This window comes from Pyrus communis, chromosome 11 (genome assembly GCF_041283825.1).
Source record: "Pyrus communis isolate YQ-2024b chromosome 11, ASM4128382v1, whole genome shotgun sequence".
Lineage (NCBI taxonomy): Eukaryota > Viridiplantae > Streptophyta > Magnoliopsida > Rosales > Rosaceae > Pyrus > Pyrus communis.
This window is the reverse complement of record NC_142575.1, coordinates 26,542,673-26,672,635: the sequence shown is the minus strand read 5'-3', so window position 1 is coordinate 26,672,635 and position 129,963 is coordinate 26,542,673. Positions and strand designations below refer to the sequence as shown.

The following is a 129,963-nucleotide window of genomic DNA, read 5'->3' as shown; positions in this document are numbered from 1 at the left end:
TTGTTTGACGTATTAGAGGATAATTATGCAATTGAAGATTATGCCATACCAAATTTGGATGATTAGATACTTGACCATGAAAATTTCCATACAAGGTTTGGTGTGGAAGAGACTCATTTTCAAGAATCATTACCGTTGCCTACCCAGTTCGCTAGTTATGCCAATGCCGACGACAACACAACGGATGATGACATGGAATAAATATATCAATTGTTTTATGTGCTTTAAGTATTAATTAGACTATATTTTTATTTTTTATTACGTATTTTATTTAAGTTCAATTTTATTTACTAAAATGTTATATGAGATTAAAAAAAAAAAAAAAAAAAAAAAAAAACTATTTATTTTTTTTTTGTATGGGTTCAACATTTTTTTTTTTCAAAACTTTTTCCTTTCGCTTTTAGGCGACGGCATTGGTAAGATAATTTGAAATGCACTAGACGGGAACTTTCGCGCTTGTTTTCAACGAGTCAATGTCAGTTTTAAACAACGCCAACTACATTTAATTCGACACGAGTTACATTAAATTCGATGTCTAGTATGTAATGTCGCTTGAAACCAACGCTAGTGTCTTTTAATTCGACGCCAGCTTCATTTATTTGACTGTGAAGTGACTAGTGTCGGTTAAAAGCGATGCATTTCAATGTCAGAAACTGGTGGTTTTATTTAATGTGATGTGTATATCAGTAAATATCAGAATATAGTGTCAGTTTAAACCGACACAAAGTGTAACTAAATTGACGCCACGTTAAGCTCAATAAATTTTGTCAGAAGTGGTTGGATTTAAGTCGACGTAATGTGTGTCAGATGCTAGTGTCGGTTTCAATCAACACTAAACCTAACTTATTTCGACGTCCATGGTTTCTAATTTGATGTCAGTGGATTAATGTCGGTTTTAACCAACGCTGACTTAGTATGCATATTTAAACCCCTTCCTTTCCCTTTTCATCCGTGCTCTTGTTTCTTCCCAAATTTCTGTCTGTCCTTCTCCTTCCCAATTTCGTCTGTACTTCCATTTCTTCTCCCTTTTCAATTTTTGTACTTCTCCTTCGAGAAACTGTAACTATGGATCATCATCTTGAAGATGAACATGCTGACGAGGAAGAAGGCGAAGGTGGTCTATTTTTAATTTATTATGGTTATTAATTTTCGTTTTTTTATTTGTATTCTAACTAGTATATTGCCTAGATTGAAAATATATTTTTGTACCTTGGTTTTTTATTGTTTTTTCTGTATTTATAAGGATCAACTCAATAAAGACGGGGACCCTCAATTCCCAATTGGAAGGAACAGCCTTGTTCTTTTGATGCTTCTGGAAAATGCATTAGTGAAAATTCAAGTGCACTTTCAAAACATGTAGCGGCAGAGGTTAGAGATTATAGAAATATTTCGTTGGTGAGAGATTGGCGTATGATCAAGAAAGATCGTAGAGAAGCTTTCTGGAATAGAATAAAGGTATTAATATTTTTTGTTACTTGAAGAGATTGGAATAAATCAATGTTTATAGTTATGATTATTTTGCTTCAGTTTTTTGATGAGTATAGGAAACTATTATTTTTTATGAAGAAGATATACCGAAAATGCCAATGATCCGTCACATGACACTTCATATTGCGGAGCATGCGCATAAGGAGTACCAAAATAAATTAAAAATAAAAAACATTATACTGATCAACCAGTCGAGGAGCGCCAGAAGACTCCTCCTAATGTGGATCCTCGACAGTGGGCTGATTTGGTGGCTCACTGGAATACGGAAAAAACAAAGGTAAACGGTTAATGTTTTGTTTTATTATAGCCTGAAATTTGTTTAATTAATTTTTTTTTTTCAGGAGATGGCTACAAATAATAAGCACAATTGGCGGTTGAAAATAATGAACCACACATCCGGTGCAAAATCTTTTGCAAGAGTTCGGGCAGAACTTGTAAGGGTTCTACATTTTGAAGAATCGTAAAAAGATTTAAATTTAATATATAATTAGTAGAAATTTGTTATTAATTTGATGGTTGCTGAAAACTGGTTTGGTTTTTTTATTGACTCATTATTATAGCGGAAAAAGAATGGGAAGGAGGCGGATCCTGTTTCGTTTTTTCGTTACTGTCAGACTCAGAAGGATAACACTTGGATTGATGAAACATCTGAGCATACTGCGGTAATTGATTTTTTTTTTTTTTGTGGTAGTATATTAAAGTTATTAATTTTTATTATCTGCAGATGAATTTTTTTTTTTTTTAAATTTTTATTGGAAGGCAACTATGGAGGGGCATATTCAAACTATGTTCAGTCTGGGCAAGAGGATAGTGATGACCTTAGGACCCGAGTTTATGTGGAGACAATGGATCCTAAGCATTATAATAGAGTACAAGGTTATGGACATGGTGTGACTCCGAATATGGTGTCGTATGCATCTTCTTCAACTTCTAGTTCTAATTCTTCCAAAAGATCATCTAAGAGTTCACTGGCAATGTTGATGACTGAGAACAATGAATTGAGAAGGAAGGAAAAAGCTAATGCTAAAGGGGTGGCAGACTTAGAGGTTAAGCTTGAAGAAACATGTAACCAGCAGCAGCTAAACAATCAGTTGTTGGCGGTGTTTCTACAAAAAATTCAGCCGCCCCCACCGTATAGCCCGGGAACCTAACAAACAGGCCAGAGTCGGCCTGTTCCTCCATATTCATGCCCACAAGGAACCCAACAGTCAGCCTCATACTGCACCTATATATCAGTATACAGGCTATAATCAGCAACCTCCTTCCCATCCGATGTATCCGACACAGCCCATGGCATACATGCAGCAGCCACACATGCCATACATGCAGCTGCTGCCATATCAAGTGCATGCATATCGACCCGAGATGCCTTCTTCTAATGATGTTCCAATTGGAGTGTTTTCTGGAATGCTCACAGGTGCTCCATTAGATGTTGACATGGCGAGGGTTTTTGGATCACAAGGAGGATCTGAAGAAGGATCCAGGCAAGGAATTGGGTCACATTCGGGCTCCGCTTCTGCCGAGTAGTGTATGTGGTACGGCAATGTATGACACTTGTGCCACCATTTATGGTCTCTATATCTTTTTTTGTGTGTTGAATTTGCAATGGCGGATTTAATGTTTGTTATGACGAATAAGTTTTGTATGTTATGTGAAATATAAAATGTTTGTTATAAGTTTTTGTTAATGGTTGCCTCAGCTAATATATGAATTATAGTTAAAATTATTTCCATATAATTTGCAGTAACTGTTATTAACCAGAAATTGTTATCACATTATTTTTAATATAACTGGTGTCGCTTTTTGGATGAGAGCAGTATAATTTTTTTAATATATCAGGTGTCGCTTTATGGACGACAGTAGCGAGATTATTTTATTTATTTAACTTATATGATGTCGGTTTGGACCGACAGGAAGTCTGATTTTTTTATTGTTTATTTGTTTCTTAATGTCGGTTTTGACCACCATAATGTCAGATGTCGATGTCGCTTATAAGCGACGAAATAGCCTATGTCGTTTTTAAGCGACGTTGTTGTTTATTTTTATTTTATATTACTTTACTTCTTGGTGGTGGATTAAAGGGCCTAAGCGACGTCATTACCCTTTTGGTGACGGTAGTATTAGTGTCGGTTACTATATGCGACATTGCACGAGTTAATGTCGGATTTTTACCAAATATGCGACAGTAACCGGTGTTTCTTGTCGGCTTTAAACCGCCAGTAATATCCCCTTTTGTAGTAGTGTCAATAAAGTATCAATTTATGAAAGTAAAGACAACACATAAAAAGAACATTAAAACTGGAAACCAAGTCGTGATACTTCACCATTTAACATAGAAATTTTATCTTGCCCACATACACTGAAATCATTTTTTGTATCTATACACTAATAATTTGACATTCAATACGGAAAAAATAATCATGACTATTCCTCTCTTTTTAAATTTTCAGGGAAAAATTGAACCACAAACAATCAAAAAACCCAAATAAAAAATAAATTTAACAGCAAAGAGCAAGCTCCAGAATAAAACCCTAAAAGACACCAAAATCTAAAAAAAAATTATATATATATATTCCCACATATTCGACTTTCACACAATAGAAAACACAACTTCACAATATTAAAAATAAAATAAAATAAAATTTGTTGTAGAAAATGCTAAAAGAAAAAAACTGAAATTATTTACCTTGAGCATAAATGGCTTCGAAGCTGCACACAGAAGCCCCAAAAAACGAAGAGTAAAGTGTCTTGAAACAAAAAAAAAAAAAAAAAAAAGCAAATCGTACAACCGAACGACAGTTCTAAAGATATAAACAAAACACCAAAAATTACAAAAACTAAATTAAACATAGAGCAATGTGTTTTGAAACGAAAAACACAAACAAATCATACACCCAGTGTGATAGCCCATTCCGAATTAATTTACCGATAGCGCGAGAATAACGTTTTTTTGCCTTTACTCGTTAGTGATTGTGTGTGTGTGTGTGAATGGGCTACGTTTTGGATTTGGTGATTAGTTTAAACACACACACACACGTCCACACGTGCACCTTTTTTCTTGTTATCGATGTACGCAGGAGGAATAAATCTTTTCTGGAACAACTCCTTAAATACCTCCCAATCTGCAGCTTTCTCTCAAGATAACTCATCGGCCTGCTGCTCTCACCATGACGCAGGTTCCTTACCCAGAAATCATGTGGTCGTCTCTACCCACCTGTCTGCAGATACACTCCCCTGACTCCGCATCAGTCTGAAGGTCTTCTCAAAGTGATTCAAGTGGGACAATAGTTGTGAGCAGAGCTTCCAACAATTGAAGTACTTTCTCACTCATGCACCGATGTTAGCACTTCCAGATGATAGTGGTAACTTTGAGATCTATAGTGATGCGTCGTTGAATGGTTTGGGCTGCGTACTAATGCAACACGGCAGGGTTATCGCATATGCTTCAAGACAATTGAAGCCTTATGAGATGAATTACCCTACTCATGATCTTGAGTTGGCGACAATCATGTTTGCACTGAAGACTTGGAGACATTATCTTTATGGTGAAAGATGTAGGATCTTCACGGATCACAAGAGTCTCCAGTACCTATTTACTCAGAGAAATTTGAACCTTCACCAACAGAGATGGATAGACTGCTAAGTGATTACGACTACACGATCGAGTATCACCTAGGACGTGCAAATGTGGTGGGTGATGCACTTAGTCGGAAATCTCATGGTAGAATTGATGTTTTACATGCAAGCCGTGTTCCTCTTCTTGCTGATTTTAGGTCAATCGGAGTAAAGTTAGAAGTGGAAGCTCGAGATGAAACCTTACTAGCTCATTTTTAGGTTAGGCCAATCTTGATTGGCCGTATACTCGAGGCACAGATCGATGATGATGAAACTTAGAAGTTGATTCGGCTAAGAAATAAGGGAAAAAAGAAATATCTTCGGATTCGAGAATCAGATGGCATGCTCATGCTAGAAGGTAGAATGCATGTACCGAACAACGTGAAGTTAAAGAGGGATGTTCTGAATGAGGCATACGTATCGACATATGATATGCATCTGGGAAGCACTAAAATGTATCATACCATACGACCATTTTACTATTGGCCGGGTATAAAAAGAGAGATTGTTGAGTATGTTAGCAGATGTGTTGTATGACAACAGGTTAAAGCTGAGAGAAAGAAGCAGTTTGGACGGATGCAGCCACTTCCCCGTTCCACAATGGAAATAGGAAAATATTACCATGGATTTCATGTATAAGCTTCCCTATACACGGAATGGTTATGATGGCGTTTGGGTAGTGGTTGATCGGCTCACCAAGTCCCTGCATTTTATTCCAATTCAAGAGAAGTTTTCCCTGAAACAATTAGCTGAGCTCTTTGTGTCGAAGCGCTAAATACCATGGTGTACCAGTCAACATCATCTCTAATCGAGATCTGAGATTTACTTCTAAATTCTGGATAGCATTTCAAGAAGCTCTTGGTTCGAGATTACTGTATAGTACGGCTTATCATCATCAAGCAGATGGGTAATCTGAGATGACCATTTAGACACTGGAGGATATGTTGAGATCCTCTATTTTTGCAATTTGGCGATGCATGGCATAAACGTCTAAATCTGATGGAGTTTACCTATAACAACAGCTACCATTTGAGCATTGGTATGTCACCTTTCGAGGCATTGTATGGTAAATCATGTCATACACCATTGTGTTGGTTAGAGGTAGGCGACAGAGTTTTGGAGGGCCCAGAGATAGTGGATGAGACTACCCAAAATATTCAAGTAATCAAGTCTAACCTGAAAGCGGCCCAGGATCGTCAGAAGAGTTTAGCAGACAGACATGCCACTAATTGGACCTATAAGGTAAATGATTAGGTATTCTTGAAGCTGTCGATGTGGAAAGGTGTTGTATGGTTCGGGAAAAAGGGGAAATTGAGTCCCAGGTATATCAGACCATACAAGATCATTAAGCAGATCAGCGAAGTATCTTATAGACTTGAGTTACCCTCGGAGTTGTCTAGAGTGCATGATGTATTTCACGTTTTGATGCTTTGTCATTATGTCTCAGATCCATCACATATGTTACCTCCGCAGCCATTGGAAATTAATCCTGATTTGACTTATGACGAGGAGCCGGTGACTATACTGGACTGGAAAGATAAGGTTCTGAGGAATAAGACAGTGCGTTTGGTGAAGGTTTTGTGGACGAATTACTCGGTGGAGGAAGCCACCTGGGAGACAGAAGAGCTGATGGAAGAAATGTATCCACGCTTGTTTTACGAGTATTAGTGAATTGTTTTTATTATATAATTGAGGACAAAATTTTTATAAGGGGGTAGGTTGTGATAGCCCGTTCCGAAATAATTTACCAATAGTGCGAGAATGGCGTTTTTTTGCCCTTACTCGTTAGTGATTGCGTGTGTGTGAATGGGCTACGTTTTGGATTTGGTGATTGGTTTAAACACACACACACACACGTCCACACAAACACACTTGCACCATTGGTTCTGTCTCTCTCATCCTTCTCGACACTTCTTCCATTTTCACCATGTTGTACGGACAGCTTCACACCTTACAATTGTGGCACGGATCGAGGTTCCAAATACCTTCTTTGTGTTCCTTGTGACCTAACCAACACACTCATACCCTTGATTTGGCTTGGAACCCTCGAAAACCCTTTGAATCCATGGACTCCGTCGATGGAACTGTTCACATGCTTGTGATCGTGGAGGTTTTATCGAGTTTTAAGATCACAAAGAGTCTTAAAAATTTCTCACGAAGCTCGGAGAGCAAGTTTGAAGGATTTTGGACGTTGGGATAGCAAGTTCTAAAGTTGGCCGAATTTTGTGAGATTTCTCCGGCGAGATTCCGGCATTTTTGGTGCTTCAAAGTGGTATAAAATTCTTTCCCTTGTCCTAAGCTTCATTTTGACATAAATTTTGTGAAGTTTGGTTGAGAAATGAGTGAGAAAAGTGAGTTTGAAGATTTTCCAGAATTTGGCGACGCAGCGGTGGCCAGCGCCGGATTCCGGTGACTTAAGGTAGGAGACGACGGAATATTCTGTCAAAGTTGACGGAATATTCCTAATGGAGTCTAGCGACGTTGGGTTAAAGTTAACGGAATATTCTGGTTTTTGACGGAATATTCCCTAAAGGCGTTAAGGATTCCGTTTGTGTGCCAAGCACGTGCCTGCGCGTGGGAGGCACGTGCCTGGGTGTGGAAGGTGCATGTGGCTGTGCCTTGGCTGGCGCGTGGGGGCGCGTGAGGCTTCAAAAAAAATTTCTAAAAATATGGAGGTGTTCGTGGATTGAGTAGAGCATGTTGGTATATTCAAACACCCTAATTGAGCAATGTATGAGAAGTTTTTACCTAAGGTTGGTTATGTGCGTTAAATTGACGGTTTTATAGTTGTTTCACATATAGGTGAGGACTATCCTGAGGACGAGCGCAGCCACATGAGGCTCGGGGCCTACGACCCTTCTACGTATCAGTGAGTGGGTTTTTGTTTTAAGTATATATTTATTATGACTGGTATTTTTCCAAAAATTACGTTTTAATGGTTTTATATTGAAATGGTTTATAATTGAAATGCCATGTCGAATATCGTTGATACTATTATTTTTGTGATTGCGTTGGTTATGCTTTGGTACCTCAGATGCTCAGGTAAGTCAGATGAATATGTTTGTTAGTGATAGTTGTGGTGACAACGAGATTAAGTTATAGCTTATATTCCTGCACCTCGGTGTTTGTGCTCCGCCAGAGTAGGGCCTAGCCTTTACGTGATTGTTCACCTCCCGCACTGTACGCTCACCTTGGATCCAAGGCAGGTGCCAGCCTGTCGTATAGACCATTATAAGTGGTTCCGACTCGTAGGTGACTTACGATACATAGCACAGCCTTCACATGATCGTAGCACTGAGCGTATTTATTTACAGCAGCCTGTCGTACAAACCACTATAAATTATTCCAACTCGTGTGTAGGATAATGGTTGAGGAGCTATAGATTCAGCCGTACAGGTCACTTTAGGCGACTCCGGCTGAAGTACTGATATTACTAGCATATTATGATTTGTTTTATCTCACCTGCTTGATGCTTATACTGTTTGATTGGATATTCTGACACGGCATTTTTTGGCATGACATATTTGAGCTTTATTGTTTGTCGCATGAATTATTATACGAGTACGTATTGTATTTCTAGGAAAGTATACGGGTTTTACAGAGAGGGGTTATTACTCGATATTGAAATGGTTTTGGAAAAACTTTATTTTTGCCCACTCACATTTTCTGTTTTGCGCCCCTCCAGGTTTTAGGTAGAGGTGACATTGGTGGCGAAAGAGGCATCGGGACAGTTCTGACAAAGCACCCTCCATGTAGGATTTTCTAGTTACCGCTTATGTAGTACTTGTTTATTTTTGGACTGCACCTAGGATATTTGAACTTCTATTTTGCGTTTTCCTTCCGTTTTCGTCACTACCACTCACTGATCTTTTATTGTAATTATCTTGTTCGGCTTTATTTTCCTCGTATTTCCACTCTAGTACTTCCACAATGCGCACTTGACTGCGTCATTCTCCCGTGACGGCCAGCACGCCCCGATATTTGGATCGGGGTGTGTCACCTAGACATCGGATCTAACGATATAAAGAAAACACCCATAATTAGAAGAAGAAAAATTCACACAAAAATCCCATTTGAACATGAAAAACTACAAAAAAAAATAAATTAAAACAAAACTATAAAGGTTAAAAAAACTCACCACCAAACAGAGGTGGACCTTGGAGGTAACCAATACACCCTAATAAAATCGAAAAACCAACATAATCAGTACTGACCCAGGGATTTTAAACGCAAGATGCAACAACTATTAATTTTTCCAAGGGTTTTAAACGCGAGAAATTTGCACAAATGATTTGGCTGAGAAAAATGAGAAAGATCAGAATCCACCTCCATATCACAGAAGGGCATATGGAAAGGCAGACAATTCACCTTCATTTTGGAGAGATGCAATTGAAGAGAGCTTATCCACGATGATCGACACGTGGCAAAACAGTGGAGAATGCATGAAAAGGTTATGCAAGGATGATGAGTATACACCACAATAAATTATGGTGAGCAAAAATGCATTCAAAGAGATAATAAGACAATCTCATTTTTATAATGAGCAAAAATGCACTTAAACAGATAATGGCTAATCTGCCTCTAAGAAGAAAAGCAACGGGCAAGCTCAAACAGGGGCAAACATGTGGGGTAGAAGAGCACTAAACCGGCTTCTCATAATTTTTAACTACTGTTTTTCCATACATTCAATTCGCTTTATAATTGTGTTATTGTTTGCTGCCACAAACCATGTGGCCTGCTTAATTCCCATTTTTCAAATATTTTTTTGGTCCTGGCACCCATGTATCCAATTTTTTTTTATAATTGTTTGTTTACTGTGCATGGCCTGGTTTAACTCCCATTTTAAATAAAAAATTTAGGAAACATTTTTATTCATTATCATTTAGTGTGGTGTATGTTTATTAACCTATTTATTATTATTATATAAGTTTGAATTTCGAGATTTATATAGTAAATAAGCATAAATCTCAAAATTCAAACGTATATAACGGTAATAAATAGGATGATAAACATTCATCACACATAAATGATAATGAGCAAAAATGCACTCAAAAACTTATGCTACCATCTGTTTTTTAATTATTGTTTTATATTTCTCTGTCTCCCAAATGATATACGTAGGTTTAAAAATAAAAATTAAAAATTAAAAAAAAAAAGAAAAAAAAAAGAAAAAAAAAAGAGCGAGAATAGACAAATGACGCGAGGCCAATAAGGACAAAACGGACATTTTACTGTAGCAAACGTAAACAGTACAGAACGTAAGAAGAAACCGAGGGCATTTGCGAGGAGCAATGTCCGGAAGAAAGGAAAGACGTGATGTACAGTTGCACAGTTGCGGGGAACTGTTCTAGATGTCATGAGGTTGTGTTTTTTAATTTTTTTTTTTCTGGTGATAGGCGTGCTATCTCACTCCGTCTCCATGCTCAGCGTTTCTGTGCATGTTCCAGATTTTTGTTTTTTTAATTATTTTTTAGTGGCAAGGCAATGCATGCATCATTGCTGCCAAGTCTGATGAGGTAAGGTTTTTTAATTATTTTTTGGTGGAAAAGCATTTACCATTGCTGCCCGTGAATTAGATAAGGATAAAATGCTGGAATCAAAGAGAGTCCGATGGCGATGCAAAAAATTAAAAAAAAAGGAATCCCGAAGAAAAGAAGGGTAATAATAAGGGTAAGGAGGTCATTTTCCTGCAGCAGAGAGGGAAAAAAGGTCCGGCAAGGAAGGAATGAGAGGGCAACTTGGAAAGTTCACTGCTGATGAACGGTCACCCCTCTCACATGATGAATATAAATATATGAGGCCAACTGAGGTTTAGTAGACATAAATATATGAGTTTTATATCATAGAGAGAAGGGAATCCACGGGACTGATGTGGCTGCGGCAGTAAGGATGCCAAAGTGGGGTCCGTAGGATCAGGTGTGGAAGGGCGCAAAGGCACAACAGATGAACCCACGGCATTGGACTGGGATAAGATGTCGGCACGGGACTTGGATTGTTTGAGCTCTCCGTTTCATATTTTTCTCATCCTCTCTTGTATTATGTGATCACGATTAAATTATATCAACATTTTATATTCCTATTACTTTTTATTTTATTATTTTTATAAAAAAATCAATATATATGATTATTATATAATCATGATATAATTATTATATATATAATTGTTATAAGGATATAAAATTATTAAATTAATATTTTGCCGATAGCGTATCAGGTTAACCACGTGTATACTTGAACTGATCCGTTATCTTAACGGATGTTGATCGGGTTATCCTATAACAATCTAATTTGTTATCAGTTTGACCGGATAACTTGTTAATTTCGTATCATTTTATATTGAATTAACGGATTGGGTTAGAAATTGATAGGCTTAATCGAAATAATGCCCTACAGTGAAAAAGGACAAACTCCTAAACGTCCCAGCAATTATGTGACCCCTGAATAAAAAGCTCCCACTCATAAAACATGGAAGGGAGCATTGCCGTTCGCTGACATTCAAATTATTGCATAATTTACAGATTTTTCACGTGATTTATGAATATCTGAGTGTTATCAAATTCTACATTTGAGGTCAGATTATCACATCTAAAGACCGAAGACCACATCTAAAGAAATCCAAAGAGGTCAGATTATCACCACACTTCCAAGCATCACTGCTTAAACTCAGGATGCAACAGCCACATGGTTTCAAATTTAAACAATTTGTTTGCCACCTTTAGTTACGGACCATTAGTTACCAACAAAAAAGGGATATGATCCGACCCAAAAATAGGGTAATTACGTAAGTTACAGTTACCATGCAATTGAAGCCAGTCCGAGTTAGCAACTATTCTATCAAGCCTTTCAAAAATTATGGTATCATCTGAGTGTTTATTTGTCTACGTAAAAAGGAACACTAGAAGCATCTAACAATATTAGTTTACCCGCATTTAAAAAGTTTATAAAGTTGTTAATATGCACATTGGTACTTTGGTTACCACCCCATTTTTCCTCTACATTAATGATGTTATTGAAATCACCTAAGATCGTCCAAGGCTTATCTTTAGGATCAAGGCGCAACAACTCATGCCACATGTTAATAACTTGAAGCGCTTTTTGTGGGGAAACATACACAAACATAGCAAAGTACTCAACGTTCATTTTAATATATTTAATTTCCATATGTATAAAACGAGAGCAAGCATCAATGACATTAATATACAAAGGCCCCCAGCCCTTCCATCGGGGTTATGTAAAAAAAAAAAATGATCAAAATACTTCCCAAAAATCCTAACAGGGGGTTTTAGCCATGGAGATCTTAGTTTCCACAACACAAAATAAATTTAGTTTTTCCAAACTACATAAATAACTGAAATTACACGTAAAGTACTCTGGTCTACCCATTCCCTTACATTCCAAACCATGCACTTCATTAATCCAGTTCGTTAAGGTAGGAACTCAATCCCACTTCTGCAGTATCCTCTTCACGAACACGTTTCCTTGGACTCAGCGTTCCTATAATTAGTCTAGCACTCACAGGGCACCCTCAATAGTACGACAAACCACAACCAGGCTCCCAAACTTGTCCCTATTATCACCCTCTTCACTTCTTATTCTTGACATCCCAACATCCTGACTATGAGTAAATTCATGCATAGCATCAAAGAAGTCAATATGCAATCTACCCTCGGAGTTAACACATATGTCATCACAAATCAAAGCAAAGTAAGTCTCATCCGCAAACATATCATCATACCTAGCAAATTCAACTAAAATAGCATCCACTAAATTCATGTTTGCATTCAAAAACACATAATTAAGAATAATAGGCAAATTAGAGCGTGAAGATCTTACCCCCTAATCCCGATCCACACCTTTCCCTGCCCTTCTCCAATCCTGAACCAAATTAGCCCTAGCCACCCACTTAGTCTTAGGGCAAGAAACCACCTCCCTAAAAGACTTATCATCTCTTAAACTCTCACTAACCAATCTTTTATCAGCCCTATTCTCCATTTTGGAGTAATAGCAGTCCAACCATCCTCATCAGAACCATCATCCTCTACACAGTGTCCCATCTGCTCAATCTCAATGGTCTCCTCTTCCACCATAGCAGCACAACATCACATACTTTTGCAGATTAGCTTTCATATCTACATCCACCACCGTATCTTCTGGGAACACCGAAGGTTCATCTTCATAGACCTTGTTGATCATGAAGTAGCCATCATCAGCCTACACCTCGGGGCAGACATAACCATCATACCTCATTCTATCGCAATAAAAACAGACCAAAAATAGTTTTTTGTAACTCACAAGAATGAGGCATTCCTTATCCTGGTTAATAATAAGCACCCGCTTCAGTGGAAACCTCGGATCCACCTCTAACAGAACCTTGACAAATAGGCCATTCAAACCCAAAGTCATTTCGTCCACCCTCAGCAAACTCCCTAATGGCTAAGTAATATCCTTGATTATATTATCCTCCTTATATTGGAAAAGAACCGTAGGTAGTCTGGCCCATGTAACAAGCTTGACAATCGCGTCCAAATCCTTAAAACCTGTGGTTTACCTTTCCAGATGAAGGATTTGACCCCTGACATACCAGGGTCAATTCCTCATGATAAACATTAGATCATCCACATCCGTAAACACCACTGTGAACTATCTTCTACCAAAAGGATCAAGGTAGAAGGTATTTTTTACTTCATTTCTCCATGATAAGCCAAGCTTCCACTTAATCAATCTTACTTCCAAGGGCTACCCAAACATCTTCCCTATCAGCATTCTAGATTGCATGTGCTCAACATTGATTGATGAGCACAAGTTAGTATTCACCCTAGTCACAGCTTTCTCTATGGTGAAAGTACTCCTAGCCTTTTCAACAACCACAGGTTCCTGCCCAGGTTGAGGAACCGGGAAGGGGTTGTCCCAACTAGGCATATAGGAATCAGAACAAATCCTAGGCCTAAGGGCCAAGCTTGAATTAGAGGCAGCCATGTGAGAGTTAGACATCTTAAAGACAGATGATGAGAAGAAATTAAAAGGCAGGGAAGCAGGTGAAGGCCAAAGGCACCACCAAAACCTGCATAAATAGCCCAACTTTTGGGGGAATCCAACCATCAAAACACACTAGCGGAATAAAAATCTCATTACCAAACTATTCAAACGAGGAAGCTCAAAGGTCATAATTGTAAAACTCACACAGTTAATGGCCCTAGATCTATCCCCCAAATTAAAAGCTAATAAAAAACTATCTTGTGTGCACAGAAACTGCTTAGATAAAATGACCAACACCAAATGAGAGCTTAATCGTCTCCAAACAGAGTAACAAAAACAATTACCACACTAGAACCAGATCATCAATGGCGTCATGTAATAATCAAAGAGGCACGTTGAAACCCTAACCGTCACAAACCCGAGCCTTAAACCTAGGGTAGCCAAATCGTCCCAGAAACAGAGAACCATACAAATACAAACACAATCACTCAAGTCTAAATTCGCCCAATCAGCAAACCACAAAAGCAAGATACTAGCCACGAAACAACTCCTCAGAAACCACAAAACGTGTGAAAAATACGAAACCATCTTACACAACCTACGTGAAGAGGATGCAGAAACTTTAAGAGCTTTCCCCAGAAGCACTAGCCACTCATACGAACTCCAATTAACATTGTTCCGTAAACGATTTAACACCTTAATTATCGCAGCCCTAGTTAACGAAACCCTAATTATCCTTTCAAGATTCAACCTAACCCTCTCAATAAGCAAACAAGCAATAACTCGAACTGAATCAACCCAAATCTTCTCACAAACCTTGCTTGAAACAGCAGATTTCGATTCTCACATGCGCCAACGATGCAGCGCACAGAGAAACCCTAGAGCCTTCCTCATTTATCTATTGTTACTTATCAGCTGGTGGATTTTTTGAATTATAGTAAAAAAGTAGGGGAGTAGGAAAGACTTCATTAAACTAATGGTAATTGGCATGTTTGAATCATTGTCATCCCGGCATATTTCGCGTTTTACTAACGCACAAGTTATGGAAAAGTAAATGGCTCCTACGTCGAAATTAGTTATGCCAGACCTAATTTCCCTTGCCAAGTAAACATCCTCGAGCAAACATTTGGAACAGAATTGTAGACTTTGGCCTTTGGGTTTCATTTGAATTCCTAGAGATTGCCAGCAAATTTAAGCCGATATGGCAGTTTGCTCTGACCTCTGAGTAAACATGATATGAAGCAACAAGGTTTTACTTTTCATTGGAAATGAAGCTTTCTAGAATGCTATCCGCAAGAAAGCTTGATGGTTTTTTTATTTATTTTTTTATTTTTTATTTTTTTGGTATTCGGGAGGTGCGTAATTACCTAAGATGAAAGCACAACAATTTTGCTTTTTGATTTTTTTGGGAAAACTTTTTAAGGGTGTACTTTCATGTCAATTTTTTGTTACAATTATTATAAATTTTTTTAAAATGACTATAATTCTATATGGTGTCTAAATTTTGTTTATTTTTCCAAATTTCCTGATTTATTCTTCAACAAATCGTCAAAAGCTCCATTAACTTTAACAATTTTATGTGTTTTGCAGCTTTATATTGGGGAAGCTCTCCCATTCACTCCTTAAAAAAAATATTAACAATAGATTAGAACAAATTCATAACATCTTGAAGACTCTTTTAAGTCTTAACATTTTTATGTTAATTTGGTGTATTGAATCTTGATCTTGAATTGTAATTGAACTTACCTCAGCCTTTGTCCCTATAATTGTTGCTTCTATATCCACCATTGTAGCCACCATTGTAGTTTTATGAACCATTATTATAGCTATTTTGATTTCCAGAGAAATAGCCTTGACTGTTTGAGTTGTTGGCTTGATTTGATCTACCCTCAAAAGATGAACCGCAGTTACTTGAATCGATAGAACTAGAATCAAGAACTAATGTTTTCCCTTTTGAAGCATGAGTGCATGTCATCATTGCAGTTCCAAAAGACATATTGGATTCCAGTGACTGATTAATAGTTGCTTCTTCAGGAAGCAACTAAGATTGAAAATCTTTGATGGAGATACCATTTTCCCTTCCTCTGATAACACATTTCAATGTGTTGTATTTTGCAGTAAGTCCCTTGAGAGCAAGAATGATGATATCATCATCTTCAAAGATAACTCTAGCTGCTGTAAGATGGTCTCTTGCATCTTTAATCTTCTGCAGATACTTAGAAATTGAGCCAGACCCTTTCTTGATGTTCTGAAACTTAATCTTTAACTTAAAGATACTTGTTTTAGTCATAGATGAAAACCTTTCCTTGAGATTCACCCACATTTCATTAGAACTTGTACTAGCAATGATACAAGATACTGATGTTCATGATAAAGTTGCAGTAATGAGTTGCATGATTGCACGATCGTGCATTTTCCAAACTTGGTAGGCATCTGTCTCCACGTCTTCGACAGTTAAATCATTGACAAATCTTGTTGGACATTTCTTGGTGCCATCCATGAATTCCAGAATTCCACAGCCTTCAAGAAGCAATTTAATCTGAAAGCTCCAAGTTAAGTAATTGGTGGCATCCAATTTCATTGTAAAGGATGTTAATATTGTTGGAATAAGGTTGGTGATTATTGACAGAACAATTTGTAGTTGCGCTACTGTAACCATCTATGCAGAAAGGGAGAAATTTCTTCATTGATGCTTTTAATCAAATAGTTGATCTTCGTGACAAAGAACTCCAATTTTCTTGTGAATTCGATATGGGATTTGCTCAATTTTATCTGAGAAGATGTACAAAATAGAGGATTGAGAAGATAAGATAATAGAGATTTCAAGGAGAATGCCGAAGCGCCGAATTGTTTCTTGGTGAGGATACCATGTGAGAACTGAGAAAAATGCAGAAGAAATGCAGAAGAAGTTTAGAGAGAGAGAAAGAGAGAGAGATGAGTGCTTTGTGAATTGATCTTTCTTGAATACCAAGTAACTGTTTTTACAAAGGGCTTATATACTAAACCATTACAAAGCTTGCTAGTTAAGCTAATACAATGTGTAACATCCTTACTTCAACAAACTACAATTCTAACAGGCTTGTTAGCCAAAATGGTCCCTGAGATTTGCATAACACATTATTTTGGTCCTTGAGATTCAAAATCAATAGAAATAGTCCTTGAGATTGTCCACCATCAATCATTTTGGTCATTCTGTGCAAAATTTCTGACAAATGTGCCCTCAATTTAATAAACAATTGGCCAAAATGATTTAATAAAAATTAATTCTATTCTTATTTAATGGAGATTTTTCAAGGAATGACCAAAATGATTGATGGTGGACAAACTCAAGGACAAATTCTATTGATTTCAAATCTCATGGACCAAAGTGAGGAGCTATGCAAATCACAGATACCATTTTGGCTAAAAAGTCATTCCAACAACCTACAATCCTAACAACTTTTATATAACAACCCTCTTTATCCATTGACATGTGTCACAATCTTAACCATTGTTTCCTCTTCACTTAGATCACTAGCTTTGATATTCTTACATGATCAAATGAGATCAGATCTAATGGGAAAAAAAGAAAAAAAAAAAAGACTTGACGGCCCAAAATTAAATCTAACGTCTAAATAATTTAAGAAAATAATTTAAACCAAATTTAACTTGAAACTTGAATACCATGATTTAAACTTGGTTTAGTATAAATCCTATAATTTTTATTTACTTATTGAAATTTGAATATTTTTAGATCAGAATATTCATAAAAATAAATACATAAATTTTATTTTCAAAAAAGTTACCGAAAAAAAAATTTGGTTAAACCATTATTTAATAATCACATACCAAAATTTTAAACCATAAGGTTCGGAGGAGAAAAACAGTTTCTGGGTTATGGCTTAAATTTTTAAGCTTTATTTCTAAGGATTGAAGCCATGTCCAACCATGGGATAAAGCTTAAAATATAAGCTTTACAACCCCCCAAACCATCTCCAACTATTAGGCTAAAATAAGTCATGGAAAGAAAATATATCTCAATGCTAAATTCCCCCTAAGATTTAAGCTTGTTTTAAATTATTCTGGACCCACCAAACTATCATATTTTTAACTTTTTTTTGTTTTTTTTTTTTACTTATCATCTAATAGTTGTAATCAAATGAGATCAAATCTAATGGTTAAAAAAAAAATTGATGGCCCAAATTAAATCTAATGTTTATGTATTTGTATGATTTTTAATTACTTATCAAAATTAAAATATTTTTATATTAAAATGCTCATAGAAATAGATTAGGATAATCTACATAAAATTTATTTTCAAAAAAGTTACCGAAAAAAAGTTAGGCTAAAATCATATAGCAGAAAAGCAATTTCTGAATTATGGCTTAAAAAAATTTTGCTTAAATTTTTTAAATTTAAATATTTTGAGATACCATTGTTTGCTAAAATTACTTTTCCTGGATCAAATTTGATTCCCACCAACAATGGTCAAATAGCTCGCCTTCTTTTTCACAGTACTAAACAACATACCGCATCCTGGACCTGCTGATTAATCTCAGCCGTCCAAAGATAAAACGACGTCGCTGAGGGGAGCTCTTAGCCGTGAAGGCTGAAACTGCAAACAGGCTATTCCTTGCAAAATAGCAAAACAGAAGCAAAAATGGAGGATGGTCATGGATGAAAGAAGAAGCCCATTCGCCTGAGGCTTTTGCAGGTTCTTTTCTGCGACGCAAAGAAGTTGAAGGAGACAAGAATATGGCTCTCAATAACAGCAACGATCACTGGGCATTTCTGGTATAAAATTCATCTTCTTGAACTTACTCTCTCTCTCTCTCCCTTCGAATTAAGGGTTTTTTTGGGTTGGGAACTTGGGGTTCTTTGCTTTGAAATCTTGGGTTTAGTTTGCTTCTTTTGCAATTTTGAGTTCTAATTGAAATTGGATTTATTGGGTGTAGGAATCTTGTTTGGTTGACAAGAGTATGGCAATTTTTCGTGTTTCGATGTTACAATCGTTATTCCTGTTCGTGTTTACCCTTGTATTTCTTTTTCTTAGCCTACATATTCTTGACAACCAAACATATCCTAATCAAATCTGAAGGTGCATCTTGTTCTTGTGATTAGGATTAACTTGCAATCTCTTTTATTTCATGCAACTTCTCTGGACCTTTAATTTACTTGTTTACATCTCTCTTTGCTGATTGATACAGGAAGAAATGGATGCGCCTCTGTGGGTGGATCTCACTCTAGAAGCCAACTCAACAAACCAACATATGTGGGTTCTAGTATACTCAGAGACAAATATTTTCCTTAATTTTCAGAAATGGTTTATAATTTAGAAAGTATCTGTGATGTCAATTTCTAATTCTTCTTTTTTGGATTGGATACATTGCAGTGATGATGACTGGTTTTACAGAAGCCATCTGTAAGTATCCTTTGGCCCTTTGATTATGCGGCATTTTCCATTTTGTCTTTGTAATTCATGCTGTCAAATAAGAATGCTGAGTTTTAGTAATGTACTGGAATTATTAGGTTCCACCAATGCTCTTCACGCCAGTTGAGGGCTGCATTTTTGAATTTGGGTGAGGATAGTATGGGCTTAAACTTTGACTTAGTAGGACCATCTTCGCCACAACTTCCGTCTTCTGTCTCTAAGTCAAGAGGCAAAGACTTTGTAAGCAAGAAATGGAGAGGGGAAAACCAAGATTTTACAGATAAGCGGGACCCAGACAAAGTGCTGAGTGGGACATCTTCCTGTGGGAACTCAGGGTCCAGTGATAAGATGAAACCCAAATTAAGCTTTATACAGTTGAAAGGAACATCCAGTTCCAAATCAAGTTCAGTTTGTAAAAGCAGTCTAACTGGAAATCACATACCCAATTGCTCTATGCCAACGTCCTCTGGTGGGGATCCAACATGTAGTTTTAGTTATGTGACAAACAAGGAAAATGAAAGCAGTGCAGCAAGCACCATTACATCTGAGAGTGGTCAGCAGCAACAACAGAAGTTTATGGAGAAATCAAATCCGGCATTGAGTCAAACAAATGGGATATTTTCCGTAATAAAGGCTGGTTTCAGGAAAAGCGGTATTACGAGGCCAGCAGCCAGAGTGGAGATTAATTGTGATAGAAGGGAATCAAGAGGCCGTAAATCTTCATTCAGCAAGTCTAGTGTGGGATCATCTTCAAATCCTGGTTCGAATGGCAGGACCTCAACATCTACATCAATACAGTACAAAGAAAGATCCCCAGATAGCAGGAATGTGGCAAGAATGAGTTATGCAACCAAGAACAGAATAAAACCTTCTAAAGTATCCAAGTTGTCTATGCATAAGAGTGAAAGAGGGACTGCAAAGTACATAATTGGACCTAATGTTTCAAAGTCAATCCACGTGGAAGCTACAAAACCAAAGGTGAGATGTCACAAATCCGAGACACAGATAATAAGAATTTTCTTGATTGTGATGTATGCATATCTGAAATAATCGCCTACTAGTAAGGGACTTGTCAGTTAGGACTGTACTCTATTTAATTGTGATGTATGCATATCTTATTCTCTCCCTCTTTTCGTAACACATCCCAAAAAGCATTTTGAGGGCCCCATATTTGTTCATGGTTTTCTTGCAATTTATTCCTACATTTTATTCCAACTGAGTTTGATCTCGATGGGCCACAAGATTGATATTAACATGAATCATACTGTTTGTGCAGGTTCAGTATCAGATTCTGAGAAGGAAACCTTTGGATTCTGTTCTAGTTAAAGAAACTAAACCGGTAACTACTGTGAAATCTAAGAAGAAACCAGTTGTTGGTGGATCTAACAGATTGGCGGCCCCAGGAAAAGAGAATTTGAAAGGGAGAATCGCTGGGAGTCAGAAATGCAATAACAAAGGCATTGCTCCTGTAACCATGGTTTGGAGTCCGAAGGGGACAAAACAGAGCATTTTGCAAAGGACTGACCGAATGGGACTGGCTGGAAAGGTACATAAGTTAATAGTCGATAATTAGTCCTTTGTAATCGTTTGTATTTGTCAAACAGGATTAGAAAAAAGTTCATCTTTCACTCCTCATGTACCATTTAGAGTAAAAACAACTGTTTTCCCTTTAAGTGTGGTTTGGGAGTGGAGGCTTTTTGGATATTTATCATTGTTTCCACAGCAGAACCATGGCTAACCTTGTCGTACTTAAAATTTTTAAGTGTTTGCTCCTTTAGGTGCTGACATTAGTCTGACGGATGATCTTGTAAAAGAGTAGAAATTTAGGGGAGGTTGAACCTCATTAGGCTTTTGTATGTGCTGCAATATAGACAGAAAGCATCATGTCTGGGGCAGTGATCTTAGTTGATATTGCTAGGGTACTTGTTATCTGAACATATGCAATCTCGAATTAAATTTTGTGTTAATCCCAATCCATATCCGATTTAGTATAGAGATTGGTGATGAATTGCAGACACTTTCACTTAATAATCTGATAATGTTGAGCTTCTTTTGAGCAGGGGAAAGTCGGCGGTCCAAGCCATTTGGTAAGCCTGAAGGATGTTCCAAAGAGACCCCATTTCAGATGAGAGACCAGTGCAGTCTAGCTGATTTGTATGTATAGGGTAAACCTAACATCACTTCTGACACTGGAGAAAAAGTAGAGTGAAACGGAGTTTGGCCCTCAAATGATCCGAGATTCTTGCTGGCCCGAGGGTCCTGTATTTCTATGGAAGTTTTTCTTCTGATTGCCATGAGTTGAGGTGATACCTTTCGAGTGGCGCTATTTTCACGCACCTCATGCTAGTTTCGAGTGGCGCTATTCTAATAGTCGTTTAGTATTATGTACATATCTACTGGAGAAAGCTCTTCTGGAATTCTTTTCATTTGACAAATTGAAAGAGAGAGGGAGTAGGATCTGTAATTCACATCATTTTTGAAAATATTAGAGGTTTCTGTAATGAAATGTTAGACGCGCAAATCGTTTACTTTGAAGGTGTAATACAAGTTGATGTTTTCTTGACTTACAAGCCATCTCAGACAACGGGGTTGTTTCCAAGCTGAAACAAATCAGATGGATGTTGCGACCACAAATTCCAGCCAACCTGCCTGTTGATACCAGTCTGGTGGCCGGAAACCATGTTCACAATCTCTCACATCATGTATCACTCACGACAGATATGTACGGTACCCAAAAAAGAACATTAACTCGATTTGGAACAAAATCAACTGAAGCGGGGATCCACTCTTGTAACGATCAAATTACATTTTGCGACCTTTCGGAAGGAACATTCAAACAGCTTGAATGTAGACTTCCGTCAGAAGCCTCTACGAATGGATTGTCTTTGTCACAGTTCTGAACTCTTTAGCTCCTACGTCCTTCTGCGCCGAAATGGAGGTACATAAGGTTGGAGCCGTGACATGAAGTTGGACTGCCTTGTCAAAGCATGGGAGAACTTTACTGATTGTTACCTTCTAAGAGCGCCGTAATTTCTCGTGACCTACAAAAAAGGAGAATAAAAGCTCAGTACTATTAGAAATCTCTCAAGACCAAAAGCAGGCAGTCCTATATATTTCCAGGCTGATTTTTAAAGAATACAGGTAAAATGAAATAGAAGAAAGAAGAACCACCCGAGGCAGAGGCTTATTTAATCTCTTTGTCACATCTTCATCATCGTCGTCATCATCTTTGTTCATAAACATTCGGTTAATTGCAGAGCTATCTGATTTCTTTCCACGCTTAGATGGTTGCGTAGAGCCTCTACCTCTCCCCCTTGGTGCAGCCCTTTTCCGTCCTCTACTTGGAACAATTTCATCATTTTCCTTCAATAATTGAAACCATATTATCTTATCAAATGAGTAGCATAAACAACATTGATTCGGTTTATGGAACGTGTAAACATGCAAAATTATTTTATGGTTGGCACAAGGCAAAAGGAGGTTGTGTGTTGGACTTAAAAAAAAAAAAAAAAAATCATATGAAAGAGCTTCGCCAGTTAATTGACAGTAACTTAAGAACAGCCCGGATTTTCATTAGCTATTACTGATTTAATGCCAAAACTCAGTTGAAAAAGAAGGTAATCCATACCGAACTATTATCAACCTCATCAATTCCGAGTTTCCCCGCCTCTTCTTCACTCGAAGGAGAATCCACATCATCCCCATCATCAGCAATACTTCGTACAGCGGCAGTTGCAGCAACTGATGCAGATCTGCAGTAATTATATTAGCTAAGATACAAAACTGGGAACATGAATGTCTCGACTTGTTAATGCAATATGAACCAAACGTGCAGCAGACTTCTAACTGCTTGCAATTAGCTACTTAGAATACATCCTAATAAGTCATGAATTTGCAATGTCAGAACTTGTTTTCTTGTCTAACCGTAGTTGGTTTCTTAGTAAGAAGGCTGCGTTAGTTGTGTTCTTGGGATTTTACATTAGTTCTTTGGCATCCTAATTGCTTCTTTAATTGTGTTTATTAGTTCACATCAGAGTCAACGACAATGACATATACAGAATGAAATTGAACTGTCACATAGAACAGCAATAAGGACAAACAAGGAAGGAATCCCCAGTTAGCAACGCTACCTGTAGGGCACAGAAAAAGGATACCATGTAGATATTTTTAACTGAAAACATTAGTAAATACAGAAAACAGAAAAACTAACTTGTAATGGAAAAGATAAAGTCCTATAAAGGTTAAGGGTACTATTTGCATTTTGTGGTAGACTTTAATGTTGAATACCAGAGAGAATCATGACAAATATCATGCAGTGGGAGGATAAAGTTTTGCAGCTATATTTGTTCCTACATATTTCTCTCTTACACCTCTAAAGCAACTAATTAAATTGCTGGTTATTAATTAAGTTTTAAAATGAAGTGGCCGCTTAATTGATTGAATATCTTCTCAAACTTAGGTCAAAGAAAAACCTCTGAGAAGACCGAAATCCAAGAGATGCATCGAGAGTCGTCTGCTTCAAGGTACTGGTACCCCTGCCCCTGCCTCTGCCCCTTCCTCTTGCAGTAGTTTTACCTTTACCAACTTCTGAGGTAGACGTTCTGCCCTTGCGGCCTCTGGCAGTGGATGTTGAGCCAGTCATCTGCGTTGCATCTTCATCGTCACTGAAGGAAACTGCACTTGCAGTTCCAGCAGCACTTGTACTTCTGAAATCCTACACGAAGAACAATAGCTTAAAAATGAAAATAGTAGGCACATGTATCAACCAAAAAATTCTGAAATGGATGCAACACAGAAAAGTGATGCAAATTCTCGAAAAAAGCAGATTAAAATCAAAATTACCTCCCAAGGAGGGGCAGTGGAAGAGAATGGAGAGTTACTCTTAGAGTTCGTAGGTCTTTCCTTGACACGTTCCTGCACTTATAACATAAATATTTGGTCAGTGTATGGAAGCAAGCCCTCATTAATTGCCATAGTAATGCTTAAGGCCACAACAGGGTGAGATGCATGAGGGAAAGTAGCTCCTTAAAACCTAAAAATCCCAAATTCAAGACTTCTATGTTTTTTCTTTTATGTCAAAACTGCCTACAATTATGATCAATGAATTGCAAACTTTGAATCACGTATATACGTTTTTCCCATATCTAAGAACTAAAACAAAACTCTATGAAATTAGTACAAGAGGTCTCAGTCGACTGCTATGCATTTTGGGCCTAAATGTCTCATTTCAAACCCCAACGACAGCCCTGAAGGCCCCATCAGGGCAAAATAATTGTCCATGAAACTGACTAGAATAGGGTAACACAATAACTGATGAAAGAAAAATATTTGAAATTTAATCATTCTTGCCTGCAAGCACTCCCCGACTTTAACGATTAAATCTTCCTCTTCAAATGTCACTGTATCTGGATCCTTAGCAATTTTCTTCTGTAGAAGTAGAAAAGAAAATTGTCAGTAACATACTTCAAAAGAAAATACAATAGCTAGTTGAAACTTTAATTTAAACAGAGCAAGTACTCACTCGAGTTTCTTCAAGATTGTACTTCACGCAAGAATAGAAAGCCATTTTGTCGTCCTTACTAACAAAATTGTGCAATGCAACGTCCAAATCATTGACAGGAAGGATCTCCATTTTCTGCATGATCAGATATCCCCATGAGGGTTTAACCTTAAAATAAAATTTACAAGCTGTAAACCTGTAAGTAATTGTAATGTCGTCTACAATATTTTCCACATGACTTCCATTTTAGCAATAATCCAAAAAATAAATCATATCCTGGAATCATAAACCCTTACTATGATGGCAAAGGACAAAAAGAACCAAGTTTCAATCACGTTAAGTTTTCCACTGATAATGTTTTCCATAAGTCAGTTGAGGTGTGTGTTTCTGAGCAAATTGTGGAACTGTTTATCCGCGAGAAACTAACAAAACTATATTCTGTATAAAACAAATCCAGAGTTCCACTGGATGAAAAGTACTATATGCATGATAATCTGAGTACAGGAAAGAAGGAATATGACAGCTGATACCAGATTATTTTCCGCAACCAAAGCCTCTATGTTTTGCTGATTTAGTTCTTCTGGGCGAAGCCGTTCAGAATCATCAATTTTAGCTACAATAAAAGATAAGAAATAATTAACTGAAAATCTGTGAATATATGAATTCTAACATTTAATGGACTTCAGAAATAGCTCTGACTGTAACGAAATCCCCGAGTAACAGAGTCTACTGTCGTAGTGATGTCAGAAGTGAACTTCCCCTACATGGTGAGAATTTATTTAAAGTCTCATCAAGTTTTATTATCATCACTTTTGTTTGAGATATAACACAACTGTAGCTAATGTATGTGAAAGTCTTTAGACTGATGCCAGCACTAAGATTTAACTTGTGGGCAATCTGTTAATCTAATGGACCTACAAGGTTAATATATTGGAAATCTCATAGGTGAGGTCATACTGCACCAAGCTTTTTGTTATTCAAAAATTAAGTGAAGTGTTGGAACTTATAAGATGGTATAAAAACAAACACTCAACCAATGCAAAATCCACTACTGTTGAAGCTTTTGAAAATTTGTGATAATAAGTACCTTCGCTCCTGCCCTTTGTTGAAGCTTTTGAAAATATAAGAATGTCTTGTGGGTTTGCAACCTTAAAGTCATTACAATAGCAATGATTTATTTCCAAAATGTGATACGAGAAAAATTAGCAGTAGAATACTGATCTAGGATTAGTGAATGTACCTTCCCCACATACTTCTGTCCAAATCTTTGAGGATTTATTGTCATAAATCCAGAATAGTCCACCTGCCAATTGTTCCATTGAAGTTATACGATCACATGGAAGGGGAGGTTAAGGTTACATTGGGTAAAAAAGAGAACATCCATATGTACACAAATACTTGTAGATCGGAAGCCAAGGCATGGGATAGGAAAAAGGCCTAGAGATGTGAGGATGCATATATGAGGATCACCATCATAATACCAACATCTTAAGTTAAATTGGAAATATTACCTTTATTCGAACTAGTGGAAGTTGGAGCTGTGATCCGCTAACATTTTTCCTAGATTTCTCTATCTGAGCGTTGACCTATGGAAATTCAAATCTATACTATTAATATACAGCACATGCATCAGAGGGCATAATGCAGGGAAAAAAGAAAGGCATGGGAAAGTACAACAGTCCGATATTACTTGCAATTACACTTACCACTTTGTCCAAGTGTTCAAGAATTGAATTAGGATCATTGGGATCAATTTCAGGTTCATCTTTTAATACAATCTGTAGCAGAAAAAATATATTATTAATCAAAAGTTTTAATGTAGAAGAAAAGGTAAACATTAAATCACCTCTGTGTACTCAAAAGGCCTCACTGACGTCAAAGGAATCTTGGTTGGACGGTATTGATTCCCCTGCATAAAAGTATAACAGCATCCAACTCAGTTTGGGAGGAGAAAGGATCAAAAGATGCTGCTTTCAGGAAAAAAAAATAGATCTAACATTGCAACCTTAATTTCTAAAAGGAGCACATGCTTTGGCTTTGATTCTCCGTCAATCAGTGATGTTGCAACAGAAGAACCAGGTTGTGTAATGTGAAATCCCATCCCCGGAACTTCCTGTCAGAAACAAAATCATGTAAAGTCGTGTAAGGCACCCTCCCAACAAGACCAAAACTACGCACCTAGAGACAGATGCACGTACACACTCAAGCTTGCATGCACAAGCATGCACATGTCCATGTTGCATATATTGATAAAGCAATATTCATTGGCACCTGAGGGTCCACGAGGCATTCGTGTTCATGCCCCCACACTACGAAGTCTAGGAAGCGTGGTAAAAAGTGCTCATTGATGGCATTTTTTGGGTTTGTCTTCACTCTGCACACAAAATTATATAACTTCGTAACTAGGAAGATTGACAACTTAAATCAAATGAAACCATGATATAAATCGGGATTCCTCCTTAATGATGATTAATCCAATCTCACCCACCGACCCACACACCAAACCTGTTCTGATGAAGCACTAGAATGTTGAACCAGTCTGACACTTCCAACCCTTCTTGAGATTCAGGTCTCATCCATTGTACAGCATGTGGTGTCTAACATATGAATAATATGCCCAACAAATATGTGTTTAGAAGCCTGCAAATAAACAGCATAAAGCAAATTCTCAACATCAAATACCTGAAACATTCTATTGAGCCGTTCATCTCTAATATTTCCGAGACCATAAAGAGCCACTGATGTTGCACCCTGCAATTCAGGAGGAGTTATGCGCCATGTAGCACAACGACAAAAACCCTCTATTCACCAAAAGAAGACATTAGATCCTCCCAATCCTACTATTAATTAAATCCATAAACTAACCTTCCTCATGAGAATAGGATACACAGTGATCTGACCAACCCCAGAACCCCCAAGACCCATTTTCCCAAAATAGTTTACAAGGTTGCACGCTGAGAGAATATCGACAGCAGAAAGATTATCCTGCCAATAACCACAATGTTAAGAAGTACAGATTCAAAATATCGATAAATACCATGCATGAGCGTACGAAAGAGGGGGTCCTTGCTCCTCTTTTTGGCAATAACATAATTGCTATTTAAAACATATCCCTTTTCTTCCCAGCGATAACCATTAGCCTATTGTACCCTCCCTCTCCATTTTTAAATACCCCCTCTCTCTTTTCCTCTCTTACAGTAATTGGATATAGAACAACAGAACTGGTAAGCTTATGGCCCATTTTTTGGGGATCATCTTTTCATGGGTTCAAGGACTGGTCACATTAGATGCAGCTTACTCCAAAAGATAAACATATTTTTCTTGATATTTTAACAAGACCATTCAAATGATCAAATCCTTTACTAACTGTAAATCTATATACTTAGAAAACACATAACTACAGCAAATGGTATGTCTGAATTTGCTGACAAGCCTAGTAAGTTATAAGTTTCTTTCTTGTAGGAATTGATAGAAAGCTGATGAGGATTGTAAGCTCAATCCCCTGGAAACTTGAACCCTTTAATTACAACCAACAAACTTGACCAGTGAGCTATATACGATAACGAATTTCTGTAAAAAAAATCTTAAAACATGGTGCTAAAAATGATTTCTGATGAGAAACATTGATAATGTTTTAAAAAGAAATGAAAGGGCAAATACGCAAACAACTTCACTGATAGAATCCATACCACTCCAGCAGGGTCGTCATGATTTCCATGGATACTAAACACTGGCAATCCAACATTGAAGTGAGGATCTTCATAATTTACATGACCAAATCTGTTAGAACAAGAATTTTGTTATTAACAGAAGGGTGCCTATCATCCTTATCATAATATATCTCTAATTTTTTACAGAAAGTCAAGGTTCCTGATACAAACTTGGATGCAAAAACACATCAGAGTGACATATCATTGCAGCAAAAATTCCGTATTTCTCCATTTGCTCAACTCATGGCATTTGAACCAAAGGTCAACTTAGACATATCATTGCAGCAAAAATTCCAAGCAAATAACAAACGTGCAGTTTATTAACTACATACGTATTTGGAAAATTCACAGTCTGGTCGCTAACAACTTGGAACTGCACTGGCTGATCATTGAGGCAATGACGGCGGAGAATCTCAATGGCCTTAACTAGTGTTGACCTTGAAGGCTTATTCTCATGGAACAGATCACCACCCAGAAGCAAAAAATCCACCTGATAGAGGATAAATGCCAAAATGTGTTGGTTCACAGACAGTGTAAGGAAACAGTTTCAATCGAAAAGAGCTTTGCAATACTGTATTTCTCCAAATGTGGACACAAAATTGAAAGGAATTAGAGAACGGGAATCAAACCACAATCGCTAAGTTGATTTGCATGGAGTGAGACTACAAATACAGCTAGAATGAAAAATTGGCTATTACATTCTTTTGTTGTGCTATTGAGCATATCTCATCAAATGCCTGGAACGAATCATGGCGCCGTACTTCATCCTTCTCCATATAACCCAGATGGCAATCCGTAGCAACAAGTATTCGAAGTGTATTACTAAAATCCTCCCTGAAAATTGTTTCATTGAAGGTAAAAATCGGAAAATACCATTTGCCCCGAAAATCTGAATACATATTGCAGAGAAATGTACCTTGACAAGTCACCCATACTGACAGTTGATACTTTTTAACCCTACAACTTGTCGAAACCACAGACTGTTATGATCATAAAATCCCCCGATTTCGATTAGAATTTGATTTTACTAACGCCGGCATTTCCACCAATAACAATTCAAAATCCAAACAATTGAAAGCGAAAAAAATATCAGAATTTACAGTTCAAGGAAAGCATTTGCTACAAAGGTTGAAGTAAATTAAACCTCCCAGCATGCAACTTTCGATATCGAAAAAATTCAAAAATCTCAAGTCGAATACTGAAAACCGAAATCCAAAACCCCTAAAACGCAGTGTTTTAGCAGCACAAGAACACAAAATCGAACAGAGTAAATACGGAAAAGAAAAAAAAAATCAGAGTGAAAGTTCCATTCCCTAGTTGCTGATGAATTTTGTGAGTACAAATTTCGAACCAAAAATTAAAGTACTATAGTAAGCGATTCAACGAATTCGGTAGTCAATTACCGAGTTCTTTTTTTTTTTTTTTCCTGTTTTTTTCTCGGGAAACAAACAGTCGATATAGCGAGAGGTGATTACCTGTCTTATGGTGTTGTCAATACGACTGCGAGTGCGAATGCAGAAGCGGATTCGGCGAAGCTTTGCGACCGGAAAAGGGAACGGTGGCGGGGAATTTTGAAAGAGCGAAGACAGTGGAAACAGAGAAGAAAGGTACGCTGACACTGTTTTTCAGCGATTTACGTACCAAAGTACCCTTGGTGTTTTTAGCTATTAACAATTGTGGCCTAATTTTGGTTTTGTATATTGGGCTGGATATCTGGTTTTGGATTGGGCCAAGTCTTTGGTGACATGAAGGGTGATCTGATGGGCCACCACCAATGACACCACCACCTTGTCATGACCATCGTCAAACGCCTTCCACCACCACCACCCCTGTTTCTGCCCAACCACCTTCACCGCCACTACCAACTCGTCACAACCATTATCACTCCAACCTCACCTAGCGATGAGTCAATGATCGCTAGTATCAGCAATCCCACCTCCTCTGCCATCACATTTCCATGAAAACTCCATCAAAATCCATATATTTATAACTTCATAGTATATAAAAGTTAATTAAATTCATACATTTATAAATTCATCAAGATCTTTTAAAATCTTTGTTCAATCCACCCCTTAGAAATAGATGACACATACGTAAGTGATAGACAAAATATATTAAGAGAAGTCTCTTTGTTAATCAAAGAAGAGAGACTTATATGTAATTAGTATACTGTCATTGAGATGTATTGGTATGAATTAATATTATGTATAATTTGACATCGAATTTAAAACCTGAGTAACTATGGGCTAAAGAGAAAATCCCTCACCACCATGAATTAATATTATGTAATTTGACATCGAATTTCCCTTTCATGTAGTTGAAAGTTCAAGAGACAACTTTAGTTGGCACGTACGTGGGTACTACACATAAATTTTACAGTTTTTTACGCATTTTTCCTCTCCCCCAACCAACCCTGGTTTGGTTCCCTCAATTAGTTAAAATATCATTGAGAAGCATCCGTACAATGATATAGAAATGTCAGATTAGATTATATTGACCAAACAACCAAGTCCTTGGAACAAGTGAGGAGAATCCCGGAAATCCTCTAATCATATATGTTCATCATACATCATGCGGTCAATTTTCGTCAGGTACTGTTTATATTTAATTTTAAATAAAACGATTTGTAATGATTTATGGCCACACAATGTACGATAAACAGATGTGATTGGAGGATCCCCGAGATTCTCACAAAGAAAATCCGAAGAGGATCATCATTCCTTGAAATATTATTCATTTCAGAAGTAGCAGTTCTTGTCCATCCTTATTGGGAGTTACAAGTCTTATACTGTGTCTTCGTAGCTAACCACTTGGTTTCTGGTTATGCATGGCTCTTATCGATCACAAGAAAGAAGATATATAAAACCAAGAGAGGGAGATTAACTTCAAGACAGAAGATATATAAGAGAGGGAAATTGAGGGCCACTTTGGAATTGCTACGATTTTTTTTTTAACTACTTCTAATTTGTTTTAAGAATAATCAGCTGTAAAATAAAGCATTTGAACGTTTGGTAATGTATAAAGCAATGTAAAAGCACTTGATAAATTTTAGTGTAAAAGTGTTATAATTGTATATGACAACAAAAATGGACATGGTAGTGGGGTTAGTGGAACTGGCGAGGACAATGGTAGTGGTGGCAGCGACAAAGGTAAGGGTATGGTGGCAGTGCTAATAGTGGTGTGTGGTGGTTTGGGTGTAGAGGTAACAATGGTGATAGGAAGAGCAGCGGCAGTAGTGGAAGTTCTGGTGGCAGTGGTGGCGGCTATGGTTATGGCAAGTATAGCGGCAGTGGCGACAACAATGGTGGATGTAGTGGTGGTGGTAACGATAATGATGGCAATGAAGGTGGTGCCGGTTGTGATGGAGGTGGTGGCGTTATGGTTGTGATGATGTTGGTAGCAACAATGGCGGTGGTAATGGGAGTGGTGGTGTAAAGTTAGTATTTGTAATGGTAGTTAGTGGCGATCACTTTGTTCTCCAATAGATAAAATGTTGGTAGAAGGTTAAACAATGTCATTTTTTAAAACTAATGAGGGTAATGCAGAAATTGAATATACTCATTAAAGGATCAGCTCCACTTTTTATTAAAACAACTTTTAAAGCAACCTATTGTTGCAAACTTTCCTAGTTTATATGTGATTGTGTAATTTCTAGATTAGGTTTGATTCTAGCTATCCTTTCCTCTTACAACTTGTATTCCTTGGGAATAAAGGAATTTCTTCTCTCCTTTACTACTATAAATAAAGGCACTATGTAAGAGGGATAACACACACATTCCCCTACAATTCTACAAACACATCTCTCTCAATCTCCCTTTTCCTTGCCACCAGCCCCCTAACCCTTGTCAGATAAAATAGGATACAACACGTTATAAGCACGCTCCTACCACTGCGCTTAGGAATTTGATGAGGAAATTTTCTGCATCAAACCAATTCATCCATATCATCACACAATCAAATTCTTTCAAAACAACGATTTTTATCTCGATATTTTTGCAACCTTAATAGCATGAACATTCACCATAATGCATGACCCAACTTTACGTTTTTCGAATTTTAGATTCTACATAAATTGTGTATGCATTATATTCCTAATTGTTGAATTATGTGAATTTGATATTTTCCATAAATTGCATCAAATATATATGTACATGCATTAAACTATTGAATTGAATATGCTTTGAATTGAATTGTATATGAATTGAATTGAAAAAAAAAACAAGAAAAATTGAAATTGAAAAAGGCAACCTGGATTCTTCGAACCCATGCCCTTGTGCCATTGAACCAAGCCTACAGCTTTGGAGACCGAGCCAAGCCGGAGCCATAGGCTCCTAGTTTAAAACCCAGAACAAACCCAACGCCATCCATGGTGTCTCCTTCCCTCATAAATGGGCCTACAGCCCAATCCTGACTTTGGGTCCTCGTCCGATGACCTACAGATCGTCTTCCCCCCTCCCAATGAGTTGTTTGGCCAAGATTCGTTTTGAATCTCATCGGTTTTTCTTCAAAATTCCAATTAATTTTCCTAGGGTTTTTAAAACGTTGAGAGTCGCCACTATCCGTTTACCTTTATGGGTCGCCATCGAAACCACGATCATTTACCGTGATTTTTGCACCAAGACACGACCACCTGAAGCTGTGTCGCCGATTATCCTCTTTGGCGAAACTCACCCAACACACACTGGGATGTTTGATCCAAAACCCAAGCCTTTGGGCTTGGCCCGTTCTCAGTGATAGCTCCAGCCCGTTGGGCTTTTGAGCTCCCCTCAACCTAATTGTTTTACCCTAGCCTGGAGGAACATATGAACCTGAAGTTCATAATTATTTTGAAACTTGAAGTTTCTATAAACATATCTTGTTTGAAAGGCTAAAGTTTTCATTAAACAAAACATCGCCCATGAAAACCCAAAGTTGTTTCATGCGAATCTTAACCAATACATGTCTATTAGAATATGAATGTTCTACTCCTATGTGAATGGATTGATTTTTTTCTCCATTACACTAACCACATCTTGTCTATTTATTTTGTGATAGGAACATGTCGAATTTGAACAAACTCGACTTCACAACTTTGGAAGGAACTACCTCAAGTGGGTCCAAGATGTGAAGTGATAGGAGCATATTCATGCGACTTAAATAGCTTGTTCTCGTACATTTACGTTATGTTTCTTTAGTTATTTTAGTACTTTAAGCTATTTTCGTGTGTTTGTAGGTCCAAAGGGCTAAATGAGCAAAAAGATGCATTTTGGAGACTTTTGGAGCACTTTTGGGCTAAGGACGGATAGCTTATGCTTGAAGCCAAAGTGTTGGACGAAATTGAAGACCTAATTGGAGCCAAAGTGTTGGAACCTTGTTCTCTTTAGTTTTAGGACATTTAAACCTTTCCTAATCCCAATCATGCCATGCATAACACACATCCATTCTAACACATTGTCATTGAACATGCATTTCCTTCATTAGTTAACCCACATGCACTTATCACTTATCATCACCACATATCATATCACTTAATCACTTATCACTTATCATCACCACTTAACCACTTATCATATCATAACCACATATCATATCACTTATCACTTATCACTTAACATAACATCCACCTACTTCACCTACAACATCCACCTACTTCACCTACAACATCCACCCACTTCACCTACAACATCCACCCACTTCACCTACAACATCCACCTACTTCACCTACAACATCCACTTCACCTACAACATCCACCTACTTCACCTACAACATCCACCTACTTCACCTACAAATGACATAGCCATATGTTCCCTCCACTACTCCTATAAATACCCTTGCATTCATTCATTCATGAACATCTCATTTCATACACAACACATTACAAACACATTCTCCCTTCCCTAGCCGTGAGCTTCCCATCTCTCCCCTTATAATCCAAACACCATTTTTCCATTCCCCTTCCACTTCTCCACCACTCCTCTTCCATTCCACACTTCCATCCCCCAAACCAATTATCCCTAGACCTTATGCTACAATAAAGAGGAAGAGAAGAGAGCCTAAACGTTCATACAATTCAAGTTTGAGTTGTTGGAATGTTTAGGCGTTTCTTTGATTTCAATGTTTAATTTTAATTCTCTTTGTTTTGTATGAGGAACTAAACCCCCCCTTAGCTAGGGGGTGATTCGAAATATATGTTTATGCTTGCATTTTGATTTGATTACTTCTAATTGCATTTCATAAGTTGTTGATTCAATTTGTTTAACCGTTTGATTGATAACTTATTTATGTATGTTTATTAAGAATGCGCGCTTAATTTTCATGCATGAATATGACGCTAGAATATAAGTGATTTTCACCTAATCGTTATGAACTTATATTCACAAGTAGTGGAGGTTGCTTATAAACAATCGCGTTAAATGAATTCTTGGCACGAGTTTCATGCTCATCATAGTAACGAATGCCTCGTCAACACTTATAGTTTTCATAATGCTTAATGATCTTTGATTGTATCTTTATTGTGCTGTTCACGTAAAGGACTTTTGGAGAATGTTGTGAATTGCGTTGCGCTAACCCATCCAATTCATTAACTTAAGGAAAACTTGACGGTTAATTTAAGCGGACCTAATTAACCCGGGGTGATGAGATTCATAATTTATTGAAATGTAATTGGAAATCTTTTTATTATGCAAGTGTAACATATGTGGAGATGACCCCCTTAGCTAGCATTCATCCATTCTATTTCATCAATTTCATATTTACATTCTGTTTTAATTTGTTCATTTAATTTAATTTCGTATAAACTTAAATCCCCCTTTACTTTAATGTTCATTTTAGTTAGAATTCAATTTAGTTTGTGTTTTTAAAGCATTTTGAGTTTTTGGTTTGTCTTAGTGTTTTAAACTTTAATTTTGTATTCTTTGAGTCTAGTTTAGTGTTTTAAACTGTGTTTTTAAGTTTTTGAGTCAGTTTCCAAGAGATTTGCAATCCCTCCTAATCCCCGGTCCAGAACGATCCCTACTTACACTTATACTACAAATTGACAAAAAGAGGGTTTAATTTGTGTGCGTATAATTCTCGCATCATGAAGCTTCACCTTACTACAAAGAACTTGTGTCCCGCTGTTAAAGAAGAGACGGACAATCCCGTTGGTGAAGCTGAGAAAGCCACTGCTATGATCTTCATCCGAAGACATATTCATGATACCTTACAAGCCAAGTACCTTGCTGAGGAAAATCCATGTGCACTATGGGTCGCTTTAACTGATCGTTTTGATCACCAAAAGGACATATTCTTGCCTGAAGCAAGACATGACTAGCAGCATTTACGCTTCCAAGACTGTAAGTGTGTGAATGAATATAATTATGAAGTTTATTGAATCTGATCACTTCTCAAGTTTTGTAACAAAACTTTGATTGAAGAGGATCTCCTAGAGAATACCTATTCAACTTTCTATGCTACTAATATTGTCATGCAGCAACAATATAGAGCTCAAAAGTTCACTAAGTTCTTGAATTTGATCTCTATTTTACTTCTCGCTGAAAAACAAAACCAGCTGTTGATGAAGAATCATAAGCTCGACGTACTGGGGCGACTAATGTGCCTAAAGCACATTATAGCACAAACCAACACCCAAAACACCAAAAAAGGCGTGGTAAAGGTGGCTAGAAGCCATCATGCGAAAGTCAACAAGGTTAAGGCCCATTTAAGGGGGAAACAAAGCCCAGAAGCGCTCAAACCTTGCTCCAAAGGCCCCGAACTTCAAGAATAAAGGCAAAGCACCTGAAACCATGCATGCAAATATGTGTTATCGTTGTGGTTCAAATGACCATTGGTCCCGTGAGCTCCCTGGAAGGTTATAGCTAAATATCATTCTTGTCGTAAGAAGTTCGAATCAAACTTCGTGCAAGTGGACGAACAGGAGACTATAAAGATGGAGGTTTCTGACTTTCAAGAGGATACCACCCCTATGGAAGATTAGAATCTTAGACATAAACTATTTTTTTAGTTAAAATTACACAATGGGGCCAAATTCCACCTAGTGGCCGAACCCTCCTTTGTTTTTTGGTTGAGTTTGGAACATTTTTCCTTTATGTTTAGATTATTTGTTGGTGATTTGTTTTGGATATTAAGTTTTAATTAATTACCATCCTTGAATAAATGAAATTATTTTGAATTGATATTTGTTTTTAGAATCTTTTATGCATGTGACCGGCTCAAATTAATTTTTCATTCTAGGTATGACTAGTAGGGAAGTTAGTTATCTAGCTGATAGTGCAACCACACACAACATTTTGAATGAACGCATCTATTTCACTAACTTCATACCTAAGAATGCACCTCTGACAACCTTCTTAGGCCCATCCAACTTGATAGAAGGATACGGTAAGGCACGTATAACGTTGTCCAATGGTACAATCTTAACCATTGCTGAGGCACTCTATTCTCCACATTCCGGAAGAACGTTATTGAGTTTCAAGGACATTAGAGATAACAATTACCACACTAAAACCCACGTAGAAAACGAAGTTGAAATTTTGTGCATAACCTCCTACGAATATGGCCAGAAACGTATTCTAGAAAAGATGGAGCGTATCCTGAGTGGTCTATATACTATGACCATACGCGCTATAAAATGCCACTATGTGGCCATCCCTAATACTGGGACTGTGCGCGAAATTACACTTTGGCATGATCATTTAGGACATCCTAGACAAACAGTGATGCACCGTATCCTCAAATCATCACACGGACATCCACTAACCCGAAGTTTAGGTTCGATCCAAGGAATTACATGTCAAACATGTTTTATGGGAAAGCTTATTACTAAGCCTTCTTATGACAAGATTCGTTTGAATCCTCCCATTTTTCTAAAACAGATTCAGGGGGAAATTTATGGATCGATTCACCCTCCATACGAACCATTTAGATACTTTATGGTTTTGGTTGACGCTTCCGCATGTTGGTCACACGTGTGATTGTTGCCCACAAAGAATGTTGCATTCTCCAAACCGTTGGCTCAGGTTATCAAGCTCAGGGCTCATCACCCTGATTATCCGATCAAATATATTCGATTGGATAATGCTGGAAAATTCACATCTAAAACTTTTGATGACTATTGCATGTCAATTGGGGTTGAAGTTGAATATCTCATACCTTATATTCACACCCAAAATAGGCTGGCTCATTAAGCACTTACAAATGATTGCTCGATCGTTGGTCACACGTATCAAGCTCTCGATCGCTGCTTGGGGCCATGCAATATTGCACGCAACAAAGTTGGTCCGCCTGAGGCCTATTGCAACATAACCATTTAGTGCCCTTCAGTTGGTTACCGAATACGAACCCGACATATCACATCTGCGTGTTTTGGTTGTGCTGTCTATGTTCCGATCTCACCGCTCTTACGTATAAAAATAAGGCTTCATCGAATGATGAGAATTTATGTCGAATATGATTCTTCTTCGATTATTCGTTACTTAGAACCTTTGACAGGCGATCTGTTTACCACTCATTTCGCGTATTGTCACTTCTATGAGACAATCTTCCTATCATTAGAGGGAGATAAGAACGTTAACGTTCCTGAAGAACGACGTGAATTATCATGGACGACCCTCACTTTGTCTCATTTAGATCCCCGCACCGCTCAGTCTGAAACTGAAGTGCAGCACATATTAGATCTCCAGAACATAGCTCAGAGCATGCTAGATGCTTTTACCGATCTAAGGTGAGTGTCAAGATCACATATTCCAGCTTTGAAAACGCCTGCAAAGATGGATGTACCAAATGTACAACAAACTTCCCTCATGGAGGCCCGGGATACCAATCTTGGTGATCCACGTACATTAGCGGCTAGTTAATCATCTGCCTCTATACAAAAGCATGGCAGGCATCTTAGTTTAAAGGATTCACATCCCCAAAAGAGGAAATCCATGACACAAGGTCCTGAAGAGCCTACATAAATCCGACTATCGCTTACTCATTATATCCATCGCATGAGGAAATTCTAGATTATGGAAGCGTCCTTGAAGAGACGAATCCTCTTCTTGAGAATTGTGAGATTTCGGTCTATTATGCTAGCTTAGATGATGTGTGGCGTAGAAATTAGATGATCATCGAAAATGCAATAGCATTTGCAGTAACTACTGAGATCATGTTGAGTGATGACATTGAACTGCGTTCTGTTGATGATTGTCGACATAGAACTTATTGGTCAAACTGGAAATAAGCAATCTAAGTCAAATTCAATTCGTTTGCGAATTGTAAGGTGTTTGGATCTATAGCTTCTACTTTTCCACATGTGAAGCTCATTGACTACAAGTGGGTTTTCATTCGAAAGTGTAATGAGAAAAACGAAATTATGCGTTACAAAGCTCGTCTTGTTGCACAAGGTTTCTCACAACGCCCCAGGATTAACTATGACGAAACTTATTCACCAATTATGGATGTGATTACTTTTCACTACCTTATCAATTTGGTAGTTTCCAAAAAACTGAGTATGCAGTGCATGTACGTAGTAATTGCGTATCTCTATGGGGATCTTGATACGAAATTTATATGAAAGTTCCAGCAGGACTTACATTGACTGGTTCAAATATTTCTCACCCTGGAACACGCTCTCAATTCGGCTGGGACGTTCACTTTATGGTTTGAAATAATCCAGAAGAATGTGGTATAACCGTCTGATTAAGTATTTAACTAGTTAGGGATATTTGAACAACGAACTATGCCCTTGTGTGTTCATTAAGAAGTCACGTTCCGGATTTACAATTATTGCAGTATATGTCAATGACATGAACCTTATCGAAACTCCTGAAGAGCTCGCGAGAACTGCCGAGCACTTGAAGTCGAAATTTGAGATGAAAGATCTAAGAAAGACTCGATACTGTCTCAGTCTTGAGATAGAGCACCATTTGGATGGAATCCCAGTACAGCAATCGAACTATACCCAAAAGGTGTTGCGCCGCTTTAATGAGGACAAAGCAAAGCCTTCGAGTACTCTTATGGTTGTTCAATCACTAGATGCAAAATGAGATCCCTTACGTCCGAAGGTGGATGATGAAGAGATTTTGGGGCTTGAAGTTCCTTATCTAAGTACGATAGGCACTTTATTGTACTTAGCTCAATGCACTAGACCCGACATTTCCTTCGTTGTTAATCTTTTGACATTGGACTGGAGTGAAAAACATCTTCCGTTACCTTAAGGGTACTACGAATTTGGGTTTGTTTTATCTATACGGATCCTCGAGTGATGCAGCACCCCCTACTTCTTGAGTCGATTCTCCCCTTGTTGGTTATGCCGATGCAGGATATTTTTCTGATCTGCACAAGGCGTGTTCTCAAACGGGTTATACCTTTACCATTGGAGGCACCGAAATCTCTTGGAGGTCAACTAAACAAACCTTAGTTGCCACTTCGTATAACCATGCTAAAATTCTCACCTTACATGAAGCAACTCGAGAATGTTTTTGGTTGAGAGCAGTTGTGAGCCATATTCAAAGCTCTTGCGATCTTTTACCCCACCGTTGATGTCCCGACAACGATCTTTGAAGACAACGCAGCATACATCGAACATCTCAATAAGGGTTATATCAAAAGAGACAATACCAAGCACATTGCACTGAAATTCTTCTTTTCACATCAACAACAAGAGCATCAGAAGATTGAAGTCACGCAAATCCATTCACAAGACAATATGGCCAACCTCTTCACCAAATCATTGTCGAAGACAACATTTCAGAAGCTTGTTCATGGAATTGGTATGCGTAAACTTTCTGAGTTGTAACATTGCTATTTTTCTTTGGAATTATGTCAAACTCAGGGAGAGTATCCTGAAGAATACTTGCGTGATCTTAATATACTCTTTTTCCCTATGATTACGAGCATTTTTCCCACTGCGTTTTTGCTACCTAACTAGGTTTTAACGAGGCACCCATCTTGGGCTGGTAATATCCCTAATGATATCCCTTAGACATTTCTTTTGACTTTTGCATTTCTCACACATTTTTCCTTAGACTATGGATTTTGTCCCTACTCAGGGTTTTGCCATAGCCTTAGGGTTTTTAGTGAGACTCACTTACTTATGCAAGTTCCTACCTTATTGAGAATAAGCGTTGTTCCTTAGAATCAGTGCCGACGAGTCGACTTCCTCAACTTTTGCATGATGCTAAATCTACCTTGAGTATTTACACACTCAAGGGTGAGTGTTGTAAACTTTCCTAGTTTATATGTGATTGAGTAAATCCTAGATTAGATTATATTATAGTTATCATTTCCTGTTACAACTTGTATTCATTGGGTATGAAGGAATTTCTTCTCTCCTTTACTACTATAAATAAAGGCACTATGTAGGATGGATAACTAGGGGTGGAAAAAAAAAATACCAAAAATCCAAAACCGAACCGAAACCAAACCCAAAAAAACCTGAACCGAAAATCCCAAAAATTTTAGTATCGAAACCGAATCGATCCCGACTTATTCGGTATGGGATTCGGTCTCACATCTTAACACCATTTGGTATCCATATCCCAAACCGAACTTTAATAAATATCTATAATGGTGCAGAAAAGCACTTAAGCACATGATGTGTGCAGAAAACCCATGTCCCCGAACCGAACTTTAATATCTATGATATATTATTAAAATAAGCAAAGTGTGTAGAAAAGCACATGATATGTTGTGTGCTGTCAATATTTCTATCAAGCAAACTGCAAACATATCTATAATGGCCTATTATATAATATTAAAATAAGTGAAGTGTGCAAAAAAGCACATAGGTGCTATCTAAAGACTCAGACTCTTTAGACAAAGTCTCTCCCATCTCACTCTCTCCCGTCTATTCATTCGCCAAAGTCATAGACTCTTTCTGTCTCTCCTCCCGAATTCAAAGCTCAAAGGTCACCCACCCATCATCCTCTCACCATCTGACTCCGACAAACTCTCTCTACTTCAACCACCACCACATCTCACTGCTTCATCCCCACCTCCGATCCTCTCCAGCAATTATCTGTGTGTGTGGGGTTTCCAATTAAGGTTAGGGTTTCAAATTGGGGAGGGCTTAGGGTTTCAAATTGGGGCTTGGGTCAGGAGGAAGACGAAGGTTTGACTAACTCTTCACTCTATCTCTCTCTACACCTTCAATCTTCACTGATTCACTCACTGTCTCTGATTTTAAATTGGGGTTTTAATGCAGGTTCGGTTTCAAAAAATTCCGAAATACCGAAAATATTTCGGGAATACCCAAATTTTGGCTTGGGATTGGTCGCCATATTTTCGTCCCGAAAATAGTCAGTTTGGGACTTGATATGCCGTTTTCGGTTCGGTATCCCATACCGAACCAGCTTTAGGGATATCACACACATTCTCCTACAATTCTACAAACACATCTCTCTCAATCTCTCTTCTCCTTGCCGCCGACCCCTTTACCCTTATCAGATAAAATAAGCTGCAACACCTACATGTTTTTAAAAGCAATTATCTGGATGTCCATGCTTTTAAAATAAGTAGGATATTTTATTTTTACTAAATATTTTTTTATTATTTAACTTTAAAGTGAAATAAGTTTTGATAAAAAAAAAATATACATATATATATATATATATATAATAAAAAAAGGGGCAATACCCAACAGAACCTGAGTATGATCCAAGGGGTACGGTCGAATTGTTAATCATATACCTACAACACATTCACATGCATGCTTATGCCCACCATCTCATATTTTGTACAACAATAATTGACTGTATAGGGAAAACGTTCTACACTCTATAGTGAAGAGATTGATTAACTATCTACCTAAATATATGCACACACAAATTAATGGACCTCACTTTAAATTGATGTGTGCTATGGTACTCACAATTTTTTTAAATACATATAACGATATTCCTACTCCAATAGAGGAGTGTAACTTAATTCACATAATAAATCAGTCATAGTAAGGTATTCAACTTCGTACAAACAGTAAACCCTTTTTGTTATACATGTGATCTAAATTTGAGATCTCAATTACAAGTGAAGAGAAATATCAATTTTATTCACTTTTCATGCATATATAGAGAGACTAATTGAAACAATTCTTAAAGAAAAACAAAGAAATGGTATTTTTCGACGTGGCAAATATTGTCACATGATACTAATGTGCTCATGTTACGTTACATGTATCTACATAACACATATTATGCTCTGCTGATGTGAAATTTTCAATGTTTACTACAAGGTTTTTCTTCTCTGCAGCTCCATTTAAAGTATGCCACTTCCTTTTTTTTTTTTTTTTCCTAAAATAACAAATACAATAAAGTTATCAGAAATTTATACTAATAGTATAATAAACAAATTTGAAAAATAAAAAAAATAATGTTATATTTATCATATATTTATATTATTATCTGTATCTTCACTCAGTAAAGATGGAGCCACTAATATATATAGATCTCATCCGTAGAAGATATCATAAAAAAAGTGATGCAATAATAAAAAGCCAAAAAGTAATTATGGGACAGTTTCATTTTACTAGAGGACAAAGAAAATAGCCTTTGTACGAACTCGCAACCTTAACCCGGCGGCAGTGGGGCTCATCCGTGTTGCACTAAACGCCAAATATCCCTGACACCTAACATGCAAAGTGCTGGCAAGTGGTTCTTTACTACAATGATAGAAATGTGTTGAGTTTTTATATGACAGCGTAGGTTTGAACTCCATCGAAAACTAATCTACCATCTAATTTAACAAAATTTATAATTTCAAGGGAAAAAAAAAAAAAAAGACATGCAAAGTATTGAATGCTTACGTGTGCTACAACAAAAAAATTATTGATTATTTACTTAAAATAATCATCAAGGGTAGAGAGTAAATTATTGATTTGTTCTTTAAATTATTACGGTCGTGGAAATTAAGTCTTTAAACTTATTAAAAATTGTCAATTTTATTATCTTATTAAAAGATTTGAAGCTGCTCTATCCATATTTTTCTCAATTTAAGTCACGTGACTTGCACGTGAGACGTTTTAAGAGGTAAAATGTTGGCATATTCTAGCTCATAAGCCCTTAACATTTCATTTAAGTTATGAATCTAACTACCAATTTACTCGTTACTCAGTAGTACAATCTGGTGGTATTCCTCTTCACTTGTAAGTGAGAGTTCTTATGTTCGAATATGGTAGATGGCAAATTCGATACCAAATTAGGTTACCCATTGTGTGACTTAGCTAAACTCTCTCCCCTTAGTATAAGATTTATTGTTGTACTAAAAAAAAAATAAAAAAAAAACCAATTTACCGTGCAAAAGTTAACTCTATACATTATTTTTTCCGAAAAAAATGTTTTTGAAACTCATTAAAAACTGTCAATCTACTTTCCAAGATTTATCACAAACAAGTTGTGTTGCTGAAATTAATAAAAAATTAAATAAAATAGCTTTAGATCTAAAATTAATATATTTTTTTTTTTTAACAATCGATATTATCTACACTCAGATGTGGGGGTAGGCTTAACCTCATAATGAGTTAGCAATAATGTGGTTCAAATTCGTCTTTGGCAAACATTGAACCTAAGACCTCTCACTTACAAGTGAAGAATAATACCACTATACCATAATACTAAGTGGCAAGATTGATAATTAGTCTTGTCATTTCATTTTCATTGAGACAATATAATGAAACTCATAATCTAACTAAATTATATTTTAAAACCCAACCCCATTTTTCTCCCGCTTCTCAGCACTTATGTTAATCTTAGGGCTTAACTTGTGGTTATAATTAAGGTAGGGAAATCTTTCTTTTTTAATAATTCAATATTATCTACATTAGAGAGTGGAGAGTGGACTAAGCGTTACAATGGACTAGCCATAAACAATCTGAACTTCACCCTTGGAGATAATCGAACTTAGGACCTCTCCCTTACAAGTGAACATAAATTCACTAGACCATAATACTAAATGGCAAGACATGAGAGAACTTTAGCCTCTGTTAAGCCGTAAATGGTTTGAATTTGGGTGCTTTAGGTTTTGGCCCATACAACTCATGATTTCTAAATAAAAACCCATTTATCTTTAAACCTCCAATAAAAACCCAAATTTAAAATTTGCAACCACATCATAGCACTATTGACCTACTAGTACAATTTATTTACACTCATGCCACTAATACTTTCTCTTTCATTTTCCAAATCCCTAAATTTATGCCAAATTAAAAGTAGCATAAAAGTAAAATAATATAAACTGTTGTCTTGCATTGATTGTTTTCATATCATACCACAAATTTACCATTGTTTGTGGTATAGTTTGCATTAATTATATCCGTATTAATCGGGAGGTAAATTAATTTATTCTAATAATTAAAAAAATTATATAATATATTTTGAATCGTCTAACGTTTCTCTAACTTGCAGGTAAATTATTTTTTTATGTATTGTTGTATATGCTAGACACATTTTGATTGTTGTATAAACATATGTGCAACATAATTATTTTAATATTGTGCATCAAAACTACATTATTGTAGATACATTATTTCGAATCAAACAATAGGTAAATTAAAATTCATAAACAATAGGTAAATTAAAATTCATAAACAATAGGTATATTATAGGTACATTATTTTGAATCAAACAATAGGTATATTATAGATACATTATTTTGTTAAAAAAAAAAAACAATAGGTAAATTGTGACAGCCCGTCCCGATTTTTGTACCGTTAGTGTGAAATGATGATTTTGCCCTTGGACGTTATTTAGCGTTATAGGGTGTTGTTTGAATTGTTTTTGTTTGTGGGCTGCCATCTGGACCTCATCCACACACACTCACACTCGTGGACCCTCTCTCTCTTCTCTCTCTCTTGAATTTTCTTCCATTTTCTTCCCTTTCCTTTGCAAGTGTATGGATGCACTTCGAAACCAACTTTCCATGCACGGATCGACGTCGAGGAGTATACTTTTGTGTTCCTTGTGAGCTCAGGAGCTTATCCATACCCTTTTTAGGACGTGAGACCTTCGAAAACCCGAGAACCATGGAACCCTAATTTGGTGCACTGTTCATGCACACATGATTGTGAGGTTTTTAGAAGTTTTTAAGGTTCTAGGAAGTTTTAGGACGTCTTCACGTAGCTTGGGGGAACAATTTTGAAGTGTTTTGGACGTCGGGAAGCCTAGTTTCAGGGAGTTACAGGTTTGGGCGGAATATCGTGAGTTTTTCCAGCGAGATTCCGTTGGTTTTGGGTCCCCAAAGTGGTAAGGTTTTGTTCAACTCGTTGTAAGCTTCATTTTGGTACAAATTTCATGGATTTTGGTTGAGAAATGAAGAAGATATTGAAGTTTGAAAATTTTCCCAGTTTCCAGCGAAATTCGAGTTGCAGATGGCGGCGACTGGCGAGGCTCACCGGAGAAGGAGGAGAATATTCCGTCAGAGTTAACAGAATATTCTAACAGCATCAGGTAACGGCCGTTAACGTCTGTTAGGGTTTTAACAAAATATTCCCTAACATCGTTAGGGTTCCACACGTGTGCCAGACACGTGCCCACGCATGATCGGCGCGTTTGGCCGTGCCTTGGCCAGTGCGTGGCGGCGCTTGGGAGGTCAGAAAATTATTTTAAAAATATGGGGATGTTTGTGAGGTTGAGTAGAGCACGTTGGTATATTCAAACACCCTAATTGAGCAATGTATGAGAAGTTATTACCTAAGGTTGGTTATGTGCGTTAAATTGACGGTTTTATAGTTGTTTCGCAAATAGGTGAGGACTATCCAGAGGACGAGCGTAGCCACACGAGGCTCGGGGCTTACGACCCTTCTACATATCAGGGATTGGGCTTTTGGTTTTCCGTATATACCTATATACTTGAGAATTTTTCCAGAAAATGAAATTAAATGTTTATATGTTTTTAAATGCCATGCATAGTGTTTGCATATTTATTTATGCATTAGTAGTTGCATATATGTATGCTTTGGTGCCGCAGATGCTCAGGTAAGTCAGGTGAGTATGTTGTTAGTGATAGATGTGGTGTTGATGTGATTGAGTTATAGCTTATAGTCCTGCACCTCGGTGATTGTGCTCCACCAGAGTAGGGCCTAGCCTTCATGTGATTGTTCACCTCCCGCACCGTACACTCACCTTGGATCCAAGACAGGTGTCAGCCTGTTGTACAAACCACTATAGGTGGTTCCGACTCGTAGGTGACTTGTGATACATCGCACAGCCTTCACATGATCGTAGCACTGAGCGTATTTATTTACACCCAGCCTATCGTACAGACCACTATAGGTGGCTCCGACTCGTGTGCAGGATAGTGGTTGAGGAGCTATAGTTTCAGCCGTACAGATCACTTTAGGTGACTCCGGCTGACGTAATGATATCATTGGCATATTATGATTTGTTTTATCTCACCTGCTTAATACTTATACTGTTTGATTGGATATTCTGGCATGGCATATTTGAGCTTTATCATTTTAGCATGATTTGATATACAAGTACGTATAATATTTTCTGGAAAGTATACGGGTTTTACAGAGAGGGGTTATTACTTGTTATTGAAATGGTTTGGAAAATTTTGTTTTTGCCCACTCACGTTTTCTGTTTTGCGCCCCTCCAGGTTTTAGGTAGCTAGAACATGGGTGACGAAAGAGGCATTGGGGCATTTCTGACAGAGCACCCTCCATGTAGGACTTTCTAGTTATCACTTGTGTAGTGCTTGTTTATTCTGGATTGCACCTAGGAAACTTGAACTTCTACTTTGCATTTTTCCTTCTATGTTTGTCACTATCACTCGCTGATCTTTTTATTGTAAATTATTTTGTTGACTTTATTTTTCTTATATTTTCACTCCTTTGCTTCCGCACTGTGCACTTGGCTACGTCACCCTCACGTGATGGCCAGCACGCTCCACTTTTAGATTCGGGGTGTGTCATAAATTAAAATTCATAAAGTAGTAGATACATTATATTTGTAAATATTATGTTGTAGATACATTATTTTGGTAAACAAAAAAAAAAAAAAAAAAAAAAGGTAAATTAAAATTCAATAAACAAAAAGTAGTGGCTACACTATTTTTAATCACATTACATTCCTTTATTTTGTGGATGACACATTTTATTACTAATACATTTGTGCACATATTTTACCTATATTGTGATTTAAAATATAAGCAAATTAATTTTGAATCAAATAGCATTCCTTTAGATACTTTGCATGTATTATTACATAAACTGAGCAAATTTTATTATAATACATATGTTTAAATAATTTACCTATATGTTTATATAAAATATTTTTGTAGTGTCCTTTCATATTTTCATTTGGTAAGTGATAAACAATAACGAGTCTTAAGAAAAGTATAGCATAATTGTTTCTTTTATTTATTTATTTATTTATTTTTGACAGAAGCATCAATCTCTAATTTGTTATACTATGCAATAAATATAAACATTAATTTATTTTTTAGAATCATTAATCCTGCACAATTAAAGTTAAAATTGTAATTTTATCAACAAAACAAAAAGTTAAAATTGTAATTAGGGGTATTCTAGTCATCCGAAAAAAAGCAAAATGTGTGAATTCAAACCCAATTAATGAATTTGCTTATGTGGAGTCTAGTCACTAGGTTTTATTCAGGTAAAAAGACTATGTCGGGTTTTATGTAAAGAAACTTGATTTTCAAGGGCTAAAGTCATATTTTTAGTTTGAATGAGTTTACCTTTGACAATAACCGAATTTAAGACCTTTTACTTATAAATAAATAGGAATACCACTAAACCGTAAAATTAGTGGACAAGACAACAGAAAACTATAGTAGTCACATGACAATTAACTATTCCATGCATGCAGAGATCAGGACTGCGTTTCCTAATTCTCAGTTATCATCATGCACAGAGACAAATAGAGTGCCGGCCGGGGAGATCTCGGCTATGCAAAAGATCCAGAGAAATATACAGCCACCGAAAGAAAAGAAAAAAAACAAAAAAGTTACGTACTTAGATTAGATCGATATATGGGTTCAGAATTTCGAAATGTATCGATTGTCCAAGTAGGTATTAGTAACGTTATACAGTACATATATTTTGACAGATAGCGATAGAATATAATTGATGACAATTGATGAGGAAACAAACAAAGAGACGAAGCTGCATGGAACCTAGCTTCTTCGAACTTTTATGTAATCGTTGCCACGTCCCTCTCTCCCCAGTCCCTTTCCTTCCCTTCACCCTCACACTACTCTTTGCCCCCACCCTTCTTCTTTTGTTTCCCCCACCTCTAACCTAGCTTAATTAGCTCTCCGTCTATTTTCATTTCCCAAACTACCCTTTACAGTGTTACAGACACTGTTACGACATCGTGGATATTTTCCTATGGGGGTCCATCCAAGATCAAGATCACTCACGCAGTTATTATAAACCAAACAAAAGTAGTTCTTGTGGCTTATGGCAATTACAAGTTGCGTATAAATTTTATTTCAGTATCCAGTCTTTCACTGTCAAATCCTTATGGTTCGAAATATTATTCCTTTCACCATACACGTATATATAACGAAAGGAAACTAAGATTTCATTATATAACCAATTATAAAGGAGGTAAAACGTTTCTCTTGGTAAACTTCTGGTGTAAGTCGATGTAAATTTTTTCATATTCGGATCCTTTCTATCTAATCCTCTTCATCAAACAATCCAACCTCTTGAAATTTGATTCAACGGTTATAAACAGAGATTCACTCTAAAAATTATAATAATTTTCGTAATTAAATCAAATTTTAAAAATTCAAATTATTTAATGAAAATAATTAGTTGAAAGGTTCCGGAAATGATTCTTTTCTTTTCTTTACATCCTCTCAATAAAGGAAAATATATTTCGTGAAACCACGCCAACCGAGAGACTTCTATTCTGTGGAGAACCAAATACCGATGGACAAGTGATCTATGACAAGAGAGGAGTGGGTGTATCAGCTTTCGAGACTTCGAGTGTAGTCTAATCAAGCTTAGTAGCTGTAATCATATCACGGAAAAACATGCTAAAGAATCTTACCTCACTTCACCTCTGGAATTTTTGAGCGTTATATAGGAACGTTGTAATTATATAGACAGCTGCCAGTTGATTATTAGAGGTTGATTATTAGATCACAAAAATGTAATTATATTGGAAGAATTTTTTTTTTCTTTCATATCAAGTCTTGATTGAACAACAGTTGAATCAACCTTTTTTTTTTTTTTTTTTGTTTAAATGCTACTCTTATCTTATATTTATACTATAAATAATGATAGAGAGATTAAAATTTTAAACTAAATTTACAAACCAAATTATATGTCATCAATCTAAAATAAATACGTTAATCAATACTTAAGTAATAATCTAATTATTAACATCTGCATCATTTGTTTTATAAAATTTAGTTTAGAATTTTGGTGTCTCTAACATTACCCTTATACCATTATTTGCACAATCTTTCTAATAGAGATGAGAAATCACATGTATTGGTAGATTCTACTTCTATTAAATAGATGATACAAATAATTGTACATATATATAATAAGCGTAACTTTACTCTTTATTTATTTATTTATATAATTTCCACTCTACGAAATAAGACATATACGCATAATATTTGGACCATTGCATGCATTTATCACATGCTGTGTTCGAAATTTTGGCAATTGTGGAGTCATTCAAAATAATGGGGAAGACAATGGAAATATCTCGAAGTTTTGTAAAACTTTCAATCCTAAATAATAGTTTACATGACACATATTTAATAATTATCGGTGGACTACAATTGAGAAACCATGCATGCACTCAAGGCACGCCAAAATTCCTAAAACATGTTGCATTTCCTTTTGGACAGGATAATGTGCTAAATTCGTCCATGTGACCCCTTCTTGAGTATTTCAATTCCTATCACAAAAATGGGCTCATCCAAATTATTGATGCACCAAAATTGTTTAATCATATTGTGACTAGACTCTTTTTATTATTATTAAATTATCATGTTAATTTATGTGTAATCAGAATGTAAGGATAAGGAGAGTCAAAATTAGGTACGAGAATCAAATCAACTAATTTAACTTAGTTTAACTCATTCCTTGTACTGAGGGTATTGAATTACTAATTTTAATGTCCGATCCACATTTTTTTTTAATGGAGGAAAATCATGAATTGGAATGATTTGCTTTCTTCTTATACTCATTCTTGATCATTAAATATCTCATTAATGTAGTCGCTCTTAGTTTTTTATGGAGTGATACTTACATGCAACCTTGTTTATATACTCCCATATTTTTCTTCTTTTTCACATTTCACGTTACCAGAGAGACTAAGGCCAGCTCCAATGAAATGCCAGATTGTGTGATATAGCTCACTTTCATCATCACGTGCTGAATCTTTTACTAATTGATTTCTATTATATTGTGTATATAAATGAAACTTTGTAAGACCTCTTATATTAGGATCTCCTAAAATATTTGATATATCCCATTCTATTTCTTCTAGTTTTAACATATCGGCCAAGGGACGACCACCATGTGTAAGTAAGACCTAAAATGTGGCTGGAGTTCATTCTATGTAGCGCACTGTGCACCATCTGTGATGCACCCGCAGATAATATAAGGCAAATTTATTGGATCCAACGGTTGAAGATAATTGTATTAATGTATTATAATTAATAAATCGCGGAAAATTCTTCTTCTTTTTCTCCTAAAGAAGAACCAAGTTTTAGCAATGTTTATTTTCTATTGAAAAAAAAAAAAGTCGTTTGGATTACACCATTATTCCTTTGTAGTGAGAATGTACTTGTGATAGTTTTGCCCTTCAACTTGTGCTTGTATGCCTTAAACAAATGGAGCAAATATTGTACTCATTTGGATGCTTAAAACAAAGTAAATAAATAAAATCATTCTGCCTCAATCCGAATTTTGCAAAGCAACATTAATGATAATTTCGTGTAGATATAATGGTAATAATAGATGGTAAAATAATATTTTTATATGAATAGAGTAATTGGTGACCTGTCAAACAAGTATACATCGCCCTGTACAACTCAGAAAAGATCCAGAGTGGATTTTAACTGGAGGGCAATCTGGTAATTTCAAAATAAAATTTGTCATCACCCTCTTCCCTCTGCCTAATTCACTGGTTCCGCCCTCTCCAATTATTGCTGTCCTTTAGGCAAATACATATATCCTTTCAAAGCTAGCAAAGATGCTCATCAAAACGCATAAACTTAATTCCCACCCATCCCACTAATCACCACCATGCCTAGTGAGCACGAAATTTCTCAGACTTCTTCACGCATGCAGCACTATATCTCCGACGAAGAATCCGAATCCGAAGTTCACGAAGACCACGAGGTACGAGAAGACGACGAAAAAAGTGATGGAAGCAGTACATCTCATGGAGGAAATTTTGAGAACAACTGCTTGTACAACATGTGTTTGTTGCAGCGGCGGAGGAGGCCCGGTTGGTCGCTAGGCCAAGTTCTCGACCCGAGGGCGAAATGGGTTCAAGAATGGAACAGGATTTTCCTTCTTGTGTGTGCATCGGGGCTCATCATAGACCCTCTCTTCTTCTATGCTTTGTCCATTAGCCAGAGCTGTATGTGCCTGTTTGTAGACGGGTGGCTTGCCATCACGGTGACGGTGCTCCGCTGCATGACGGACGTTCTGCACGTGTGGAACATGTGGTTGCAGCTGAAGATGGCCAAGCGCTACTCCTTCACCGCCATGGTTGGTGGGGATGGTGGAGGAGCCAATGGGCTGCGCGACACTAGTCCAAGGTCTGTGGCTCTCAAGTACTTGAAGTCAAAGAAGGGGTTTTTGTTTGACCTCTTTGTTATTCTGCCCATACCCCAGGTAAGATTCATGAATTAATTTTGGTTAGATGCTGTTAAAACACACAAAACTGACATAGATACTTAGCATCTTCGAATATAGATGGTCCCACACATAACGTTAAAACTTATCTCTATGACAATGTGTGTGTGAGCTTAAGCGTGAGTGAGTTTTAAGTGTCTGGGAATTTAGCATGTCTAAATATCAATAGTACTAATTTTGAGGTGGATTTTTAAAGGTAATCGTTTACTACTCATCGTCATTAAATATCTTTGCTTTTTGCTATCTTTGTTGTGATAGTTGCCGTGGTTTCTCTCTATATATAATATATTTGTCATTATCAAAGATATTTGGTCCGTTTGTTTAAGGTTTGATGTAGAAAGGTGGCATTGAGAAATAAGAAGGTGACAGATGCATGCCAATTACTTGTTTTTATGCAATACAGCAAAAATGCACACGTATTTTGCAGTGAGGAAAGGCTGTAACATGTGAGTTAGCTATGTCATACTGTCATCTCTCTTCGTTCCAGAAAAGGGTATAGAGCACAGACAACATAAAAGCATAAAACGGGTTTTCTTTTCTTTTTTTGCAGAATATATTTTTGGACACCAATACGTTTTTCTTTTTATTTATAACCCAAATTTGTGGTGCAATTACACCCTCCTTTAGTTTTCTTGTGAGTAAGATTTGGTGGGCGAGGGTGTTGTGGGAAAAGTATTGGCTAAAGCATTTGTTTTGGTTAAGGAATTTAGGGTCTTTGTTTTGATGATATTTTTTTTAAAGGCATGCTTGTGGCGTTTAATCATTTATTTATAATATATAATGAGAAGATAAGAAATTTCTTCCTCTAATAAGTAGGTTTATTATAATTTTTTTTTCTTTTGTCAATTAAGTGGTTGGAGCACTTACTATATATACATTGCACTATTTTAAGGTGTAAGGGAATGATGTTTGCCACTAAAGTTTGAAGTAATATTTTGAGAGACATTAATTCAAGAATATGCCTAATTAAGAAACAATATAATAGCATCATGTAAAAGTAATAGTCCGGGTGTAATACTTGTGCATATAATGTTTATCCAAAAGATCATTGATGTTGACAAATGTTTTGAGTCTAACTAAACATGAATTCTCAATTTGTTGGAAGCAAGTGGTGGATTGCCTTAGTGATTAGGGTTTTTCTTGTCAAGCCACTACGTTGTAGATTCAAACTCCCCCTCCTCTCCTTCTGTGTAGATTAGTGTAGAATTTCACTTGTATTAGAAATTATTTATGTAACAAATCAACATGAATATGTTCATTTTTCAGTACGTACTGATAAAACATTTTCTGTGAACCTAATTTTTCATGCTGCTGTTACGAAAAAGAGAGGTTTTGTATATTGAAACAAAATATTTAGCTAGCAAATTAAGAATTATTTGCGAATATGTATTTCAGATAATATTATGGGTGGTAATTCCTTCACTGTTGGAGAGAGGATCGGTGACCGTTGTGATGACAGTGTTCTTGATGTTTTTCTTCCAATATCTCCCAAAGATCTATCATTCTGTCTGCCTCCTGCGTCGGATGCAAAATCTCTCTGGCTACATTTTTGGAACTGTTTGGTGGGGGATAGCCCTCAACTTGATTGCATATTTTGTCGCTGCCCATGTAAGTATACATCTTCCACAAATCCTTCAAGCCCTCAACTTGATTGTTTGTTTTTATATAGGAAGAGTGCAACTAATTTCCTTTCTTAAGATGATTTAAGATGTTAGTGTTATATGATTTTGATATGTTATATTGTTAGATTGTTAATTAGGTAAACTAATGCGTGGATATCATAATACTAACAGTTTGTCAATATAACATATCAAAATAGAAAAGCACTACGTGTTATCCTCTAAATTTTTTTAAGTGTGACAATGACATAATGCTTTATGTTAAAAAATGAAACATGCCATAATGAAAATTTCATAAACGAACAATAATAATAATAATATTATTATTAATATTAAATAGATAAATAAATAAATACAATTAGTAATTTGATAACTGTGACCAATTATACAGCAGGGTGACAAAAAAAAAAAAATTGATAAAAAAAGATAAGGTGGCGCCCAAAATATCCGACAATAGAAATCATAACATATTCTTTTCATGTAAAAAGGTGTTGGAATCTTGATGCCATGCAGGTCATTTAAAATTCTTACGTCTAGGGTTTTCACCCGGTGGTGATTGTTGTGACGTCCACTTCAACCCGACAATAAAGAGAAGGAAGAGACCAAGAAGATTAACATAATTTTACCCATGGCATGAATGATTAAATGATTAATCGAGAATCGAAAACAAGAAGCTTGCCCCAATCGTCATACATGTGATTTGGAAAAGCGCTCTCATTGCCGAGAATGAGGGCAAACAATTGTACCTTCTTTTTAAGCATTGTGTCACCCATTCATAATATATTTTTTTAGTATACCAGAAACACGATCTGATGTACTAAATATTATAATATGATTGATTGAAAATTTGATTAAAAAAATATTCAATTAATTGTATCATAATATTTAATGTATTGAATCGTGTTTACGATACACTAAAATGGTTTTCCCCACTTGGATTTAGATCCTTTCTTGAGCCTAAGGAGAGGATCCTCCTAACCAATACATGTGGGCCATTGAACTTTTATTCAACAACTATAATTATTATAACTTTAAAGGGATCCTTCTATTTGTAACATTTGGATAAAAATCCAACGTTCCACATGTCTTGATCAAGAAGATCATCTCCTTGGGCTCAGGAGAGGATCCAAATCCTTCCCCACTCATACTTCACATCGATAATTATTTATGATCTTATAATCACATAACCACAAACATATTAGGGCAAATTACATTTTACCCTCTCAAGTTTGATGGTAATTGCAACCTTGTATAATATTTTTGAAACCTTTTAATTTCATACATTTTTTAACATTTCATTTCAATTTTATACCTTCTTTAAAAATTCTGTTAAGTTAACCGTTAACTGATTACGTGTCTGTTCATAAAGATAAAAATTCAAATAAATTAATTTAAAAAAGAGAATAAATAAATTTAAAAAAGAAAAAAGAACTTAATGCCAAGTGCCCATCATGCCTTTTCAATCACACTTCATCTAAGAAATCCCCGTAACTTCCGCGTCCCCACAAACTCTCTGCCTCTTCGCTATGGAGTTGAAGCATAACCAATCCCAAATTCCAGTAAACAAAAATAATGGATCGTACCATGTTTGAACCCTGGATGATTCCTGCAAATAGAACTCGTCTGAGAATCCCAACAGGAATTTGGGGCCAATTCGGGATTTTAGGGTTTCAACTTTCAATTGATTTGGGAATAATAGCTAGCTCTGAGAGAGATTGAAGATGATGAGGCGATGCAAACGATAGACGCAAAGAGGTTGCAGGAGATGAACTGAAAACATCGATGAAGGAGACGAAGCCGCGAAGGAGGTGATGTCTGCTAGGTTCTTCGTTGCCCAATACTGCGCGAGAGATCGCGACGGCTCTAGCTTGATAGCGGGGAGCGAGAGCAGGAAGAAGAGGAGCGGGAGCAGGGAGACGATCAGAGGGTGTAGGCGAACAGAGGGACCGGGTGGAGATGTTGGGGAAAGGGAGTCTGGGGACGGTGTACAAGACGGTGCTCGACGACGGCAGATGTAGATGCAATGAAACCGAGGAGACTGTGGGTTGCTTGCTCAAACCGATGAGAGAGAGAGAGGTGGTCACCGATGATAGGAGGGTGAGGATGGTGTTTATCAGCGGTGGCTGTGAGGGAGGAGATGGGGAAGGACGAAATGGAAAGTTAGAGTAGGATTCTAGGGGTGGGCCCATTTTATTTTTAGTTTATTTTTTTAATGAGAATTGTCCTATAACACTTCCCTTTTTAATTTATGTAAACAAATTTAACCAACACATCAGCAAAAATATAGGTTTTTTATTTACCACATCATTACTCAATGATTAAATTAACGATTTGACTAACGGATGTCGGATCTTATAATAAAATGTTAATTAATGTATGAAATTGAAATATTTTAAAAATGTTGTATAAGATTGTAATTTCATCTAAACATGAGATGGTATATTGTAATTTACCCATCATATTATGTGATTTTACACCCTTTTGTTTTCGCTTATAATATAATTGTTTTTTTATTTTGTTTTTGGTCCAAAAGGAGTGTTATGAAGAGACAAAAGATACGTACGTGATTAAGAATTTTTTATTTTATTTTTTTAACAAACAGACTAAGAAATCTTTAGATTCTCTAATTATTTTCTGTGCTGATGTTGTTTCCCGTGTAATACCAAATTAGAAACATGTATAACTTCTTTTTACAGAAAATTCAACTTTTCACATCCAAACCGATTTTTTTTCTTGCCTATAACCCATCATATTATCCAAATAATAAAAGTTTTTATCGTGTCAACCATCTTATTATTTAGGGTTTTGGGTTTAGAGAATTAAGTTGCTAATTTGCGACTCGGGAGACTTGATGTAAATATGTTTAATTATTTTTCTCTGTCTATGATCTGATGTTAATTTGCAGGCTGCAGGAGCATGTTGGTACTTGTTAGGAATCCAAAGGGCAGAGAAATGCCTGAAAGAGCAATGCAGAGAATCAAGTGGATGTGGCCTCAGAATACTAGCTTGCAAAGACCCTATTTACTACGGAGCAACAAACACTCTGAGAGACGCAGCGAGACTTGCCTGGGCGGAGAACAGAAAAGCACGGTCGACGTGCTTAGACAATGCCGATCATTACGATTATGGAGCTTATTCATGGACTGTTCAGCTTGTTACAAACGATAGCCGATTGGAAAAAATACTTTTTCCCATCTTTTGGGGCCTAATGACTCTCAGGTACTATTCATTTTCACCTCTTTTTCCCACCCCTTCTTAATTATTTTATATTGTTATATTGTTTTAGCTTTGATTACCTTCGGTCTTTGTGTTAAGTGTTAAATGATTGAATTATGTGCAGCACCTTCGGAAACTTGGAAAGCTCAACTGAGTGGTTAGAGGTTGTTTTCAACATCATTGTTCTAACTAGTGGGCTGCTTTTGGTCACCATGTTGATAGGAAACATAAAGGTAAATAACTTGGTCAAGATTTTTAGGACCACACATTTTGACATGATATCGTTTAGTCAAGAGTCTTTATTTATATTCTGATAACATAATATGTCAAACTGTCTTACATAAGAAAATTCAAGACGTTCAAGAGGAATTCATGGTTAATTCTCTTTCTTTTGAGTACTGTACGTGCGTACAGGTGTTTTTGCATGCGACAACATCTAAGAAACAAGCAATGCAATTGAAGATGAGAAACATAGAGTGGTGGATGAGGAAGAGGCATTTACCTCAGGGGTTTAGACAGCGAGTGCGAAACTACGAGCGCCAGAGATGGGCCGCCATGCGTGGCGTAGATGAATGTGAGATGATCAGAAACCTCCCTGAGGGCCTCAGGAGGGACATCAAATATCATCTATGCTTGGACTTAGTAAGACAGGTATGTTTCTATACACACTTCTAATCTATTCACTTTAGTCAAATAATGGTTAGGGCCAGCCTTCAAAATAACTAAAGTTGGGCAGCTCTAAGTACAAATTACAAACATTACTAGAGAGGTACAGAGTAGATAATTTTTTAATATGAACACCATCTAGCTAATTCCTTAGTTATTGAAACTTGTTTCAGGTGCCATTGTTCCAACATATGGATGATCTGGTTCTTGAGAATATTTGTGACCGTGTGAAGTCTCTTATATTCCCAAAAGGAGAAACAGTGAGTTACCGATCGATATGCCTATTCTTTAGCTATAACAGTGCCCGTGGCATATGACTATTTATCTAGCAAAACTCAGTCTTCACTCTGTTTGAGCAGGTTCTGAGTTCAAATCCCATGGACGCTAATTGTTGATTAAAAAGAGCTGTGACAATACTTGTGGACCTTATAGTTTTATGTGCAACTTAGGCCACACTCACAGCAACAGACGTTCGATTCTAGTTTTACTCTATTACATGCTTATTAAATGATAACTTCAAGTAAAATATGGTAGCAATAGTACATAGAATAAAATTGCTAGTCCTGCGTTTTCTTTCTGCAATTCAAATTTTAACAGTGACCTTTATGAGCTTCATACAGATAACTAGAGAAGGAGATCCAGTTCAAAGAATGCTGTTTGTAGTAAGGGGTCACCTTCAAAGCAGCCAAGTTCTCAGAGATGGTGTGAAAAGTTGCTGCATGTTAGGCCCTGGCAACTTCAGCGGCGATGAGCTTTTGTCATGGTGTCTCAGAAGGCCCTTTATAGAAAGATTACCACCATCTTCCTCCACATTAGTCACTCTTGAAACCACAGAGGCATTTAGCCTTGAAGCTGAGGATGTCAAATACGTGACTCAACATTTTCGGTACACATTTGTGAACGAAAAGGTTAAGAGAAGTGCACGGTACTACTCACCCGGTTGGAGGACTTGGGCTGCTGTGGCAATTCAGTTGGCTTGGAGGAGGTACAAGCACCGGTTAACGCTGACTTCGTTGTCGTTTATAAGGCCTAGGAGACCTCTATCAAGGTGTTCTTCACTGGGAGAGGACAGGCTCAGATTGTATACGGCCTTGTTGACGTCTCCAAAGCCAAATGATCAAGATGACTTTTTTGATTGATTATAGAGATCAGTCAAAGGCTGTGTGCGTTGTGAACTTTGGTTACATTTTAATGTCTCGATTTTGTATAAATAGAACAAGGGGAAGAAATGATATTAGTGGTTTCTTGGGTAATAATTAAGTAGAATTATGAGAATGTAAGTTGCAGTAATACTAGTGAAATATAAATGATTGCTTTTATTTAGACATCTAAAATCTCTATTAGCATATATATTTTCTTTAACCAAATGGATACATAACACCACATAAACAACATTCTTCAGTCTCTAGCTGTCACTCCAGACCAGGTGTAGGCATCATTAGTTCTAGTTATCCACTAGCATGCACACTTAATAGTTAATTAGTACTGCCTCTCGCTTAAACATTAAGGCCTCTCATTTGGCGTACGTGTAGAATTGGTTTCAATTCACTAGATTCGATATATGTAAGAAGAAATGAATGTCAACTTTTAAATTATGTTCAAGCTTAAAGGTGGAAGATGGATTAGTCATTGTGAGGGAAAGTTATTCCTTCTAATTCCCCACAAAATGGTACGATTAGAAGCGATAACTTTCCTTCATGATTAATCATTCTTCTACCTTCATCAAAGACAAATTAATGTAAACTTATCCAAAATCTAAAATTTTGACGTCGGCATTAAATTTTCCTTAAGAATTGTAGAATTTGCACCAAACAAGGCCTAATGTATTGGATATGTACATCATAATTAGTATTGTCCACATCAGATATGCCACATCAGCAGTATTGCCACATAAACTGTGGCTTATGTCCTAAGCTACCTAATCTGAATATTAGTGTATAAATACTCTTTCTCTCTCATTTGTAGAGAGATAAGTTCAATTGTAATAACTGTTTTCTCTAGTGAAATACTTCTCAGCTTCCTTTCTTCTCTCTTAAGTTTTCTCTAAATCCTTGATTTCTCTGTTTCTTGATTCTCTACTGTGAGTGTTAATATGGTATTGAGAGCCAGTATCGCTTGCGCAGCTGATGCTGGATTCTTCTTCCGCTATTCACTTCGCTGGAAAAGAGGTGATACGGTTCTTTCTCTGTAGTCGAAATTACAACATTTCTGTTTGATTTCATGAAAGCCGATGCCATATATGTTTGAGTTCTTGTAAAATTGTTTGAAGGTCGATGCCATACGAAGTTGTTGACTTTGGAAGATTTTTGTATACATACATACATATACATATATATATATATATATATATATATATATATAAAAGAATTGATTCTTGTTCAGTTTTTGGTAATTTTACACAGTTGTTGAGTGAAATTTCATCTGGGTAATTTTCGAGCCATCTGGGTTCTTGATCTGTTTCTTGATTTATGGTATTACAAAGATTGTTTGTGATCATCATGTCTACTACTGTGAAGATTGAAAGTCTACTTGGTATGCTTACAAGTAAGCTTAGTGATGAAAATTTTATCAAATGGAGTTTTCAATTTTGTTCTGTACTTTGTGGATATGATCTTCTTGCTCATTTCACTGGAAAGTCCATTTGTCCTCCAATGTTTGTTCTTACACCTGAATATGGGGTTACCAAAGAAATTAGTAATGCATATAAAGATTGGGTTAAGGAAGATATGGCTTTGTTAAGTCTATTGATTGCTACTTTAAGTGATGATGCTATTGAATATGTTGTTGGTTGTAAAAGATCGTATGAGGTCTAGACTGCATTGCAAGATCGTTATATGGATGTGTCTAGTGCTAAAGTTAATCACTTAAAAGGATAGTGATACAATTGACAAATATATGTTGAGATTGAAAGCACTTAAAGATCAGTTACAAGCTGTTGGGGAAAAAGTTTTTGATAATGATTTGATTATTACTGCCTTGTTTGGTCTACCCTATGATTATGATATGATTAGGACTGTAATCTTGGCTAGGGATACTGCTATTACATTGGAGGAATTCAGAGTACAATTGGTGGGTGTTGTGAAAAGTGTTAAGGCTGGAATGAAATCTCTGGTAATGTATGTTAATGGTCCTACTCAGGGTGGTGTTGCAAATTCTTTTAGTTCTAGTTCTTCCTCATAATCTTCACAGGGATATCATGATGGAAATCAATCTTCATCTAATGTTGGTTATCAATCTCCATCTCAAGGTGTTTTTCAATCTAATGGAACTAATTTTTTAGTCTCAACATAATTCTAGTCAAGGTTCTAAGTCTTATAACAATAACTCTTATAGGCCTAGAGGTAATGGTGGATACAAGCCTCAATTCAATGGTGCTTGAAATGGAAATTCATGGAAACCTTGGTCTGGTAATTCTAATAATAGGTATGAGCCTATTCCTGAATGCTAGATTTGTTCTTGAAAAGGTCACACTGCAGTGACTTGTCTGTACAGAAATGAAACCAATAGTTCTAGAATGTCATATTTGTGGAAAACGAGGCCATATAGCTATTAATTGCAGGTACATATGCAATTACTCTTACCAAGGGAATCAACCTCCTCCATCTATCTGCTAACTATGCATATTAGGGTTTTCAATTAGTTCCTCGACCTTAACCACCAATGTTTTCACCTCCTAATCAATATGTTGTTCAAACAAATGGAGCAATATCTTCTGGTCAAGCAAATTTCATAGCAATGAATGCTCAAAACTCTTATGAATTTGCTATAGGAGATTCTTGGATTCTTGACATAGGAGCATCTCATCATATGAGTCTTGATGTCACATTACTTTCAAGAGCTACTCCATAGAGAAAATAGTTGTGGGAAATAGTGAAGGTTTGATAGTTAAACATATTGGCAATGGAACTTTGTAAACTCCATCTCATTCTTTATTTCGTAAGAATATTTTGCATGTTCCTATATTGACTGTAAATCTGTTATCTATGAAGAAGTTATGCAAAGATAATCATAATTGGTTTATATGTGATGAATAACAGTTTTTTGTGCAGGACAAGGTAACATGGGTGATACTTCATCAAGGAAAGAGTAGCAATAATGAACTGTTTAAGGTTCCTGTATATATTTTTCCTACATTGTTGAATAAAGGTGGTTTATCTTCTGCTTTCTTAGGGCATGCAGTGAGGAGTTCCCTGTGGCATCAAAGGCTTGGGCACCCTTTTAATAAGGTGTTGACTACTATGCTAAAAGATTCTAAAATTTCTTGTATTACAGATGATCATGTAAAAGTTTGTACAAATTGTCTAGATGGAAAAATGAGTAGGATTCCTTTTCCTAATTCATTAGATGAGATTGAGGTTCATTTTCATAAGATTCACACAGATGTGTGGGGGCCTTCACCAACTATGTCTCTTGAGGACTTTCGATATTATGTGTCTTTTATAGATGAAGCCACTAGTTTTGTATGGATTTACCCTTTAATCAATAAACATGAAGCTTTTGGAACATTTCTAAAATTTTGTGCTTATGTTCAAAACCAATTTCATATTCAAATTAAGATTTTACAATTTGATGGTGGTGGAGAGTTTATGAGTAATGCATTTCAGAGTTATCTTTCTACCAATGGAATTCTACATATTATTTCATGCCCTTACACCCCACAACAAAACAGGTTGGTAGAAAGGAAACATCGGCACTTAATTGAGACTTCCATCACTTTGTCATATGTTGCCAAGTTACCATAGAAATTTTGGTATCATGTAGTGGCACATGCTGTGTTCTTGATTAATCGGATGCCTTGTAAGACACTTAAGTTGAAGTCTCTCTTTTGGAAAGTATTTGGTAAGACTCCTGATTTGTCCTCTATCAAGATATTTAGTTCTACCATTTATCCATATCTTAGGCCATACAATATCAATAAACTGCAAACCAAGTCCATGCAGTGTGTGTTTCTTGGTTATTCTTATGGATATAAAGGTGCTATTTGTTACAATGATTTGACATATAAGATTCTAGTGTCTTGCAATATAATATATGATGAAAGTTTTTTTTCCTATCTGGATTTGGTTAGAACTTCTACTTCTTCTCAATCATATTCAAGTACTAGTACACAGTTAAGACCAATTGTTGTTCAATTGTCTACTTTTGCTTCACAGTCACATGTACTTGCTCATAGTAATCTCATTAGTTCTTGTAGTTCACTCTCTAATACCACTGTGTTTAGTAATTCTCAATCTTTAAATGTACAAGAATCAGCATCCCCAGTTCATCTTAATAGTTCCAATGCTACTCTTTCCACATCACCTACAATGTTGACTCTCCTTAACTCTGGTCAGTTAGAAATTGTTTTGCGTCAAAAACGCTCATCTTCGTCACAGACATCATTGGTCCTACCTATATTAAGTTGAATTCAGACAAGATTGAGAACTTGAACCATATCCAGACAAGATTACATTGCACTCACTACAACTTTTCCAGAAATTCAGCCATTAAATTTGATTGATGACAATCAATTTTCTGGGGGGAGGGGGGTTTACTTTTCTAGCTAATATCACTAATTCATTTAAGCCTTCTACTTTCAAGTAAGCTTCACAAATTCCTCATTGGCAAGTGGCCATGCAAGAAGAATTTAATGCACTGCAAACTCAAGGTACTTGGGTTCTTGTTCCCTCTCCTATTGATAAAAATGTCATTGGCAGTAAATGGGTTTACAAAATCAAACGAAATTCTGATGGTTCAATATCTCGATATAAAGCCCGATTGGTTGCTCAAGGGTTTAGTCAAGAAAAGGGATTGGACTATAGTGAAACCTTTAGTCCAGTAGTAAGGCATACCACAGTAAGGTTAGTTCTAGTTCTTGCTGCCATTCATCATTGAGATTTAAGACAATTAGATGTTAAAAATGCCTTCCTCCATGGAGAATTACAAGAAGAGGTTTACATGAAGCAGCCTCAGGGGTTTGTCAACTCTAGTTGTCATTCTCATGTTTGTAAACTAGTTAAATCCCTCTATGGTTTGAAACAAGCTCCCAAAGCTCGGAATGATAAGTTCACAACCTACTTGATAGCTATTGGTTTTGAAGCTTCCTTCTTTAATTCAAGTTTGTTTGGAAAAAAGAGGGTGCTCATGTGGTTATCTTATTGTTGTATGTCGACGATATCATCATCACTGGTTCAGATCCTACAATGATTCAATCTGTCATCAATACTCTTAATGCAATGTTTGATCTTAAAGATATGGGAAAATTAGCCTATGTCCTTGGTCTTGAGGTTTCTTATAAATCAAATGAGGATATATTTGTGAATCAGTCTAAATATGTCAAATATCTTATTCATAAGGTTGCCATGGATGACTACAAACCATGTTCAACCCCATGCAAGCCTCATAATCAAGTTCTAACTACTTAGGGTATCTTGTTGCCTGATCTTACTTTATATCGAAGTCTTATAAGAGGTTCACAATACCTCATTTTCACGAGACCTAATATTGCATTTGCAGTTAACATAGTATGTCATTATATGAGTATACCAACTAATGTCCATTTTAGAATGGTTAAACATATCTTGCGAATTTTACAAGGAATAGCAAAATGTGGCTTGAACTTTACTGCAACATTATCTTTGTCTCTTAATGCATATAGTGACTCAGATTGGGTGGCTGACTTGAACACCAGGAGATTTATTACTGGTTATGTGGTATTCTTAGGTGATAACCCGATTTCATGGCAATCCAAGAAACAAGCATCTGTTTCTATGAGTTTTACGGAGGCAGAATATAGCTGACATATCTTTGAATTGTTTGTTACTCAAAGATCTTCATGAAGTTCTGGTGTCTCCTCCACTTATTCATTGTGACAACCCATATGCTATTCCATTGAGCTTAAATCCTGTTCAACATTCTCAGATTATGCATTTAGAAACTTATGTACATTTTGTTCAAGAATGTGTTCAAAAAGGTGATTTGGTGGTACAATATATTCCCACTCAGGATCAAGTAGCCGATGTTCTTACTAAAGGCCTTCATGGACCAAATTTTCTGCTCGATTATCCTAGCTAAGATTGAGAGGGGGTTATTGGATATGTACATCATAATTAGTATTGTCCATATCAGATATGCCACGTCAGCAGTATTGCCACATAAACTGTGGCTTATGTCCTAAGCTACCTAAGCTGCATATTAGTGTATAAATACTATTTTTCTCTCATTTGTAGAGAGATAAGTCCAATTGTAATAACTGTTTTCTATAGTGAAATACTTCTTCGCTTCCTTTCTTTTCTCTTAAGTTTTCCCTGAATTCTTGATTTCTCTGTTTCTTGATTCTCTACTGTGAGTGTTAATATAATGAACTGTAGAATTTACTAACTCATCAATAACATAAACTGATAAGAAAAACAAATGAACTTGGTTTAATTTACTACAAATTATCATTTGTTGGTCTTGTGTTGATCTATTTTGTGGTATTTGCAAATAATCAAATTAGTTGCTTGGTAGATGTTCTTGGTTGTTGCCAAGGAATTTCCTGTGTGTTGCCTCCTTATGTGCTAGCATTCATATGAATGATATAACTCCATTTCCTTTCTCTTGGATCTCAAGTGCTTTAATTTAACTGTCTGATGATATCACAGGTCACTTTGGGTAAGAATAAACTCCCAAATGATTGTAACATAAGGGTTAACCAAACAGAAAATTACATAAAGATAACCCTAACTCTAGCAACACTAAGCTTATTGTTAGGTTGATTTTATATGCAGGTTTTATACCTCTTACACTTATTATTTAGTCATGATTTTATATTAAATTTGTGAGTTTAATGTGTCTTGTGTTAGTTTTTGTAGAAAAGATGATTTGTGAATAAAGCAGGAAATTGGAAGCTTAAATTAGAGAAAGGTCCCCCAAGATGAGAACCATCATGAAACCAACGTGAGGAACTTAATTCAATTTTAAGACAAGAAGAAGTCATGTGGGCGCAGAAAGCTAAAGTCAATTGGCTGCAATTAGGTGATAAGAACACAAGGTATTTCCAAATGGTGGCAACTGTTCGGAAAAAAAAAAGAAAAAAAAAGAGAAATGAAATTCGAAAGAATAAGGATAGTTGTGGGTTTTGGTGGAATGAGGGTGAAAGTCTAGAACAGGTTTTTGTTGAGGACTTTAAATTGCGGTTTTCTTACGATAGTCCCCTTGCTCTTGTGGATATCTCTTCTACTGCAGATATTATTGATCCTTGTATTGACAACCATCATAATGAACTTTTCCTCAAGCCTGTTAAAGATATAGAAATATGGGATGCATAAAAGATTTGGTGCGCTGAAAGCACAAGTCCGAATGGAATTGGTTCAAGTTTTTATCAAGAATGCTGGGATACAATCAAAGATTCGGTGAGTGCTATGGTTAAGGACTTCTTTGAAAATTGTACTAGCTTGAGGCTTATTTATCATACCAACATTGCCCTCATCCCAAAAGTGGAAAATCCTAAGGTGGTAAGTAATTATAGGCCAATTAGTCTTTGCAATGTGAGCTATAAAATAATCACAAAAATCATCATTAAAAGGTTAAAGCCACTTCTCGACCATTGCATATCTGGAAACCAATGGGCATTTGCTCTGGGATGTTCTATTCATGATAATATTTTGATTGTGCATGAAATGTTTTCTGGTTTTAAAGGTAAGAAAGGAAGGATTGGAGCAATGGGAATAAAGCTGGATTTAGAAAAAGCATATGATTATCTTAATTGGGAGTATATCAGGTAAGTGCTTCTTAGATTTGGTTTTGCAGAAAGATGGGTGAACTTAATTATGGAATGCATTACTTCAACTTCCTTTTTTATTTTAATTAATGGTTCTACCCATGGTTACTTTTACCCTAAGAAGAGAATTAGGCAAGGGAATCCTTTATCCCCTTATATTTTCATTCTTTGCATGGAACCGTTGATTAGACACTTTAACAAAATGGAGACTACCCCTAAATCGCATGTTGGTATTTTGTCCTCTCCTAGTGGATTTAGATTATCAAATCTAGTTTTTGCATACGATTGTTTATTATTTGCTAGGGCAACTACAAAAGGTGCTAGGAATGTACTTAATATGTTTGCCAAAGCTTTGGGTTAAAAGGTAAATTTCCACAAATCCTCACTTTATTTTTCAGAAAATACTAATGCTCAAACTAGAAATGCTAGGAATGTACTTAATATGTTTGCCAAAGCTTTGTGAATGTTTTACATATTCAACATAAAACTACCATTAGCAAATATCTGGGCATTCATAATATTGTGTTTTGGAAAGATCCAGTGAATGATTGTGAATTAATCAAAAGAGTTAAGCAAAAGCTTGCTGGGTGGAAGGCTAATACTCTCTCTAAGGCCTGAAGACTAACCCTCATTAAGTCCAACTTATCTAGCATGCCGAATCATATCATGTCTTGCTTTAAATGTCCTATTCGAGTAACTAAGAACTTAAACAATGAGTGTAGGGACTTCTTTTGGGGGAGAGATAGGAAGTTAAAACCTATGGAGTGGAAAAAAGTGTGTACTTACAAGGATCAGGGGGGTTGGGTGTAAGAAGAGTGGATCATTTCAATAATGCATGTTTGGCTAAGTTAGGATGGAAAGTTTTAAAGGATGAAAACAGTTGGTGGGTGCAAATTGTTAAAAGAAAATACTTAAAGAATGATGATTTTTTTAGTTGCAAAGTCAAGTAGAACCACTCTTTGGCCTGGAAAGGGATTTTGAATAGTAGACATGTTATTCACATAGGAATTAGATGGGTTGTGGGTAATGGTGAGGATATCCTTTTTTGGACCTATCATTGTGTTTTTCCTTATCCATTGTTTCAGCTATTCCTGAAAATCAAAGACATAACATAAATTGGGACACTAAAGTGAGTGAGGTGAGTTTATTGATAATAAAAGTTGTGATGGAGTTCGTCTTTCCCAAGTGTTAGACTTGGATGTTGTGAGGAAAAATTGTATGGTGCCTATTTCCCTTCAAAATAAAAGTTACAATTTCATGTGGGAACACTCCTCTACTGGTGAGTTCTCAATCAAGTCAGCGACTTGGATTCATAGTAATAATAATCAAGAAGTTAAAATGTAGAAGCTCCTTAAGAAGATATGGAAGTTAATGATACCTCCTTAGGTAAAAAATTTTGCATGGCTTTTTACTCATGAAAAACTTCATATTAGGATGAGATTGAGTAAATTTATTCAAAATATTGACAAATTGTGCCCTGTGTGGCAATGAGGATGAGAATCAAAATCATCTTTTTCTTAATTGTGAACATGCTAAAGAAATGTGGAATCTCTCACCAGTAAGTCCTTGGAAGAATAATTTGACTTACTTTAATAATGTGTTAGATTGGATGGAACTAATTGACAATGTTGAATGCAATGATTTGAGTGATCTTAGTAAAGTTATTTTGAATTGTTGGCAAATATGGAATGATAGAAATAATAACGTTTTTAGAAGTATGATTTCTAATCCGGCTAGGAGTATCTCCATTGCCACAAGTGTAGGCTTATCTTTTTTTAAGGTTAATTGTAAGAAGATCTCTAGGGGTGATCCTTGCCACCAACACCCCATTTGATGGCGTCCTCCTCCCCATGGCTATGTGAAATTAAACTTTGATGGGTCAATTAGTTTGGATCGCTCTGGAGCTGTTTTTGTTCTTAGAAATGAGGATGGCAACCTGTTGGTGCGGGGGCATTGAACCTTGATGGCACCACCATTTTGGTTATAGAGGTCGTTGCTTTAAAGGAAGGGCTTTTGTTTGCTAGGTACAAAGGTCTGAAGAAGTTGATCGTGGAAGGAGATTCTAAGCTTGTCATCCAGGTGGTGCAAGATGTTTGGATGCCCCCTTGGCATCTTAAACCTATCATAGAGGACATCAAATGGCTGGCTTCTGAATTTCAGCATATCAGTTGGAAGCATATTTATAGGGAGGCTAATTTCATGGCGGACCCATTAGCTCATGTGGGCCTCACTATTGCCAACCTACATTTTTGGGATTTTTGTCTTCCAACTTCGGCTATGGAGGTTTTTAATTTTGATTGTATGGGAAACGGTTGTATTAAAGGTTTTAAGCTTTATTACATTTCTTTTTCATCAAAAAAAAAAAAAAAAAACTATTTTGGCTCAGAATTCATTATTTTTAAAGCCATTCCTTCTTCCTTGATGCCCGAAAATAGGTGCATTCTCTTCCTATTATCTCATGTTCTTCCATGCATTTATTTATACATCTTTATGTGATGAATTGTGTTTATAAAATTGAAAGGATGAGGTAAAATTAAAATTCTGGGATCAGGTGTTAGAAATTGTTGGAAACAATAAGAGCTTGGAAACATAAGTTGTTAAGGTTATCATTTTAATTTATTAATGATGATGTATGTGTCTTCTTAAAATTTCTCCACATCATCCAAAGAATGTGATGCAACAACTCACATGTCTCAAGTACTTTGGTGGACAAATTGTCCATGTTTGGATGATGTGGAGAAATAGTGGAGACTACCCATGTGAGTTGTTGAGCCTATGCTTTTCTTGAGAGGGTTTATTTGTTTCTACACTTAAACACTTTTCAATTTCTTTCTTTAATTTTATGATCTCTTTGACATTAGTTTGTATTGGGTACTAAAGAACTTTAATATATGTTGGGCATTTTTGCCATTGGGTTAGACGGAACTATAAAAATGATGTTAGGCTATGCATGTTTTCCACTACTACAAAGCCTATTTCCTACCCTTTTGTGTGCTCCATTAACCCCATTGAAGCCAAACACTTAGCCTTTTCTTTCATCATCCACATAAAATTCTTATCCATTCTACCATATATTAGCCATACCATATAGCTTGAGAGATACCAAGGTAATACCAAAAGAAATCAAGGTTGAGTTCTACATCAAAGTAGTGGCGTGTACCAAGGTACCATGTGTCTTATTACTATTATTATTATTTCTTGTAATTATTTCAAGAATAAAACTAGATAAAAAAAGAGTCAAGAAAAATAAAAAAAAAGAGAAATTGTACCATTCATATAACATGAGTCTTGGACACCACAAATCGTACATCAAGTTTCAAAGGGGTGCCAACCTACGTACATACAAATAAGTCTTGGTGTTTCTCAAGTTCTTGTTTTTCCTTATCTTTCCTAGCCCAAATACCTAGCCTTACGTTACAACCGTTTCAAAGACCTAACGGATTTATGGGGAAGTCTAGCTTATTTGGTGAAGGTTGATACCTATGTTCTTAGTATTTGATTCCTTTCATGAAATCTATTTTCAGAAATTGCTGTTTTTCAATGTTGATCATATGTGAGTATATATTGATTCCTTTTGCATAAAATCATCACATATGCTTTTTAAGAGTGAAAGCTTAGGTTATGTGAGAAAATTGAGTGATATCTAGTGAGCCTTAGAGTCGAGGCGAATTTGTACACACGCCAAGTGTGGATGTTTTGAAGCCTAAGTGCTTGGGATGTTGGCTACATACTTTCCATCGTGATGCATTGACTTATAAGGGCATAACTTTAGTTTTGGAAGTGTGATTGGCATGCGTTGGTTTTCACTAATTGGTGGAAGTGATAATTGTAACACCTTTGCTTTTTAGTAAAGCGTTTGTGGGTAGCGTAACTGGTAAACCCTCAGGAGACACGACTCCTCCGACTAGGGACACCCGGCGAAAGTGGGCTTAGTTAGGTTTTTGTTTCAGTTAATTTTATTTGTTTTCATTTTATGTTTTGCTCGAGGACTAGCAAAAGATAGGTTTAGGGGTATTTGTTAGGTTGATTTTATATGCAAGTTTCATACCTCTTACACTTATAATTTAGTCATTATTTTATATTAAATTGGTGAGTTTAATGTGTCTTGTGTTAGTTTTTGTAGAAAAGATGATTTGTAAATAAAGCAGGGAATTGGAAGCTTAAATTAGAGAAACACAAAGAATTACCAAGTGGGATGTGAACTAATGGGCTGGAGTCAAGAATGCAATAGTACATCATATAAAAAATTGGATCATTAAAGGAAACCCAATATAATTAGGCGGTGCAATGCATGCGGCGATGTTTTTCCCAAAAGGAGTTGGGTTTTTGAGATTCCAAAAGGCACATATAAAGGAAAAGAACCCAGTGCCGCAAGCAATTTGGAGAGGATCATATTACGCACACTTATGGACTACCAGTTTTACAACTTCACAGAGGCTCCAAGATTTCCCAACGCATACACAAACTCAAATACAATGTTGGAGTTCAAGATTTATTCCATGTCATCGAATCCATGTGTGTCATTAGTTTAATCATGAACTAAGTCTTTTTGCTAGGAGGAGGGTGTACTCTTATCATAAACATATAATTCTCGTTTTTTTATATTAATCTCAGTTATTTTCCATGTTGAGTAATTGTTATTGTGCTTTGTCATTATCAAATAACTGGCCATTATTTGTGTGAAGAACGAAATTATGACTGACAGGTTGGGTTTAGTAGATTGCTTCTAATAACAATTACTATGAATTACATAATTGAGTAGATATACTGGTTATGATTTGTGTAGTATTGTGTAATTATCCATTTAGCGTAAAGGGTTTCAATTATCTATATATGTAGCTAGATATAGCATGGGTAGATAGTTAGAAACACGGTTAGTATATTCTGATATGAAATATTGACGAATCAAGGGATAATTGCTAGCAACATGGGAATAATTTGATGTTAATATGAATAACCGGACTAGATGGGATTGAGAACGAGGAACCTGATGTCCTAGTGCTTCCATATATTAATCTTTGTAATTCATTCACTTTTACTTCATGTTCGATCAATTGTTATTTTTACTTTCTTTTCGTTTCTTTGCATATTTGAATTTGTCAACGTAATCCTTCTTTTATTTAAGTTTAGTTTGAAGTCAATTTTAATAGTAAATTTAGGTTAATTTGATCCTTTTTTGAATGACACTCTACTCATCACTATATTACTTGACCGATATCGTACACTTATAATTATCAACAACACTTATTAGCAACCAAGATGCCTACAGGGGAAGAGAGGAGGACCATTAAACACATGCATAAAAGTCATTTTTTAAACATGATGAAAATATATATAAACAGCTAGCTGAACGGGTGAATCTTAAATTCAAACCTCAGAATTTCTCCTTCAGTCTTAATACCTAGCCTACACTACTACAAAGACAGGGTAGACAAAAAGCACAAAGTGATGAAGAAATAAGAACTTCATGCTTGTACTGGCTCCAATGCCGCTGCACACGGCTGCTTTGCCTTAGCTTCTGGACCTGCAGCTCCCCTGAACAGCAAAACTGCAAGGGTGCCCATGTAAAAATAGATGAAACAACCTTGGCAATGTGTAACAAAGGAACCAAAATCTGTTCCTACAATGCACTGCCATCCAGGTCCATATGTCCTGTCAAACTCCTGCAGAAACAAAAAATTTATAAATTTAATAAAATTGTCAATAATTCGTATAGATTGTTATAATTGTTGATAATTAAGCAAGCTAGCACTCGTCAAATAAATTTGAAGTGAAAACAAATGTAATATGAGCACCTAATAAGTGGCCTTTTGGTAATCATTTCGTATTTTGTTTTCACTTTTGATAATCATGTAATATGAGCACCAAATCCCTTCTTTTGAAAACTGAAAGCTCATTTTCTAAGTTTTCAAATAATGGCTTGATATTGTTTTCAGTTTTCAATTTTTTTGAAAAATAAAAACTAAAACCTAAAATCCAAAATCTAAAAAATGAAATAAACATGGTTATCAAGCGGTCCTAACTCCTCCTAAGTGAGTACCATTTTAATGAAGCGGCCTATCTCAGTGGCTTCAGTGATATCAAAGGAATCAAGGGCTTTGGAAGCTAAGTCAAGTGCCTTCTGCTGCATGGTTTGAAGCATGTCAGTCTCAACGATGACTGATTTGCCCTCCAACATGGTTATTAACAAGATGGAGAAGAAATTTACAAGAAAAAACTTTGTTGGAAAAGAGTAGTGAAGCAAATTTGATCTTTTTTGGATTTAGTTGTGGATATATAAGGTGGTAGTGGTGCAGCTTATATCGAGCTCGGAACCAAGGGATATGTAGTTGGTGCTACTCACTCAGCCACGTATATGTGGATATTCTTTCTTCGTGGCCCCCATCATGTGCTTTGCAATGTGCCAAATTAGTAACCACCACTTGTCTTTTGATGCCGATGAGTCCATATTAAGTCGAGGGAAAAGTCTTGAGTGTAATCGGGTAATATTTTTCTCTTTTTATCTCTTGCCACATGACCTGATCACATGGCAGCATCTCTCACGAAGTGTAGGTGGTAGGAAAAATTGCAATCTGTTTCCGGTTCCAATCAGTTTTGGGAGAGGTAGCTTGTCCTCTATGGCTTGATCATTGGGTTTCTGCCATGTGTCCATCTACTATATATGATTGCATGGTTATGTTTTGTCTAGTTACGGCCATGGTTTGGAACGATGTGAAATGCATGAGGGGTCAGTATTCAAGCATTCCAGAGATTTGAAGAAGCTGGGAAAATCAAGTGGTTGCAGATGGATGGTGCATTGCTATGTGCAGGCTAATTAATTTCCAAACTATATTTTTCTTGTCAGTACACAAAAAGATGAGAAAGTTCATAATCCAACTGTTTTTGTAACCTTTTCGTTTTTCATACTCTTATGAGTCATATCAAACGATGAAACCAGAATCTTAAAGAATAATCTAGTGCACTTATCCCTTGTCACCAATCATCAGTTTTACAGATTTCCAAAATTCATGGAGAGATTATTTGCGTTTGAGACGGAATAAATAGAAGCAATGAAAGAAGAACTTGGACCTAAATTATTGAACGTCCGTCCCCCTCATTTGATTCTCTCCTTTTGGCTGGGGAAAACCCACTTGTCTAAACCAATTGGTAGAGCATGAACATGGCAGGTCAAAGAGTTTTAGAAGTGATACCACATAATATAAGGTCATACCAAACTTCATTTATTTTTAGACGTTGAATTCTTGTATTCTTCAACCCGTAAATAAATTTGAGTTTTCTATATATGTTAATGTTAAGCTAACAATGGCTAGAAAATGAAGACTAGCTAGGCCTTTCATCTTCAAAAGAGGCCCTGCTTTAAGTCTTGAACCATTTTGAATCACAGAAGTTTTTGGATTAGGCCTTTGCTCAATTTTATTTGGTCTACCTGTCCATTCCGTAGTCCGAATTATCATAAGAGTCGAAATATTATGTATTTCTTAAGGTCTAATCCCGTCGAAGTTTGCTTTGATTTCAGAAATTTTAATGTAACAAATAATGAATCAGAATTCCATTGAAATTTGGGATGTAGCTCAAATGGTAGAGCGCTTGCTTTGCATACCTCTGCATCTCCATCTTATACTTCCAATTGTTTCTCTTAATTTTTTTTAACTGCGTGTCCAACTCAGGCGTCCTCAAGCTTATAAAGACCAATTATTTGAGCCATTTTATGAACTACTTTTAGCAAAAATAAGAGTTAATAAATACTAAATAAATTATTAACTGCAACTAATACTGAAATTTAGTAGTACTAAATTACAACATTCATACCCCTCACGGTTTTTTAGAATATTCAAAAACTTTCAACACATTGATTATTTTATTCATTGAAATAAATATCACACGAATTTCCTATCCTAGAAATAAGAGAAGAGATTTTCTTCGGATCTCTTTCATCAAGTCCATCAAATTCAGTGATTTTGATCTTTAAAATTTAATCTAATGGTTAAAAATAAGGATTCTCTTTAAAAATTATAATAATTTTAACCGTTGAATTAAATTTTAAAAATTCAAATCATTAGGTTTAATGAACTTGGTAGAAAAAATCCTAAGAGAATCTTTTCTGTGGAAATGAGCATATTTATATTATTGATTTGATATGAAAGTTTTGGAGGCTATTGCCTGGAGGGTGACTTTTTGAGTTTTGCCATTGACAATTAACATGCAGTTGTCAACTGTCAATTTCAATTTTCAAACAATCGCGACGTAACGTGAGGGAGATAAAAAATTTAAATTATATTTTGTGAAGTATATAATGTGATATAAAGAAGGATTTAATGATCAATCATTACATCATATTATCAACATAATAAAATTTAAAATTTTAATCTCTTAGCAATTTTTCAGCTGTAAATTCCAATTTCTATCAATCCAAAACTTTTAGCTTCCTTAAGGCTAGAATTCTAGAACAAAAAGCCACACATTTTTTCAGAATGCCAATCTTCTACAAAGACATAGAGAGACAAAGTCAGACATCTCTTTTTACTCTTCCAAAGTCTATTGATTTTTCTCATCAATTAGTAAGTTCTTGACCATTTTATGCTTATCCTTGATCGAGTTTATTTGTATGTTGTTTGAATTGTGAGAATTCATACTTGAAATTTCAATTAGGTATTTCTTCCATTTAGGTGTAAGTTGTTATGAACAAAATTAAAGATACATGTTTTATTTCTACTGCAAGTTGCAACTTTGAATATTTTTTTTGTTAAATCTAATTAAAACTTGATTTATGCAAAGTTATAAATTTATTACATTCAATTACTACTTTCAAATTTACTATTATATAATTTTACGTAGATAACTAAAAGTGCATTGATTTCGCGGCTGAAAACTCTGGACTCCGCGGCTGAAAACATAACAACAATATCACATCCATTTTCACACAGTGCGGGTCAGCCAGAAGCTTCGGTGATGCTTTTGGTCTGCCGTCCAATCCTGTGTCTATAGAAAATCGGTTGTTTTTTCAACTTCTTTGGTCACCGACCATTATTTTTCTTTTCTAAAGTAAAACACCAGCTGTCCTAGATCATGTCTTCTGTAAGAACCAATTAAAAAGGTGACAAAAAACGTAGCCAGAAGGTTGTCTGCGACTTCCATCAAACCCTCACGCTAAAACGACAGCTTTTCCACCGCATATGTGGCTGGTGGAATTGCTCTTTTTATTATTTGTTTCACAAACGACATGCAACCCAACCCTGACAACCTACGTGTCAACCACATACACTTGCCTGAAACGGCACCGTTGCATTCAACACCGCCCCTAATTAACCAGCAACAAATTTATAGAATATTCTTGGCCACCTTTCCCTCCCGACCATCCACCGACTCTCCTCCCTTCCAATCTCTCTTTATATTCCCACATCAAAAAACCTATATTTACTATTTTTTTTGTCTTCTCTCTCTTTTTGAGCTGATTTATTGATCTGCGTTGTCGCTGCCGCACCGCCGCCGCCACCACCAACACCAGTTAGGCGACGAGACACGACGTAAATAATATTATGGCGCGTGGTCTCCTCGCTTGCTTTGGATCAAAAGGAGGATCCCGCACGTCCCATGAAAAGCATGCTGCGGGGGCAACAGCGCATGTCTCCGCTGAGGAGCAGCAGCGGAGCGGGCCGGTGCTGGTGGAGCTGTTCTCGTCGCAGGGCTGCAGCACCTCGCCGGTGGCAGAGCTGCTGGTGTCGAGGCTTGGGAGAGGGGATTTTGATGGGACCGACCTGCCTCCTGTGGTGGTGCTGGCGTTCCACGTGGACTACTGGGACTACATGGGCTGGAAGGACCCATATGGGTCAAGCCAGTGGACTGTACGGCAGAAGGCCTATGTCGAGGCCTTGGGTCTGGACACCATGTTCACCCCCCAGATTGTGCTGCAAGGTAGGGCCCAATGTGTTGGCAATGATGAGAGTGCCTTGCTAACGTCGATCAAGGATACACCTAGATATCCTGCACCCGCATTACAGGTTCGCATTTCTCATCTGCTCTCGTTATTGATTTTTAAAATTATTATCTGCATTTCAAAATTTTTATTTTGTAGTAACATTCGTAAAGAGATATAATGAAATTTTTGAAAGGCTAATAAATATATTTTTGTATATTTAAAAAGAAGCGGTATTTTATACTAATTTAGACGATTGGAAGAGAGAGGATTTGAATTTGAGATGGAGAGGTTAAAGAAGAAAGGATGGAAAAATTAAACTCTTAACGTGAGATGCAATGATAAATGTTGTCAAGTCAACGCGTAACACGCTTTTTATTACAATTATATTTGCAAGTGCTTACATTCATTCTATGATTGTCACCCTAATTATTTAATCTAGATTCGTTGTATTAGTCTTAATTAAAACTTGATATAATCAAAGGCCTATCAATACCTTTATCTTTATTTAATCATATTTTAACCTTCAAGCATGACTGCTATGCTTATCTCGTACCAAAGTGGAAATAATTTGGAGGAATTATTACCTGACATGTACACCCCATCAACTTTCTGGTACACCTAAAATGCAATGTCAATTTTGTCACTTCTCAAATGGTGGATGATAACTTTCGAAGTGTCTTAACTTTTGTAGAAAGCTAAAGACTAAGGTAGATTAAGTAACTATGTCTTTTAAAAGAATATATTGATATAAGATGTTATGTTGTTAAACTTTGAATCTGAATTATTTTATGATACATATTATATCATGTCTGAAACGTTACGTTGTTAGATTTGAATCTAATTTATGTATTTAAACAAGGGGTCACGTAATTATTCGTAAGTCTAAACTAAGATTTGGACATTAAAATGTTGCCATCACAAGGGTTTTGGTTATTAGAGTAAATTCATCGCTTGTGGCTAGTCACACTTGGCTTATACTGTTCACAAAATTAAGGCTATGTTCGATCATCATTTCATTTTTGTTTTCACTTTTCAGAAACTTGGAACTTTGGTTGGTAAGTAGTTTCAAATTAAAATATATATATATAAATATATATATATATATATATATATATGTGTATGAAAACTACTGAAAATTGAAATCTACTTTCTCGAGTTTTCACTTTTTGGTGTTCAATTGCATATATGAAAATTAAGAATAGTTACCAAATAGTGAAGGATAATTACTAGCAAATTGGTTTTGTTATGGATGAACAGGCAACATTCCAAAGGTCATCGCCGGACTCCCTGCAAGTATCCCTAACAGGGTCATTGAGGTCAAAGGTGGACAACTACGGTGTCAATGTGATGGTGGCGCTGTACGAGAACGGGCTGATCACCGACTGCCCCAAGGGAGAGAACCAAGGACGTGTCCTGTCCAACGACTTTGTCGTCCGACGACTCGAAAAGCTCTGCACTGTCAAAGACATTGCTGCAAAGAAGACCATTTCTGGAAGCATCAACTTCTCCTTGTGGGAAGGTTTCAATCCAGCCAAATGTGGCATGGCCCTCTTCGTTCAGAACCCTTCCCATCAAATTTTTGGTTTGCAGAACTTTCAGCTGCCGGACAATTGATACGGTTACATGTGTTTCTGCCGGCTGGATGGCCGGCAGGGCGGGATTGGAGGACAATTATGTACAGGATGTGTTCATAGTAGGGTTACTGATTTTCTTTTTTTCTTCTTTCAGTTTATGTTTTTCCTTTCTTGCTTCTGCGATTTGATATTTAGAAGATGGGAGAGATATCTGCATTCACGATTATAAACATTCTTTTCGGATTTTCGAATTTAATTCTTTGAATCACAACTTACCTGTTTGAAAGATGATGATGGACAATTTACATGCTGCCCATTCAAACCCATAAAATTTCTTACTGTACATATGAGAAGTAGGTCAATAGGTCCGTTGGCCACGGCATTAACCCACCTTCTAGCACCGAAGTTCAAATCCTCATCCACGTAGATTATGATAGTTTAAAATATCACCTTGTCAAAGAACGAGAATTCAAATTTCCAAGAACACTAGGGTCCCTCAACCTCAACATTGAAAATACACAAGTACAAGCACACTGATTGCTATAGAGTTGTTCACTTATTTTCATCCTAAAACAAAACCCAGTATCTACAAAAGGGCAGCTCAACCCGGAGCCAACTACTTTCCATAGTAGTTCTCAATACCTACTTCCTCACACTATGATAACCTCCCCGCCATTTATCCGAAAACCGATGAGCAAAAAGAATACAACATTACAATATGAGAACCTCCCTTCCAATCCAAAAGCACTTACAGAAAAAGGTAATCACAGTTTTTACACCGAATCCACTGCTTCAACCTGTTGCCGGGCCAAGTATTTCTCCCTTCGCTCCTTCTGAAAAGCATAAAAAAAAAATCAAAATGTTATGCATAAGCACATAAGACTAAACGTTGAGCCCATTGTACTACGGATCAGATGTTATTGGTAAAATTCATACCCATTCGTCTATTACAAGGCCTTCCCCAACATCCCGAGGAGGGTCTGAGTCCGCAGGAGGCTTCTTACGCACTTCAAGTGCAGCCTCAGCTTCAGCCAACTGTCTGTTCAGTTTTTCCAGAGCCTATAATCCACAATGTCAAATGCTGGAGAGAAGGTATTCTCTAAGAGATGGAAACACAAATCCCATTAAATGAGTCACAGTAACTTACAGGACTAGGGTGCTCTGCATTCAAAAATACAACCCGCAAAATTCGCTCAACGGTCACTTGATCCTTTTGTTCATCAAACTGGATGAAAAGAACAGGTCAGTTAAGCAAAACTAAGGTCATCAATTGTATGATCCAATTCTATTAGATGACCCCGACAGACATCATCAACTGTATGATCTTAAAAGCAACAAAACACTAAAACTGATGATAATAATTTCCGACCAAAAAACACAAATGTAAGCAAGCTACAAAATCAAATTCCACAAAAGCTGAATAAAGGTAGCATAAGCATAATATGAACAACTAGCACTCCATTATCCTGTCAATGTAGGCATAAAATAAAAAACATGCTACAACGATGAGCAGTAAGTCGGCGAAAGAGAACTATATTACCAGCTCAGGCGCATATTCGATTGCTGCGTTCACCTTGAGGCTCATAATCTTGAACTTAACCTTGGTCTTCTGATCCAATTGTTTCTCATTTTTCTCGGGTTGCTCCACAAACCTAAACACTATCCATCACCAAATCCATAGTCAATATAAAAATAAAAATAAAACGATGATTGAATCAAAAGTTAAAAATAAGTAAATTATCCACCAGTGGAGCATCCAAAACATAAACATTTGTTATTTGTAGCAACAGAGCAAGTGCAAGGCCATTACCGGTCGCAATTAGGCTTTCTCCCGGAGCAAGTATACCTCCGGGAGGACGCATATAACAGCTTTTCGGGGCAGTAGTTTGAAACTAAAGGAGCCAAAGCAAAACAATTCAACGGGTCAATGAAGCTACATACAAAAATTGATAAAAATCATATGGAAAAATGAACAACAAAATAAATTTAAGTAACGCATGTAAATAAATGCATCATAACCCACATAAGAAATAAATAAATGCATTCTAAATTCTTGCTTAAAATGCAAGTAATTATAACAACATAACTTTTCAGGTTGATGTCACAGAGGAATAAGAAAACACCTTAAAAGCTACATGTGACCTGCTATTGTTCTTCAATCGGATCGCACTTTTCACCTGTTTCCCAGGTTCATCTACAAAATTAAACCCACAAGTACATAATTCGTCAGCTACAGTAATAAGTGCTTTTCCTAAAAGCACTTTATAACTAATGCAGGTAGAGTAAGCGAAAAGTCAAAACTTCATCCCCAATTGACCAGGCAAAAGTCAGCGAGGGCGTTCAAATGAGAAACGACGACATACAAGGGAAGTAGAGTTTGTTGGCGGGGTCAAGCCGGAGTCGACGGCGAGGAGGAAGAAGCGATCTCGCGACGGAGGACACCGTTTTGGGGTTGGATTTGAATCCGTAGCCGTGGAGGTTCTGCGTGGAAGAGGAAGAAGAGGACGATGTTTGGCCTCCCGACTGCCAGAACGGGCAGAGGGTGAAGACCTTCGCGTCCGAGGCCGACTTGTGCCGGTGGTGTTGGAAGCTGTCGACGATGGCCATGCTTTCTTCACCGGAATCCGATACGTGGCATCCAATTAGACAGCCGGTGATTGAAGTCGCTTGCTTTCGTCTGTCGGTTAGAAATCTCTCTCTGTAGAATCGCCGGGAGCTCCTCTGTTTCTCTCTGACACTCTCAGTCCATCTGCGATTTTAGAGTGGAAGTCTGCCAGGGTGTGAGACATAAATCGGATGGGAGTAAATGATATGCTGCCACGCATTCCAGTTAATTCGCCTGAATCCGCCACGTGTAGTTCTTTTATTAGCGATTCCAGGGGTCACTTTCTTGACATTAAGCTACGTGTCGTATTGGCCTTTAAACCCGCCACTTGTCCATTTATCTGATCGCGATGATATTTTGGGGGCTTTGCAACTGCCGTGCTTAAAACGATAAATCGTTCCGCTGTGACGACGACATAGAGGGAGAGGGAGTTGGTGCGTGGGGTTTGGGTAAATGATGTCGTTTCTGTCGCTGAATGGGACGCGTCCGTTAATTGGCGTTTAGGTTAGTTCTTGGGCATCAATTTCTCAAGTGTGGTAAATATTCCTCTCCCTTATACTTTGGATTTAAGTTATTTTAAGCTTAAACTAGGATCTAAGAAATTTGTATGTTTTGTACCGTTGATGTGTACCTAAGCAACATATTAAAATAATAAGTTATAGGACATATAATTAGGTGTGAGATTTATTAGAGTCATATTAAGTATGTCTTAAATTCTCATATTAGTATGACTAATTACGTTCTATAGGTAGGTAACGAATCACCTCAAAGCTCCAAGCAATAAGAAATTTTTATTTCATTTGATTTAAAAGAGTGATATTAAGCAACTTATTAGTTTAGTCTAGTGATACTCTTCTCTAGTCTTCATCAGTAAATAAGAGCTATTTGATTCGATTTCGTCTTTCTCGCCAAAGACAAATTCGAATCAAATTATCTTGATTATGTTTAGCCTACTCCCCTACGTCATATTGAATGTATTAGAAAAAGACAGAGATATCTAACTTTTTTGGGAATTTTATTTATTAGTACTAGCAAGCAAAGTAAATTAATAATTGTTGCATTTCACAAAACATTTGTAGAGATTTCTTAGAAGAAACCTTGTAAAGAAAACAAACGCTAAGTACTCACAAAAGAAAACAAACGTTAATATAAAATTTTGTGATTAACAAAAGAAGCTGCTCAAACCACGAGGAGTAATTCATAAAACAAGAGCCATTTCGCAAAATTTCATGTTTATGATTGGAATAATTGATTTTATAAATCTTCGTAGAAAATTAATGAAATATGAGATTGCTTGATCTATAAAAACATACAAATGAAGTCGGTAAAAGTATTAGAAATCGTCTATCTATTTGCTACATTTAATAATTTTTATTTTAATTAAGTTTTTACATAGATAATCTTTACATAATAATTTTGATTGTAAACATAAAATTCTGTAAATCGATCCTAAAGTGATTTAAAAATTGATCTCTATTCAAGTAGCCAAACATGAAACTTTGTTCGAATCTAAATGCTAATACAAGTTCCCACGGTAACGGGCAAACCTGTTGAGTCTTATCAACGTGAAGGAATTAATTAACGTAAGCGAAAAGGCAATGGGAATTATTAATTAATTGGGTTGAGGTGGGTATGGTTACTTAATGATGGTATGAAAATGGGGGAAATTAGGTGTGGATTTGTTAATTGCATTTACAAGATTAGTTGGCTAAGGTTGTCGAGTGTATTTTTGTTCACCACCATTTATTTGATGTATGCTCACCATTCTATTTATTACTGTTAAATGAGTTTGAATTTTGAGATTTGTGTCTATCTACTACACAGATCTCAAAATTCAAACTCATCTAACTGTGATAAATAAGATAGTGAGTATACACTATACTAAATGGTGGTGAGCAAAAATGTTCACAAGATTTTTGGTGTGCAGGGTATTTAGCGTGGTGGTTAGGAATTGATTAGGTGAATAATGACGCTTCCTTTCTAGGGCCTCATCGAACCCTGGATCATGACCCAAATCCAACAATCTTCAGGCCTTGGATCTTAAGCACACTAGATGAGCCCAAAAGCATAAACTCCGACTTTAAACTCGTACCAAACTTCAACGATAGTACTAAGGTTTAATGATATTTTTTTTCACGTTTATTCTTATAAATAGCAAGGGCCTGGTATAGTTTTAGGATGGGTCCATAGAAAAATAAATTTATACAAAGTAAAAGAAGGGTGTTTTTAGAACTTTATTAAATTATTTCGGGTGCCTAGAAACGGAGCTTGGGTGTACATAGAACCATTCAATACCTACTAGCATATGCCCCACACTTTGTGTGTGAAAATAATTTTTATTTTTATTTTAAAATGGGAAGGAGAAAGGGAGAAAAAAGGAATTTGAATTAGAGAGAGGAGTTTTCTTTTTTTATATTTTATTTTTTAAAATTAGAGGATGGTAGGATCACCCTTAGGTAAGATTTTGGAAAACAATTGTAAAATTTAGTTTGAGTGCTGCCCATGCTTTTGTTTTGTGGTAGAAGATACAATTGTCTTTTTACTCTCGTTTGGTTAACAAATAGAGTTTTGTTAATGTAGTTTAGATTAATAAACCCGAACCTAAACTTCAAGTTCTAAACCACGGATCTCGAAAACTGGTGGGTTGCCTTTGGGCCTTCCTCTTTACTCCTTTGCAAACTTGCAATTTGAGTTCAAACACCTTCTCTTTTTGTAAATTAGTGCTGAACATTGTTTGTAATAAAATAATTTAATAAATAAATCATAGATCTCAAATCCCAAATCCTGGGCTCAATCTCCATGGTACCACAACAAGAAAAAGGAAGCACCCTTTCCATGACGAGAAGATAAATATTATGTGATTACAACAAAGAAAAATTATGCACATAATTTAATCGTATTAGGATATAAGATCTTCTAGTTAGAACTGAAGAAGGGACACATAATTTAAACTTATAAGGATATAAGATCTCCTAGTTAGAACTGAAGAAGGGACACTAATTATGCAAGGGGATTCTTCTCTTCAATAGGTCAATGAGCAAATTGAATAAGGTTAAAATACATACAAGTCTTACTACTAGAAGTTCATGAAAAGGAGATATTTTTGTGTTTATGTATCAAGAAAACTTATTACGTATATCATTTTATGTGTATAATTTAAATAAAGAAAAATACATAGTGTTATAATTTAGGTGAATAATATCACCCCATGATAATTTAGTACTACGGTCTAATGGTACTCCTTTTTATTGATAAGTACAAGATCTTATATTCAATGATCATCCAAAATGAATTTGAACCATATTATTGCTAACTCATTACGAGGTTTAACCCAGCTCTCTATCTTCTTAATGGAAATAATATCGTGTACTAAAATAATAATAATAATAATAATAACACCAAGTGAGAGTCCTTCGTAAAAAGGAGGCCTCGTGACTTATATACATCAAGTAAAAAATAAACCAGAAATTGTATGATAGTACTTGTTTATATTTATACATATCATCTCTTCCACAAACTGTTTGCAAGTTATAGGCCTAGCCACCATTTCTATCACAACAAAATTTTTAAAGGAATTTGCTGCAAATATCTAACCCCTCATCATCTTAACAGAAAATGATACAAGGATAATCTAATTTTTAATTGGGTCCCCAGCAGACTAAGTGAATAAGATTTTCAACCTTCTCTCTTCTTCTCTTATCCTCAAGGGCCATCGTATTTGGCGGACTCGCAGCCCTAGCAGCAATAATATTGCGCCAACCGGTTTTGGCCTCATTGGGAGCAGCTGATGAGTGATCTGCCGCAGCCGAAACATCCATCTTGCGCTGCATGGACTTCAACGCCATCTCAAACTTGCACGCCCGTCTTTCACCTCCCATCTTTCTCTCTCTCTCTCTCTCTCTCTCTCTCTCTCTCTCTTCTTCTTTTCCTAATTTTATCGAAATCGCAGAGCAGAAAGAAAGGAAGATATAAAGATATGATTGTTTTTGTAAGGTGGGAAGATTGATCACTCAACAAATAAAGGGAGTAGGATTTTTTTCTTTTTTCTTGCTGAGAAAAGCATGTCAACGTGTATGTATATATATATATATGGGGAACAGGGGAAGAACTCTGAGTGGGATTGTTGAAAACCGTGACTGAATTGGAAATCCAGGTTTATGTAGCTCCCAGATTTGTGGTGCTGGTTTTCTAAATCAGCTGCTATTTTCTGGTTTTTATAATGTTTTAACACGTGGTTTGGAAAACAACCCTATCATTAAGTATCTCTAGTTTAATTAGGCAATAGATTCGATGAAAGCTTCTTGACGTTTAAGAAATACTCCAAAAAAAAAAGCCGTCCTCTATTTTTGTAAATAAACTAGGAGTAAGTGTAAGATGCATGACGTTGTGGTTCGGTTTAATTTCGAAACATTTTGGTTCGATTTGGATTTAAGCCGGTTTGGATAGATTTAAATTGAAACCACACACGTCAATCATTAAAGATAAAGGCTCAGCTCAAGCTGGTTTTATTTATGCATCAAACTAATAGCTTAATTAATCTATTAAGGGTGCGTTTGTTGCATCAGACCATCTCGGAGTAGACTAGCTTCAGGGACTAAGCTGAACTGGCTTAGAATAGACTAAGTTGGACTGATTTAGTGAAGCGTTTGGTACCGTATTGAACTAAAAAGCAGAACTCATATATTATATTATTAAATTTATATTTACAATATTTTATCATTAATTTAATCTATATATACTAATATTTTATTATTAAATTATCATTTTCCTTTCTAGAATCATCTTCTTCTCTCATTTTTTTTGTCTGCCCATTGCATCCCTCCCCTCTCCTCTTTCTTTGCCATTTCATCTTCCTTTCTAGAATCATCTTCCTCTTTCATTTTTTTTGTCCGCCCATCGCGTCCCTCCCCTCTCTTCTTTCTCTGCCATTTCATCTTCCTCTCTAATATTTTTGTCCGCCCACTGCATCTCTCCCCTCATTTCATCTTCCTCTCTCATATTTTTGTTAGCCCACTGCATCCCTCCCCTCTCCTCTTTCTCTGCCATTTTATCTGTGCCATTGTCTTTTTCCCCTTTCCCTTTTCTGGGTTTTCTAGGTTCAATTTTTCTGGGTTTAATTTTTATGGGTTTTCTAGTTGTGGGAAGCAAGGAAGAAGGAGATGTGAGGGGCAAGGCGGAGCAGAGGTAGTAGTGGAGGAGGTTAAGGTGGACGGAGCCCGAAGTCCTTGCTGTCGAAAATTGAGGTCTAGGAGGAAAGAGCCTAATCGGAGGGCGTGATCGATCTGAGCAAAGGTGAATCAGACGATGGAGCTTATGAGTTCTCCGATTGAAGTTCGAATCGAGGTCTTTGTTCACGATTCAAGGTTGGGACGAAGAGAGAGGGAGAGAACGCGAGCAGATAGAAGAGTCGAGAAGAGAGCGATCGAAGGGATTAGCTAGTCCCATGGTTCACGATGTCTCTCACTAAGACCGTTTAGCATGGTCCTTAGTCGAGGCGAGTCTGGCTTACTCCCACTAAAGCTAGTCCCGTGAAGTAACAAACATGGGACTGGACTAACTATTAGTCTAGTCCAATCCAGTGAGGGCTAGTGAAGGGAAACAACCACACCCTAACTGATCAAATTGGAGTGATTGGTTTCCTTACATAAGGAATTCCTTAATATATATTAAAGAAAACTTCTTAAACTTCTTACATATATGTTTCTTCTATAAAATATTTGTTAGGAATTAATACTTTCTTATAGAAAGTATTCATACTTGAAAGTATATATCTACGCTAAGACAAAATAAGATAGATTACTGACCATGACGGAGCTCATTCTCAACAAAGCATTACCAAAGGTTTTTTGTTTTTATTTTATTTTATTTTTTTTGCCTTTTTTAATCTAAGTACCAAATTGTAACTGAGTCACAATTACTTTTTGGCAACAAATTTTGTTAAACGTGGGACGCATGCTTAATACTAACTCTTGGATAGAATAAATTGAAGGAGAATTAGAAGATATAAAAAAAAATAGCGTGCAAGAAACATTACCCTTTAATGAAATTTGTAACGATTTAAAGTTCATAATTCTTGCTTCACAAGGATTTTACCCAAAGATCCTAAGGAATACATGCTTAAACCTCTAAAGTTCTCAAATGATCGATATTAATTTTTTTTGTCAAGCTATATCGATATCAAAATATTAAACCAAAAGTGTGACTGACATTTAATTACAATTACATTTGTCACTAAAACAGTGACCAATCACTCGATAGGCTAGTTGATTGACATGTCACGAAAACAAATTTCGCCTCCACCATGATTTGTCTTATGTAACCCTCAACTATGACATATATTTACTTTGCAATTAACAATAAGGTCAAAAATGTTTTCATTTGGCACCTAAAAAAGTAGGGGTAATATGTGACATTCATTTTTTTCCCACTAGATAGATGTTATTATATAAATGTAGTACTTACAAACAATTACTTAAAAAAGAAAAAGAAACATTAAATAGGGATACTTACAATTATTTAATAAAATTTAATGATTATGATTCTTTCTCAAATTCTCAAGGAAACTCGATTATAAAACGACATTAATCTAAATTCGTTCAATCTTTTATGAAGAGTAATATTGCGCGTACTAACTATTTTCCCATGCAGTTACACTAACTCTCTTACAGAAAATAAATCTTACATGGGTCCTACATGATAACATAATCTCATGAATCCCACATCATAGAAAAAATTGGCATATCAATTATTGTTGGAATAAAAAGTAAGCAATAGAAGGGGCCATTTCCTTAACATTCAAATGCCTACTTAGATTTTGTTTGCAGTGGACAATAAATTCAAGAGAAATGTGAATTAAGTGGCATTAGATTTTCACAGTTTACACTTATCATTGGTTCCTTAAACCAATACAAATGAACCCAGAAAGGAAAATATATATGTAAGTAAGACGTACATGTGTCAATGGGACTCCAACAACTCAAATACATAACTTTTTTCAATGATTCATCCGGCTCATTTTTACTTCTCATCATCTTATTGGACATTGCAGAGATGCTTGAACAGGAAGTAGTCTTTTAGATTGAACATAGGATCTGGTATTTCTTCTTTTTTTTTTTTCTTTCAGTTGAAAGGTTAGCTTAAGTTCTGGTAATAAGTAGGTCTATCTGTGAGATAAAGTAGGTTTGTTTGGTGTAAAGAGAGGTGTGTGTACGTACACGGATTTATATAAGGTGTGAGGCAACCTGGATTTGGGATATACATTGAAATACAAGTGGCGGTTCCACCGGGTTTTTGGAGAAACAGCCCCCAGGTTGGGACGGGTTTGCGTAGCGACCAGCCCAACTAAGCATATGATAGCGACATCACTCCTTTCTTACGACTAGCACCCTTGTTTTCCTTTTCGTTTTTGTGAATGAGAAATCCAAACGCCATTGTTTTCTGAGCTGTGGTCTCAACAGTTTGTTTTCCGCTTGTGCGCGCGAAACAATCAGCCGTTTGTGGGTTGTGAGACATACTTCCGTCAACGGTTAATAGTCACACACGTAATGTGATAATATTTTTTGTGCGTTTTGTTTATCACATTGACAATCAATCAACTGCTAACACATGCACACGCACATTTTTCATATATTACCTTTTGAGGAAAAAGAAAAAAAAACTCGTGTGAGACTTTCCTTGTCATTGGACTTTGCTGAGTGATATTACAATCCAATCAAAACTCGCCACATGACAAGTTTTAAATTTAATCTTCTATGATTTTTATATTTTAAACTCTCCTAATTACTTTTCCTACTAATTAATATACAACATAAGATTAATGTAATAGTTTATTTTTTCCCTCTCTCTCTTCTTCCCAAACGTTCTCTATCGTCTTCTTCCCCACTTAGTGTCCTTCCTTTCTTGATAAGAATATGGAGAAGGAACAATTAAGCCTTCGTCTCCAACTATCATGAAATGAAAAAAGAAAAATCCAACACATATTTCATTTTTAGCTTTTTGTTCATTTTTTCAATTATGAGCAACGTTTCATTGCCCAGGACGTCGCATATATTCTCAAATAATAAACATAAATAAATTTGCTGGTATATTTTATATATATCCCTTGATGAGAGTGCAGCATTGAAAAGTAAGAAGAATGCCGAACGGCACCTTTAAACTTTCATGTTAGTTTAAAATGGAAATTTTTTATTTAAATTAGAGGAATTGGGGTTTTTATTTTAGAGGTGAAAATCCCTTAGATATGAATTTTAATCGAGGTTGCGTGCACATAAGAAAAGTCAAGCAGATAGAGAAAAATCAAACTAACAACGCTTACAAAATCACAGAGTTGGGGACAACGATGGTAGATAAAATTTGGGGAAATTTTTTTATTGTCTTAATTTGTTTTTCCATATTCTTATGAAGAAAAAGGAAAGATACAGTGTGTAGTGTGTGGAAGAAGACGGTAGAAAAAAAATTGGGAAGAAAATTTTAATGTCTTAATTTTTTTTTCCCCAGATTCTTATGAAGAAAGGAAAAGCACAGAGTGGGGAAGAAGATGGTAGAGAAAATTTGGGAAGAAAAATGAAGGAGAGAGAGAAGTGGAAAAAAAAAAATGAACCATTAGATAATCTCAATATCTCATAGTGTATATAGTAAATTAGTAGGAAAATTAATTATTACAGTTTTAAATATAAAAATTATAAAAGATTATATTTAAAACTTGTCATGTGACGAGTTTTGATTGAACTGTAGTGCTATTCAACAAAGTTTAAAGACAAACAAAACCTCACACAAGTTTTTATCTCTTTTACAGAATTCTAAACCTTGACTTATAAATTAATCATAATCTCCAGCTCAAACATCAAATCCAAGAGTAGCGGAAATTTCGTTGTAAAATCTGGAAAACATAAAACATGCATGTTAACATCAGAAAGTGACCTAAAAATTAACAATATTCACCACAATAAGTTAAACTTTAATTTATTTTTTTTGTCCAAAAATTAAACCTTTAATAATAATTAAAATAAAATAAAAGTTGGGTAAGCAATAATATTGGAAGACACTTTTAGGTGTATTGTTTATTGAACAATGTTTGGCTTCTCAAAGATGAGTATGAACTTCTACTAAAAATTTCTCAAAATTGTTTGTTGTTAATTTATAGAACTTTGTGTTTATAATCAGAACCGTACATATTATAAACCAGCCTATAAAAATCGCCTCTACAAAAAATCAATTTAAACTAAAATCGTTTAGCCATCAAACTATTTAAAAACAAATGAACGGTATTGATAAAAGCATTACGAACTGTTTATGTATTATCTAAAATAGATTGACTAATGACCTTAGTTTCAATTTATTTTTGCAGAGATGATTTTTACAGTGTGATTCATAGTATTGACGGTTATAATCATAAGCACAAAACTTTGTGATTAAAATACTAATAATTTTGAGTAGGAGTTCTTACTTATCTTTGAGTAGCCAAGTATTATTCTTGTTTATTATATCAAGGCTTGAAACTATAGAGCAGTATTGTGCACCTTTACGTACCGAGAAAATTGTAGCAGTGATCATTTAACTTTAACTCAATTGGAGTAATAGTCTCTCAACTAAAAATCCATGACCATTGGTCCCTTAATTCCTTAGAACGTGCAAGTATGATCATTTTCTTCAATTCCGTTATAACTTTTGTCAAATAAGTCACATGCCACACATATGAGGCTGAATTGAGGGCCAAATATGTAAAACCAAATGAGAAAATTGTAACAATGGTCCATCAAATTTAGCCTAACTGAAAAAATGGTCCCTCAACTTTAACCCAATTGGAGCAATGATCCCTCAACTTTAACCCAATTGTAGTAATAGTTCTTCTAACATAACTCATTTTGATGGAATTTTGACGAGTTAACGAAAATGACCATAGATGCACGTTTTAATGAGTTAAGGAACCAATAGTAATGAATTTTTAGTTGAATGACCATTAGTCCAATTGAGTTAAAGTTAAGAGACTATTGCTATAATTTTCTTTTACCTGCTCCTACCATTTTGGATGGCAAGAATCATTGACTACTTGGCATAATGGTAGGCCTCCTTTGGTATCAAATATTAAATTTCACTTATACCCTCTCGTTATATAGAAGGATTAATTAAATAAGCGAGAAGTTTCTTTCATGTCGTCTAAAAATGAAAAGTTCCACCTACCTCTAATATACTTCGAATTTAATGGGTAATCCATTCTAATTCAATTTTAAAAAACAAACAAGAATTAATACTTTAATCTGAATCTCAATATATCTGTTTTTGGTTACTAAAGTCTCACGAGACGTATGAATCTTATGAACCGGCTTATTAAAACAAACAAAAAAATATATGGGTTGTCGTATGCCTATGGAGTCATGGTTACGGACCATTTCATACGCGTCCAGCTTTTATGTGATGTTTTGCCCCAAAATTTATTGTTTATTTATTTTACAATTTTTTTTTTTGGTTGAAAACTGGTTAATTCATTACCGGGCAAATATATGTCAGTCAATACAAGGAGAACCTACAACGAGGCAAGCGAACAACAAAGCAAAGGAAAACTACGGACAACAAAGGAAGTTACAAGGAAGACACCATAGCTAGGCTTTCGCGTCGCCCCTCCACTGCCCCTATTACATTAAGGGCTGGTTTGGTATTGCTGTGCTTTGAAAAAAAGCTGCTTCTGCTGTGCTGTGAGAATAAGCAGCTGTGAAAGAAAGCAGCAGAGTGTTTGGTAAAATTTTTTGTAAAAGTGCTTTTGAAAAGAAAAAAAAGCAGTATTAGAGTGTTTGGTAAACTTTTATGTAAAACAGATATGAAAAAAATCCGGTTTTTCAAAGCTGGGTTTTGCAGCTTCTTGTTTTTGGCTTTTTTTATCCAAAACTGTGAAAAAAAGCTGAAGCCGAGTGTTTACCAAACACAAAAACAGCTCCCAGCTTTTTTTTACAGTAACTTTTTTCAGAATCACCTAGTACCAAATCAGGTCTAAGAAGGGCAGGGTAACTCATCATTCTGAAGCACAAAAACCAGTGAAGATGGGGTCTGTTGACCCAAGAAATATCGCGCATCTCCACACATTGCTGCGACGCCAATGAGTCCGCCGTCAGGTTGATCTTGGAATCCAAGACTAGCGACAGTCCTGGAAAGACTCCCCAACCTTTTGGCTTTCGCAAGGGAAGGGAAGACCTCCCATCTGCCCAGCTCGGGAGACTCCGAAAGAGAGCAAACAGAATCAAGGGAATCCGACTCCACAATTACCTTTCGAAGCCCCAGAGCTAATCCAAACTCACAATCTTCTAGGATAGCCATCGCTTCCGCTGCGCCCACACTCGGAGCCCTGATAGCATGCCTGGTTGCCGCAACAAAAAAGCCATCGGCATCCCGAAGAACAACTGCCACAAAGCCCGAGCACGCCGGCGCAGACCAGCTGGCATCAACGTTATTTTTTGTGAACATCGTGGGAGGAGTAGACCACCTGGGCTCACGAACAGCCACCGTACCTTGATCTGAGGGATCCGGGTTCCTTCTCACAACTTCGAAAAAAGCTCCGGCCGAATTGGAGATAGCACATAAAACCTGTGTGGGATTGATTGGACAGTTATTGTACAAAAATTTGAATCTCGCTTTCCAAATGTGCCAACATGAAAAGGCAACATACGAAGGGAGGGCCACTCTGTCATGATTAGGACCGCCATGCTCCATTGAGAAAGAGAGAACCCACTCCACCCAGCTCGAAACCGCATCCCTGTCAATTTTGAGGTTGAGAATTCCCCCAAACCGGAGGGGTTCTACCCATGGGCATAATAACAGTAAGTGTTCGATCGATTCATCCTGATTGTGACAAATCGGGCAAGTCGAATTGGGAGCAGAACGCCTTTTGAACAATTCATCCATCGTCGGAAGAGCCCGGTGTAAGGTTTTCCACATGAAAGTTCGGATCTTTGCCGGCGTTTTAAGCTTCCAGATGACCTTCCAAACCCGACTCGGGATACACCGGGGGGCTGATACGGGCTTGCTCCTTGTGGTATCCGGTCTTCACTGAGTACTGCCCATTGTTGGTCTCCGGCCAGATCAACCTGTCACTACACAAAGGATCTCCAATATGTGTATCATCAATAGCATTGAGTTCCTCCATAGATAGGAAGGGTTGAAGATAGTTAAGCTCCCAAGTTCTTCTGAGAAAGGTGATTTAAAGGCGTTTTGGTTATCTATATTTTTTTTATGCCTTCAGTGCCCCATTTTCTTTTCAGTTTTCCAGTGCCTTCACCAATCCTCTTTTGAATTCTCTTTTGAATTTCTGGGTTAGTATGTTATTTTAATCTTGTTCTCTTATTTTCCCTTTTTCATCCAATTTTTAATTGTGATTCATCCTTTAAAATTCTAATTAAATTGCTATCAATGACGACACATAGTAACTAAAAGGAACGCAAAAACAAAACAGAAAAAATCAGACTGGTATACATATTGCAAAATTTCTCTTAAATTGTATATTTAGGGAGGCAGCATTTAATCTTTTGACCAAAGCCGCAAGTTAACTTTAGGCCCAAGGATTCTTAATTTGCTCTCACTTTCAAGAAATGCTAATTCCGCAAAAAATTAAAATAAAATAAAAGGAAGTAACAAACGATTCAACGAGTAATCATGAAATTAAGCCGTATAATTCATGTAAAAAGGGGATGACAGATCCATACTCATAAACATAAAATCTTTAAAATACCTAATTAGCACCTAAAATCTAATAGTATTGGGACCCCAACAATTCAACTCCATGAGTTTTTTAACCTTCTCCTCCTGTGATCTCTTCATCGTCATAGAAATTGCAGAAGACGAAGGGTCGGAGAGTTTCTTGGCTTGGGAATAGGATCTCATGTTGTTCTTGGCATGCTGGTGGACCGATCTCAGAACCCCATTCCACCTGCAGACTCCTTGGTCTTTCAGTGCCTCCACTGCTCCTATACTTGCTGCTACCACCCAAGCTCGGCAGGCTGCACTCATTTTTTTTTTTTTTTTTTTGTTGTTGTTGTGAGGGTATGGAAGGAGATTTTTGAATTTTTGTTGTGGGTGAAAGGTTATGTGTACATTTCATTTATATAGGCCAGCTGATACGGTAAAAGAACAGTGAGATTCACGACAGCGGCACCAGTTGAGGACAAGTGTTGGACTGTTGACGAGAAAAAGTGGTTCGGGTGGGACTTCAGCCGGTGGTATTGGTAAGACGCGGGTCGCAAAACGGCGTGCTGATGCTTGTTTTTTTTTCATCCGGCCCAAGGGAAAACGCAAAAGTTGTTCTCCTCCATAGCCACGTGCATCCCTCTATTGTTTAACCCAAAAAAAAAATTAAAAAAAACTCAAATTTGAATACAGTGATATATTTCCTTAGATATTGGATTTGGGCTAAATTAACCATAATTTGGTCACAAGATGTCAGATTTAAGTTAAGTTACACAATGAGTAAATCATAATTTAATATCGAATTCGTTATTCATGAGAATTTAAGATCTCTTACTCATAAGTGAATACGAATATCACTAAACCATAATACAAGTGACAACAAAATTTTTAATTTAGCTGCACAATAAAGCATCGATTAAATTAATTTCATTTCATTTTTCAATTTGTCATTGTTTTGCTACCTTTCCGCATTCACCAATTCAACGGGTTGGGATTTGATACGAATTCGATCCCAAATCAAGGGAATCCACAAATCAAATATGAATTTGAGTTGGTGTGATTCGGTAATAATTTAATTACGAATAGACCTCAAGTGAAACTTGTGTTCAAACATTATGAGAACAAATTGAATATCAACATTAAAAAAAAAATTGTTTTGATAACAATTTTGTTTTTATTTTTACTTTATTTAAAGGTAACTATTATTGGCACATCAAAAATTTAATTATATACTTTTCATGAGAGTCTTTCTTTCTAAATATAAAAAATTTGGAGTGCACAATTAAATTTGAGAACTGCTAGACCCACCCACGCTATAATCACACACACCATAAAAAATCCCCCCTGAACTTGTGACCATTAGCCAATTTCCCCCCTCAACTTTAATTTTGGCCAATTTCCCCCCTCAACTCTCATAATTAGTCAATTTCCCCCCTCAACTTTAATTTAGCCAATTTCCCCCCTCAACTCTTATAATTAGTCAATTTGCACCCTAATGTTAATTTTTTAATTTGATCATAATTAAACAAGTGTGTGTAAGAAAATGTTAATCATGTTCCTATATCTTTATCCTATTACAAATAGATTAAAATTTAGAATTTTACAATTTATCATAGATAGTATTATTAGTCTGAATAAATCAGTATGGAGTAATTTTATTTAATTTTTGACTATACAAAATTGATAACGAAAAGGATTGATGTGTAAATTTTTGTATGTGAATACAATTTTCTTTATAAAAGTGAAAGCTAAGTTCAAGTAAATTGCGGAGAATCGAGCTTTAGTGAAAAAATGGCTAGTCTATTCATAATTTTCGACTCCTTATTAAGAATAACCCATTTTATTGAAATAGGTCTGATCCATGAGTTTAGGATTATTATTTCTTTTTGTTCTTATTTCTTCTTCTACATGCTTTAAACCCGATTCATAACTTTTTCTTATAATAAACCCATATCACATACTAACTATATTATGTTTTTGTACATTTTACCCTATATTATGCAGGTGAGTTTATGTTAATTTTAGTACTTTGTTGGAAGTTATTAGAAAGATTGAAAATTAAGAAAAGAATAGATGGAAAATTAAAATAAAATAAAAATTAACAGTAAGGTGCAAATTGACTAATTTTGAGAGTTGAGGGGGGGAAATTGGCCAAATTAAAGTTGAGGGGGGAAATTGACTAATTATGAGAGTTAAGGGGGGAAATTGGCCAAAATTAAAGTTGAGGGGGGAAATTGGCCAATGGTCACAAATTCAGGGGGGAAATTGATGAATACCTATTTTAAAATAACCTCTCATATTCTAAAATTATAAACTTGTCTCTTAGAAAAAAGAAAATAAACAAATAATATATATATATATATATATATAAAGCTAAAATTAAGTACATAATCGGGATAGAACTTCATCTAATATAAGAAAAATATTTGATTATTTCATATTAAAAAAACTTTTACCTCACATGCCTCAGAGTCAATCTTTGTTCATTTTGGACAACTTGCACTCCTCCGGTATCATACATTGTGCGCTAATTGAGATAAAACTGGGAACTTCCATGAATTGAACTCTGAGTGTCAAAAATCATGATGCTCCTCTTTGCAAATACGGTTGCAAAACAATGGGCAAAAAGCTCATGCATTTTTAGGTCATGACTCGTAGGGTAGTGAAACGCTCCTCTTTGTGGGAGTCAATAGCCACGTGCTTTTCTTGTTTTTCGGTTTTTCTGTTTTTGGTATTCCAAAACACCAAATTTGAATTAGGGGTCATTGATTTTAGGTCAATTATGCTATCTCCAATGTAAGGGGTTAATAATTTAAAATGCAGTTCGTATTATTACTATTTTTGTATAAGTGATTTTTTTAGGAAAATGTAGTCCGTTCACTTTCTAGATCACCCTCTAAAGATCAACTCTAAAAAAAATCACTAAAGTAGAAATTATTTAGTTGTTTAATTAACGTTATAAAAAATTTGTTGTTTAATTGAGAAATATGTTACATCTATTTATTGGTTACCCATTACATGATTAAATGATTTGGATTTAGCTAGTTTTTTGTATAAATAATCTTTAAAGGGTAATCGAGAAAGTAAATGATTATGATCAACAAAAAAAATATTGCAAAATGAGAAGAGCCAATAAAATAGAACGAAAATGTCGCAAATGGGAAGGTCAGTAATATTCCTCATTTTTGTATAATCATACTTTTTTTAATACACATTTTGACCCAAATTCCTTTTTGAATTAAGTCGTGTAAGAAAGAAAGGTCGCAAATTAGCAGTGTGCATAGCTTTTTCAGTTTAATTGACTAATATAATTTACTCATTTTTCCACAAGATTGCTTCTAGTTTCTAAGTTCTAATTTCTCCTTCATAGTTCAAACTAAATTAAAAGGGTAATGTTAGGGAGACTAAATTTATAAACTAAATGGTGTAAATATTGATAATTAGATTATTACTTAACTATTGATTAACACGCTTATTTTCTATTAATGACACATCATTTAGTTTGCAAATTTAGTTTAAAAATTTAATCTCCCTAGTATTATTCAAATTAAAATATTGCTTAGGTCTTAATCCATCACATACACATTGAATAAGACTTTACACCAAATTTCTATAGAAACTTGAGTAGTCCATATTATTCAAGGGTAATGCTAGAGAGATCATCAATTTAAATCATATTTTGTAAATTACCAGGGAATGAAGAACGCAAAATGAAAATCTATCTTGGGTTGAGTCGCGGACAATGTCGCTTTCTTTAAGACGTTTCACAGCTCTACCCAATGTGTGCAAGCAGTTCGAATAACATCACGTCATCCCTAGGATAAAACAGCCCAGAATCCCTCTGTCTAAACCTTCCTTTGCACTGAGGAAGATCTGAAAACACTCACCTTCTAGTTGCTCAGAATACTCAGTGTTATTAGCTAGGTTTTTTCAGTTTTTTTTTCTTATCTATCGACTAAAGAGAAGTTCTCGAATTTATAAAGAAAAACCAAAGTTTAACGTTGAAGAGGTTAAGGGAAAGGTGGCCTAAGAATCAGGCCAAAAAATCTGGAAGTGATCACCTAGTTGAGGAAGCCTAGGTCTTTTCCTTTATCTTCAAAACCAAAATCTATTTGATAAAATACCCATAAAAATAGGAGAGCTAGTTTCTGAATAAAACGATAACTAGGGTTTTAAAATAAATACAAAGTTTCAACAATCCCCTACTTGTTTATTTAAAAACAAAATTTGTTCATTGAGCAATCAAGTTATAGAGTTATGCTTAAGCACATGTGTTAATCAACTTGAACCAGTACATAGTGTCAGTGCTCAGAACAACAAGAGTAACACTTGGTTTTGAACTCTACCTCTGACGACAAAGAACACACAACTCTTCTACGGGTGAAGTTCGAAGCCAGCACGTTTCAGCCTTGTGCTTGTATCCCTATTTAGTGATAACGTTAAGAAGTTTGCCCCTAAACTTCTCAGTTAGCGGCCTCACCTTCATCATCACATAGGTGAAACTATCAAGGACATTCCTATAGCTAGATGTCCCACTCAAAAAGAGTAAGTTCTCATTAAGAGATCACAAACTCATCCTTCCAATCGCCATAGGATGTCATGCTTCCGTAAGTGATTAAAATGACATTACTCAATATCATAGCATGATTCCATATCACTTCATGACTTGTTATTACCTTTTGAACTAATTTCTTGGGATCTCTAGTCCATTGGTTAGGTTACCATCACAAGTGACTCAATTATCCAAGGGCATTAACCCCATTCCTTTGGAGGTTTTCCAAACTTTCTCACAAGCTAATCATTTTGCTAAAGGATCAACAATATTATGCTCGGACCTTACATGATCCATTCGAACAACCCCATTAGAGAGAAACCTCTGATTATGCTATGTTTTCGACGTATTTGATGTCTTTTACCATTGTAATATTGATTCTCAATCTTTGCAATAGTTGCAGTGCAATCACAATGAATGAGAATTGCTGGTCTAGGTTTTTCCCATAATGAAGTGTCGGAAAGTAAATCTCTATGCCACCTTGCCTCTTCACTGGCAGTTGCTAATGCAATCATTTCTAATTCCATTGTAGATTGTGCTAATATTTTCTGTTTCTTAGACTTCCATGACACTATAACTCCTGTTATCTTAAAGATGTAGCCACTCGTGGCTTTGGAGTCTTCTGACAATGTGTTCCAATCAACATCTCTATACCCTTCAAGGACAGCGAGAAACCTCTCATAATTTAAACCATGATTAATGGTACTCTTGAGATATCTCATTACCCTTTAAACAGCCCTCCAATGCTCATCATTAGGACTGCTTGTAAATCTGCACAACACTCTATGGCATAAGCTATGTCTGATCTAGTGTAATTAGTAGCATAACTAAGGCTACCAATAATGCTCGCATACTCAGGTTGTCTAACACTGATGCCAGTGTTGTTGAACAATTTCACACTAGAGTCATAGGGAGTGCATGCTAGTTTACAATCAAAGTAGTTGTACTTCTTTAGAACTTTCTCAATGTAGTGAGATTGGTCTAAAGAGAAACCTTTCATAGACTTAGTAATCTTGATCCCAAGGATTACATTTGCCTCACCTAAGTCTTTCATATCAAAGTTATCACAAAGCATAGTTTTAACTTCATTCACAACATGCAAATTGGATCCAAATATCAACAAATCATCAACATACGGACATATCAATGTGCACATATTATTTTTAGACCTTGCATAGATACATTTATCACTTTCATTAATTTTAAAACCTTTAGAGATAAGTAACCCATCGAACTTAGCATGCCATTTCTGCTTTGGTGCCTATTTTAAACCATAGAGAGACTTGTCTAACTTACATTCTTTATGTTCTTATTTAGGTATTACAAAACCTTCAGGTTGTTCCATATATATCTCTTCTTCTAAATCACCATTTAAGAAAGTAGTTTTAACGTCTATTTGATGCACAACAAGATTATTAATGGCAGCTAAAGCAAACAAAACTTGAATTGAAGTTATTCTAGTGACTGGTGAATAAGTGTCAAAGAAATCAACATTTTCTCTTTGTCCTTTAGCTACTAACTTGGCTTTAAACTTCTCCACTGTACCATCGGGGTTCAACTTTCTCTTTAGCACCCATTTGTAACTGATAGCCTTGCACCCTGGAGGAAGATCTACTAAGTGCCAAGTCTTATTGGATTCGAGATAATCCATTTCATCATTTATGGCTTCTTGCCATAAGTCTGCATCCAACGAGGTCAATGCTTCTTGAAGAGTTCTTGGATCTTCTTCCAAAGTATAAGCATGAAAGTCTGAACCAAAGTCCTTGGCTACTTTGATTCTTTTACTTTTCCTTGGCTCGAGATCAGTTTCGGTTGAATCAATTACAGCATTTCCATTAACTCTAGGTGCATCCATAATAACTAGGGCTAGTTCGGTATGGGATCCCATCCCGAAAATGGAATCCTAAATCCCAAACCGATCCTTTTTAGGATGAAAATCCAAATCCCGATCCCAAACTGATCCTTAGGTAATACCGAATTTCGGGATTCCTGAAATAAATTCGGGATTTCAGTAGGGCAGAAATTTGGCTTCTTGTTAATGGAAGAAGTTGATAAATTCAATTGAAACCTGCATATCGAGCATGCAAAGCAGAAAAGAAATCGAACATGCAAAGCAGAAATTGAGCATGGAAATCTAGAAATCCAAATCAACCAAATCCACATAAAATTAATCTAGAAATCCCCACAAAATTAATCAAGAAATCCAAATCCAAATCCAAATTGAAACAATCAAAAGCTCGAAATCGTAAATCCCTAATTTGTAAATCCTCATTCGAACCCTAATTCAAAGAAAGCTTTAGAGATGATAGAGAATGAAATGGGTCGATACTAGAGACGAGAGAGCTTCAAAGATTTGAGAGAGCTTTCGCCAGTAGTAGCTCATTCCTCTCTCTGCTTCTCAACACAAAGAGTGCTACTCCATCCTCTTTCTGCTCATTCATCTCTCTGCTCCTTCCTCATTCTGTTAATGGGAGCCAAAAGGCTCATTCTTTTGAGTTGGGAAATAGGAGCCTTCTTTTGAGTTGGGAAGTCTGAAAGCCAATTGAATTTTGTGCCTTTACTTTTCTTGTTTTTTTTTATTAATATTATTTTGTGTCTTCTGTTAGTGGGAGCCAAAAGGCTTTGCTTTTTGAGTTGGGAAATGGGAACCGAAACCCAAAAGTCAATAGGAAATCGAATACTTCAGTATTTTTCGGGATTAACGAACAAATGGGATTTGGAAACCAATCCCTTACCAAAAATTTCGGTATTTTTCGGGATGGTTTTGGTTTGGGATTTTTCGGTTTGGGTTCGGGCCTTTTTCGGTTTGGTTTGGGATTTTCGGGAAATTTTTCCAGCCCTAATAATAACAGTACTAGAGCCCCCACTATTTCTTGACTTGAAAGGAAACTTATCTTCAAAGAAATCAGCATCATTAGATTTAATAACAACATGGTTTTTCAAATCATAAAACCTATATGCTTTGCTATTGTATGCATAAGTAATGAACACACATTCAAAAGCTCTAGTAGCTAACTTTGATTTTTTAGGGTCAGGTTTTCTTACGTAGGCCAAACAGCCCCAAGTTCTCAAGCAAGATACATTTGGTTTCTTATTTTTCCAGATTTCATAAGGTGGAATTTTGGTTTTCGAAGAGGGAACCTTATTGAGTACATAACAAACAGTCAAAAGTATTTCACCTCACCAATATGAAGCACTCCCTGAGTTAAGTAAAACAGCCACAGTCAGTTCACTAAGTGTTCTATTTTTTCTCTCAGCTTTGTCGTTCACTTCTGGGGAATAAGGAGTAGTGGTTTCATGTATAATTCCTAGTTTCTTACAAAATTCAGTGAAAGCTCTAGATTCATACTCTTGTCCTCTATCACTTTGCAACCTTTTAATTTTTCGGTTAAACTAGTTTTCTACTTCACTTATGAAACATTTAAACATGTCTAGGGCTTCATTTTTATGTTTCATTAGGTAGACAAAATAGTAGTTTGAATGATCATCTAAGAAAGTTATGAAGTATCGTTTTCCATTTCGAGTTACTACACCATCGAATTCACAAATATCAGAATGTATCAGGTCTAGTAATTCAATCTCTCTAAGAAGTGACCTATGTGGAGCTTTAGTTATCTGAGCTTGACTACAGAACTCATGTTTCTCAAAATTATTAAGTAAAAGTTATGGTAGTAAATCTAAGTTACTCATTTGTTTTACTAGCCTTTTATTTACGTGATAAAGTCTTGCATGCCAAACATTAAATGAACACAACATGTAAGCAGAAGAAACAATTTTATTCATGGCATCAACATTCAATTTGAACATCCCATCAGTGGCATACCCCTTTCCCACAAAACATCATTCTTTGTGAGAGTATACATATCAGCCCCAATAGTTTGAGTAAATCCAGCCTTGTTGATTAGATAACCTAAAACCAGGTTCTTCCTTATTTCTAGAACATGCAATACATCTTTCAGAATGACAGTCTTCCCCGAGGTGAATTTTAGCTCTACTTCACCAGTTCCAGCAACATTCATTGAGTGAGAGTCACCCAACAAAACCCTTATGTCCTCAGCTTCAGAATAGGACTTGAAAAGTCTGCGATCATGGCAAACATGGCGCGAAGCTCCAGTGTCTACCCACCACCCTTTGGATCCGTCAACTATGTTAACCTCTGATATCATAGCAATAAGTTGATCCTCAGTCAGATTAGCTTGAGGAGTAATCCGACATTTGTTGCGACATTTCCTAACCAAGTGCCCAGGTTTGTCATAATTGTAGCACAAAAATGGCATAGTATCTTCATCTCGTGAGGGGGGTACCTTCCTATTCTGACTTCGTTGAGGATTCTAGAAGTTTTGAGGGTTTTTGTTGTTGCTACGATTCTTAGTGGAATTCTTCATATTCTTACTTGTGGGTTTGAGCACTACTGCTGCATGAGTCCTCGAATGAGTTTTCTTGAGATTGTTGTTGTTTGCAACAACCAACACTTCTTCCCTCATATCTTGTTTCCTGGCTTCTTCCTCGATTAGAAGGCGAGTGATTAGGCTTTCCAGTGAGAATTCCTTTTTCTTGTGCCGCAGATCCTTCTTGAACTCCTTCCAACTTGGTGAGAGCTTGTCTATGATCACAGCAACCTGGAATTGTTCATCCAGATTCATGCCCTCAGTGATGATCTTATGAGCAATCTTCTGCAGTTTGTGTAATTACACTTCCACTGATTTGTCATCCACCATTTGAAACTTCATGTAGCGGCTGACTGCAAATTTCTTTGCTCCTACTTATTCAGTGTCGTACTTCTTCTGGAGAGCATCCCATAATTCTTTAGTTGTCTTACAAGAAGAGTAGTAATCATATAGGTCATCACATAATCCATTCAAGACATAATTCTTGCAGAGAAAGTCATTGTCAGTCCAGGATTGAAACAACTTGAACTGTTTCGCAGTGGGTTGATCAGGAAGTGATGGCATTTTAGACGTGTAGTGGGTGGCAAGTTTCTTGGTGGTTAGGAAAAATAACATATTTTGCCTCCAACGTTTGAAGTGGAGTTCTTCAAAATTGATAGGTTTGTTTAGATCATTAGTAAAAGTGTTGTTTTCATTCTCCATTGCAGAAATCGATCGTCTTAAAATTGTTAGAGTTGCTGCACAATAAAAAAAAGGAACAATATTACCAAAGAATGAAGAACGTAAAATGACAATTTGTCTTGGGTTGAGTCGCAAACAATGTCGCTTTCTTTAAGACGTTTCGCGGCTCTACCCAATGTGTGCAAGCAGTTCGAATAACACCACGTCGTCCCCAGGATAAAATAGCCCAGAATCTCTCTATCTAGACCTTCATTTGCACTGAGGAAGATTCGAAAACACTCACCCTTTAGTTGCTCAAAATACTCAGTGTTATTAGCTAGGTTTTTTCAATTTCTTTTTCTTATCTATCGACTAAAGAGAAGTCCTCGAATTTATATAGAAAAACCAAAGTTTAACGTTGAAGAGGTTGAGGGAAATGTGGCCCTAAGAATCAGGCCAAAAAATCCGGAAGTGATCACCTAGTTGAGGAAGGCTAAGTCTTTTCCTTTATCTTCAAAACCAAAATATGTTTGATAAAATACAAGTGGTCAACCATAAAAATAGGAGAGCTAGTTTCTGAATAAAATGATAACTAGGGTTTTAAAATAAACACAAAGTTTCAACAGAACTGGCATTAAAGCGAAAAGCCACGACTACAATCGTTTTCCAATACAATCAAAGTTAAAAGCAATGAGGGCACTAGGTAAGTAGTGACCCCAAACATGTGGAGGTTCCACAAAAAGACCAATGTGAGTCAATACGTCTGCGACAAAGTTAGCCTCACGGTAAATATGGTTCCACTCAACGTGCCTAATGGAGCAAGCAATACCATGGGCATCCTCGAAAATAACTTGTTAAGAAGTTAAATATGACATCATATGAGTTGGTAAGGCCAACAGCCTTCCTATCATATTCTTAAAGTCTAAGGATGTGGTTTCCTATCCTAAATTGTTGATTGTGCTTTGATATATATACACACGAGCCAAAAGGATGACATCCATCTGTATGTTAATTGATTGCTATTGCAGCAAAAGATAATCTTAAAATTCATCAAATCCATGTTAAGACTGCTTTTATGATATGGATCTACCGGAAGAGTTCATGGTTCCTGTTCATGGATTTGTTAAATAAGTGAAGGGTTTAAAACAATCACCAGAACACTGATCAAAATTTTACAACGCCATTTTTGTCCAATGAGCAATGAAATTAAGTCGTTTAATTCTCATGATGAAGGGGATGACATATAATCCAATACTCATAAACCCTAAATCTAAATTACATAATTAAAATCTAAAATCTTATGGTATTAGGACCCCAACAGTTCAATTCCATGACTTTTCTCAACTTGTCTTCCTGTGATCTTTGCATCTTCATAGAAATTGCAGAAGACGAAGAGTCGGAGAGTTTCTTGACTTGGGAATAGGATCTGATGTTGTTCTTGGCATGTTGGTGGACTGATCTCAGAACCCCATTCCACCTGCAGACTCCTTGGTCTTTCAATGCCTCAATTGCTCCAATACTTGCTGCCACAATCCAAGCTTTGCACCCTGCACTCATTTTTTCTGTTTGTTTGCCGGTTTTGCTGCGATCAAAGATCTTACAGGTTAAAGTTTGAACTTGAAAGGGGGAGTATGAAATGAGAAATCTGAATCTGAGGTTTCTTGAATTTATTGATGCATATATATATATAGAGAGAGAGAGAGAGAGAGAGAGAGAGAGAGAGAGAGAGAGAGAGAGAGAGAGAGAGAGAGAGAGAGGAAGCTAATAGGAAAAGGGGAGTGAAAATCAAGGCACAACCGCCAGTATCATGGCAACAAGTCTGTGGTAACACTAATAGGGTTGCAAAACAATGTGCAAAGCCACGCGCTTTTCTTGTTTTTATTTATTTATTTATTTTATTTTATGTTTATTTTTAATTTTTTTTTTATAACAAACAATATTATTTACTCTAAATGACTGTGGGAGTAGGAGTGGATTAAGCCTAACAAAGGCTTTCAAATTCGCCTTGGCAAGAATCGAACTTAAAACCATCTCCAACCCTTAGCTTAAAACCTAAACTTTTTAGCCCAAAAAATTTAGGTTTTAATCCAAAAATAGCTTTTCTGCTCTAACCATTTTGGCCTAAAATTTTAGCCCCAGATTATTAAAGAATGAATTTAGGCAAATTTTTTTTCTCAAAGTAACTTTTTTAAAAGAAAAAATTATGTAGACTATCCCAATTTAATTTTATGAACATTTTAACCTAAAAATATTTAGTTTCTGACAAATACTGAAAAATCACTAACTGACGCCATGAAACTCGTTAAACACTATGAAAAAAATATATATAACACATAAAAGATTTTTTTTTAATTACTTTAGCCGTTTAAATTTGGACCGTTAAATTTCGTCAAATTAGATCTTAACCGTTCAATTCAATGAATTTATAAATATAAAACTAAATAAAATATACATATACGATGGGCCAACCCACTAATCATGGTTAAATCTAGCTTTGTTTTAGATTTTAGGTTTTAGGTCCAATTTTAAGCTTGGGTTGCGTTGGATTTGAGGGGGGAATAGGGGGGAAAAATAGGTTATAGGCCAGGGTTGGAGATGGACTTATGAACAGAGAGGAATATCACTAGACCGTAGTACTAAGTGACTTTTTCTGTTTTTGGTAGAGGGGTCTTTGATTTTAGGTCAATTATACAGCTCCTGGGCTAAAAATCTAAAATGTAGTCTCGTATTTTCAATTATTTTTTTGCAAGTAACTTTTTGTAGGTAAATGCTAGCAACCTCTTTATTTCAATTTTTTTGGCTCTTTTACCAATTTTGTAATGGTGTTTGGAGATCTAAACAATTCTTTTTCTAGATCACTTTTTAAAGATCAACTATACCAAAAAACCAACCAAATTAGAAATCATTTGTTTGGTTAATGTTGTCAAAATTTTGTTGTTTAAATGAGAAACATGGTTCATCTATTCATTGGATCACAATTAGATGACTAAACGATTTCAAATTTAGTTCATTTTTTGCATAAATGATCTTTAAACGGTGATTGATAAAGTAAATCGTTCTGATCTTTAAACAACATTGCAAGACAACAAAGAGAACTAAAAAAAAGTAAAACGAGAATGTCCAAATGAAAAGGTTGCTAGAATTCATATTTTTGTATGATCATACCTTTGTTTTAATAAACATTTTTGACCTAAATTCCTTTTTGAATGAAACCGTACAAGAAAGAAAGGGCTCAATTAGCAGAATGTGCATAGCTTTCTCAGTTTAATTGGCTAAAATATTGTTCAGGTCTTAATCCATCACATACAAACACATTGAATAAGACTTTACACGCTACGCCAAATTTCGATAGAAACTTGAGTAGTCGATATCAGATTATTCGATGCATGACAGCAAGATAGCTGGAAAACAAAAGTCACAAAACGATATAATTGAGAATACAAGGCTAATCCAGATGGTAGAAAGGAGGATAACCCATATAATGTGATATTTCCGTGGATGAATATCTTTAAGACAGATAGATTTTTTTAAGTACCGAATATTTAAGCGGTACTCCACATGACATAATACAAATGGAGGAAATGACATTTTTTCATGTCCGTTTGAATACTACACACTTACAAAAAATTCTCCTCAATACTCATTCTTGACACATTATTCTAGGCTAAAGAAAGTAACCATTCTTCTAGATTAAGAAAGTAAAATCCGAAAGTTCCTCCAACAAATAATGCTGAGATAAAAAAGTAAAGCCAACTTGGTCATTCTACGAGCCACGGCATTTGCAAGAACACATATCCTCGCCATTTGTAAAGTTACAACACATGGGTACAATGGGGGTTTCAGTTTCCTAGTTTTGCTTTTGTATAACAGAAAAGGACATTAAAGTTGCATGGCTCAAGCCCTCAAACCCCTTATAATTTTACCTGAGATGCAATTTTTGCAAGAGCATTCCGTAACTAAGAAGCTTGTAAATACAGACAGGCAGTAGAGCACTCTTCTTATATAGCCTTAAATACCAGAGTTTTGCTGCACAAGCTAAAGGATTAATACCTACGGTTACAGAATCGAGTATATATGCCCTATACAATCAAGCGATTTTCAGGTAAAGAAGTGGATTTCGAATCTGAATCCGAATTCACCAGATGTTACTAGAACTATGTATGCGCACAATCCGCAAAATAGCATGTCTCGACTACACTGTCAGGATGGTGAGATTTCAAATTGAGGCCCTGATAGACTCTGTCAGACAAAACCTATCTCAAGTTTCGCGAACCTGCAATGCAGGTTGACCTTGTGAGCAATTAAGGGCTTAACTAAGTCAAGCTATGTCAGCCCCGTCAGGAAATTTAAACGTCTCAGATGCACCAAACTTCCTCCTCTCTTCCATTTCTTCTGCATCTGCATATTCTTCGTCAATACTATCATCATCCTCATCGTGGGAGCCCACTGGTGACAGGGGTTCATGTATGCTTTGGGAACGATTTAGTGGTGTGGCAAGCATGCTCACTTGGCCAAAGTGAGAAATTTCTACAACCACTGTGTCATCATCAGCTGGAAGAGGCTGTTTCCATGGCTCCCCATCAATTCTCATGAATGTATGGTCAGCTGCACCCTTGCAAAACTCAAAACGTACTCTGTTTGCCTACAACCAAAGGAAGAGAGAGCGACAAGAAACAGAAATAAAGATGAATTCTTCAAACGATGATCCTACAAACTAGTTTGATTTGTGTTTATCTAAAGATGACTGCAGCATTGAATGATCAGTGGAGGATATACTTATCGTACTTGTGCAATACGAGTCCCGTGTCCCTTAGAAGTAAGTAACACAAGACCATGCCAGGCATCTCTAAAACCAACAATTTCAATGAGGCCATCATCCACATATGGAGGAGTTAAATCCCGCTGTTAAGCAGACATTATTTGAAAAAAAATCATTAAAAAGTGTTGGCAAGAAAAATTGCTACACTTTTCAATTGGAATTTTGGAGAGAACCAATATGTCTGAACAGATAAGGGGAGCAAACGGAACTCACATATTGCATTTTCTTCCTATTTGGTTTCCCCCATGGATCAAGACCACCAGAAAAACTGGGTAAGTTGAGGCAAACAATAGACCTGATGCTATACATCAAAGATAAAAGATGGAAATTTAAAGATTATGGAAAGGCTAATAATGTTAATCCGAAAAATAGGAAAAGATGGACGTGGAGACGATGTAGTTTGTCCCATAAGTTGATTCAGTTAATTAATGTTCAACAAAATATCATACATATCATTCTAATCAACAATGTGCCTGGGACTCATTGTACCATTTCGTTTAAATGAAGTATGCAAAATGTAATGCTACACAACGTAATCTGAAAAACAAAGGGTCAAAACAACCTTTGGGATAAGTCGCTTTAGAGAGTAAGAGAGGCATAACAGCTAACGAAAATTTAAAACAGATCTTTTGTATTACCTGCGAGGTATGAGGACATCCTCCCAATGACCTTGTCTTTTCATGATCCTAAGCTTTATCTGCTGTGCTACGTTCCTGTGTTGAGATTATGGGCATTGTCACTAACATAGACATTCAAGCAGAAGGCTAACTTGAAGAATGGTTGATAACCATAGGTCTCAGAATGTTTAAATGAATTCACCAATCCTGATTTCGGATCATTGCAAAAATAAAGAGAACAAGAAGAGTCACTTATTGGTTTCTTTTTTCGTCTTTTTTACCGCAAATTGGGCTATAACTCACTAGTCTTCACTCGAAACTATGCAAATCATATATCTGTCACGAGCCAATTCTTTCAATAACTAAAACTTAGACTAGGCATGGTGAGTGAGATTCAATGGAAAGGCGACGATTGGTTTAAGTCGAGTGGGGAGTGCAAATACTGAATGGTGAGTCCAAAAGTGGTGATGTCAAGTAGATGGTCAATAAATTTGAATTTTTTTTATTATGAAATTTCTGCCCATTTTTTACAAGAAATTGTACTACTGTTATGAAATATAAAAGGAAAAACCAGAAGATGTATCATGTGCAACTGAGAACAATAAAAGTAAAATTCCAAATGTTACATACAGTTGCTAGAAGACTAACCGTGAAGCTGGATGCGAAAGAGAAGCACAAAACCAACCTTGTGTACATCCAAGCTTCAAGTAAGTACCCTGAACAAATTACAAAATCAAAGAATTATGAAAAGTAGAAAATTTATGACTTATCGGGACAAGTTAGACCCATGTAGTAACAGATGGAAACACCTAGACACCAAAACAACTTTTTAACGCTTAGAATCCAGAACAAATGAAAACCCTGATTAGGTAACCATCATATTAGATGGATGAAGACTTCATTCATTAAAATTAGTGATAAATAAATAGACATTATTTTACGCTAATCTACTTTGGATCATGATGTTAAAGATTCAGAAAATAATTTAGTACTTGATTAACTAACTGGTTTCTAAACTTTTCAGCATGCAACTTCCTCTGTGCATGAAAATCATATGATATTTGAGCATCCATTCCTGTATAAAACAAAATATATTTGTCAGAAAACCCAGAAACTGCACTCCGTATGAGTTCTTGTCACTACTCATGAACCAAACCAATATCTACTTCGAAACTTTAGGAAGGGCAACAGTGTAAATATAAGATCAGATTTTTCTTTCTTTCTTTTTTAACTTTAACTTATAGCATCAACAATACAACAGGGGGCATAACTTAATTACCCTGCACATCGACAGCTATATCTTCAAAAAACAATTCCTTTATGAATAACTACCCAATTACCACCATTCCTCTCCATAGCATGTCATATAAGCCTTATATCTCAATATATGGCAGACTATGCAAGACGTCATTTATCTGATTGTATGTTATTATGAAATTATGTCCGCACATAACATAGAGATGCTTGAAACGAGCATGATATTATGCTTACTTTATTTCATTTCTCCTTAACCCTTGGAGGTTATGTTATTGAACTTTAAAATATATTTAAATGTTATCCTCAGATCCCTTCCTCACAACACACAAGCAGAATTCGAAAGACATTCTTGCATTCTTACCCATGCTAAAATAGTTCCAAAAGCCGCCGCGAAAAGTCTGGTAACCCTCCTGAGAACAGCCAACAATTTTGGCAGTATGTTTACCTAATCGTGTTACAAATGAAGCTAACAAAAAAAAATGATATATGAATTGAGTTATCAATTTTCCGATTGGCACTTGACCAGGAAACGGAAATCATACCATATTGAGTGTATCATTTTGGGAGACCCGATGAAATGCATGTAAAGAATGGGGTAGTTCAAGAGGTGCGATAGGGTCACAAGAATCCTCCGTTGGAGATATCATTCTCATTATTATGTGCCAGCTGATATACCAAAGACAAAACGTAAAATAAATAGACTATGTCTCAACTATTCACTGAAGAGTATTGATTCACTGAGCAGTAATGTAGGCCGTACGGGCCTGTTACATGTGTATATTTTAAAAAGCTGACTAATTCTAAATTCAAAGTCAATATATTTCACCTGTCAATTTGCATTTCCTTTGCAATCTTCACTTGATTCAAGAAATACTGCACAGATTGACGGTCTGTGCCAGGATTTTTCTTCCCCTGTGAATTAAAAATCTGATGAGTTTACAAAGCTACGGCTGAGTTGAGTTAATGCACATCCAGAAGAAGCCAAACAATTACCATAAATAATAGACTGAAACACACAAGGGTGGCAAACAGAGTATTACCCAACCAAATGCGAAGTGGAGGTTGTTTCCGGTTCCTAATGGTACTGGGGCAATCGGAGGTGGGTTAGGTAGTTTAAGATCAGAAACTACACTGAGGAGCCAGCCCGCCGTACCATCTCCACCTGCAACCTATCAATTCAAGTGTCTATCAATTCAGAAACAATACAGAATGAAATCATGGCCATTTAGAACAACACAGGTTTCAAAATTTCAGTAACATAAAAGCTCAACTCACGATTATTCTTAACCTCTTCTCGATTTCAGCAGCCAAAACATCTCCACCGCTCTTGAGAGTTTCTAAAGTTACATAAAGCTTGTGTAGCACCTTGTCAGGAGCCTTTTCTCCCAAGTCAATAACCTGAAAAATGAGTCAAGCCAATCATCCCATTACTTCAAACTCAAAAAAACATGTAAATCCACGAAGCAAAATTAGAAGTAGCTGCGGTGCAGCCTATAAGTAAACCTGGTTTTCATTGAGAAGGGAACGATACGTAAGAAGAAGTTCACCTCCAAGCTGACCACCACTTTTGGCATTAACAAACACAATGACCGGACACGAAGGCACAATTCGAACTTTTGGCATATCGGCTCCACTCACAAGTATGTAATTCGGAATGTAAAAGTCCCTCAACTTATCCTCAGTTTTCGTATCACCCATCATCATATCCCAACTGGCAGTGTTTTTCAATCATCAAATCCCAATTTCAAATCAATGACAATGATCAAACCCAAAAAAGTAATAACAACAAAAACACTATAATTCGATCAATTAAAGTTCCAAACTTTCGAAAATCCAACCTCTTAGCAAGAAAACTATGAATGTGGGATGCCAAGCGATTCCTAGAACTGCCAGAAACCCGGTTCAGAAACTCCATTTCTGTGTCAAAAAAAAGAGGGGGTTTTAAAGCTTTGACTCAGAAAAAACAAAATGGTGGTTAGAATTTTCCTCCAGTTGTTTTTCTCAGCAACCAAACAGGGGTTGTGGGGATTGCGGAGGACAAAACAATCAGCCAATCCGAGGAGTTAAAAAGGCGGCAGAGGATATAAAGATAAAGGGTCATCGATTGCTTTACCTGAAGAAGTTTCAAAGAAATTTCCAAGCAATAAAAAATTGAAAAGACAAAAGCCACTGTTTCGATGCCAAGCAATGCTCTGATATTCCGAATCTCTGATTGGGACAAGGAATCAATCAGATCATCATCAGAGCATTGCCTGGATCGGGAGAGGGAAAGGAGTTAGAATCTTCGCATGATTTTGTCCTCCGTGTTATCTAATTAATTTGAGAAATTTGCGGAATTGGATGGAATTTTGGTTTTTTTTCAATTTTTTATTTAAGGTGAGAAATGAACGAGTTCGTCGAAAATTGGGGTTATTTTTGCCCATCGATTTTCAAATTCGGAATATAATGGAGTAGGTAGAAGGGTGGTCATCGTGTGAGGTAGGGTATATTGTCTTGTAGTGGGTGCTGAGCTTGAACATGCCACGTGATGGCGGGAAACTGCGTCGGACTGGAGGTGGACTCAAAGGCTGGCTGCTAGGATGGGCCGAAACCTTCAAAACCCTTTTGTAATAGTAGCCCACATAATCCGCTGAGGCATCAAACGATAACCTTTTTTTTTTTTTTTTTTTTTTTTTTAAATAAAAGAGGGACAACTGGTGGTAAACCACGGTTATCCACCTCTTTTGGGTCCAAAGAGGTTATCGGGAATTTCACCTTACCCGTGACCACAGTTACGCAGACTCACCCACTCGAAGCATCGGACCCAGAACCTCCCACATTTTCTTTGTCTTTTTGGAGAGCTGCAGCCCTACCTTTACTGCTAGGCCACTTCCTGGTTAGCCATTTTGTTTCAGTCTTCACTTTTTTTAAATTTATTGAAATTGTGTTCGATAACATTTTCAAATTTCATAAAACTGAAAACCGAAAAGTGAAAATTCAATGCCAAATTTTTAAAAAAGAAAATAGTTTTCAATATTAATTTTTTTCTTAAAACTAAAAACTAAAAATAGTTACCAAACAGATTTCAATTTTCGAATCTTAATATTTTGAATTTTCTCGGAATTGGACCTGTAATGGATCCAGACCTCAATTTAGATGCTCCCTTATTATCATGTCAACGCAGACTGCTATCGTCGTATCCTAAGTTTCCTTCAAACGATGATGTTCAACAAAAGCCACTTGACGTTTTACAAATCAATGATCAAAAACCAATTTCAACCAGACCAGCTCCAATATATTGCCCCATTTTTAAACCAAACCCTAATCACTACTTTTGCCCACCCTCGTTCTACAATTGGAGCCGATCAGAGTAGTTTTGTTCCTATAACATTCCGGGACAAGATCACCAGCCGGCATGCATTTCCGATAACATTAATAATCAAAGCTCTCACAATACGTGTAGCTTTGGTTTCTATCAACCCCTTCCTCAAGTCCGGCCACCACTACCTATGTCTATAGTTGCACAGAAGATGAGAGGTATAGGATGGTTAATCTTTGACTTGACTTCACCAAAACTTCTCTATGATACATTATCTTATTTTAGGCTAGTTACATTTTAGGTGTTTTTTTTAATTGCGTCATAAAATTACAATTTTTTTCACTTTGCATCATGAGGTTTTAATATCATATCAATTATCTTAATTACTATTTTAAATACAAGCGATATTACTACTTTAGTTTACATTGAGGGAGAGTGAAATGTTTGAACCCGAAATGCTCTTGGTTGAAAGAGAATGTCCTAATCACCATGGTAATTCACCATTTGGGCCTTTTGTCGATTTTAATATGGTCAATATTTTGCAAAATTGATGATGTGGCAAAGGTTGGTTGTCGTTTTGGAATACGAGGTGTTGATTGAGGAGAAGACAAGGCTAGATGAGATTTTGATTTATATGGTGCCAATGTAACTTCTACGTAAACTCAAAAATAGGCGACACGCTTCGTAACACAAAAACTAGATATAAGACATAAATTGATAATTAAAAAGAAACTAACGAGGTATGTACATTTAAAAAGCCTAAAGTGGATTGGAAGGGAAGCCTACAGTAGATTGGAAGTGAAGCAAAAGGGACAAACAGTTCTCCTTTTCGAACCTACATGTAATATATACACATATTTCATTGGTTGGTTTTACCTAAAGGCTTTAAGCCTTTACAATTTCAAATTTTACAACAACACTCTATCAACGTTTTAAAATGATTGTAACAAAATTTTTTTTTTGCAAATTTGCTAAATATGATACCAACATGTATACGAAAATTTCACGTGACAGAACATAGAAGTTAAAAGAGTAAGCTACACAGATTAAGATCCTTAAGTTTAAGATAATTTCATGTGTGATCTTCTAGCACAAAATCATGATTGGTAATGTGTGGAGACGTTCAAGACCTTAAAAGGAGCACTTACTATCTGACGAGGATAGAAAGTTGTAAACATACATACATACATACATATATACATATATATGAAATTGTTATTAGCATTCCAAAAATCTCATTCTACATTCTAAACTTTCTATATTAGAAAAGAAAAATATACTTGTAAGAAGTATAGAATGAAATTTTTAGAGTGTCAATAACACATATATATATATATATATATAGTTTTGCCGAGGATAAAATGGTAAGTTGAGTAAATGGATGAATGGATTGAACAGTTTGGGTCGTTTGTGATAAAGTTGTGATAAGTAAGCCAATAAAAAAGTACCCGACCAAGAAAGAAGACGGCGTTCATTCCAAGCTGAGACACTCCGTACAAAAGGCTCAGCGCTTTCTTTCTTCTGCGACACCAGAACCAGATCGACCTTCCAAGTTCCAACCATCCCGGTCCACGTAACCAAAATAGAATAAACAAACAAAAACCACAAACTTCTCAGCCGCCGGAACCCCGACACGTGTAACAACCACCATCACCACCACCATGCACCCCCCAATCATCACCGTCCGCGGCGGCAGATGGCCGGGGCACGCCGGACGCCGATGATTGTTTATAAGCCGTCGTTTTAATAGAAATGCCGGCGACTGAACAACTGCGCCACCTGCGTTTCCTGGAGTGCAACCTTCACGAGCTCGATCACCATGTCCAGGTCGGTTTCCTTGTCAAAGTTTCGATCTTTGTCTGTTTGAATGTTCTCCTTGAATTCTTGCGTTTTGTTTGGTAGCTGAGAAAACCGAGGGAAAAAGAACAAATGGAAATCAATAGTCTTTTTCGTTTTCAGAAGCAATCCCAAACAGGTCCTTCGAGCTCAACTGTGTTTATTTTATTTGTTCATATATTCGAATTGGTTGAACTTATGCTTCTGTTGTGGCTGAGTTAATAATTCTTTTGCAGAATAATAAATACACACACACACACACACACATACATAATTGATATGTATATAATTGATTCCCAATAAGCATGGATCAGAGGGCTATTCAAATCTTTTGGTTTCAGAGTAGTGATGGGGGCATTGGGTTCTCAAAATTTTTGTGCTTTGTCATTGTTATATCGAGTCGAAATTCTAAAATAACCGACAAAACTCTGCATAATTTTCATGCTGGAGTAGCATCTTTGTCTTGTTTTCATTTTCTGTTGTATTTTCGGTTTTATAGCTTAAGTGGGCTGGTTATGTATGAAAGAGATCTTATGATATGCAGATTTTTGGCCTATGGAAATGTGAGGAGGGGTGTAAGATCCTTTCTTCAAGATCAGCGAACTGGATACGTAGAAGTTGCAAGTAACAGAGTGTATCACTCAGTTGAAGCTCCTTACACCCTATGCAGATTGTTTCCGAGGTATATGCATTGTTTAAGAGGGCAGTCTCCGTTTATGTTACATAAAGCAAGAGATAAGTTGTTAAGGAGCAGTGGTTCTAGGAACTTATATACCCTATCGTCAAGAACCAGAGTTTCTCACCATGCTCAATTTGCTTGGAAAAGGTTTTCTCAGTTGTGTTCCTTTAGGGGCCCAACTTTACGGCCAATTAGTCAAATTGCACGTGCGGTGAGCTTGTCTTTGACACGCTCAAATTTAGTAGCTCCTGGTGTTATTGCCTTTGTAATTGGAGAGTTTGCTCGGACACAGAGAACATGTGCAGAAGCAGAAGGCCTCCCAACAAAAGACACTCTTTATCTTCATGCCCAAGATGGACATATTTATTTAACTGCACTTGTGTTTGCACTTGTGGAGTGTATTATCTTGTTTATTAGAGCAATTTATCTAGCAATTTTGTTCTCACCCTGTATAGCTATGGCACCCTTTGCAAAGTCCCTTGGCCGTCGGTATAGGAAAATATGGCTTCGTGTTCTCCATCTTACACTGGAAAAGGCTGGCCCGGCGTTCATAAAATGGGGTCAATGGGCTGCTGCAAGACCAGATCTCTTCCCAAGAGATTTGTGCAGTGAACTTTCAGAACTTCACACCCATGCTCCAGCACATAGTTTTTACTTCACCCAAAAAAGTATTGAGAAGGCGTTTGGTCGAAGGCTGCCTGAAATTTTTGAAAAATTTGAGGAGGAACCTGTGGCATCAGGAAGTGTTGCTCAAGTCCATCAAGCTGTACTCAAATACAGATACCCGGGTCAGCAGATCAAGCCCAGGGTTGTCGCTGTCAAGGTTAGACATCCCGGTGTTGGTGAGGCAATTAGGAGGGACTTCGTGATTATTCATTGTGTAGCCAAAATTTCAAGGTTAATCCCTTATTTGAAGTCGTTGAGATTGGATGAAAGCATTCAGCAATTTGCCGTTTACATGATGTCACAAGTTGATCTGTCAAGGGAAGCTGCACATTTGAGTCGTTTTATCTATAATTTCCGAAGATGGAAGGATGTCTCATTTCCAAGGCCTCTATATCCCCTGGTGCACCCATCCGTTTTAGTGGAAACTTATGAACAGGGCCAAAGTGTTATGCACTATGTTGATGAGCTGGAAGGAAACGAACCAATAAAAAATGCCCTTGCTCACATCGGGTCCCATGCTCTGTTGAAGATGCTTCTGGTAAAATTTACTATGTTCTGCTCGTTATTTTTTCCTTTTTCTTTCAATCCTTTTAACTTGTTTAGTTTATGTTAATCCATCATCTTGGTTTACAAGTTTCTTTGTGTTCTACCCTTAACCAGTCTCGAAAATGTGACTGACCAATAACGATATCTGCACGAACCGGCAATGAAAGGACATGAACTAATTGAATGCTTGTTAAGGCATACCATACCATAGGCTAGTGGAAATTTATGTTTGTTTTCACTACATTGCATGTATCAATCTATTTGCAGTACGTATGCCTTTTTAAGAGCCGGCCCAGTAAATAAATTTCTATTTAAAGTGAAAAAGTGAGGCTTGTAGTACCTAGTAATCAACATAATTCTTGTAGAACAGTTAGAGGTGATTTGTTGATGGTGGAAGCTAGTAGCTTGAATTTGAAAGTTCTCATCCTTTAAGTAAACGCTAAGATGTGTACTTTTTCTTCCAGGTTGATAATTTTATCCATGCTGACATGCATCCTGGGAATATTCTTGTCAGAGTATCCCGTTGCAAGTTACCAAGTAAACAACTATTTAGAATGAGGCCTCATGTTGTTTTCCTTGATGTGGGCATGACTGCCGAACTTTCTAGGAGAGATCAACTGAATTTAGTCGAATTCTTCAAGGCTGTAGCCCTTAAAGATGGTCGAAGTGTTGCAGAGCGCACTCTGAGATTATCTGGACAGCAAGACTGCCCAAATCCCAAGGCTTTCATTGAGGTAATGCATTGCTTCCAAGCTTTTTCGGTAGAAAGGAAATTGTTAGTTTTTGCAATTCAAAACAATTTTACACTTGTCACTTTTGCCTCTTACCTAAAAAACTTAACACCAAATCGAAAGATATATTTTTATTTCAAAGTTCTTGGTCACTTTTGATCCTTGTTTATCCAAAATGTTTGTATAGAGGTTCGGATAGATCATAGTCACTTTTAACTTTATGTATGCATTTCTCTAACAGGAAGTAGAAAAATCTTTTAAAATCTGGTACTCCCCAGAAGGAGACATCATCCATGCTGCCGACTGCATGCATCAATTGCTTGAGCAAGTTCAGCGGCATAAAGTTCGAATTGATGGCAATGTTTGCACAGTGATGGTGACCACTTTGGTTCTTGAGGTAATGCGCTTCTTCCTTTAACATCTGCATGAAAGTCACACACCCTCACATACTAAAATCTAAAATCGAATAACAGTACTCGAAATAACTTAGAGGATGAGGCAGTTATTGAAAATATATGGAGTTGGAGAAAGCAGAGACATGTCTGACCATTTATTGCCTTCCATGTTTGGGCTATTCTATGTCATCGGTGTTATATGAATGCCAACTAGTTAAAATGTACATGTTCATTCAGACTCTCTTGTTTTCTGTCTAGGGGTGGCAGCGGAAGCTTGATCCCGAATACGATGTGATGCAAACTTTACAAACATTGCTCTTTAAGGCTGACTGGGCAGAGTCCCTCACTTACACCCTTGAAGGACTCATGGCCCCGTAAAAGGTTCCATTTTTCTTTTTCTTTTATTCTCGTTACTAAACCCGTAAAATTAAAAAAAAAAAAAGAAAAAAAAGAAGACTATATTTTCTATAGAAAATTTTGACAGAGAGAGAGAGGGAGAGCAGGATTCATGCAATATTATAGTGGAGAGGAATAATGGGTTTTCTACAACTTTCCTACATTCCTTATGTTGTATGACCTTGTCATTGTTTTATTACATTTTTAGTTTATTTTTACACTTTTCATCTTTGTGGTTCGACTCAATTTGCATTTTGGTCCCTGTTTTCGGTATGAACTAACATATATAGTCTCCTGATAATTCAATTTTCATCAGTTTAAGTAGCGGAGAAACCAGATATGAATAAAAGAACGTCGAATACGATTACAAAATGCAATCCAGAAATACTATTCATGTTTTATAATACAAAACCAGCACTCCAAAGGAGGAATTCGCGAGAAAAAGAAAAAAAATCCTTTAGGGAAGGTGCCAGGCCATCCATCTGATGGTGTCGACGAAGTCACAATCATCTGACCTCGTTCTCGCAGTATTTGCCTTGTACGGTAGGCTGGAAAAAGTGAATGTGATACCAGTTGGAGACTTGATGAAAAGTTGTATATGGGTCTCGTATCAAAAGATTACAAGGAACAAGAATATATAGATGAACAAAAGTGGGAGAGAACCCTGTCCGTACATTAAGCCATACCTATCGACATTGTTTAACATTGTTTAGGTAAGGTGTCAGCTACAGCGTACAACCATACACAATCGTCCAATACTCCCCCTCTCAAGCTGGATTGAGAAGATTGATTGATCCAAGCTTTGGAAAGTAGACGCGGCCGCTGTTAGGTTGGTCCATTCAAAAGACCTCTATCCAGGTTGCAAGTTCGACTTGGGCGCTAAGCAGACCAGGATGCTCAACCGATTCCTCACCCAGATCAACCTCGTTCAAAACATTGATTTTGGACATCCAAGTCAAGGGAACAAGAAACCAAAAGCTCTAAAAAACTTGAGCTAGGCATCGGTCTCCACATTTTAAAGCTCACTCCGTCGCTCGGGCTCGGCTCATATAACAAGCACGCCAAGTCAACCTCGAGCTCGAAAATACAAACAAGGAGAAACTGCAATGCTTATGCTATGAAGTTCAACTTACTTTGAAAATATCACCGCTTTTTTTATTGTTATTAATAAAATTTCATTAGATCCCTTTGGTTTTAAAAGGTTTTTTATGCCTTTTTCATTAGTTCTTTTGGAAATATATATATATATATAATAATTGTGTTCCAAATAAAATAAAAAATAAAAAACTACCTAATGACACAACAAAAATCAAAATGCCCCTTCAAGACGGTCCTTTTAAATGTTATTATCGTTCATAAAAAAATATCTTCAGAGAGTACAAGGAGAACTGCAGTATGTTTAAAAGAAGGGACGAGTAAGGTCAGCTAAATCTGAAAGAGGAAACTCTGCAAGCAAATGGCATCAATCTATGTAGCAAATTCAAACACCATCCCCCAGCATACTGGCAGATCACGGAGTTTCCACAAATATCTGCACCACCTCTTTTCCAACTTTGAACATCTCCGATCTTGTCCTCCAGTGTCGACAAATGCGGCGTCTCTCGACTCAACTATTAAGCCTCTCAAAGAAGTAAAGGTACCCCATGTCCTTGGGAGGATTAACGGAAGCTCCAACTTTGCTGTCATTGAAAATAACCCATCTGCCATCTTTTAAGATGTGCGCAACATAATGACCACATTGAGTAGATGTTCCGATGTGGCTTACAATTCCCATGAGTCTATATCCTGCATAGACCCAAGCGACAACAGTTACAAAAACCTAAAATTGAACACATCGGATATATTCATGTAACTACTGTTCAACACACGCGTATCACATATGCATCATGCATATCCATCTATAATATAAGAAATGGTATAAGATACTTACTTCCTGCTCCATCAGGCAGTCCAGCATCAATCGCAGTAGATGCAGCATCAGATGTTGTCGCATCCATGTCCGATGAAACAGAAGCATCAGGATTGTTGAATATCCAATCTGTGGCTTTCTCGATGTCACCACCCTGTCAAATATACATAATTTAAAGATATGCAAAGGTTGCCAAAATCTTCAGTAGTTAAACAAATACACAAGCAGCTGCCTATACCAAAAAGAAAAAGGAGCTCCTAAAAAATTTTACCGATGCTTTCAGTGCCTTCCGAGCAATGTCTTCTTGAAAACCAAATGAAATCAACATATCCACTTTTGATTGGTCAACCACACACTGTCCTCCTTGAGAAATAGGAGTATCTATATCTGGAAAAGGAAGCGGTTGTCAGTATCATTTAGTTCCCTAAACATAACACGGTGTCACGACAAAAGCTAACTCTTGCTAAAAAGATGCTACTTTCCGAGATGAAAGGACTATCCTGGCAAGAACCTAGTTGCATTACCTGCATCATCCATGTGAGAAAGTAGCCAATTCATTGCCTCTTCCACTCCGGCATTCGACGTATTAATGGCCGCTTTCTGACAGTGTAAATGGTTGAAACCCATTGAAACAAGCTGGGAAACAATACTCTCGTCGGCGACAGGCTTATTCGGTTCCTCCTCTTCTCCTGAAACGGAAAAGTGTAGTCAACGCATAATTCAGAAGCACATAACATTATTTTATATTACACAAGCACACGTATGCATATACCATACAGGACCAAAAATGCAAAAGGAACTCTCTCCTGATGCTGGCACATTTTCCAAACTCAATTAGCAAAGGACATGTTAAAGGAACATAATGCAATTAAATGCTAAAAACGTCATTTTAACAATTTTGTTTGCCTGCTACTTTACAGACTTCAAAATATGAGACGACTTGGGTTTAATTTGGATGATAACACAAGGAAGGTGCCACTAAAATGCATTACAAATTGGGTGAAAATTTCCACAATAAATATTCTTAAGGAAATGTCTAAGAACGAACATATGAACAGGCACCATTGAAAAGTTTTTACAATTTCTCCAAAAAAAGAATTATACAAGACATTGGGAAAAGAAAATTTGCAACACATACCACCCTCCGGCAACAACTCTTCACCAGGTTGGAGTCCCTTGCTCCGCATGTCACTGATATCAATGATATCAGGAACATCTATATATACATCTGCATAGACAGATACAATAAACAATGAGAAGACTATAAAAACTCAACAGTATTAATGCATATTCAGGAACCCAGCAAAACATACCAAGTTTTTTTGGCACCCAGCCCACTTCCATTACAAACTTTCGCATGTGCAACACCAGATAATCAGGGAATGAAGTTAGACCTGTACTCCTGCAGTGCATTGAAATAGATTTTAGGGAGGAAATAATTTTTTACCAATAGACATCAGGATTATATAAGACATGCAGATTACCAGTTCAGAAATATATGATAAAAGAATATCTTAACTCTGTAGTGGAACATTAACCAATTTTCCTTCCTAAACAAATGGTCTACTGTTGAAAACACCCAAGACAAATGTCCAAGGTAAAAAAACCCTGACCCGCATATGGCAAGTTTGTGAATAACATGCCTGCCATTTTACTTGTTAGTTACTCGGTCCATATTTATATTTAAAAGGTTTTTTCATCATAAATTAGTGGACAGCTCCATCATTTTCTTTCTCCAAATTACTTCAAGTCCTCCACATGCATTCTTGTCCATCAATCAGCCTTCAGCGGACAAAATAATATCATCTAATAATAGTTTGATACCAGCAATCAGAAAGCTTACTTCACAGCTGTTGTCTTGGCCTTCAAGGCAGTGCTGTAAAAATCCTGTATCTCTTCTGGAGATGAAAAGCTTGCAAGGCATGCTTCTAGAGGAACCCTTGGACGTACAATCTCATCACTGGATCTGGAAGAACTCACTACTCTTAGTTCAAAGCGTGCAAGGAGATTAAAAGTGAAAACATGATAGTGAATTTGAAACCATATGAACTTACACTTCCTTGCCTTCCGCAATCTTTTCAGCTTTCAATTTCTGAAATGCTTCAAGTTCTTCTGAATTTTCAAAGAAAGAAGAAAACAAGATTATCAGCTTTTGGAAACATATTTCAGCATCAATAAAGGCCCAAGAAGAAACTCACCTTTATTAGTGGCTGCATGAAGTGGAATGTTTAATGAGAGAATGTAGTCAAGCCTTCTATGGTAAGCAACCTTCCCAGATGAACACATAATACGATCTTCAATGCCAAACTTAAAACTCCTAGCAGGATCCACCTCAGGTCTTCCAGAATGAACTCGTTCAACTTGGTCAAGAAAATGAAGGAAGAACTCCAAGGCATCCTAAACAAAATTTGGTTTTCAATAATTTAAATTAAAGAGCGAACAATGATAGCAGTAAAAATCATATGTGAGATGATCAAAGAAGGTTCTCCTAGTGGCATATGATAAAGAGACACAGAGAGAGCCTTTCAACTTCAAATTTCTATATTCAATAAGACAATACACATAAAAAACACCACAAATCTTCTTTTAAGGATTTAATAAAAAAAAAAAGACTTCTGTAAAAAATTGCAAATCTTTTGAGATAGATCATAAAAGATGGTGAATGTACCTGTTGTCTCATGGAGGAAAATTCCGGATGGCTGGCAGCTATAACCGCTTTAAACATACGAGGGGGTATGCCTTCCTGTTTCTAATATTTATTACCAGGTGCACAGAAACACGAGATACAGAACAAGTCAAAAGGAAATCATTGAATGAACCTCGCATATTCTGCTAAACGGGGGAAGGATGTCCTTTTCATTAATTTTTGAAAGTATAGAAAATTGAGGGACTATTGGGAAATTGTGTCTCGATAGAAGTATTGGGAAATATGGATACAGTAATCTCATCAAGATTCAGTATAAAGGTGAACACGAAACAAATCACTTGCATATTAAGTTCAAATTTACACTGGAAGACCAAAACATTAACAATGCATAAGCATAGATAAGTAAGGCAGGCCACTTAGAGTGCGGATGCTTATCTAGAGAGAGCTTACTGATTTTGTTGTAGGTGCAGCAGCATTTGTATGATCTTTTTCCTGGACAACATATAAGAAATCTCAGCCACCATCAAGCAGGATCAGAAACCATCAAATTAAATAACCCATTTTACTAAAACAAACATACCTCGGTTACAGGAACAGAGTATTTACCAGACAGCAAACCATGTGCCAGCTTTGTTCTGCCATACAAGACACAAGTCTTTAGTACATACGACTTATGCAGAAAATTAACACAAGACTCACATTAACAAGTAACAGAGCTTAGCTTTCTTATCGTGAATAGGAACATATAGTTAACCGCAAAAGATGAAAGGAATGCATATAGAATCAACACTAAGAATCCGCTAACTACTTACAACTGCATGTTTAGGTCTACAGTGGGGTCAGCTGGTGCTTTCTCAAAAGCCATTTTCAAACTTTGATTCTTGAAGTATCTGATCAAATGTAATAACAAAATATTAACTAGTTTGAAACATTTATCTTCTAGATTGATTTCTTTTCATTGAAACTAAATAATAGAAAGTGTAAACTTACCCGGAATAGAAAGAGTGCGTTGAAAACACGACTTGCATAGTCGCTGCCATATAGCAGCTGCAATAAAACAAAATGAGAAATCAAGACAGTTCTAATAGATACAACGTCTTGAGAACACTCCAAGGGTACCAAATATACCTGTTTCCAAGATTCACAAGTCCAGTGTAACCGGGTCCAAATATCGGTTCAACTTCCTGTCCACTTTCTTGAATCCGGTTCCAGTCAAAATTGGTATTCTGGTCAAGCTCTCTTTCGGCAGTTGTCATTTCTGTCTGAAAACAAGGTGGTATCAGTTATTCTATCAAATTTTACACTGGCAGAATAATATTGATAAAATTACAGCAATCCAAATGCATAATTTCCAAGCAAACATTTGGAATGTTAAGAAATTTCAGGGAAACAAAATACTGAACTTCCAAAAAAAATCAGAAGTCAACAGACATCTGGTTTTCATTGAAAATATTCACGATTGACCATACTCTTTAACCAAGCGGTCCACCAAGGGAGTGCTTTAACCAAAGGTAAGAGGAATAGGTGATCAATCCCCTGCTCGGAGAGTGCTGACTATATTTTGCAAAACAGAAATGCAACCAAAGCAGAAAACTTCAAGACCTGTTCAACGAGCTAGAGTCCAGAAATTTTCTGTATTTGTTACAGAACATATGATATCATTACTGTATTCTAAATAATTAGATTACTCATATGCAACAGATTCCTTTAGAACGTACGATATCATTACTGTATTTTAAATAATTAGATTAGTCACATGCAACAGATTCCTTCACCTTCAAAGATGATCTTTAGCTCTTTTATACCTCAATGTATTATCAAACATAATTTTTTACCCAATCAAACATTTCACAAGTTTTGTTATCCCGCTAGAACATTATTATTGTCTTCAAGTTCAATCATATCTAAAACATATCCCTAACACACAACAAACTGAAATTTTATTCATAAAGAGATACAACTTTATTCAAATATGTGTGTAAAAATACAGTACCACATGTTTTATTTCAATCTTTGCAAAGAAAATCAACTTGTGCATAATTTGACAATTATTACATCATTCCAAAATTGATGTATAAGAATACCACATAACAATTTAATTCAACTAATAGAAAAATAACAGTTAAACTATCTGTTAAGAACATATTTTAGCATATGTTAAGAATAGAGGAGCCGTGCTTGAAACCAAAATTAGTAGGTCATGAGCACATTTCAAAAAAGATGAAACTAACCTTCTGTAACGATGAGAAATCAATGCCAAAAAATGCCAGATGTTGCGCTAAAAGTGGGTCTAATACACTATCATCCTCTGGGTATGAAAAAACATCTGAGCTGCCACAATATGTTAGTTATCATTAGCAATCAATACATGTAAGACAAACTCATTCATTCGAAAGAATCAACTATTAGTTCATGTTTGCCGGGATTTGTCTGCTAAACATCATGTTATTCATTCATGAACATGCACCACATAAAATGCATAACTTAAATGTACTCATAAACACAAGCACGTAACTACAAATAGAATAAGTAATTGCAGAGATTTTAACAACACAAGGCAGCATTACCTGCTCCTTCCAGATCAGCTGTAATTGTCCCCAGCTTTACAGCAAGAGGATAGCCCGTCTCCTTATAGTGTTCAATGGCATGGTTGTTGCCACCAGTTCCATCCCAATTTTTTCTCCCACAAAGGATCATTCCATCAGTTAGATTTAACCAAAGATTTTCCCTTTTATCACACTTGCAACATTTCCAACCAGATGAAGGAATAATAATACCATTTCCAATCTGTTGCAAATTCGTTGCATAAGCACTAACTTGCTTCTTCTCAGCTGTCCATGCTGCAAGTTGTTCTTTCCTCTCAGCACCCTCAGCCAATAAAATAGCATCAACTGCCAATCTTACCTGTAGAAAAAATCGTAAGCTTCCCTATTTGCTCTCTTTTTTAATTTCACTTCAATAATAATCTAAAACAAATAGAAAAGAATGAGCACCTTCTCTGGTAATTCGACGGATGGGAATGGAAGAGTTACATAATCAGGCAATAGGACTATACTGTGCGTTTCTTCATATTCAGGTTCATTGTTATCAAATCCCCCATCGACACCTACAAATCATACGATTCATACCACAGATTAAAATTTGTTTCATCAAAGTAGAAAATGCACTACTAGTACACAGCACTATAACCACGGAGTATTGTAGAGCTATACGTAGAACATCTGAGGTTTAAGCAATATGACCGCATTCATTTCGTTTCAGTGAGAAGTGTAAGAAACTCCTACTGTCTGATGATTACACATATGCTGATTGCATTGTAGTCTAGATACTATCAAATCAGGATAATCCATCCAACATGCACAATGGTGCCTCCAAATAGCACAGATTGCATAAATACATCATCCAAACTCAGTAATTTACAATACCACACAGTTATAGATCATTTTGATTAAAATTACCTATAGCCATGAGTGTCGGTTTCTTCAAAGGCCTATCTTCAGGAACCAACACTTTTGTTTGCTTTATATGCAAATAAACTGGATTTCCAGTTTTTTCGTAGTTCCAGCCCACACAATCCTTTCCAAAAGCAAGAAATGTGTTCATATCCACAAACAAACCACCTTCTGATCTCTGAAAATCATCATGGGATCGCCATTAGAGAAAACAAACCCACAAATAAACAAAAAATGGAAAAAAACATTTAATTGAATTCCTGATACAACAAAGATCTTTTCAACAATTAAAGGACAAAAATTCAAGCACGACACACTAACACCAAACACTATTCATTACACAAGAAGCCAGGTAAATGAACCCTAAGAATTAGTTTCGTGCTAAGTTTTCGGTATTTGCTTTTACAAACATACAGAAATCTTCACCAACCATGCTTTCCTTGGGTTCAGTTTTTCGGCATCCACACTATGACAGAAGGAATAAAAAGTGGAAATTGCACAAAAACAACTTGAAACAAACAAAATTGATAAGCCATAAAAATCATCTAAGTGCAGCAAAATTAAAGCAGCACTTGGAAGAAATAGTCGAATTCGAAAAATTAAAGCAGTCGTATTAGTAACTGAGCTATAGCAGCTTCCTGTTGTTTCCTATACCTTCTCAGCAGCCAAACAGAAGACAAGCAAACATAGCAATCCCCTGTTTGGCGGGCGAGAAAGCTCGAGAAAATTGAACAGAAAAACGAAAGCAAATTCAAAAGCTTGAAGTAGATAAAGTGAGTGGGAGGGAAATTGGTTACCGGAGTGTCGAAAGAGATGCAGCATTCTTGCTTGTAGATGCGGTTGGTGGGTTCCGGGATCCGAACCCGGGAGAGATTGGATCGGAGCAGGTCCATGGGGTCGAGCATCGCTCTCTGTGCAGAAAGAAAGGGTTTTGAAATTGGACAGGCAAGACGAGAGAGAAAGAGGGAGAGAGAGAATATGATTCCTTGCCCTAAACCAGTGCAAAGTTTTCTGTATGCTTTGCTTTTTGAATACAAAAGCAACAGGGAATACGTTTTGAAATTTCTCTGGTCTTCCTCTTCTCGTCTCGACTCTCGAGAAGGACAATGGTTGGAGGACTGGGCTTTTTGGGAGGTTTAAACAATTTGGTAGTCCAGGATTGAGAGTAAACAAATAAATTGTATTTGTGTCAATCCGTGTAAAGCTAAAGGCCATCTTTAACCGAAAGAAGATTAATAAATTCTCTTTAACCGTATAGTCTTGTAAAAAATTATATTTTAATGAAGAATATCAGAGCATATTTTATACCATCTTCAACTGAGGAGGCTAAAGGACCATAGGTCAAATATAACCTTTTGTCAAAAAATCATCTCCAAACAAGGAGGCCAAACATAATTTATTATTTTAATTGAATTAATATGGTTACTTAAATTAAACTATAATGTTAAAATAAGGTTTTCGAACAAATTTTGAGTGTCACTTGTCGTCAAATGAATAAGCTTCTGAATTTCTTATCTTTATATAATCTCAATAATTTTTTTGGATATGATTTCGAGTGACATGTGTTGTTAACGTGAGTAACTCTCGCAATTTCTTATCTTTATGTAATCTCAATAATTTTTCGGATAAGATTTCGAGTGTCATTTGTCGAGATGTAATTGGTTGTGCAATAGATAAGCTCTTATCTACGTGGCATTTCTTATCTTCAGTTTCCAATATTAATAAATTGACTGGATATTGGGATAGAATTCACACATTTTCATCTTTGCCCTCTCCAATATCTCTTTCAATTCAAGTTTGCAATGAATTACAACTTTGGATTCTCTTCGCATTCCAAATGGGGAGTCCTCATCCAATTCCAAATTGGAAGATAAATGGCTTAGGTATTTATAGGAAAAAAAAATTAGAGTTTTTTCTTTTTAAAAAAAATTCGTCCAAAAAAAAAATTCAAATGCAACGGTACCTAGTGTCAGCACGTTGTTACCGTTGTATTTGAATTGTTAGGCCGGGAAAGGGCTGGATGGATAAGGCCAACCCAGCGACTTGATTTCAGTTTTTTGCCCCCGGTGGGGCCCATAAGTCCTTTGGCCTAGCTCTCGGTTGGAGACCGTTTTCATGTCATTTCGAGTTATTTTTAGCTTATGGCCTTTTGGCTGGGTTAGTTGGAGAGAAAGACAAACCCACCTACCAATTCTAAGCGGCAAGATCAATCAAACAAAATAGGCTCAAGAGAAGAGCCGGTTAATGGCCTAAGAGGCCTACTCGAGCCCAACCTTATGCAACTAATTCGGTTTCTACATGATGAAATTGGATCCTGTTCGGATTCAAATTGTGGAGATCATATGGATCCTCACATCTTAGCCATTCATTGTGGATCATGTGGTCGGAATCATTTGACTTTTTTTATTTAAAACTAAACACAAATAATACCTGACGAAAACTGATCACACGATATACAATGAACAACTAGGATGTGAGGATTCCTAGGATCCTCACAAAGTAGATCCGGAGAAGATCATTTTCCCTACTTGATTTTACTAAGTTCATAAGATTGAGAGTCCGTTTGGTAATTTTTTTTTTCCACTACTTGCAATAATATGAATGATATTATGGACCCGAACTTCTTAGAGCATCTCTAGTCCAATTGATGCTCCAATTTCATTAATGCAGGGTCTTTTTTTTTTCTTTCTATTATGTTGATATTTTTACACTAAAGGGAGGAGGAGTTCGGCTAAGCCACATAATAGGCAGTCTAATTTGGTATCGAATTAGTCATCCATGAGATTCAAACCTAAGACCTCTCATTTCGATGTGAAGAGGAATACCACCAGACCGTAGTACTGAGTGACCACTAAAATAATATATAGTTATTGTTGGGCCTAATGAGATAGGTCTAAAGAGAGCCCACTAAAGGATAAGAAAATCAAGACATTGGGCCTACAAGTCATCCTAAATGACTCAATAGACAGAGCATTACCGTAGCACTGAAAAGACTGCCAATACACTACCTATATGAGCCTTGGACTTTCTGTCTACAAGAAGGAACCGATGCATGACTTAAAGTACTTTATGGGCACTCAAGACAGTTGACAAGCCTCATAACTTTATGGCACAAACCTCCAAGAGCATGTCCACACAGACATCAACTTTGGGGTCAACTTTGGGGCCACACGTTGACCATCAACGAGAACAGAAGTCTATGAAGAGACGTAATATTGTCAAGCTTAACGCTCGGCTAAAGTGGTTTTCAACCACTCTTAGACGAGCGTTGCAGTCAGTATGTGTAGACCCAAGAAACTAAGCAAATAGCCGTGTATGTCATTCTTCTCCTCATGTCAAATGAGCAGTGGAGCAGTAGCTTATAGGTCGTGATTACATGTTTGGCCCATTTAATAAGGGGGTGGTGGTAGATTTAAGAACCCAAAACTTTTAGGGCTCACTCAGGGCCTATATGAAAAGGTCGAGAACCACTACAGTGGCCCTAACCCATTTCTTAGGGTGAATCTCTTTTAAATTTGATTGTCAATCATCTAGCTTCATAATCCCGAACTCATCAAGAGTTAACCTAATTGATTTTTGTTGACCTCCCAATTTGAGT

General features: G+C 36.4%; 12 protein-coding genes and 1 long non-coding RNA gene across 24 annotated transcripts; 6 read left to right on the top strand and 7 right to left on the bottom strand.

The window, feature by feature from the left end:
• The first annotated feature begins 5,725 nt into the window (after positions 1–5,725).
• On the top strand, positions 5,726–6,771 carry LOC148693192 (uncharacterized). The gene is made up of 4 exons (XM_088680329.1): positions 5,726–5,863; positions 5,947–6,010; positions 6,203–6,264; positions 6,358–6,771. The coding sequence occupies exons 1-4, from the start codon at positions 5,726–5,728 to the stop codon at positions 6,769–6,771; spliced, it is 678 nt and encodes a 225-aa protein (XP_088536455.1).
• Positions 6,772–18,623: 11,852 nt separating this feature from the next.
• LOC148693191 (uncharacterized) lies at positions 18,624–22,058 on the top strand. Of its 2 annotated transcripts, XM_088679574.1 has the most exons (7): positions 18,682–18,852; positions 19,014–19,156; positions 19,266–19,330; positions 19,451–19,480; positions 19,588–20,467; positions 20,766–21,035; positions 21,550–22,058. In XM_088679574.1, exons 3-7 carry the CDS (start codon positions 19,272–19,274, stop codon positions 21,616–21,618), a joined length of 1,308 nt encoding a protein of 435 aa, XP_088535700.1. In that variant the 5' UTR covers positions 18,682–18,852; positions 19,014–19,156; positions 19,266–19,271; the 3' UTR covers positions 21,619–22,058. The 2 variants fall into 2 exon arrangements, with proteins under 2 accessions (XP_088535699.1, XP_088535700.1); XM_088679573.1 differs by lacking the exon at positions 19,014–19,156 and having other exon boundaries at positions 18,624–18,852.
• On the bottom strand, positions 21,963–30,334 carry MRE11 (DNA repair and meiosis protein (Mre11)). 5 transcript variants are annotated; one of them, XM_068483179.2, is made up of 23 exons: positions 30,175–30,334; positions 29,616–29,656; positions 29,398–29,533; positions 29,032–29,189; positions 28,679–28,769; positions 27,855–27,974; positions 27,672–27,740; positions 27,495–27,586; positions 27,261–27,363; positions 26,995–27,102; positions 26,836–26,898; positions 26,696–26,767; positions 26,501–26,575; positions 26,230–26,292; positions 26,077–26,137; positions 25,520–25,602; positions 25,011–25,124; positions 24,839–24,916; positions 24,332–24,403; positions 23,962–24,203; positions 23,118–23,241; positions 22,661–22,852; positions 21,963–22,530 (listed from the first exon to the last, which is right to left on the bottom strand). In XM_068483179.2, exons 2-23 carry the CDS (start codon positions 29,630–29,632, stop codon positions 22,498–22,500), a joined length of 2,166 nt encoding a protein of 721 aa, XP_068339280.2. In that variant the 5' UTR covers positions 29,633–29,656; positions 30,175–30,334; the 3' UTR covers positions 21,963–22,497. The 5 variants fall into 5 exon arrangements, with proteins under 5 accessions (XP_068339280.2, XP_088535694.1, XP_088535698.1 ...); XM_088679568.1 differs by having other exon boundaries at positions 29,616–29,679; positions 30,175–30,329; XM_088679572.1 differs by having other exon boundaries at positions 23,133–23,241; positions 29,616–29,679; positions 30,175–30,329.
• Positions 30,335–34,528: 4,194 nt separating this feature from the next.
• On the top strand, positions 34,529–36,853 carry LOC148693190 (uncharacterized). Its single transcript, XR_015953557.1, has 2 exons — positions 34,529–36,013; positions 36,229–36,853. It is a non-coding gene; the product is annotated as an uncharacterized LOC148693190 (long non-coding RNA).
• A 14,945-nt stretch (positions 36,854–51,798) lies between these two features.
• On the top strand, positions 51,799–59,338 carry LOC137741749 (cyclic nucleotide-gated ion channel 4). 2 transcript variants are annotated; one of them, XM_068481472.2, is made up of 7 exons: positions 51,799–52,491; positions 53,908–54,120; positions 57,037–57,350; positions 57,472–57,580; positions 57,762–57,998; positions 58,187–58,273; positions 58,634–59,338. In XM_068481472.2, exons 1-7 carry the CDS (start codon positions 51,895–51,897, stop codon positions 59,150–59,152), a joined length of 2,076 nt encoding a protein of 691 aa, XP_068337573.2. In that variant the 5' UTR covers positions 51,799–51,894; the 3' UTR covers positions 59,153–59,338. The 2 variants fall into 2 exon arrangements, with proteins under 2 accessions (XP_068337573.2, XP_088535629.1); XM_088679503.1 differs by lacking the exon at positions 58,187–58,273 and having other exon boundaries at positions 51,803–52,491.
• A 12,697-nt stretch (positions 59,339–72,035) lies between these two features.
• On the bottom strand, positions 72,036–73,046 carry LOC137743879 (uncharacterized). The gene is made up of 2 exons (XM_068483812.2): positions 72,794–73,046; positions 72,036–72,416 (listed from the first exon to the last, which is right to left on the bottom strand). The coding sequence occupies exons 1-2, from the start codon at positions 72,929–72,931 to the stop codon at positions 72,219–72,221; spliced, it is 336 nt and encodes a 111-aa protein (XP_068339913.2). The 5' UTR covers positions 72,932–73,046; the 3' UTR covers positions 72,036–72,218.
• Positions 73,047–75,977: 2,931 nt separating this feature from the next.
• Positions 75,978–78,514, top strand: LOC137743345 (uncharacterized). Its single transcript, XM_068483223.2, has 2 exons — positions 75,978–76,751; positions 77,927–78,514. The coding sequence occupies exons 1-2, from the start codon at positions 76,290–76,292 to the stop codon at positions 78,281–78,283; spliced, it is 819 nt and encodes a 272-aa protein (XP_068339324.2). The 5' UTR covers positions 75,978–76,289; the 3' UTR covers positions 78,284–78,514.
• Positions 78,515–78,717: 203 nt separating this feature from the next.
• On the bottom strand, positions 78,718–81,025 carry LOC137743347 (vesicle-associated protein 4-1). The gene is made up of 7 exons (XM_068483224.2): positions 80,607–81,025; positions 80,367–80,437; positions 80,054–80,135; positions 79,784–79,902; positions 79,391–79,468; positions 79,180–79,302; positions 78,718–79,076 (listed from the first exon to the last, which is right to left on the bottom strand). Exons 1-7 carry the CDS (start codon positions 80,848–80,850, stop codon positions 79,017–79,019), a joined length of 777 nt encoding a protein of 258 aa, XP_068339325.2. The 5' UTR covers positions 80,851–81,025; the 3' UTR covers positions 78,718–79,016.
• A 12,457-nt stretch (positions 81,026–93,482) lies between these two features.
• On the bottom strand, positions 93,483–93,925 carry LOC137741370 (uncharacterized). Its single transcript, XM_068481090.2, has one exon. It carries the CDS (start codon positions 93,839–93,841, stop codon positions 93,575–93,577), a length of 267 nt encoding a protein of 88 aa, XP_068337191.2. The 5' UTR covers positions 93,842–93,925; the 3' UTR covers positions 93,483–93,574.
• Positions 93,926–104,311: 10,386 nt separating this feature from the next.
• On the bottom strand, positions 104,312–104,787 carry LOC148693189 (uncharacterized). The gene has a single exon (XM_088679145.1). The coding sequence runs from the start codon at positions 104,672–104,674 to the stop codon at positions 104,408–104,410; it is 267 nt and encodes an 88-aa protein (XP_088535271.1). The 5' UTR covers positions 104,675–104,787; the 3' UTR covers positions 104,312–104,407.
• Positions 104,788–107,089: 2,302 nt separating this feature from the next.
• LOC137743447 (diacylglycerol kinase 1) lies at positions 107,090–112,238 on the bottom strand. Of its 5 annotated transcripts, none has more exons than XM_068483336.2 (14): positions 111,924–112,238; positions 111,649–111,727; positions 111,314–111,521; positions 111,086–111,208; positions 110,851–110,979; positions 110,637–110,722; positions 110,353–110,476; positions 110,172–110,220; positions 109,546–109,628; positions 109,202–109,269; positions 108,575–108,649; positions 108,150–108,237; positions 107,903–108,019; positions 107,090–107,759 (listed from the first exon to the last, which is right to left on the bottom strand). In XM_068483336.2, exons 2-14 carry the CDS (start codon positions 111,723–111,725, stop codon positions 107,436–107,438), a joined length of 1,551 nt encoding a protein of 516 aa, XP_068339437.1. In that variant the 5' UTR covers positions 111,726–111,727; positions 111,924–112,238; the 3' UTR covers positions 107,090–107,435. The 5 variants fall into 5 exon arrangements, with proteins under 5 accessions (XP_068339437.1, XP_088536315.1, XP_068339438.1 ...); XM_088680189.1 differs by having other exon boundaries at positions 111,358–111,521; positions 111,924–112,075; XM_068483337.2 differs by lacking the exon at positions 111,924–112,238 and having other exon boundaries at positions 111,358–111,521; positions 111,649–111,909.
• Positions 112,239–114,493: 2,255 nt separating this feature from the next.
• Positions 114,494–118,584, top strand: LOC137742762 (uncharacterized). Of its 2 annotated transcripts, XM_068482710.2 has the most exons (6): positions 114,501–114,935; positions 115,011–115,083; positions 115,489–116,827; positions 117,300–117,569; positions 117,808–117,963; positions 118,220–118,584. In XM_068482710.2, exons 3-6 carry the CDS (start codon positions 115,631–115,633, stop codon positions 118,337–118,339), a joined length of 1,743 nt encoding a protein of 580 aa, XP_068338811.2. In that variant the 5' UTR covers positions 114,501–114,935; positions 115,011–115,083; positions 115,489–115,630; the 3' UTR covers positions 118,340–118,584. The 2 variants fall into 2 exon arrangements, with proteins under 2 accessions (XP_068338810.2, XP_068338811.2); XM_068482709.2 differs by lacking the exon at positions 115,011–115,083 and having other exon boundaries at positions 114,494–114,935.
• A 1,082-nt stretch (positions 118,585–119,666) lies between these two features.
• Positions 119,667–127,551, bottom strand: LOC137742592 (ubiquitin carboxyl-terminal hydrolase 14). The gene is made up of 20 exons (XM_068482501.2): positions 127,163–127,551; positions 126,372–126,543; positions 125,907–126,019; positions 125,481–125,817; positions 125,145–125,239; positions 124,042–124,175; positions 123,904–123,960; positions 123,726–123,803; positions 123,494–123,548; positions 123,364–123,405; positions 122,935–123,015; positions 122,465–122,663; positions 122,321–122,378; positions 122,110–122,232; positions 121,580–121,668; positions 121,405–121,494; positions 120,791–120,955; positions 120,538–120,653; positions 120,288–120,420; positions 119,667–120,142 (listed from the first exon to the last, which is right to left on the bottom strand). The coding sequence occupies exons 1-20, from the start codon at positions 127,268–127,270 to the stop codon at positions 119,964–119,966; spliced, it is 2,424 nt and encodes an 807-aa protein (XP_068338602.2). The 5' UTR covers positions 127,271–127,551; the 3' UTR covers positions 119,667–119,963.
• Between the last annotated feature and the right edge of the window lie 2,412 nt (positions 127,552–129,963).

What these genes read in the sequence shown, in the direction of transcription:
- LOC148693192 (XM_088680329.1), top strand. Translation starts at nt 5,726, where the DNA reads ATGGATTTCATGTATAAGCTTCCCTATACACGGAATGGTTATGATGGC. An exon ending in TATCATCATCAAGCAGATGG is followed by an intron (nt 6,011 to 6,202) that starts GTAATCTGAGAT and finishes TGTGTTGGTTAG; the next exon opens with AGGTAGGCGACAGAGTTTTG. An exon ending in AGACTACCCAAAATATTCAA is followed by an intron (nt 6,265 to 6,357) that starts GTAATCAAGTCT and finishes GTAAATGATTAG; the next exon opens with GTATTCTTGAAGCTGTCGAT.
- LOC148693191 (XM_088679573.1), top strand. Translation starts at nt 18,736, where the DNA reads ATGAAAGAAGAAGCCCATTCGCCTGAGGCTTTTGCAGGTTCTTTTCTG. An exon ending in AACTCAACAAACCAACATAT is followed by an intron (nt 19,331 to 19,450) that starts GTGGGTTCTAGT and finishes GATACATTGCAG; the next exon opens with TGATGATGACTGGTTTTACA. An exon ending in TGGAAGCTACAAAACCAAAG is followed by an intron (nt 20,468 to 20,765) that starts GTGAGATGTCAC and finishes CTGTTTGTGCAG; the next exon opens with GTTCAGTATCAGATTCTGAG.
- MRE11 (XM_068483179.2), bottom strand. An exon ending in ATGACGACCCTGCTGGAGTG is followed by an intron (nt 27,975 to 28,678) that starts GTATGGATTCTA and finishes GGTTATTGGCAG; the next exon opens with GATAATCTTTCTGCTGTCGA. An exon ending in TTCCACTAGTTCGAATAAAG is followed by an intron (nt 26,293 to 26,500) that starts GTAATATTTCCA and finishes AACAATTGGCAG; the next exon opens with GTGGACTATTCTGGATTTAT.
- LOC137741749 (XM_068481472.2), top strand. Translation starts at nt 51,895, where the DNA reads ATGCCTAGTGAGCACGAAATTTCTCAGACTTCTTCACGCATGCAGCAC. An exon ending in CATATTTTGTCGCTGCCCAT is followed by an intron (nt 54,121 to 57,036) that starts GTAAGTATACAT and finishes GTTAATTTGCAG; the next exon opens with GCTGCAGGAGCATGTTGGTA. An exon ending in GCTTGGACTTAGTAAGACAG is followed by an intron (nt 57,999 to 58,186) that starts GTATGTTTCTAT and finishes AACTTGTTTCAG; the next exon opens with GTGCCATTGTTCCAACATAT.
- LOC137743879 (XM_068483812.2), bottom strand. Translation starts at nt 72,931, where the DNA reads ATGTTGGAGGGCAAATCAGTCATCGTTGAGACTGACATGCTTCAAACC. An exon ending in TAGGCCGCTTCATTAAAATG is followed by an intron (nt 72,417 to 72,793) that starts GTACTCACTTAG and finishes TTGTTTCTGCAG; the next exon opens with GAGTTTGACAGGACATATGG.
- LOC137743345 (XM_068483223.2), top strand. Translation starts at nt 76,290, where the DNA reads ATGGCGCGTGGTCTCCTCGCTTGCTTTGGATCAAAAGGAGGATCCCGC. An exon ending in ATCCTGCACCCGCATTACAG is followed by an intron (nt 76,752 to 77,926) that starts GTTCGCATTTCT and finishes ATGGATGAACAG; the next exon opens with GCAACATTCCAAAGGTCATC.
- LOC137743347 (XM_068483224.2), bottom strand. Translation starts at nt 80,850, where the DNA reads ATGGCCATCGTCGACAGCTTCCAACACCACCGGCACAAGTCGGCCTCG. An exon ending in GGTCACATGTAGCTTTTAAG is followed by an intron (nt 80,136 to 80,366) that starts GTGTTTTCTTAT and finishes TGGCTCCTTTAG; the next exon opens with TTTCAAACTACTGCCCCGAA. An exon ending in ATGCAGAGCACCCTAGTCCT is followed by an intron (nt 79,303 to 79,390) that starts GTAAGTTACTGT and finishes TGTGGATTATAG; the next exon opens with GCTCTGGAAAAACTGAACAG.
- LOC137741370 (XM_068481090.2), bottom strand. Translation starts at nt 93,841, where the DNA reads ATGAGTGCAGCCTGCCGAGCTTGGGTGGTAGCAGCAAGTATAGGAGCA.
- LOC148693189 (XM_088679145.1), bottom strand. Translation starts at nt 104,674, where the DNA reads ATGAGTGCAGGGTGCAAAGCTTGGATTGTGGCAGCAAGTATTGGAGCA.
- LOC137743447 (XM_068483336.2), bottom strand. Translation starts at nt 111,725, where the DNA reads ATGGAGTTTCTGAACCGGGTTTCTGGCAGTTCTAGGAATCGCTTGGCA. An exon ending in TCCACTTCGCATTTGGTTGG is followed by an intron (nt 110,723 to 110,850) that starts GTAATACTCTGT and finishes TTTAATTCACAG; the next exon opens with GGGAAGAAAAATCCTGGCAC. An exon ending in TTGGAACTATTTTAGCATGG is followed by an intron (nt 109,629 to 110,171) that starts GTAAGAATGCAA and finishes TGTTTTATACAG; the next exon opens with GAATGGATGCTCAAATATCA.
- LOC137742762 (XM_068482709.2), top strand. An exon ending in CTCTGTTGAAGATGCTTCTG is followed by an intron (nt 116,828 to 117,299) that starts GTAAAATTTACT and finishes TTTTTCTTCCAG; the next exon opens with GTTGATAATTTTATCCATGC. An exon ending in TGACCACTTTGGTTCTTGAG is followed by an intron (nt 117,964 to 118,219) that starts GTAATGCGCTTC and finishes TTTTCTGTCTAG; the next exon opens with GGGTGGCAGCGGAAGCTTGA.
- LOC137742592 (XM_068482501.2), bottom strand. Translation starts at nt 127,270, where the DNA reads ATGCTCGACCCCATGGACCTGCTCCGATCCAATCTCTCCCGGGTTCGG. An exon ending in CCGTCGAATTACCAGAGAAG is followed by an intron (nt 125,818 to 125,906) that starts GTGCTCATTCTT and finishes TTTTTTCTACAG; the next exon opens with GTAAGATTGGCAGTTGATGC. An exon ending in TCATGCAGCCACTAATAAAG is followed by an intron (nt 122,379 to 122,464) that starts GTGAGTTTCTTC and finishes TTGAAAATTCAG; the next exon opens with AAGAACTTGAAGCATTTCAG.